This window comes from Parambassis ranga, chromosome 1 (assembly GCF_900634625.1).
Source record: "Parambassis ranga chromosome 1, fParRan2.1, whole genome shotgun sequence".
NCBI lineage: Eukaryota > Metazoa > Chordata > Actinopteri > Ambassidae > Parambassis > Parambassis ranga.
Window position 1 is genome coordinate 22694135 of NC_041022.1, and position 144179 is coordinate 22838313.

Here is a 144179-nt window from a genome sequence, read left to right on the forward strand (position 1 = left end):
TATGCTCTATGAGATGTCTGTCAAAGATGGCAGCACACCCACTGACGACTGCAGCGTAATCAGAGATGCTCATAGTAATGACCAGCACCACCTACTGTTAGAACAGTGTGTAAACATCTGCCGCAGTCACTTAATGAATACTTCATTTTATATTAATAAATCAACAGTGATGTTGAAGCGGTCGCCTTGTTCCTCTTCCTCTTGACACTTGACATGAACGTAAGCCAAAAGGTAAAAGGTGACAGAGTTCATGAGGGACACAGCAGAGATGTCCCCACACACCCTTTCTCCCTCTTTAGCCTGGTGTGTGTGTGTGTGTAAGTGCATGTTCTTCTGTTGTTGTGAGGACATCTTGTGTGGGTAAAGGACTGTTTGAGAGTCAGTTCAAGGTTAGAAAAGGTTAGAGCTGGAAATCAATCAATCAAATCATCGCGTTAGTTTGAACCATAATGTATGTGTAGAGCTGCTTATGGAACTCCAATGTGTCATTGAATATCTTATTCATGCTGTATGGTTACCCAACCTCCTTGGCAGTCTTTGCTTTCCATTCATTTATTGGAAAACATGGAAATCTATTAGAAGAAGCTTGTGGGAGTCATAAAGACATAAAGGTTGCGTGTTAATGCAGACTTATTTCAAAACCCTGCACTGCATTACTTCTGCTGTCACAGCAATTGTTTCATGATTGATTACACTTATAATAGATTTGTTCATGACTACTCCTACAGTTCAATGTGATGCTTTCAACATTATCGTAAACCTAAGCGTGAAATTATATTTTCTTGTTGCAGATCAGGTTAAGTCATTTATAAATATATTAATTATATTTGATATCATGTTGCACAGAAAAGAAGCTGAGAGATGTCTGAAACAGCAGACGGATTATTTCCAAAGATGTGTTTTTTTCATAAGACATGAGAATCATTCGAGAAATCGAGAAATGTCACTACTTAACCAAACAAGGAGGATTTGCAGAAAAACACATCTATATTCCTCACAGCATATAAGTAGCGTGTTTGAATTCGAACACAAACCTGGTTACTGAAATAATGCCATGTCGCCTGAATAGCATGTAGAAGGTTAAGGGCTTCCTGAAGGTCCTCACAAGTACAGAAGCACAGAAAATGTGTGTGTGTGTGTGTGTGTGTGTGTGTTTTTCAGGCGCTTCCAACAAGACTGCATTCAACAAAATGAGCTTCATTATACAACAGTGCAGTGTGTGTTTTTCAGATCAAATGTTTCCTCTCCCGTTTGTCAGAAGAGCCAGTGAACGCATCATACCAATGGCACACTGATGATGTAGCTTTTATATATGATGTCATGTTATTTATATTGATGTGAAACTAAAATAAAACAAACCATAATATTACATTTTAACATATTTTTTATTACAGCCTCTGGTTTCAAATGTGTCCGAAGGCTGAGTTGTTGCTAATGTAGCTTTTATTATTTTTATTATTATTATTATATATATGTGCATTTACACCTCCACAACCTAACAGATTGTAATATATATATATATATATCACAAGCTCATAATGCATTTGATTTTGTCAGTATTTTTATATGTTGGAGAGGATGTTGTCACTGTATCATCTGTAGCCTGTAGAGAAATCTATGTTTTGTTTCTGACCTCACATCATCCATGATGTTTTACAACAAAAAAAATGGAACAAAAAAAGAGACAGCGTTTGGATCTGTGTCGTCTCACCTGAGTGGAGGGGACGAGCTGTCCTCTTTTTTTCCTATTTATTTGAATAAAGAGCTGTTCCTCCTTTATTGTTTTTCTTTCTTCACAGCCCTGACACTGGCTCTGCTTTACTTGTTATTTTTGCTCTGACCTTTGACCCGATTGTGTCACGACTATCTAGCGTCCAGGCTGAGCCAATGGGTGATGGCAGCTCATGGAGACAGAGAGAGAGAAAGAGAGGATGGTGGGAAGAAAGGGGGGGGGGCATGGATGGAGTGATGGAGGAGGATGGGAGGCTGCTTTTCACAGGAGAAAGAAAGATGGAGTACAAAGTAAGGAAGGATGGCTGGAGAAGAAAGAAAAAAGGGATGTCCCACTGGGATGGGGTGGGGGTGGGGGGGTGCAGCGCTTGGAGACTGAAGCCGTTTAATGAAACAGTGATTTATGCGTCCCTCTGTAACCATAAAACATAATATATACCCCCATCGGCTTTGACACAGCCCCTCCTCCCCCAACACACACACTCAGAAACACAGACTGCTCCTCAGTGAAAGCTGCTGCATCTCTGTCCATCACCCCCACCTCCACCTCAGCAAACCATCCAGCCGGCTTCCCCTCAACCTTAACTGCCTTTTTTTTACCCCCTCCCCCCCTCTCCTCTTTGGATTTTTAGAGGAGTATAAAACCACCACAGCAGCAGCGGCAGCACCTTCCCAACCCCCCAATTCCAATAAAGCCTCCACATCTCCTCACACTGCTGATTTGCTGCACACAAAGAACCAAAACACACACACACTGCAATACACATACAGCTGGATGACTGTCAGCAGACTGTATCTGTGGTGTTTAACTGAATATTATATATATATATATATATATATATATATATACATATATACATATAATATATACATTTGCTACTTCACTGCAGGTAGTTGAGTGATCACAGATTTATGTTAAGCAGTTTTAACTGCAAAAACAGACAGCACTAAAACTGGACATGGCTGCTGGTACTGTCAGCACAAGTTTCACAATCACAACAGTCAATAAGTCTGGTAATCCCTGTAAGAGAAACAACATAATAACATAGAAATGCACATGACTAAAAATAGAGTCACAGAAAGTGTTAATGCTGTCTGCTTCACCTCTGCATCATACTGTATCCATGCAGAGCGCACAGTACAGCTCCTAAATGCAACCTTCAACTCAGCTTTAAAAATAAAACGTCCAGTCCCAGTGTCGGTGTATCAATAACATATCACTAGTGAACATGTTGATTGACATATTGATCATGGCTGCTGGTCCTGTTCAGGGTCATGATCACAGATGTAGACATCACAATATCATGTTGGCATATCTGACATTAATTAGCATGTTTATTCGCATGTTTCCTGCTTTTTAGCTTGAAGGACAAATATTCTGTCATTGAAGACTAAATAAAAACAGCAGAAGTGTAAAAACCTTTCTTACCTACCTGACAACACATTGATTGCTCCAAAGGATACTGAATCAGTTTTTTTTAATATTTTATTTTGAAAAGTAACTCCACATCTCTGGCATCGTTTAGCGGTGTGTTAACATTTTCATGTTTTCCTATCAGGACAGTTTAGATGAGGCGACGTGTGCTTTAGCTCCTGCTCACACAGCTTACTGATTGTTGACACCACATTTTCTCTTTTTGCCTGACCTGTTTTAGTTTTTGATGTGATTTATGTTTGGTCTCTGGTGGATTGTGTGTTGATGCAGCCTGACAGCAGCAGGGGGCAGTAAGTGTTTCACACCTGCACAGTGGGTGGACTACCTGTGTATAACACACACAAACACACTCCTCTCCTCCTCTTCACCTCCTGCCTTCTTCTCTTCATTGCTCTCTTGTTGTGTCTCCTCGCTCTGTTCCTCTGACGGTCTGTCTCCTCTTCTCTCATGTTTCCTCCTCTCTTATCTTGTTTCTTCTCTTGTGTCTCCTCTTATTTTATTTCCCCTCTTCCTGTTTTCATGTTGTTTTTTTACTTCCTCTCCTTTCTTCACTTGGTTCCACTGCTTTTATTTGGCTGTCTCTCCTCTCGTCTCCTCTCCTCTCGACTCCTCTCCTCTCCTCACCTCTCATATTGATTCATCCTCTCGGCTCTTCTTACACTTACATTTCATTTTTCCTCTCCACTCTTCATCCACTTCTCCTTGTTTTTGTTTTGCGTCTCCTCTCTGGTGTCCTTGCCCTTTAGCTCCTCGCTCCTCACATTTCTCCTCCTCATCTTTCACATCACCAGATCCTCTCTCCGTCCTCCTCGCTACTTCTGTCTTCTCCCAGCAAATTAAAACCTTATTTTTCCATCTTATTCGTTTACCACTCAGTTGTGTTTATTTGCCTCGTCGTCTACATTGGACGACCCCCTTTCTCCAACTCTTTTGTAGTGTTTTAAAACTCTTTCTTCATTCTTAAAGCTTACATGTTCTTTTTTAGGGCACGTTCTTCCGTTGAATTCCACATTTCTTTTTTCATCTCTACACCTTTGCTTTCATTCCTTCTTCCTCCTCTCCTCTTCTTCATCCCCTTTCTTTCACCTGTCTTCTTTGTTCTTCCCACCTCTTTTCTTCTCCTCTGACTTTTTCCTCCCCCAACCACACACTCTCTCTCTCTCTCTCTCTCTCTCTCTCTCTCTTCTTCCTCCTCCTTTTGCCATAGAGCAGATGTCATTTTATTGATATGATCATGGTTAGTGGTCTCCAGGTGCTCATTGGATCCACCGTATAGTCTCCTGCAGCCAGCGGCTCAAAACACACACACACAGCCTGAGGCTACTGCCTCTCTGATACATTGTGCATGAAGAGAGGAAAGAAAGGATAAAGAGGAGATGATAAAGAAGGAGGTGGAGACAAAATTAAGAGAAGGGGTGCAGAGAACAGAGGAGAGAAGAAGTTGGGAACAGGGTTGGGGGTTGAATGAAAAAGACACAGAGGGATGGGGGGAGGGATCAGAGAGCGCCAGAGGCAAACTGAATATTTCAGGCAGTTGCTAAAAGAGTCGAAAGTACCAAGGTGACCTGGGAGGAGTTCCTGTTACAGAAAAAACGATAGAAAGAGAAATATTAAAAAAGGTTGAATCAGTCCCCTGTAGAACAGTCTCAATATTTCAATTAGATCTGACCTTGTTGAACATTTGCTCTTCTTTTCATTGGCATCAAATTAAGTTGCAATTAAGAGGTTTTTCATTTTGATCCATCTTTTTTGTGCTATGGCTAAATTGTGGAGGAGCTGAAGGCATCCAGTCCTAAGTGGAGCTTTGACTGAGGTTTGTCAGGTTCCTGGGTGTGTGTCCATAAAGGCAGCAGTGTTACCAGAGCCCTTTAACACTGAGGCATCAACAGGAGTTTAGACTGAAAGAAACACACAATGAAGCAACTAGTTACATTCTCTTTAATACCACAGTTTATCTGAGAAAGTTTTCTTACTCTCTTCTTATTTACTTTTCTACATATCTGTCAGTTGGTCATTTATTTATTTATTTATTTATTATTATTTTAAATACTTTAATAATCCCAGAAGGGAAATTGCTCAAGGCTGCTGCCAAGCTGTGTTATACAATAACCAGCAAGGAGCGCCACACCAGTGAATGCACTGCGGGTAAGGTGCCTTGCCCAAGGACACACAACAATGGCTGGGGAGAAAAATAGAAAAACCCACGCTTAATATTCTGTTTTGTGTGTGTGTGTACCATGTGGTAAAAAACATTTCTGCTGCAAAGCTGGTTATTTTAACAACATGGAGGTCAATAGGATTTGAGTCACTCACAGAATTGTTGCTCCACAAAAAGCTTTGGGAGATTATGTAGACTTTAACTTGTTACAAATATGTTGAGGTACTAGATTTCCAGAGGGCAAGTTTGAATTATCTAATTATCATACACAGAACCAGCTGCTCTCACCAGAAAAATGTAACATGCTCAATATTTCCAGTCCTTGGAAACATGCTCATTTCAACAGATGTCCTGCTGCTTCTTTTAAACAGTCTCACAAAGGGTATTTGGTTTTCTTTCTTTTTCCCTTTTTTGATAATCAGAATTGTTAATAAGCTAATCTACTTGATTAATTGTTAATGGTCCTGCAAGCGAACACATTACATGAATAATTCATAACATATGGTGGATAAAATTGTTTATTTGTATAGCACCTAATAGTGACCAAAGCAGGTGGAAGCACTGCAGATCATCCATGAAACAACATTTTAAAAGAAAATCAGACATTTTCCTAAAAAGTAGGTTAACAGCAGTAAAGTGAGTTATGGTGCTTCACCCTCCACTGCACATGAGTTTCTGGATTGGAGCCGCCGTCCTCGGTGTGTCACAGCTAAACGCAGCTCAGACAGGCCTGGGGAGACAACCGCATGGGGCTGGTGCTGAGTCTTAATTGAATGGAGCTGATGTGGTTCCATTAATCAGTAATGGGGAACCTTGCTGGGCTCAGCCACCACACACCACAGCAGGAGGGGCTTCTGATGGGGCCTCTGACATTTTCACAGCAGTCAGTGTGTATAGGAAAACAGAGTGAGAGGAGGTAAATGTGTGCATGTCTCAGGAGTAAAGGCCGGAATGAAGAGAATATTTTACATCAAACGTTTCTACTTGTACATTTTTTAGTGTACATTTTTTGTCATGCTCTGAGCTGGAGCGCACAATAAAAGCCATTAAAGTTCTTTTTTTTTCTTCTGAATATATGACCCATCATCTCACAAGAGCAGCAGGTCTGAAGCAAATTAGCACAGTTCTACACAATTCTAGAGACTGAATCTGCCTCTTTTCTTTGTCTGCTAGAGAGGAACAGTAAATTAGACGGCATAAAATGAAATACAATTTATTATCCAAACAAGTATTCACAAATGTTAATATTTACCTTTTACAAATTATGTTATCATCTTAGACTTGATTAGGCTGCTTAGCATCAGTTGTAGCTTTTTTGTTGCTTGAATTCCCATAATACTTCACTTTATACAAGGCTACAAAAATGCATACCAGTGCAGCTCTCAGCCTTTCTTTCGAAGCAACGCTCAGGCAACAACACCATTGGCCAAAAGCTCAAATATAATGTCTGTTTATATCTAGAAACTAAAGCTGCAGAGCTAAGTGACACCCCCTGCAGGAAGGGCATACGATTTCGAATTTACTATACTACATGATTTTCCAGTTCATTTCCCAAATTTGGAGCACCTAGTTCCCCATGCATTTAAAATCTGGATACATCCAGTCAATGCATGACACCATGGTTAAGAGCTATTTCACATTCTGTTTAATAAAAAAAAGAAAGCATGAAAAAAAATGAGGTCAGACCTCCTGAAGGGAGCGGAACCTCCAAATATTCACATCACTACACAGATCATGGGCAGCCATATATGTGCAAATGAGGTAAATAGGAAAACAAACATACAGCCACACACACACACACAATTCTGCAGATACAGTGTTTAAGAATGGAGTCCTTTTGGAGCCATAGGCAGTGTGAGAAATAAATATTTGATAGGAGGATGACCTACTTCCTGTGCCCTGAAAAGTTATTTGTCTTTTTCTGCCTCCTTCCACCACAGTAGGCTCTTTCCTCAAGCCCTGCAGAGAGAAGCAGAATGAAGGACAAGAGACCCACTCGGAGATGCAGAAAGACAAAAGAATTAGAGTGCACAATGAGAGGTGAACTGACGAGGGATAAACCTTCAGTTTGTGTTTATGTTCCCTGGAGGCAAAAGTAGCTACTGCTAGAAATCATTTTATTGGTCTAATAAACACCTCACAACACCACAGCCACTGGCTAAATAGTAGTTGTGTAAAGACCAGTGACACAAGAAGAGATGTTTAATAAGACTGAAAACAAAAGCTGATTTACTTCCCAGAAACAAAATTATTAATAACACAATGAAAAGGATTCCAGGGATCCACAAAGTGACAGACCCGTTTGGATGTACTTATTGTTTAGTGTGCCACTTATCCATGGTTTCAGAAATGACAATTATTGTAAGGGGCTGGCTCCAAAAGCAAGTCAGTCCCACACCCATGTTAAAATTATAAATATACATAAACATGTTTACTGCGTGCTTAAAGTGCCTGCTTCCACGACTGCCTGCCCACCTAAACTCCACTTGGACTCGACTTCTGTGTCCATATTTGGAGTTTTGGCGGTCTGTGAACCCCATACAGGGTCTCACAACAGAAATAACAGAAGCAATACATGCAGTGAAGATAATACAGGAGTATATGGTTTTGTTATTATATGTGGTACAACCAGTATAAGCAGTAGACTATTGAGACATTCTAATTATGTTTTTATTATTGGCAGGGTTGTGGTCACTTTGATGTTCACATGCTAAGAAGCAAAACAGCAACACAATCCAGACAGGAACCACAGAAAACGGTAATCAAGACATCACTTTTATTAGTTGTATTTCTGTTAAGGTATTGTTGGATTGTAGTGAATGGAGGTAGTTAGTGGGATGCTGTGTGGACTTCATTGTTTGACTTGTATCAAACCTCTTAAGTCAGGAAGGAGAATGGTTAGGGGTCACACTGTAAAGCATGCAGCCGGTCTACTTGCAGCCTTTAGGCCTTATAATGTGAACCAGAAGACTTAAAGATATGGACTCGGACAAAATCAGTGTTATTTTCACAACAAAATTTATTAGAAGAATAGTGGTTTTGAAAAGAAGGTTCTAGCATCCAGTGAATACTACCTTACACAACATTACAGCTGAAATGTGTGGCAAAATGGCAATTTTCTTTTTTTTTCTTTTTTTTTTTACCAAATTGAATATAACATAACCAGTAAAATATTTTACACATGCACAAAGACAGATCTAATCAACGTCGCCTGATGTTCAATGCAAAATAAAGATTAAAAAAAAAACTGTAGGAAATCAAATCATCTTTCATCTTTTTGTCAACAAAATCACAGACATTATGAGACAATTCATTATTCATTAGCCCAAACTGAAAATCAGAGTTTTGCATTCAAAATAGGGAGAAAGGGAAAAATAAAGTAGCATGTCAATTAAACTGAAACCAATTATTGTGATCCTTGTTAAGTGCTCATTTACATGGACATCAATAATATAATAGAAGAATAAAAGTCCAACTCACAAGGTACAAAATATGAACGAAAAAAAAATTGTACATAAATAAAACTACAATATGAGAAAATATTTTAAAATTCAAACTGTAAACAGTAGATATTGAAAAATGAGGTCCATTGGGGGTATTTGGAGAACCTGTGTCTAGGTGTGTTGGTGCATGTGTGTGTGCACGTATGTGTGTTTGTGTGTTTGTTAGAGGTAAAGTCCAGGTGGGACCAAACCGTCAAAGGGGGCTTGAGCATCCTGAGCATCGGCACAGCGCCCCCTAGGGCCAGCTGGACTGAAGGAATGAGGTATATCGTCAAACCCAAAAGCAAAATCTCATTGGAAAAGAGGAATAAAAGCCCAGCGGGCCCTGCTGAGGGGCATCCAGCCACCCGTTAAGAACCGAGGTGAGATTATGAAACGTTAAATACCTCAGCAGGACAAAAATTGAGACCAAAGAAAGAAGAGGTTTGTTGTTCTATCCAGACTGGAGTCCAAACCCCTGGACAACACTTCTTGCATCTATTCAATAATCACAAGCTGTTTCCAAACCAATCAGAGCTATCCATCAAAAACTGAACAAAATCAGGTTACTACCTAAACCAACATCAGGAATGTAGAAAGTAATCTTAAGAGCTCTTACAATGTGAATACAGCTTAACGAGTCTTTACACAGTTCTCACCAAACGTCACTGTTGTAGTTTGCTGCGATACAAAATGTAGGCAGAATTCATAAAACACTTCTGTCATCCAGACCAGGCCAATAAACTGCTTTTGCTTGACTAATTCTTAGTGATTACAGTTTACAGGAGACTGTAATCTGCCACAGATCGGAAATCTACGGCATCGACCAAGCCGTGCACAAGTCAAACCTCAAATATACAACATCGGTTTCAGCCAATCACAGCAGAGAAGAGTGGCTATCCAAAAGTCCCCCAACAAATGAGAACAATGTCACTGAAAAATGCTCAACAGCTCCTTCTGCTCCAGTTCGACTTCCCTTGTCCTCTAACAGCTCTGCAGCCTTCTCCAGGTTTGGTCACACAACATTCAGCTGAGCTTTGCCATTATCCATGTTTCAAACATGGTGAGAGGCTTACTAGGTTTTTCCTGAAGCTTTAGAAGAACTGAAGGCAGATCTGTCACATTCCTCTGTGTTGTGTGTGTTACTCCATTGTTGGTGTAGAGAAAGACTTGAAGTTAGCACTTAAACCAGACACATACTTGAACATGGCTTACTGTAACTTCTGCTTTTAAACCAACAATAAAGTTCGGTGGAGGCTTAAAGCCACATTGCTGCACTTGTATGACCTGTTTATTCGAAGAGGTTAGCTTGGTGTTCAAGTCAAATATGTTGATGCGTTGTAGCCGCACAATACAAGATGCCCGCATTGGAGCTCTGCACAGAGCAAAAGCCATGGCACTTGGCACAAGTCAGAGAAACAGCAGAGCTAACAAGGACTCAGTGGTTCTGAACTGAGAAGATTGACACTCATACTCGCATATCCAGAGAAGAGATAGCTAAAGTTTAGTAAAACAGAAGTAATCCTACAAGTAAAACACAACAAACGTCTGATGGTGAGGAAAAACTGCTTCTGATCATTTAGGATTTTGGTGGTAATTGATCTTTATAGGAACAGGTTTTTAAAAATAAACCATAGTTAAGGTTGATCACTGCTAGGCCTCATTGTAGATTAAGTACCTGAATAAGAGTGAGAGCAGTGTTGTTCAGGTTCCCTGAGGGTGTCTGGGTAATGTAATTTGGGTCTGTAAAGTGCCCGTTGAAGGGCATCTTTTCCTACAGACATCCAGGATACGTTCAGAGATGCAGGTCGTCAAACGTACACACTGTTCCTTTGAGTTGCCATAAGAGCACAAGTAGATTTATATGGTTAAAGAAACTCAAAAAGAGCAAGCTTTTCACATTTCTTACACAGCCACACACATTCACACTCATACACACTTCGTTATTACTTTACACAAGGAAAAAATGATTGCAAAAGAGCTTTAGCAAAAAACCACTACGAAAGCTGTTGCAGTGACAAACAAACACCTTAGGTGCTCCCTCTCCATCAGGAAAGGGATTTTTCTTTAGGGGCAATATTTCATATTCAAAACATCAGAGTCTGTCCTGTGGACAACATCCAAAGAAAACAAAAAAAAAGCGCTTTTGGATTAACCAGCCTCTTCAAACAAAAGGACTGATACAGGGGTATGTACACCAGCATGCAAAAATATCAAGAGGGTCATCGTCCATGAAACCGCCCACCACTCCCAGCAAAGCATGAGGGAGGCGCATTTCTCGCTGTCTGGACAGTTTCATTGCCCCTCCACCTACTTCATTTAAAACAGTCTTTACTTTTCTAGACATAAAAACACACGAACTGCTCTCCTTTTTTGCCTTCCACCTCACCTGTGTAAAAGACAGGCAGGGGTAGAGGAGTTGATGGGTAAAGCAGTTCTATATACAACCAAAGACACCCCCCCTTCCCCTCCCCCATGTGACTTTCACATCCAAGTCATTTTCATAAATATACTGTCTTTACAGTGTCCGCTTTAGAAAAAAAACCTACCCACCCATCCCCCCCGGTTTCAAGGAATCAGGCTTGAAAAGACTACAACTACACAAGATCCTAGTTTTACTACTTCTTCCGTTAACAAAAAAAACTCACCCTGCCCCTTTGCCCTATGCTACATCATGGGGAAATAACAAGCAAGAACAGAGTAAGAAAACAAACACCAAAAGCGACAGTGGGAGTGATTTCACCTAACATACTGCACTGGACTTCTGTATTATTTCCCTGAATCATCAATAGGAGAGGCTCGTCCTCTTCCTTTTCAAGATAAAAGTATATGACATTAGAGATTTTTATATACATATGCATTTGTGTTTGTGTCTGCGTGGGGCTTGTATAGGTATATCTATGTGCACATATATTTTGTTTATTCTTAAATATGTATAGTTAAATTAGAGGTTTGTTGTGTTTGCGTTTTTTTACATTCAGTTTTTAACAAAGATAAAGAGTAGATAAGTAGATAAAGAGGTATGCAAAGGATCAAGGTGGGAAATGCGTAGTTTCAAGTGTTCTACATGTTGGCCTTCACTCTTTCTGCAAACCCACTGAAAAACAAACAGGAAATGTTCTGTACATCTCGCTAAACTGCTAGGAAACAGCATCTTCTATCCAGTTGTCTTGAAAAAGAAATGCAACTTGGTTTGCGAAAGGTTGGAGACCAAAAATGCTCACAAATGAAAAGACAGAACACATGTTAAGTACATAAAACCAAACTTGTATAAAAAGCTATGAAACCTCCATCGGGTGCTACGCACTGCATGGCGAGAAAAGCTAGAGGGGAAAACAAAGAGAAAGGACAGGAGATGAAAGTGCCCAGGAGATGAGTGTTGATAGACAGGATCTGACAATATATGGAGGTTATCAAGGTTACATGGATTTTTTTCTGAGGTATTCTGTGTTGTATTTTTTTTCTTCTTTACATTTTTGCACACCAAAAAAAAAACACCAAGATGGAAAACATTGTCAAAGACTGAAAGAATAGACAAATACTCAGCATTACTTTCCCGTACACAGATTCAGTCAAAAGCGCTCGTTATGTCTGTTTCATCGAGCAGCTCTCCTCAGTTTTGACATTTGGGAAGGCAACAGTCCAAGTCCTGTAAGATAGGTTCTAGAAGACCAACGAGATGGGCCATTAAGTGAGCTCTGCATGAGTCTCCCCTGCTAAGAGTTATTCAGATTTACAATCCTTGCTGTTTATAAAGCACTGAAAAAGTATTTGGCTGAAAATAACGTACAGAATCAGTAAAAAAAAAAAGGCTTTTCAAATACCCTTTGAAGTGATGTTCTTGCTTTCACGTGTCAACTTCAGCCAGATGAGAGTGAGGTCTTCCACAAAGTTTGTGAATAGTTTCTGCAGTAAGAATTGACTGTGACATTTAATCTTCTGTACTGTTTGTTAATATTCATCTCACCTGCCAAACTTCCTGTCTGAGAACTGAACTCCAATATCCGCCCAGCAAGTGCCAGTCTGTCTGACCTGACTATCGATCATAATCATGAGCCAGTGTTGCTCTTCAGCTTGACTATAAATACACTGGTTGCTGTGGTTATCTGCATGTAGTGTAAACTTCACAACTTCACAAAGAAGCTACAAGAGAATCACAGAAATACACTAGCAATTTCAACAAAACACGGCCTTGCTCGTTAGCTTTTTTATTCTTATTTTTCCTGGGTTTTTTTTTTTAACACAGAAACCAAAAGTCAAGCCTGAGCCCATTACCCTGAACCATCAAATTGGAGATCAGAGGCCTCATACAACATTTACGGCCAAGCTTTTAAATAGGGAGTCGCTTCTGTGGAAAGAGTTCATAAAATTTACACCAAGGCTGAAATATTAACCAACTGCCAAACATATCATGTATGTATGTGGTATGTTACTGATTTCTAAAAACAAAAACCCTCAGTATTGCTGAGGATTATGACTCTTTGACTTATTATGACTTGTTGCTGAAAGAACCTCAAGCTCTGTCCTAAAAAAATCCTCATCAGAGTAGAGGATGGCAAAGCCTCTGTGAAAAGATAACAGAAAGAGGAAAAGGGAAGTGGCTTCTGTGTTGTGGATACAACACCAAGAGGCAGCGGTAATGATCATAAAGAGGCCTGAGGAGAGGTGAAGGACCTGGGACTGCCCAGGAACACCCCATCTCTCCTGGGAAAAATGAGGGCCTGTCAGCGCTCACGCTCCACTGACCAAAAATGCTGTGAAGATGACACATACTCAGGGGGCAAAGGTGAAGGGAAGGAAGGAGTTTATGATGTTTCATCAAAGAAAGTGACAATAAAATCAAATATTTACAGAAAAGTGGGATTGGAAGTGTAACCTTGCACGACCACATACAGCATTTCTAGAATCTTGAGAAACTGACAAAATAATCAAAATGTGACACATTTCTGAGAGGAAAAATAAAAGTATGAGATCACAATGGTCAGCGAACAATCAGAGGATACCATCTTTGAGAATGCCAGTGAGAGGCCAGAGGCCTGATAAATCATCTTTGCAGCATTTAACTTGCATCAAAACTCTTCCAAACTAGCCGACCTGCCCTCAAAAGGTTGTAAGGCCCAGGACTGCTATAAAATGCTTACAATAGAACTTAGCAGGCGACCACAGAACAAGCTGATTTTAAATCAGCTTTGTGAGATCTCCACAGGCAGGTCCTCCTGACAGGCTGAGGTAGCAGAAAAACCATGTCCCTCTCAGAGACAAGCAAAGAGAAGGACAAATATATGCTCACAGATTCTCTAACATTGATACGGATGAAAGCAAGAAAAAAATTGCTAGAAGTATAATGGAGGGGACACGACATGAGGCGAGCAGAGACATTCAGTGGTAAATTTGTGAGTAGTATTATATCTTTAGCCAATACTGGACAAAGCTCGGAGAATCAACAGTAGAAGCAGTAAAACCACATTACGACAGGCAGCAAGAACAGAATCAGTTCTGCTAAACTATCTGAACTGAGCCCCAAACCTCTTTATCTATGCTGCGTGCAGACGCAGGAGAGAGATCAGCGTTAGCAGATCTGGATTTGAGCTCAGAGCAACAGAGACCAGCTGGTCCATGTAGGTGGCTCTAAAGGGCCAGACACACCTCCACATGGGTACAATGCTGCAAGATTGTCATGGTAACACAAGGGCACCTCAGATTTCCTTCACACAGCCCTGACATATATTTTCAAAATATCCTTTAACTGGCAATTTTTTTGTCCCTGAAAACCCCTGTCTGTCTCCAAGTAGCGCTTCAAATCAACTGCGGCACCTTTTAATCACAGGCGCTGTGTGCCAAAGTAATGTTCAGTTGAGAAGTGTATTTCAGGGTCATTCCATTAAAAGCCTGATGTTTAACTGTGCCGAGGGGGTGGGGATGGTGACCTTCAGCAGCCTTTATTCTTCTCTACTTCACTTAGATTTCATCCTCACACTCCAATCCACCTCCTCAAAGCGCCGTGTCTATCTGACAGTCTGTCTGGCTGCCATCTGTAAGGAGGCTTTCTGACAAGGCGGAGGGGTGAGACGTACGCCAGCACAGCGGGCTTGTCGGAGGCGAGAACAGCCAGTGTGAGAAAATGTCTGCTTGTGAGCAGCTCACATCTCAATATCATCACAGTGGGGGGGAGGCTGGGAATTTTGGCTGAAAAATTGGACCTGAAATTCACATGACTTAACTTTGACAGGAGAATTTAGTTTTTGAAGTAAGTAACTTCAGCTGGGTGGTTAGATTATACATGATTAAGAAACCAACCCTTAAAGATTAGATTTTGATTAGAGTCTTGAAAAGGCACTCCTGATTCCACTGATTGCAGAACAAATGTTTCATTGATTCTTGGGGGGACAGTCAGTTTGAATGTAAGGAAGATGTTAGCAGACAAAAGAGCCAAGGTGGTAACCAGGCTGCGGTTAGCAACTGAAGAGTGCGGTTTGAAAACACATTCAGTGCCACAGCTATTTTAAATACCTATCTGTAAATGTATTTATCAAAGAATGTGATGAATAAAACTTGCAAAATACCAAAAGCAGAATATCAAAGCTACAATTTCGATTATAACATAAATTGTAGTTTTAGTAAGGGTTTTAGTTTTCCTTTGCATCATCAGCCCCTTAAATTTCTCAGTTAGTTAATCATAACAAAAGGCAGTGAGGGTGTCGGTTGATTGCTGCAGATCAGCATCATTCCAGAGGCGTGTCTGGCCTTTAAGAGCTGTACTCAGCTCTGCTTTCAAAGCCAGACTGCTACTGAGTGACTGCTTGTCACGTCTTCACAAATGCTTTGACATTTACAACACTTGGCATCACACTCCATGACAGAGGAGATGCACATTTTAACAGATCGGTTAGAGCCGCCTTGAAAAAATGTGTGGAAGGGGGGGGGCACAGTGAAGCTAGCATGGAGGATTGTAACTCTCAATAGATTCATTTTTTCTGAGCGCACCATGAACTGAACAATATAACTGTAGATAGACCTTGCTGAGATAGAGAGAGATGATTCTTGGGATATGTAGTTGCATATGTGGTTGAAGGAAAAATCCATCCTCATATTCTTTGCATTGCTGCAGCTGTTGTTCAGCTTGGAGTCTTGTTTGACTCACAGGTCGAAATGTGACATGTTGTTGAAAGCGTCCCTGCCTGCATGATAGTGGTGGCATCCTTGAGGTTTGTGCTTTTTTCAGGCAGACAAAATACTTTAATGCAGGTGTCCACGCTTGTACTATTTAGATCTATACACAGGCAGCGTTTGTCACTTTTGATTTCCGTCACACAACCAAAAATAAGGCTGCCACTTACAATGCCTCTCAACACAGCTGAATGCAACAAATGCATGCCTGTACTCTAGGGGTTGTTTAAAGGAGTTCTGGGAATTGATGGTCTGTCACTTGAAGGAAAAGTTATAAAAAGACAAACTGTAACAAAACTGCAAGAATGCAAAGGGCATTGCAGACTGGTCACAGAACAGCTGTAGGGAGGATTTTTCCTTAAACAGAAAGATCGGGAGGCTGATAGAGAAAAAAAAACAGAAAGAAAAGAAGTCTTTGTTGAAAAGCAACAAACAAAGCAAAGTGATTTTCACAGAGGCAGTGCCTTCAGTATCCCAGTGTGCCAGATCAAAATCAGCCAGCAGGGCTGATGTTCTGCAGGCTGTGGACAAAACACACCCACCTGCTTCTAAAAGAGACACGGCAGACTCCAGCTTCATAATTATACATATAATCCGCCCACACAAACTGTGGCTACCTGATGAGGAGAGAGTGTGTGTGTTGCTGTAGGTGAGCCATGTCTCTGTTGGTGTGTGTGTGCGATCTGCTCTTCCACGGCTGTATATGTGCTAGAGAGAATACAGCATTGTATTCATGGAAACCTGGTTTTTCTGGCTTTTAAAGAATTTGTCGGGTTTTGTTTATACGAAAACAAAGAAAAAGAAGATGCCTTTAGAATAACAACAGTATGAACAACCACAACGAGAAACAACAATTATTCAAAATCTGCTTCTGTTGGTTACATCTAAAAATCTGGGAACAAGCCATACTAAAAATCCTGATTCTTCTTGTGTGTGTTTCTAATATACAATCAGCTGCTTTGAAGTGGTCGGACCTGAGGTATAAATGACAACCAGAAGTGCAGCGTGACAGAATAAGAAACAGAAGAAACCTCTCAGCAGAGAGGAGCATGGCAATCATTTACATTATGGTTCTTTCCTGGTAGCCCACCGCATCATGCACCATCCTGAAACTAAATGGTACGTCATGTGATGACTACTAAGTGAGGTTACAGTAGTTGGTGTTTGACATTTTTTTCTTCTTTTTTTTTGACAGTTTTTCACTCAGAAGAAAAAAAAAACAGAATCAAATAAAAACCAACCTGAAAAGCAAAGAGAAACTGATTGGCTTACCTGAAGATGCAAAACAGTAAAATAAATACATACATATTCATAAGTATATAGCTTTTTCATTTCATATTAAGGTACATTTTCCTGTGCGTGCTGTGGTTTTTGGGGAATGCAGTGTAAATAAAATATTTTTCTTTTTAAAAGACAGTTGATAAAGGAAGGTTAACTTGTCCACCTGTCCCCCAATCTCCTCTCTGGGTCTCTGATTTCTCTGAGTGTGTGAAATAAATAAATAAAAAAAAAAACATGAGAACCGTCCTCTAGTCAAGTTTCAACCTGGAGTTATGTTACTTAAAAACAAATCATAACCCCCCCCCAAAAAAACCTCAGTGAACAAAACCTCTTGTTATTTCTCACACCAGGGTGGGACCAATCTGACTTGTTGCCTCCAGGGTGAAACCAGATGACTGAATCCTAAAATGTTTAGACTTTTAGAGGTTTTCAGTTCTCACGTACAACCCCAACCAGTGCTAACAACAGGGACAACTGAAGGATCTTTCTTTTAGCTGATCTGTTCCTCTTCATATACACCGGACAAGGGTTTGTCACAAAACAAAACAAAAGCAAATAAAAAATACCTGAAGAGTGGTAGGGTGGCAAATATTGGTCAGTCAGACACTTGAAGCGTCTCCCTCCTCCCATCACAAGAGGAAGGCGAAACAAAGAAAAGAAAAACAAAAAGATAATAAAAGAAAAGAAACAGTGGAGGATACTATATTTCCCAGAGTATCAGCTATCCCTTTGCCAAGCTCCCAGGAAAGGGATCTGTAAGTAGTACGAGGCACGGAAAGGAGTCAGAGTTCTGAGAATGAGGTATAGAAGTATAGCACTTGGTCTCTGCTGACCAAGTTGACATGAAGTTTATATATGTGTGTGTATATAAATGCGTGTATACACACACACACACACACACATATCGTTATTAATACACCCGTTTTTAAATGTTGTACAGGTAGTTAAGTCTGCGCCATTTTCCGACTGACAAATATTGCTGCCCATCCCATTGGCTGTATCCTGAGACTTTACAGTACTGAAGGCTACTGCTGCATGCCTGCATCAGAAAACATCTACGTTTCCAATGCAAGCAGCAAAAAGAGAAACTAAAAGCAAAAAAATAATATAAAGTAAAATAAAACAACAGTCAGTTACAAATGAAGTGACAGTGCTGTGTTTTTTGCAGAGCACTGTTCCGGTTTTTGTAAGTTTCAGAGAATCTTTTCACTTCATTACATTCATTATGTGTTTGTTATCATGTTCATGTATATAATATAGCATGAAGTTTCTTTTAAAAAAACAGCAGTGAGACTCAGTTGCAAGGAGGACTTTTTCGGACAGGGGGAGCCGTTAACCACATGACAATAAACAATCAATAGAACCCAAGAAAAATCAAATGGAATGAAATAAATATACCTCAAATGGCATGCACCTCAGTAGATCAGATCAGGCTGAAAATGAGACTGAAAAGGTACTTTGAATTTTTGAAGGCAAAAGCCAAATGTGGGTCGGGAAAGAACAGCAAAGAGAACATTTTGGTAGATGATTTTGAGATTAATGTAAATTACACACATTGTTTGGCCCACAACGAATCGCCCCTCTCAGGGGAAGTCAATCTAAGTGCTGTTGGAGGTTTTCCATGCAAGCCCTTGCATTTGATGCCAATTACATTGTTTTATACATATATTTTCTTTTCTTTTTATTAGGACAGATCCATGCTTTGCATGCATTAGATGTAAGAAGCTGGCATATTGCCATTGGTTGATTTTGTTGTTACAAATGGGACAGTGTGTGAGCTGGATTTTTGGCCAACTCTTCTTCACAGCTGGCTAAGAGAGCAGCTATTGAGCCTTTAATCAGAGGCATCTTCATAGGAAGTGCTTCACTTTTAACACTGGGGCTACGATCCTGTTTTAACTATCAGATCAGTGCATTGTCCTTCGCTGGGTCCAACCACCTTTTAGACACTTCAAATGCTCAGCATTGTGAAAGTGTTGGACGCATTTCATGCATGATGACCCCTGACAATAAAGTTGTTGCAAGGTTCTTTTCTAGAACGTTTTCCATTGGCCATGCATACCTGACAAGCATGCCAAGGGACTTATAAAGCTTAAGGGGAATAACCAGTAATAAAGAGGATTAAGATTGTATGCAACAGGTAGTAAGTCTAATTTTAATTAGATTGTGATTAATTCATAATTTAATGTGGGTTTAAGCATCTGTGGCTCAAGATTGAATTACTCTCAAAAAACTATATATTGTTGGCCCAACCCCTCAAATCAGCCAAAACAAAAGTGGTGCATGCCATTTTTAAAAGAATAATTCAAAACAAAACAAAAAAAAATCAAATAAATTAAATGTACATTACATTTCAAAAGGAGTGAATCATCATTTCATGTGAGCAGAGAGTTACAATTCTCTTGTTAAAATCTCACAGACTGGGTGAGCACCAGGCAGTGTTAGGAGCGAAGAGCAACATTTAGCGGCGAGGGGAGGGAAAACAACAAGACGACACTACACAAAACCAAACTTGTTCAAGCTGTCAACCTTTTTTCTTTTTTTTTTTACATCATGGAGGTAATTGAGAGGAGGAAAAAAAAGAGTAGTTTGGGTCCAAGCTGCACCTTTCTGAAGGTATTCACACACTAAAGCTTTTTTTTATTCCCCCCACTCTGCCCTTCTCATCGCTCCCTGCTGCATCTCCCCCAAAGAAGAGCTCCACCACAACTTTCTTTCTCTTATTTTTTGTTTCACTTATTTTTGAAAAGTGCTATTTCAGAAGTTTAGCGCCTTAAGTGAAATTCACAAACCCCACCATCAGTGTTTTCTGCTCTTTTTCATGAATTATTAGCAGGTCTATCTGCTGTGGCGCTACCATATTCATCATGTGGCCATCCCACAGACAAAGCATTAGTGAGAGCTGTGTCTTGTCCTCTTCTCTGTCTACTATAGGTCCAACAGGAAATTACCATATTTATAACCCACGTCATCTGTCTCAGTTACCCTGAGTTAAAAATGAGGAGGAAAACAAAACACCCAGAATCATGGATTGGCTTTTACATAGTTAGTCATCATAATAACTTATAATATATTAAAATCTGCCTCTCCCTCACCTATCAACTACCCCTCCCAACTGCATATTACCCACCCGCCACCCCAAAATGAACACCCTTCTATAAATGCACATTGTTGCAGTAAACTGCCTTTAAAACTGTCTTTGAAGTTTGAGGGAGAAGAATTTCTTTTAAAAGTCATCACCTAAGATGCTCCTGCTTAGTAATAGAAATAGAAAAGGAAAGAAACAGCAATATGTTATCGTTAGCTAAGACCAGCTAAAATTCATTAACTTATGCTAGCCAAAGGCTTTATAGGAGCTAGATAATGAACTGGATAGCAGCAGAGTTTCACATTCTGATCCTAAAAGGCCTTCATCCTATAATGATCTCCATGAGGAGATGAGCTCACTTTGGTCACCATTTGTGGGCAACCTGCAAGTGGCTCCAGCATTCCAGGATCAGCAGTGAGAGACTGATGGAGGTCCATGAGGTTGCATTCTGCCTTAAAAAAAGCTGATCCATACTCAGTTTGCCCCTCAACCTGTCCTCTGGCAATAAATGAGGGTTGAAGAGCCTTGTCTGCATCTGAATATGAATCAGCAGTGTTTGCAGGGGAATGTGCACCTCTGACCTGTTGCAAGGTTGCGACTGGGCTTCAGAAACAGACCATAATAAGTGCATGATGCATGGGCAACAATGCCGAGGTAACCTGGTCTGTAAGCGCCAGACCCAAAGTGTAGTGCAAAAGAAAGCAAAACAAATCAAACTAAAAGATAGAGGAAAAGAAGTTGATAATAGAAGTCAGTAGTGTCCACGAAACTCACAAACATGCATCCCTGAATGACTTTTTGTGTGTCTTTTCTCGTTCAAAAAAGGACGGGTTAATCTTGCTTTCGTCCGCACAGAGATTAGCAGAATATTTTAAGGAGTAAAGAAAAGGTTTGCAGTTAAAGCATCATGGCTACCTGGCAATAGGAGAATGGGTTTGATTCAAAACCCTGGCGAGGAATATCAATGGTTATGATTAAACCTTACAGTTGGCTTCATATGTTATAGACAGTTCACTTACCAATTTTCAGCTAGTACTCCATAAAAGTGGGGAGTGGTAAAGGGTCTAATTTGTCAGTTTTTCAAGGAGTTAATTTTCAACCTCCCCTTTATGTTTTTTGCCCAAAATCGTATTCGTCCAAAGCCCAAACTGCATTTATAAGCAGCAATGCTTCAGTGTATCAAGTTCAGAAGAAAGGGATTGGGTTTTTGGGTTGGGGATTATCAGCATGCTTAAGGAAATTTCATTGTCATTTTACGAATGTCTTTAGTTGCATTTGTTAAGCCCCTGGATAGAAAAGCCAAACAAATGCTTATACAGGGTCACTCAAGTGACACTTGTTAAAAACCGTCCGGATTAGTTGTTCCTCTCCAGTTTGTTTTAAGAATCCTCCTCATATTATCCCTGCGTTTGTGCTCACCCAGATACTGCAAAGTAAATTGGCACAAATAAAGCCCCATCCAATTACTTAAGTCATATGACTGAGGTTTACATGTGTTAAGTCATTTAGTCGATTGGTTTGAAATTGTCATCAATCTCTTCTTTTACACTGTCCTTGAGCTCAGCAGCTGCTAGCGGCGGGCCGTCGTCTCGTGGGGTTGCAGTGGGCGTGTTCTCCGACTCAGTGGGAAAATCCTGGCTTCCTGCTTCCATCTTCATCATCAGCTTGAGCTTCTTCTTTGGAGGGTTCTTCAGGGTTCCCATGCGCTCCTTCACCTTGTACTCCAGGGTGCTGTGTGGGATCCCGTACATGCTCTGTGCCTTGGACACGCTCATCTTCCCGTTCATCACAACAGTTATGGCCTCCTCCAGGATCTCAGTGTTGTACTGGCGATAACGGCCCCTCTTCTTCCTTGGTTGCTTGGAGTTTGGGTCCCCTTCCACATCAGAGATGGAGTATGCTGGCCCCGAACTGGAGTGGTCCAAGTCAGAGCTCCAGTAGTCGGCTGCCCCATCCAACAGGCTTCCAAGGCTTCCTCCCCGACGATTCTGCTTGGGCAGGATGGCTCTCAGCTTCCGGCTCAGGGTGTTCTCACTATGGCCACCACCCCCAGCACCAATGGCACCATAGCCATACAGCTCAGAAGCATGAGAATCCCAGGATAGATCCATGCCTCGTACTTGGGGGATTTTTAAGTCGACAGGGGGTGAGTGGCCCTGGTCTCTCTTGCCGTCATTGTGGTGGTGTTGGGTCTTCGACACCTGATTGTGGTGATGGTGTAGGGAACTCTTGTAGGAGAAGGCTCCGTGGTGGTTGTGGTGGTGATTTTCCAGGAATGTAGGCAGGTCTTTGAGGTCACTCAGTGCTCCACTGGCTTGTTTAAGCTTCATCAGACTTTCGAGGTGGGCCTTGCTTCCCCAGAAAGAGGATGAACCCTTCTGGCCAAGCAAGGAGTGGGACTGCCCATGATTGAGCAAACCAGCTGATTCCAGATTAGCCAAAGAAAGAGCAGCAGGTTGGCTCAAAAGGCGATGCTTCTGGCTGAGAAGCTCTTCCTTGATACGCAGGGAGCGTGCCAGTGGGGACTTGAAGGAGTTAGAACTGACATAGTTCTCCCTCAGCCCGTCCTGCAAACTTCTCTGCAGTAGGCCGTCCTCCTCATCCACCTCTGACAGGGTATGTTCAACTTTAAGGGAGCGTCTAAATAAAAAAAGAACAAGAAGGCATTTTAGGAAAAATGTCAAAAGAGCCGGGTTTGATGCTTACTGCAGCTGCAACTGCAACTTTTTACCACCATACATATAGGAAAAACAACTTGTCAAATTGTAGGTTAGTTCATGCAAACATTTTAGGCTTCTTCTTATCCTGATAAGTAAAAATCATTTTCTTCCTGTATTTCCTGTACACAGAGCCTCTGCACACAAATGAACATAATTTTTATCAGAATAAGAGCAGGCCTGTGTCCTGCATGTGTGCATGTGGCTGGTTGAGAGCAGTGTTTGGATGAAGGAGAACTATCTTTGAATGATGAGATGAATGATGCCACAGGCCTGTGTAATATTATTAACGCTTATTAACCAACGATGAGTTCCCTACAGCTTTTACTACATTTTAGATTTTTACCATGTCAACAAAGATGATTGCATAAAACGTTTCTAATAAAAATAATCATATACACAAACAGTGGCATTGGGTAATATTCATACATGATATTCTGCTAGGCTCTGTTTGCAGTTTGTTGGGATCAGGAATCCACATGGTCAGATTTAAAATGTAACATTGTTCTTAAAATAGACTCTTGCTTCATGTTGGATGAGTAAAGTTGTACTGAAGGAGAATTAGAACAAACAGAGGGTCTTTGGTACTTGAATGCACCTTCACATGCTAAGTGTCTCCACTAGAGCTACTGCAGCCAATGTGCCTTTATGCTAAGTAACTATAGCAACAGTGGGAAGGCTCTTTAAAAAATACTCCCATAGGTTTATAATAACAGGAAATGGTTTGTCAAGTCAGTGGAAAACTTAGCTGCATCTCTCTACTGGAGACCTTCTGTTGAGCTACGCTATGAGTGTATACTGTGTGATGTGGGCAGTCCTCAGCAGGAGCTTTAAGACAAATTATCACAGTGGGCTGTCTCAGGCTCAATGAAAACAACAGGGTTAACGAGAAGCTTTGGAGTTGACAGTCTAATGGAGCATTCTGTTACAGAGAGCACACAGTCATCAGGGAGGTTGCACTAGACATTATGGCGAATCTGAGGATTCCGATGTGAATATTTCTGAAAGTAAAAAGAGCAAAGAAACACACATAACAGGAGGATCCCCCCCTTCCCCAAAAAAAGACTGAGAGATTGTTTCAGCATCTGTATCAGATGTGTTCCACAAGCAACAGTCTGTGTTCTGTGTTCAAATAGTTTTTCAAGTAATGTTTTGTCCTTCAGCCAATATTCCATTTGGTTATTTGTTTATAACCCTTCATGTTCTCAGTAGAGTCAAATGAACATCATCTAAAACAACATTCACACTGCACACTTGCATCATACCACAATATATTACTATTTTATATCAAATGTATTTTTTAATAATGATATAAGCAACTAAAAGAAGTGATGGTGTTTGTCCGGAGGCCAGTTAAAGGCCACAAACCTGTAATGCACACACTAACCTGCTGTGTGCTTTGGGGGCTGTCTGATTGTGGAAGATGAATTGGTGTTAGTGGGGTAGAACTGCAGGCTCTGCCTCATGCTGTAGTTAATATTACATGACCTGATCTTTAGAAGCCTCAGTGGGAGTGAAGACCGGGGCCTTAGGGCCTTTGGGCTTTTGGGGCTGTTAAAAGGAGACTCAGTCCCACCCTGAGGGGCTTATGGTGCTGTTTCTAATTTCTCCCTCAATGCTGTTGTGGAAATCACTTTACCAAGGTGTACTCGTTGGGCTCTAGCTTCTGCAGTGTGTCAGCAGGCCATACAATATTTCTTTGAGTTGTAATGACACTGATCCCAACAGCAATGTCCAACAGAGAAACAAACACAGGAAGCAGTTTAACTGCCTGAGCTTGGGGTTAAAGCTGAAATCATAATCATAATCAGAAATACTTTATTAATCGCTTGGGTCTTTAACAAAAACACTTTGTTAAATGTCAGGTCCATCATTTAAACACTGTGGCTACTGTTGCTCTGTTAATACCTTTTAATCCTGCGTGTTTCAGTCCAATCTAGTCTCATAAACACTGGCTTTGTGTCTTGGCAGCATCAACTTTCACCAGGAAAAATCAGTCATGTGTATTCCCTGCTGGATCAAAGGCTGCTGCTAGCATGGTGAGTGCAGGTTTTTCTATGCCCAGTATGCTCTCTGAATCAAACCTCTTCTAATCCATATTTGACCTACAGATCAAAAGTATTTCTGAAAATGGCAGCTGCAATTAGCGTCCATTGTTTATTCCCTCCTGATGCAAGAAGTCGAGTATTATGGCTCATGGTTTGAACGTGACTTCAAGGCATTTATCAGTCAGTATGTTCATCAATAAATTAACTCTGTCATGTTTACACACACTGCCATGGAAGTCTTGCTCTGCTGTGAGGGGGTAGATGAGGGTAGGTCCCTGGATATCAACAAAGAGCTGGACATAGCCGTTGGAGACCACTTTGGACTGAAAGCTGCTCTTCAGGAACCTATAGGTGATGTCATGGATGCTTGATGTTATGAGTTATGGAGCCTGAATGGTATTCGTTGAGTACCTTATTCTCATGCTCATTTTGCCAGTTTGACAGTATTACTGTGTGTGTGTCATCTCAGCCTTTATATAAAGCAAAAAGTCCAGTCCTTTAAATGTAAATGTCTTGCATCGCCCACAATACAATACACACACTGACAACATCAAATCCTGTCTGACAGAAGTGCTTGAGTGCTATGAAAAAAATAATAACGGACAGTCCGTCCTTAAGATCTCAATTAAGAATCTGAGTTGCCTGCAGTCTGAACAAAGCCAATGTTTGTGGGACACTAACAAAAAGTTGCCTGTGATTTAGCAGGTCTGAGTATGACATCACCACTTCAGGCCAAATTTATACACAGCATTGACTATGCAAGCAGAGTAAAATGTTCTTTCAGGGATATGCACTCCAGGAACACAACACCTGTGCGGGATAATTTGGTTAATCTGGTTGTCTTACCCTTTGACCCCGGCAGCAGAGTTGAAGCCAGGCATGGTTTTAGGGCTACCTGTGCTGTGGTTCTTCTTGGTGGAGAGGTCTAGGACGCCATCTGGGGAAGAACACACAAGAAAATTGATACGATTCTAAACTCATTCTAAACCTAAGAGGTTCAGTACAGACAGTTCACCTAGCCGTAAAGTAAAAAAACAACATTAGAGATTTGACAGGAATTTGAATGCATCAGCTCACACACACAGTATAGCAGAAAATGTAAAGATTAAACATTTTTGAGCTTCTAATATTTGTTTCTTTGCTGCATATCGCACATGTACATTTTCTCTTCTCCAGCCCTCTGATGTTCATGTTTGATGCCTATATAATGTTTTGGACTGCAGTTTGATTAACCGCAGTAGAATCGTGGTTACCATAGTAACCATACCACATCCCCAGGTTAATGCGAGAAATCACTCTATTAACCTCTATGTTGTATGTTAATATTGTGTGTTGTAGTTTGCAAAAAGAGTTGTTTTATAATCTCATTCAAAACAATAGTCCTAATGTATACGAGGCAGTTCACATGCCAAATCACTTAGACTTGTGTTTTTGCATTTAGCATTTTTAAAATTCACCTCCACAAGGACCACAGCTGCTGATCCGTTTGAGCTGCTTACATGGTGTACATTAACAGCTGTGACAGCTGCTTGTGTCTGCACAGGAAATCACTTCTGTTTTTTCCTGTATTTAAATAGCAAAAATGATATCCTGTATTCTGATATTCCGTGTGCTTTAGAACAGGTGTATTCTGACAGACACTTTAGCACATAAGTCCTGGAAATATAGCAACATGCCGTGTGTGAAATCTCAGTATATTTGTGAATATGTTTGCCTAACAAATGAGGTCATCACACACCCTGTGTGGTGACATAAAATGAGGTGAAAGTGATTGGCCACATCTCTACCAATAAAAAAAACAGGTTATACGTCCTTGAAAAATCTGTATTCATATTTGTTTTAGCACATCTGAGTTTGTTTAAAAATGTACCAGTAATAAATGGGCTGTTTTTCAAAACTGAAAATCCACTGAAAAACATTCAGTATACACAGATAAATACATGATCAGCAGCCTACATATAATCACTAAATTGTACCTGACCTTCTGACCCATCTAACCCACACACCCGGGGGCACAGGACTCGTTACCGCCTCGCTAATCTTTAGGCTTTTTTCGTTGCAGAAAAACATTGTATAGCAGGGTATATGAGAGAGAGACTACGGCTTAACCTTTGTGCCTATTTTTGCTTAAAAATGCATCGAAGCCACAAATAGCCTGTGGAAACGATAAATTGCACCTAAAAAGTTACACTAATACCTCTCTGCTCAAATGTTTCAATAATAGTGTGAATCTAAGCATCCTTTGTTTTCTCAGATGCTGGTTGCAGTAATAGAGCATTAAACAGTCACAGGAACCTCCATGTATATTTGTACATGCCTTTAATTCTAATTAAACTGTGACTTACACTTGACACAGAATGATGGCTTAGTAAGGTGGTGTTAAGTTGGCATGTACACTGACAGAGGGAAAACTCATCCATGATGCATCACAACATTTATGACAGACAGGAGAGGGTGAATTCATTTTGTACAAATCAAAGGCCTGCTGATGGGTTCAGATGATGATCAGTAGCTGCACAGCCCTAGCAAAACATTAAACAGCAAAGTAATAACAATGTGCTTTTTTCCTGAAATTACATGTACTGTGTAATTGAAAGTGCAGTGTGTGAATATGATTAAATAAATCCGAGCCAGAATTCTTCTAAAAGGTGTGCGTGTGAAAAAAGAGATATGTGAGAGCATGAGGTGGATGTAAATGCCTACATCTTTTTTGTAAAAAAAAAATTAAGGAGGCTTAGTGTAAGCAGATTCCAAAAAGCTTGTAGTAATGTGGGTGATGGGTCACACAGTAGTTAAGGGTTAAAACAGTGAGCTGTTGCTTCAGCCTGCAGCTTGTTTAGTGATCAAAATGCCGACCTCCTGCTGGTTTAGTTTGATTAAATGGAGATTGAGTGCTGAGCTACATTTCAGATCTCAGTATAGCGCTGCAAAAGCTGATGGCTTTTCAGTGACTTGTTCATGATCTGAATTTAAGTCTGTGTGCATAGAATATGAATGTGTAGGCATCTGTAATAACAATGCCAAGGTGAATCTAAATGAGTTTACTCATCAGATGACCAACCTTAAAATCCACCTCTGTGGATTTATTGTGTGCTTCTGTGCTCTTACCCTGTTGGCTGGGCTCCAGATCAGCCTGGGTTTTTTTAACGGTGAGGTCCAGCGGGCCATCCTGGTCGGCCATAAGAAGCTTGCTAAGGACGGGGTTCTGTGCAGAGGCAGCAGCTGTGCCTCCTCCGTCTCCGTTGGTGGCTCCTGTACCGTTGCTGCTCTGGGTGCAGGCGGGTGCTGAGGTGGCAGCAGCGGTGGTGGGGCTGAAGCCTGGCCCTGGGGTTGGGGACGGAGAGGAGGAGGCAGACGATGGAGGGGAGCTTGGCGCAGGCAGGGGCCCGGGCGAGGAGCTGGGGGCCGGGGCCAGAGACACCGCTCTCGGCAGGCTTTGGTCCTTCATGGTGCCGTTAGGCAGGGGCGGGTCGTCCTGAGTAGTTTTTGAGGTATATTCAGCAGCGAACTGGCGGATCATTCGCTGCATGATCTCACGAGCCACTTGAGGAATGTGAGGGTCTGAGAAACTTGGGAGACCTGGAGAAAAACAGCACAGAAGCACACGTCAGAATCCTGTCCTCCAGGAATTTGCTCAATTGTTGGTATGTTCAGCAGATTGTTTATCTCATTTCATCCTGAAAATATAATCCTAATGCTATGCTGAAATAATCCAAAAATCAGTGAGAAGCAGCACTTAATCCTGCCTATTCACCACGTTGAAAGCACCATGATATCAGTGTGTACAGCAGATTATTGCCTGCCGTTCTTCCGCAGGGCCTTCCACTGAATTAGGTAAGGCCGTGTTCTCAGACAACATGGTCAACAACTGCTGCTGTAGCTGTTTAAAATATGTCCTCTTTCCTGGCAATAAAGGATGCATCATCCGTCACAACCTCACATATTGCAGGATTCATTGCGTGTCGACTCAACAATCTGACTGAAGGAGGAACATTTAGGCCTAAATGTAAATATGAACTCCAGGTTGCTAGGAAACATGAGCACGGCATCACAATAAACAGGAAGTCTTCCTGTTTGTGCATCCTTCGAGGGCTATGCCTTCAGCCTGTAAAGCACAGCAGTAACTATAACTAGAGAGCGTTATATGATGTGATACTATGCTCTATTGTAATCTCATTCTTGTCCTTATTTACAAGATATGTTTGGTACACTGCACTTGATCATAATTAGTTTTCTTATTCTATCATTGTGCTTGTCCCAGTTTTTAAATAGAGGCATAGTAGAATTTCCAGTATTAAAATGCAACAAGTACCATGAGACCATTGGAAAAAAAACAGATTTGTTATCTCCTGCTGTGACAAAACAAGGCTGCATCAAACACTGGTCATTGATCTCACTGGTTAATACACACACACAAAAAACAGCAACACTGGTTTGTTATGAGTGCATTAATCCGGCATTGTCCTAGATAAGTCTGCTGCACTTATCTCTTCATAACTAGTACCTATGTTATTTAGACACTTCCATGCATGTCACTGAATCAAACCCTAAATCCGTAAAACAAAAATATAATCCTGAAGCTGAAATAATCTAAAAATCGCGTTCACTGTCTGTACAGTATGTACACAGCTTTTAATCCTGCATTTTGAGCAGCAGAATATACATGTGCAGCAGATGTACATGTATGTTGCTGTATGACAGCAGTTTTTCTCACACATCTGCTCTCCCAGCATGCTTCCTGTTATTAACTCTGTTACTTCCTCAAGTTATTTCCACTTATTTCAAATTTCAAAGTTACTCAGTTTTCGACACTAATTTGTACCTGTTGTCAGATTGCTCCTTCATCAAACTGTATGCTTCAATGAAAGGAGCAACAACTGCTGCACAGTAAATGTGTGGAAAAAAAACTGAACCATGCTGCTGATATTTCTAATTACAGGCTAAACAATAAAAGATGTGTTAGATGTGATTGTATTATCACATCTAACCTCCTTGTTGTATTCTGTGTACTACTGCACTTTGTTCTTGTGTTACTTTGTTTTAAAAAAACTGTGATCATCCAAATTATTCAGATGTATAAAAAAACTTGGAGGTTATGTTTCAGAGGTCACATGCTTGCAGTCTCATATGTCTATATCTTTTATCAGGTGCTGTATAAATAAACAAAGTTATCAAAACAAAATGAGTTGATTAATAAACAGTATAAATGTTAAGAACAGCGCTGAATGTTTCCCGGATGGCAGCTGAACACTGCTTCGAACACAAAGAAAGGATATCTTTCTACTTGTTCTCCAGCCATGACACATAGTGAGCAAATGGATAAACAATCAACCCTGTGATCAATCAATCTGAAATAATGTAGCAAAGCATTTACAACTCCACTATTGCACAGACAACATTCTCGACACAGCTGCTATTATGTTCTCTTCTATCGTTGTGCTGTGACTTCATACTGCCCACAGGCTGCTGTAAAGCTGAGCCACAGACCTGTACACAGGTGTTGTCACCATTAGTTGTTGTGATAGATTGCCTAATCCTCTGTTAATGTTATCTGACTAGTGTACTCCGCCTAAACATTGGATGGTGTAATCCCTGCTACTGAAGTGGTCTTGTTGACACGGCACTAACAGAGCTTAAACTGTGTCACTAATTTATTCTAGAATACAGGCATGGGCCTTACATATTAAGGTTAGGTAGCCTTACTTGGCAGCTCCATTTTGGCAGGTGCAGGTGCTGCCACCTTGGAAAGTCTCCTGGGGAAAGCCCAGCGTGCAGCAGATATATATATGCTCTTTTTGCCAGGAAATGGCCATTTAAGGCTCGTGCAAATAGACACAAGCAGCTTGCCTTGCTACAACAAAGAGAAGGTGGGGGGTTCTGCAGGAGTTTCCTTGAATAGTTCATGAATTCTGTCCACACATGAGAGAGGAAGCTTCCTGAGCTATGACGTCTGTGTGCAACTTATATCTGTGTATATGACTGTTGTGTAGGGCATCATGTACAATAGAGTGCAGTGGGAGTATATTAGAGGTTAGACTATATTTAGGGCCCGAGCACCGAATGGTGCAAGAGCCCTATTGAAACCCTTAGGATTATTATTATTTTTAGGGCCCGAGCACCGAATGGTGCAAGAGCCCTATTGAAACCCTTAGGATTATTATTTTTTTTTTTTTTTTTTTTTTTTCCCCCTCCGAGATCGCATTTTTGGAGGCCTTAACATGCCCAAAAACTCACCAAACTTGGTAGAAAAATTCATTCGCCCGAAAAATTTTGAAATTTGCTGACTTTTGAAATGCACATATAAAAATGGCTCTATAGCGCCCCCAACGCGTAGCCCCTCTGGCCGGTTTGACACAGGATTATGAAAATTGGCACACATATGTATCACCTCAAGACGCACAAAAAAGTCTCTTGGACCCCCCCTCCAAACCCAACAGGAAGTCCGCCATTTGAAGGTTTGTGGCCATTTTTGGCGATGTGTGACCCTGCTGCCAAACTTTTCACGCCTCGCATACTTCAACGGATTGAGCTGAAATTCGCCGTGTCCACTCAGGACACCACAGGGAATAGACGCATTCCAAAACTCTTACAAAAGTCTGACGGTGTGGCCGGGGCGTGGCCTCAAAGTTTGACCATTTCTGAGGACACAGAAAGTCTCTATAACTTCTTCGTTTTCTGTCCGATCTGTACGAAATGTCACATGTATGATCAGAGTCTGACCCTAAACACATCTATACAACAATATTGAGGCTTTGACAGAGCGCCACCTACTGGCTACACAAAATGTTGTGTTTTCATAGGTTTTTCTGCCTGCCCCCCTGGCCTGTTTTGAGTAGGGTCATGAAAATTGGTACACATGTGTATCACCCCAAGATGCACAAAAAAGTCTCTTGGACCCCCCCTCCAAACCCAACAGGAAGTCCGCAATTTTGAAATTTCTGTTAATTTTTGGCGATTTGTGACCCTCCTACAAAACTTTTCACGCCTCGCATACTTCATCCAAATGAGCTAAAACTCACTGTGTCCACTCAGGACACCATAGGGAATAGACGCATTCAAAAACTCTTACAAAAGTCTGACGGTGTGGCGGGGGCGTGGCCTCAAAGTTGACCATTCGCCATTACAAAGGAACTCACTGTATTTATTGCCCTAATGCATAGCCCCGCTGGCCAGTTTGACACAGGATCATGAGAATTAGCACACATGTGTATCACCCCAAGACGCACAAAAAAGTCTCTTGGACCCCCCCTCCAAACCCAACAGGAAGTCCACCATTTTGACTTTTGTGGCCATTTTTTGCCTATTTGTGACCCTGCTTCAAAACTTTTCACGCCTCACATACTTCATGCAATTGAGCTGAAATTCACTGTGTCCACTCAGGACACCACAGGGAATAGACGCATTCCAAAACTCTTACAAAAGTCTTACGGTGTGGTGGGGGCGTGGCCTCAAAGTTGACCATTCGCCATTACAAAGGAACTCCCTGTATTTTTTGCCCTAATGTGTAGCCCCGCTGGCCAGTTTGACACAGGTTCATGAAAATTAGCACACATGTGTATCACCCCAAGACGCACAAAAAAGTCTCTTGGACCCCGCCTCCAAACCCAACAGGAAGTCCGCCATTTTGACTTTTGTGGCAATTGTTTGCCTATTTTTGACCCTGCTTCAAAACTTTTCACGCCTCACATACTTCATGCAATTGAGCTGAAATTCACTGTGTCTACTCAGGACACCATAGGGAATAGATGCATTCCAAAACTCTTTCAAAAGTATTACCGTGTGGTGGGGGAGTGGCCTCAAAGTTGACCGTTTGCCATTACAAAGGAACTCGCTGTGTTTTATGCAGTACTACCCATATACTTTATGCAACGTGGACAAAATCTTACAGTAGTGCCATGGAGCCGAGTCTAAACAGATATATATATGCTAATAGGATGATACGGTCATAGCGCCACCTACTGGTAGCAGGAAAGTTTTGTTGTAAACATGTGTTTGTTGTATATCTGTGGAAATGAGAGGAGGAGAGCATAGCACAGGAGAGTATAGGAGACAAGAGCATAGGAGAGAAGACTGCGATGACCCCGCGGATCGCAAGGTGCGCGAGGGCCCGCAATGCTGCTTGCAGCTTTAATTTTTAGGGCCCGAGCACCGAATGGTGCAAGAGCCCTATTGAAACCCTTAGGATTATTATTTTTTTTTTTTTAGGGCCCGAGCACCGAATGGTGCAAGAGCCCTATTGAAACCCTTAGGATTATTATTTTTTTTTTTTTTTTTTTTTTTTTTTTTTTTTTTTTTTTTTTTTTTTTTTCCCCCTCCGAGATCGCATTTTTGGAGGCCTTAACATGCCCAAAAACTCACCAAACTTGGTAGAAAAATTCATTCGCCCGAAAAATTTTGAAATTTGCTGACTTTTGAAATGCACATATAAAAATGGCTCTATAGCGCCCCCAACGCGTAGCCCCTCTGGCCGGTTTGACACAGGATTATGAAAATTGGCACACATATGTATCACCTCAAGACGCACAAAAAAGTCTCTTGGACCCCCCCTCCAAACCCAACAGGAAGTCCGCCATTTGAAGGTTTGTGGCCATTTTTGGCGATGTGTGACCCTGCTGCCAAACTTTTCACGCCTCGCATACTTTATCGGATTGAGCTTAAATTCGCCGTGTCCACTCAGGACACCATAGGGAATAGACGCATTCCAAAACTCTTACAAAAGTCTGACGGTGTGGCCGGGGCGTGGCCTCAAAGTTTGACCATTTCTGAGGACACAGAAAGTCTCTATAACTTCTTCGTTTTCTGTCCGATCTGTACGAAATGTCACATGTATGATCAGAGTCTGACCCTAAACACATCTATACAACAATATTGAGGCTTTGACAGAGCGCCACCTACTGGCTACACAAAATGTTGTGTTTTCATAGCTTTTTCTGCCTGCCCCCCTGGCCTGTTTTGAGTAGGGTCATGAAAATTGGCACACATGTGTATCACCCCAAGATGCACAAAAAAGTCTCTTGGACCCCCCCTCCAAACCCAACAGGAAGTCCGCCATTTTGAAATTTCTGTTAATTTTTGCCGATTTGTGACCCTGCTGCAAAACTTTTCACGCCTCGCATACTTCATCCAATCAAGCTGAAAATCACTGTGTCCACTCAGGACACCATAGGGAATAGACGCATTCCAAAACTCTTACAAAAGTATTACGGTGTGGTGGGGGCGTGGCCTCAAAGTTGACCATTCGCCATTACAAAGGAACTCCCTGTATTTTTTGCCCTAACGCGTAGCCCCGCTGGCCAGTTTGACACAGGATCATGAAAATTAGCACACATGTGTATAACCCCAAGACGCACAAAAAAGTCTCTTGGACCCCCCCTCCAAACCCAACAGGAAGTCCGCCATTTTGACTTATGTGGCCATTTTTTACCTATTTGTGACCCTGCTACAATACTTTTCACGCCTCACATACTTCATCCAATTCAGCTGAAATTCACTGTGTCCACTCAGGACACCATAGGGAATAGACACATTCCAAAATTCTTTCAAAAGTATTACAGTGTGGTGGGGGCGTGGCCTCAAAGTTGACCAGTCACCATTACACAGGAACTCGCTGTGTTTTATGCAGTACTACCCATATACTTCATGCAATGTGGACAAAATCTTACACTACTGCTATGGACCCGAGTCTGAACAGACATATATGCTAATAGGATGATACGGTCAGAGCGCCACCTACTGGTAGCAGGAAAGTTTGGTTGTAAACATGTGTTTGTTGTATATCTGTGGAAATGAGAGGAGGAGAGCATAGCACAGGACAGTATAGGAGATGAGAGCATAGGAGAGAAGACTGCGATGACCCCGCGGATCGCAAGATGCGCGAGGGCCCGCAATGCTGCTTGCAGCTTTAATTTTTTTTTTTTTTTTTTTTTTTTTTTTTTTCCCCCTCCGAGATCGCATTTTTGGAGGCCTTAACATGCCCAAAAACTCACCAAACTTGGTAGAAAAATTCATTCGCCCGAAAAATTTTGAAATTTGCTGACTTTTGAAATGCACATATAAAAATGGCTCTATAGCGCCCCCAACGCGTAGCCCCTCTGGCCGGTTTGACACAGGATTATGAAAATTGGCACACATATGTATCACCTCAAGACGCACAAAAAAGTCTCTTGGACCCCCCCTCCAAACCCAACAGGAAGTCCGCCATTTGAAGGTTTGTGGCCATTTTTGGCGATGTGTGACCCTGCTGCCAAACTTTTCACGCCTCGCATACTTCAACGGATTGAGCTGAAATTCGCCGTGTCCACTCAGGACACCATAGGGAATAGACGCATTCCAAAACTCTTACAAAAGTCTGACGGTGTGGCCGGGGCGTGGCCTCAAAGTTTGACCATTTCTGAGGACACAGAAAGTCTCTATAACTTCTTCGTTTTCTGTCCGATCTGTACGAAATGTCACATGTATGATCAGAGTCTGACCCTAAACACATCTATACAACAATATTGAGGCTTTGATAGAGCGCCACCTACTGGCTACACAAAATGTTGTGTTTTCATAGGTTTTTCTGCCTGCCCCCCTGGCCTGTTTTGAGTAGGGTCATGAAAATTGGTACACATGTGTATCACCCCAAGATGCACAAAAAAGTCTCTTGGACCCCCCCTCCAAACCCAACAGGAAGTCCGCAATTTTGAAATTTCTGTTAATTTTTGGCGATTTGTGACCCTCCTACAAAACTTTTCACGCCTCGCATACTTCATCCAAATGAGCTAAAACTCACTGTGTCCACTCAGGACACCATAGGGAATAGACGCATTCAAAAACTCTTACAAAAGTCTGACGGTGTGGCGGGGGCGTGGCCTCAAAGTTGACCATTCGCCATTACAAAGGAACTCACTGTATTTATTGCCCTAATGCGTAGCCCCGCTGGCCAGTTTGACACAGGATCATGAGAATTAGCACACATGTGTATCACCCCAAGACGCACAAAAAAGTCTCTTGGACCCCCCCTCCAAACCCAACAGGAAGTCCACCATTTTGACTTTTGTGGCCATTTTTTGCCTATTTGTGACCCTGCTTCAAAACTTTTCACGCCTCACATACTTCATGCAATTGAGCTGAAATTCACTGTGTCCACTCAGGACACCACAGGGAATAGACGCATTCCAAAACTCTTACAAAAGTCTTACGGTGTGGTGGGGGCGTGGCCTCAAAGTTGACCATTCGCCATTACAAAGGAACTCCCTGTATTTTTTGCCCTAATGTGTAGCCCCGCTGGCCAGTTTGACACAGGTTCATGAAAATTAGCACACATGTGTATCACCCCAAGACGCACAAAAAAGTCTCTTGGACCCCGCCTCCAAACCCAACAGGAAGTCCGCCATTTTGACTTTTGTGGCAATTGTTTGCCTATTTTTGACCCTGCTTCAAAACTTTTCACGCCTCACATACTTCATGCAATTGAGCTGAAATTCACTGTGTCTACTCAGGACACCATAGGGAATAGATGCATTCCAAAACTCTTTCAAAAGTATTACCGTGTGGCGGGGGAGTGGCCTCAAAGTTGACCGTTCGCCATTACAAAGGAACTCGCTGTGTTTTATGCAGTACTACCCATATACTTTATGCAATGTGGACAAAATCTTACAGTACTGCTATGGACCCGAGTCTGAACAGATATATATGCTAATAGGATGATACGGTCATAGCGCCACCTACTGGTAGCAGGAAAGTTTGGTTGTAAACATGTGTTTGTTGTATCTCTGTGGAAATAAGAGGAGAGCATAGGACAGGAGAGTATAGGAGACAAGAGCATAGGAGAGAAGACTGCGATGACCCCGCGGATCGCAAGGTGCGCGAGGGCCCGCAATGCTGCTTGCAGCTTTAATTTTTTTTTTTTTTTTTTTTTTTTTTTTTTTTTCCCCCTCCGAGATCGCATTTTTGGAGGCCTTAACATGCCCAAAAACTCACCAAACTTGGTAGAAAAATTCATTCGCCCGAAAAATTTTGAAATTTGCTGACTTTTGAAATGCACATATAAAAATGGCTCTATAGCGCCCCCAACGCGTAGCCCCTCTGGCCGGTTTGACACAGGATTATGAAAATTGGCACACATATGTATCACCTCAAGACGCACAAAAAAGTCTCTTGGACCCCCCCTCCAAACCCAACAGGAAGTCCGCCATTTGAAGGTTTGTGGCCATTTTTGGCGATGTGTGACCCTGCTGCCAAACTTTTCACGCCTCGCATACTTCAACGGATTGAGCTGAAATTCGCCGTGTCCACTCAGGACACCATAGGGAATAGACGCATTCCAAAACTCTTACAAAAGTCTGACGGTGTGGCCGGGGCGTGGCCTCAAAGTTTGACCATTTCTGAGGACACAGAAAGTCTCTATAACTTCTTCGTTTTCTGTCCGATCTGTACGAAATGTCACATGTATGATCAGAGTCTGACCCTAAACACATCTATACAACAATATTGAGGCTTTGACAGAGCGCCACCTACTGGCTACACAAAATGTTGTGTTTTCATAGGTTTTTCTGCCTGCCCCCCTGGCCTGTTTTGAGTAGGGTCATGAAAATTGGTACACATGTGTATCACCCCAAGATGCACAAAAAAGTCTCTTGGACCCCCCCTCCAAACCCAACAGGAAGTCCGCAATTTTGAAATTTCTGTTAATTTTTGGCGATTTGTGACCCTCCTACAAAACTTTTCACGCCTCGCATACTTCATCCAAATGAGCTAAAACTCACTGTGTCCACTCAGGACACCATAGGGAATAGACGCATTCAAAAACTCTTACAAAAGTCTGACGGTGTGGCGGGGGCGTGGCCTCAAAGTTGACCATTCGCCATTACAAAGGAACTCACTGTATTTATTGCCCTAATGCGTAGCCCCGCTGGCCAGTTTGACACAGGATCATGAGAATTAGCACACATGTGTATCACCCCAAGACGCACAAAAAAGTCTCTTGGACCCCCCCTCCAAACCCAACAGGAAGTCCACCATTTTGACTTTTGTGGCCATTTTTTGCCTATTTGTGACCCTGCTTCAAAACTTTTCACGCCTCACATACTTCATGCAATTGAGCTGAAATTCACTGTGTCCACTCAGGACACCACAGGGAATAGACGCATTCCAAAACTCTTACAAAGGTCTTACGGTGTGGTGGGGGCGTGGCCTCAAAGTTGACCATTCGCCATTACAAAGGAACTCCCTGTATTTTTTGCCCTAATGTGTAGCCCCGCTGGCCAGTTTGACACAGGTTCATGAAAATTAGCACACATGTGTATCACCCCAAGACGCACAAAAAAGTCTCTTGGACCCCGCCTCCAAACCCAACAGGAAGTCCGCCATTTTGACTTTTGTGGCAATTGTTTGCCTATTTTTGACCCTGCTTCAAAACTTTTCACGCCTCACATACTTCATGCAATTGAGCTGAAATTCACTGTGTCTACTCAGGACACCATAGGGAATAGATGCATTCCAAAACTCTTTCAAAAGTATTACCGTGTGCCGGGGGAGTGGCCTCAAAGTTGACCGTTCGCCATTACAAAGGAACCCGCTGTGTTTTATGCAGTACTACCCATATACTTTATGCAATGTGGACAAAATCTTACAGTACTGCTATGGACCCGAGTCTGAACAGACATATATGCTAATAGGATGATACGGTCATAGCGCCACCTACTGGTAGCAGGAAAGTTTGGTTGTAAACATGTGTTCGTTGTATCTCTGTGGAAATAAGAGGAGAGCATAGGACAGGAGAGTATAGGGGACAAGAGCATAGGAGAGAAGACTGCGATGACCCCGCGGATCGCAAGGTGCGCGAGGGCCCGCAATGCTGCTTGCAGCTTTAATCTTTAGATGTTTTCTGCTGTGATTGCTAGATTAAATCTACTGGAATACACACATAATTTGACCAAGCATCCACTACAACCACTAAGCATTAATAGGGAATGTGAGCTAAGTTCAGACTGTCGTGCGACAGGTTAGTTTTACCCTACTGATGATATGCTATTGCAATAGCAATCCACATCCAGGTTTCTTTAAAGGGTTAACATAGCGGGAAGTTATCTTTGAGTGGGATGTTCTATAATCAGTGATGATGTTAAATGACGTCACTGCATTTGTTTTACACTGTTTATACTTGACAGGTCTGTTACTGTATGAATGACTGAGAGTGTATGTTTGTTAAGTGTTTGTGTGTCACATCATGGCTCTGCCATGATGTGACACACTGCCATGAAGTAAAGAAATGAAACAGCTACAGTCGGCCAGGCTGGGTTCAGCTCTCACACAGAGTAGCTGCCCGCCTCAGAATGCGTTAAGGCCAGGGGATTATGGCAACTCAGAAAATATTAAGACATCGAAACACCCAAACCGACTGCATGTTGAAATTGCATGTAAACTGAAACTTGAACATGAACATGAAGACAGCTGTGGTGATAATGTGTCTCAGTGCAGAGTGAGGAATGCCAGCACATATATAATGATATATCTCTATGCCTTAATGCATAATAATTGACTAAAAGCAATTCAGGCGTGTGTAGAGTCAAAGTGAACATGTAAGAAACAGGTCGTGCTGTTTACAGGAAAGAGTAGCTTAATATTACTACAGCGATTTAGGATGAGTTTGATTAAATGTAAGACTTAAAGAACAATGTGGTCAGTGATATCTCATGTCCCCGGCTTCACATGTAACAAATATCTGGAAACAAAAATGCTACATGAAGCATATTTGTTTTCTGTGAAGAATCTGATCTGTGCTGCCTCTCACCAAGTGACATACTTCACATTTAAAGGGTAAACACTGGAGATCTACCCCTCATTGTGGTATGATTCATTTTAGAAAGAACAAATCTGCTTTTCAAAGCATAACTGGAACTCACACTGAGATAGGTGTCTACACATTTAGGACAGTTTTCATTTCAATGAGTGTGGCTCAAGGTCCAACTCAAATTTTAGTAAACTTAGTACGGTCACTGCCAGTTCTCTGAGGAATGACGAACTTGATTTACTGTGTTTGCACCTTCAGTTAAATGTTGCTTGAGCCCGAGGAAGACAACAGTGAAAGAAGTGCAGTTTTGTGTTTGACAAAACGTCCCTTATCAGACCTTATTAAGTTAGAGTAAGTTCCTAAAAATTGCCAAGCCCAGCTCTGATCATGCCCTAATGTCATGGCTGTACAGTCAACAATTTTGAGAAACCTTGGAGATGACTTCTCCTGACCTATTTTAAAAACTCCTCCTAAATTCAGCTCTAGTTTCTCAACCTTCTACAACGTTTCCCACATGGCCTCTCACAGTAATCATGGCACTGCTAGTACAGGTCAAAAAAGTGGGTCAGCCTCTTTGGCCCAGTTCTCAACCAATTTGGGGTCTACCTGCAAGGCAGAAATGTCTTTGTTCCACTTGCTAAAGTCTAAAAAAGTTGCATGTGGTGTCCTTCAGGGATCATTCAGGCCCGCTTTTTTCGTCCCAACTGTACAAATGTGATATTTTGCAGATGACACATGACTTTCTAAACCACTAACAGAAAGACCTACAGCTAATTTATTTTGCTAAAATTTTGGCTCACAATTTGAGCATGATGAAATCAAATCAAATGGGACAAAGAGGGTAAGGCGCCCATTTTGGTTTCCAAAGTTCATATCAAGACAGATGGAATGCAGTAGGGTGTAATGAAATGATTGCTCACGAGTGTGTGTCTTACCTTTTCTGTGGAACACAGCATTGAGGAAATCTTGGGCCTGTCTCTCCAGCCGGCTGATCCGAGACTGCTCTTGTTTAAGGTCTTCACACTCTGACAGCACGTGGCTGCCTCCACCGTTCTCTACGCTGTGCTCCTATGCAGACAAACACAAGGAGGTGATCGAGTGAGTAAAGGTAGGTTTTGTCACAGAAGAATCTAACACTGCTGGTTATGCTTCACTGTGACTGGTCAAACATTTTTACCTATAGATTTCTAAGGTTTCTTTCATATACCTGTTTCTACTGCTGTACTGCTGAACACCACATCTTGAAATAAAACCATTAATTACCATTTAGATATCTATAACAAGCTTCTACTCCCATTACATCCTGGCCAGTTGGTAAATACCGTTTTGTAATGATGCATTTATAAATTATTTAAATCCATGTGCTGTGTTTGTCAGTGCATTTCCCTTCGCCCAGCCGACAGGCTGAACAACCAGTGCTGATTGGCTTGGGCTGACCTCTAATCACAGAAACTATTCTGAAGTCTTACTTTAGAAACATGAAAACACAACACACTATTCAGCTCTGTGCAGACTCACAATGGTCAAATAAAAATGACAATAATAATTTGAGGAAGCACTGAAAGACATCTGACTCCTCCTTCAGGTACTTTTGATGAAGCTCAAGCTTTTAGCCAATCAATTGCCTTATGCTGGGTGTCAAGGTCTTGAGGCTGGATAGGTGCAGTCTACCAACAAGAGATTATTATGAAACAAACCATGGCTGAGTGGAAATGTGAATTCAGCCTGTGAATCAGAGAGGGGATTAACGGCACTGTTAAAGTGTGAACAGGGAATTTGAGTGTGCGCTGTGTGTATGAACAGTATGAGACAAAGCAGCAGAGATGAGAGCGTGTTTTTAAAGCTTTCTCCATCCCCCCCTCTTTTTATATTAACCCTTCAGCTCTATGTGTCTGCTGGCAGTTTGCATGGCTTCAGATCAATGAATCAATGGTTTCCGCCCACTGGAGCTTCTCTGCTATTTCACAAACAAGCAGAGGGTAATAATAAGTGAGACAGTGTTCAAAACCTCACAAAAGAACAGAAGCAGAAAAATGTCTTTGAGACAAAGAAAACAGTTAAGGCCTTGCATATTTAATGTTATTTGTGATTTGCCCACTGACATAATTATTGACCATTTAGACAACACTCCTGGAAACATATCTCCTGTAATCCCTGCTAGGCTTTGTTTAATGGATTTTGCTCTGATTATTGATTTAGAGGTTTTTGCTCCTCCATTCAAGTAATATTTGTGATTACTGTATACATGCACCAGCGAGCTTTGACAATGCAGTCACTGTTAGCATGACCGTTGTAGTGGCAGACAGAAAAGATAGATGGGGCTTGATGGACGAGGGTGGTGGTGAGGCTGGGATGTTTTGAGGAGACAGATGGCTGACCTCAGAGGTCAAACCGAGGTCAAGTCGAAAAACAAGCGACAATCAATGACTGAGGGAAGTGTGGCCCCTCCTAACTTCCTTCCCTTACTCATACTCAACTTCATACCTTTGTTACATAGACATTGAAATAGACATCCCAAAACCACGTTACTGTTCCAATGATCCAAAACTCATGAGAACACATTATAAAGTAAATAAGACCTAAGCTAAAATGGTTCAGCCAAAGACAAGAAGCAGCAGCTCTTCTGTTATTTTGTGTTTTCTGTTGGTTCCACTGGTGTTTATAGTGTTCATCTGAAATCATAAAAGGACTACTGAGCCCCCTCTGACATCTGAGCTTTCTCTTTCTTCTTATTTTTCAGTGGAGGTATGCTAGCATGGAGTGGCTGCATCTCATTGAATGCTTTCTTTACAGCAGAAGAAGCAGGTATTACAGTGTTATTGTGCGTAAATATACATGTGTGTAAACTAGCAGTCCATCCATCCATCCATATTCTGAACCTGCTTTTGTCCTGTGCAGTCAGTCCAGTGAATTCATTATTACATTATTATTCTGCTTCAAATGTGTTTTAGCTGATGAGAAAGTCACCAGCCAGGAACACTGCTGCTGTGGGAGTCTCACTAATTTACACCCATGTCACCATCACTCCTCCTCCTCCCCCCCCCCACACACACACACACACTCCCTCACCTCCAAATCATTATGTCGTGTTTCTTTCATAAGCTAAATTGGGGTCAAGACCATGATGACTGAACAACACAAATAACAAGTTGTGCAGCAGAAGGAGGAGAGACAAAGACATGAGTCTTCCAACAGAAGGCTCAAAAATTGGCTACAGACAAAAAACAAAGGACATATGGGTGAAGAAAAGGAGTATTCTTTTCTGTTTTCTACACTATGCAGTCATTGGGTGGGTAGATGTTTGAATGGAATCTTTTTTTGCAAGATGTTTGACATTTTCTACTACATTAGAGTGAAAACTTATAACTTAATACATATTTTAGGCTTTAAATTTTCCAAATGTGTTCTTGTTTAACAACTTTATTTTATAAGTTTTCCAAATGCATAGTTTCTATTCAAACCTCAATCCTGACTGAGTGTGGTGTTAAAGGAAAGTAGTGGTAACTTTTTGCAAAACTGGGGGTTTGTTAACTTTAAGCTCCCTCATGAGTCTAGCTCTTTACCAACATTTTTACAAAGATTAAACCAGAGAGCACAGGGCTAATTCTGTTATTATTACCAATATTATATCTTTTATTTTTTTTAGATACTTTAGTAATCCCAGAGGGTAATTGTTTAAGGCTGCTGCCAAGCAGTGTCATACAATGACCAGCAAGGTGCACCACACCAGTGAGTACACTGGAGGCAGTGCGGGTAAAGTGTCTTGCCCACAACACAACAATGACTTCCGGTTATTGGACAACCCTGCTGTACCACTGAGCCACTGCTGCCCTATCACCAGTTTTTGTATAATTTGTTTCCCTTGGAAAGCAAAAAACTGTAAGACCACATGATGATGTCTTTTTGAAATACTTCAGCTCTGAACAACAGATGTATGGACCAATCAACATGGCAACTTGGCGACAGCAAGGAGAGACCTGATTGGTTGAAGTTGGCGGGTGATTCACAACTGCTGAATGTTTTGAAATACTGAGAGGCTTTCTGCCTGATATGGAGACAAATTGTGGCAATCCCACCTACCTTGACTTTCTCACGTCTTAAGCAGCAGAAGAGACAGTTTTCATCAAAGGACCAGTCAGACACTTCCTCGGGCTCGCAGTCTGTTAGAGAGGGAGACAAAAAGCACCACGTTACCTTCCAGATATCTTCCAATTTCATGTATATTCTAGGAATAATTGGTCACTGAGGAATACAAAGAACCAAACAAAAACAAAGGGAAGCTTTCTATCTCACTTTGGTTAACATCTTGCATTCTGATGCAGTTGCAATGTTTTACTATTACACTAATTTAGTTTGATTATCAAATTCAAAGCCAGCTGTGACTAAGTTGCATGAATCCTGAGAAATCCCATCACAGTGTCTGTTTTTATTCAACATCCAGTCAGGTCTGCAGAGACTGGCAGCTGAGAGACCAAAGCCCACAAGGACAGCATTAAGATGATTTACTTTTAATTACAGCCAATGATTACTTTCCACTGATGACTAATTTTATGTATGTCAAGTATACAGTGTGAAAACAAACCACACCTGTGATTGGCAGAAAAACCCAATCTGCTATTGAGTACAGTGCTGCCTAAAGACCTGCATGAACACCTCTGTAGTGTTTGAGAGTGCATGTGAATATGTCTGTATCTGTTTGTGGAGTATACACATCAAAAAATCCTATTTATGAAGAACTCATTTTTCCAAAGCTGCATTCTCTTAAATCTCAGTTGAAAGAAGAAACTCACTGATGCATCGTCAGTTCAGCTTTTTAACTCCAATGTGTCCTCTGGATGATTAATCAATAATATCCCTCTGCTAAATCCCAATTTGAATGCACAGAAATATATTATGACTACTTATATTAATTATTCTCTAGTAACAGTTTCCAAAGAATTTGAAAATCCAGGCGAAATTGAAGGGGGTGTATGATGCACATTCACAGGCCTAATCAAAGAGTAAGATGCAAAAAAGCCACCATAAACAATCAATGGGACTTTCTGCTGTTTACTAACCCAGTATAACTGTTCAGATACACACAGTTTTGGTGAAGAAACCTTAAACCCCCCCTCTCTTTTACATTCCCCTGCTAATGAACCCACTCTGTTGCATTCGACCAGCATTTGTATAGTGGCCCCACTATGTCCCCACTGTCGGCTTTGGGGGATGTCAATAAACAACAGTAGAAAAAATGCCCCCCTATAGAACAACAAATAGCAATTGTTACTGATCATTTTTTTCACATCAATATTAATCATAAGTTTGTGGCCTCATCATTGATTAAGCCAATGTCATTTCGTGTTCACTGAAAAGCATTTCAGTGGCTGCACAGTGGCTACATATGTATGTGTGAGTCTTTATCCTTCAAAATATGAATGCATTTTACCTGTATAACACCTTCTAGTTTGAAATAAATACAGTGAGGAGACTGGTTACAGCTGAGCTGTTGCCATGGCGCTACACTTCTGTTTAACAACCTTCAGCTCTGTCTGTGTCTGAAACCACATCACCAGGAAGTGACATAGACAGAGGGAGAGAGACAGAGTGCTGCAGTGACAGAGAGGAAGGACTGAGGAGTCCTTACAGATAGAAGGAAAAAGGAGGTCAAGTCAACTTCACAGTGAAACACTGACACGCACCAAAGAAAGAACACACACAAAAATCAATACAGCCATAATATATACAGTATATGTCAAATCAAAACCCAATTTCTCTAAAATGTCACCTTTTTAGCAGCAAGGGAAAAAGTTGATCCTGAGGTGAAAGTGTTTCATCAGCTGAGAGGATGCTGGAGTATAATTAGGATTCATCGCTTCACATTAAACTGTGAAAATCTGCAAGTCTCAAGGTGTTTATTTTAACAGACTTGTTCACACTGGATCAGTATGACATGGATTCCCTGTCTGATTTAAACTAAAGCTTAATAAAGTGTTTGTGACAGAATGTCCTTCAGTTTAACAACAAAGTTCAGAAACAAACTTTGCAGTCTAACATGATTGAACTGGTAGTTGAAGCCTGATAAGAAGCTGCCATCGTGTTCCCAACAGAACCATTGTACTGTATGTGCCATTTGTTACTCTAACCCATGTTAAAAGTGCCATCAAGTTTTGTGTGTGTGTAATCCTTCACAGCTAACATCCAGTCTGAATTCACTTTTGGAAAAGTTACATCGTTGTTTTGAAGTGAGGCAGTGTATTCTCTTCACACTTGCTGACAGTGTAATCCATCACATGACTGTAACTCTGACAATCACATGATTGTGATGGATTACACAGCCTAAGGAAGTTTAAACATTCTGCTAATTGATTTCCCTACTGCACAGCAGTGAAGGAAACAATGGCTGTCTGCAGTTTTGAAAGAAATCTTTGAAGCATGATCAGTGAAAACCAGATCTGAGGTTTAAGAAAACAAAATACCGTGAAGCAGCTGCACACTGTCCTGTTTAATTGGCTTATCTGACTAAACATTTTGTGTGTTTCTTTTCAGACCACAGCCAGCAGTGATGCTGCGATGCACTGAACACACAGGACATGTCTACATCACATACATCACATGCTGCAAGGTAAGAGATGAAACCAAAAATAAAATGATTACATTCTAAGGATGGAAACAGATCCATCAACAGTGGTGCTTTTACACCCTACATATGAAACATATGAAGCTCAAATTGAATTGAACTCCTACTACCTCTTCTAAAATATGACTCGCTGCCTGAAAAGGCTATTCAAAGTGTTCAGCTCCTTATGTATGATGCTAGCAGACTCTGACCATGTGTTCAAGTCTGACATAGTTGGACTGAGGCCACCCTAAAATACACTAGGGACCTTTCAGTTTTCACACTCAGCACTGAGTGATGTTGACACATCTTCTTTACAGGCTGACATATAAACACTTGGTATAGTCCTGCTCAAAAAATGAAAACAACAGGAGCCATACTGCAATGGCTGCATGCTCTTACATATTCTGCAATTATAGATAGCAAAGAAAACAATACCGGATCTGTTTTCTACCCGGATCCCTCTGCACATGCGTGTGGATGTTAAAGTGCAGCAGGTCACATGCCTGGCTTTCACAGTTTCTCTTTCCTTGTGATGTATGCAGCAGATTCAGTCACCGCTCTCTCCCTTGTTCCATCTCCTTCTCTTGCAGTAATGACAAGGCCGAAGGTGAGCTGTGCTCGAACCCCGTGGTTGTGCCACTTACAATATCCCTGGGAAGGCGCCAATTAGCTTCAGTCCTACTGCTAGCTTGACCTCTCCCCACCGCCTTCTCCTCCTCACAGTTGTCAAGGTATGTGTGTGAACATGAAGACGATACTGTAACTGTTTACATGAAGGTTTGTTTACATGCACCTAATTAATCAGCTGACTGTTCTGTTTCTGCATCTCAACGATCACATAAAAGAAGAAAACCTTTCATTGCTTGATATTAAAAGAAATGCTGCAGAAACCTGAGTGACCTGCAGTGTAAATCTAGACAGCATGAGAACATTTGTCTGTAAAGTCTGCATGTGCCGTAAGTGGAAAGCATCTTCACTGTTGTTGCCTGTTAACGACAACGGGGGACGTCAGCGTGTGTTTGTGTGAGTGAGGGTTCACTGAATGAAAGAACAAGTGGAGAGAGAGAGAGAGTATGTGTGTGTGCTGTAATGCATGAGTAAAAATGAAGTAGACATGCCAGAAATATTCTAAAAATGCCTTAAGTTGGTGGGGGATGGGTCACATGACTCCACGACGCCATGTTGACCTTGTTTCTCAGAGGGACAGAGAAAGAGAGAGAGCGAGCGAGATGGAGCTGGGAGTTTAGATGGTCTTCATTTGATGTATTCCCATGACATCCATATTTGTTCTGTGTTACCCAGTGCAGGAAGCCTTTGGGTTTGGAGGCTTTGGTGGCTCCCTCTACACAGGGATCAGGGGTTGCATGCTGCCTAAATAACACTGCAGAGAAGTGTACTTTAAGTACAGTACTCTGGCGGCAGCAGCTCCCAGAAGCACTGCGCACTGCACAAATGATGTGCACATAAATAAATTACAGAATACATGAATGCAAATACAGGACAACTCATTTAACAGAGATCCAGAATTTGTGTGTTCAGAGTTTATCTCAAATCGTGCTAGTATGACAGCTCCGTCCTCTGATCAAGAGTTGCAGATTTAAGTGAGAAGTCAAGAATGATAAACATTAGGCTGTAACAATAGCTTATGTTGTAAAAGACTAAGCTACAATGCTGGACAGACTGGTTTATGCAGGTAGCCGGATTCTGTTGGTCATGCTCTGACCATGAATGCTGTCTTAGAAGGTGCTTTTTTGACACGGTGTTCAGCCTTTTACCAGCTTATCTAGGATCAGGCTGTCTCAGTTGAGTAGAGATCTGTTTGAGAAACTTCAAGCTCAGCTGGTCCAGGCTGAGAGTTTTTGCCCTGCTCTAACTCTGTTTGGTGACGTCTGTCAGCTTTGAGATAAATTAAAGATGGCTGCCGTATGAATAAATCATACTATTTTGTATAAGTGGCTTTTAACAGCATATAGTATAACTGTAAATTACTTCAACCATCAAAAAAAAGGAAAAAAATGACATTTGTATTTAGACCGTTCTGTTTGTGTTTGTTATTGCATATGTGCATGTTTACCTTGGAAAAGGGTGATATCTTTGACTAGTCCCGGCCCGAACAAGCCTTCCAAGATGCTTTCAAAGCCTGTGAAAAAGAGAGGAGATGTGATGTCAATGTCGGCTCACAGGTTTACCATCTAAACAAATGGCAGTGACTAGAGTTCTGTCTCACAGGACAGAATAACTACAGAATTGTTTGTCAAAATGCAAGATTTACACACAGAAACCAGGGGGCACATGGTCACAAAGAGCTTTTTTCCATAGGGCATATTTTTGCTGATGCACAGCCTCCACTGCTCTCATCCAGAACAGCACACACACACACACACACATAAACACAAATAGCTTCACAAAGCTGTTTGTAATCTTATATCATGTAGATTAATGAACGTGAACAAACATGGTTTTGTATTTTATGCAAACAAACAAAAAATAAATAAAATGCTTGTTTGTGTTATTTTGTGCATACATACACGCAAATGTGCGATACTCAGACAATAGCACAGAGGCTCTTTTCAGACACACACAGGGATCTGTGAGTACAAAAAACAAAGGCTTTTTGGATGCACACAAACAGAAACAGACCGAAAAATCTACAAAAGATAAGGCTCAGTCAACGCTTATTATGTATACACACACAATTATCCACAAAAGACCTGCACACACACAACACACACACACATACCCACACATATACTTGTCTTTCTTCACAGCTAATGTCACTCACTTTTTATTAACTGTAAATACCCACAATCTGCTGTTGCCAAGCAACAGCATACAGAGAAACATAAATACATATTGTAATTTTCAACCTGACCACCCCCCCCCCCTATTTTTCTCCACCCCCACCTCATTCTCCATTAAATGGAAATGGAGGCAGACAGAGAAACAGAGACAAAGACTTGTGTGTGTGTGTGTGTGTGTGTGTGTGCATTCTTAGCAGGGAACAGAGAGGTTAGAGGAGCACATATATATACACTCTCCCAGTGTATGTGCACACAGTTCAAGTGTAGCCACTTCTCTCAGTGCTGAAGGTGAATGTCTGAGGCCACATACTTTACATTGCAGGAATAAATGAGACAGACAAACCACAGCTTGCATAAAATATTTCTCTGTTAAAAAAATCATTACAGATGGTCTAGTGGCAGCAGCAGCGACACTTCAGCTCCAGCGTTACAAGCAACCTGCTGGAAGGTCAACAATTCAAGGACTGGAGCGACTTTCAGTCCAAAACTAGTCAGGGAAGAAAAGTGGCTTATATGAATCTATTTGGCTTTGTTGTATTTTACTGTGAATTATACACATGGGGCAATTGTGGTCCATTAGTGGAATTACGACACATGTTTTGTTGTTTTGACTTAGACAAATTGCCTGACCATTGGATCATGGTATACCTGCATTGTTTCCTAATGGAAAGTGGGCTTTAGGCTCAGGTGCATTTCATTACTTTAGGTGTTTATTGGACTGCTGCTATTTGTCTAAAGCAACTTATTTGAGTTTAGTATGAAAATCTGCTTCCATGTGCTCATTTCAAATCACATTCCTGATTAGAGGCTTAGATGTGCAGAAATGTCATTATGGTGCATTTAAATCACATTGCCTCAACAAAAAGCGTGTAACGTGGTGTGTGTGTGTGTGAAAGACAAACAGATGCAGAGGGAGACGGAGAGATAGAAATCCCTCGTTAACAATTCTTTAGTCCTTCATATTGTGCTGGACCAGTGCCAGAAAGAAATTATATCATGGTGTTATGTTATCCTTTATGTTGCAGTGAGATTCGTCATGCGCAAACACACACACACACACATTCAGGAGCATGTGTAGAATGCTTCTTAAATTAGTGGAAAACAATTAAAAACAATGACGCCTTTTCTACATAACAGATTACTGAACACAGAAAATGGATAACCACTGTACATGTAAATAAGGTACTTAATCCTATTTCCTAACTTAAAATATTCAGTCAATTATTTTAGCAGTCTTCTTGTGACTCTTTTCTCACATTCTTAAATTTCCACAGTAGTGTACATGGTGGAAACACACACACACACACACACACAGAGAGAGAGTTCCCTTAAACCTGCACATGCAAAATTCATGTGGCCTACAAAGGCAGCTTTGATAACAAAAAAATGGGAGCTTCAAAGAATTTTCAAAAGCTTCAGTTTTTTCTTCCTCTCCAGCTGCCAGTATGCACAGAAATACAGCTCACCTTTCAAGTCGGGGGGGATGTAATTAGGACTGTAGCACAGCAGCGTGAGAAATTAGTACTGAAAGTCAAAGTTACACAGACCCCATGTGCTATGTGGGCCATGAGATGATGACTGTTCTCCCATTTAAAAAGGGACAGTCAGTCATAAAATGCCTCTCCAGCGACGGGCCAAGTAAAGTAGATGATGATTCCGCCACAAGGCTAAGGCTGTGATTGGACAGATGAGATCGAGGATGTGATTGGACAAATGAGATTAGGCGATGTGATTGGCTAGATGAGATAACAGCGACAGTCTCTCGGGCCACAGGCAAAAAAGCTTCAGAAATGTAGGTCAGTTAGTGAACGCACTCTGGGCCCAAAAGCATTCACACGACACAAAAAAAGGACATTCACACATAGAAAAAAAGGACAGACCACACACACACACACACACTATGGCTTCCGGGGTCCTGTCAGCGTGTTATGCAAAAATGGATGTGAATATAGACTCTCTCTCCCTCTCAAACACATGCTCACACACACACAGAGCTGTCCCCAATCTCTGAAACTTCCATTGTGTCATTTGATTTCATTTCACAGAGTCCAGTAGCGCAGCCGAGAGCACCATGACACAAACTTAAGAGACTCACACAAAAACACACAAATGCATGCATGGGGAGAATCACGAGACATCGAGCTAATCCATGTGCACTACAAAGAACAAACAACAACCACTCGCTTGGCTCTTAAATATCTCTAAATGTATAACTATGACTATAATTCCATTCAGATCTTAAGAGCATTCTTCAGTTGTAATTGTAACAGTCATCTACACTGCAGGTATAATTACACGGGTAATCTGGATAAACTGACCTCTAAAAACACAGCAGGCAAGGACTACAAAATGATTTTCATTGAATTGTCAATGCAGCCTTTGGAGACAAATCAGAAAAGTATTTCCCCAACATCATCCCAGTCGCACAGAAAAAGAGTGTAACGAGTACCACAAGTCAAAAGGAATCAGCTTGATTCATAAATTTTAGTTCAAATCTTAACTAAAAATTAGTTATATATACGCAACTAAAACAAAATGTAAACCTCAAACTAAAATGACAATATAACAGTCAGTGAATCAATCCAGTGAGCAAATTACTGACTGCTCCACCATTACCTCCATCTTCTTATTGTTACTATCGTGGTGATTTATTGACATTTGAAACTGCTTGTACAAAGGTTAACACAAACACAAGAGCAGGCCATAGGCACCAACATACACATAAACACCAATACTACCACTTTTATTCTGTAGGAGGCATTTATGTGTTCAAATCTTTACTCATTTGTTTATTACATATGTTGTCTACAGACTCCCAAAAGGAGGACTGTATGTTGAGAGCTGCTCAGACATGACTGTCCAGTTTATCTGTCTTGTTGTGAACATGGCGTCAAGTGTTCAGCAATCACTGCTTTAAAACATTAAAGAGGAAAGAAACTCTTCCTGAGCAGCTTCGGTGTCTGTTAAGAGCAACACAGCTGGTCAAAAATTCATTAAAGGTGTGCTTGTCAAATCAAAGCACACACATACATGCATGTGAATAAACAGCATCTCTCCCATTTCCAGCAGCCATGGAAAGGAACTCGACACTGAGGGAGGCAGAGCAATCAATCTGAGACTGAGCAGGGAGGGGAGAGGAAAACAGGGACCCAGACAAGCAGCAAAGAGGCACATGCGTTTGGCTTTCTTGTGACCATTGGACGGAAGCTATTTATAGTGCTGCATGAGCATTAATAATTTAGTATGACCAAAGCCTTTAGATCAGGGCCCCTTGCTTGGCCCTGATCAAATCAATACCTAATTAACCCTAACAGGGGTATGGGGTTAGGGAAGAGCAGGCTTATGCTCATCCAGATCTAATTCTTAAGGCATGCTGTCCGACCATGTTGGGAATCAAATGTGTTTATCGTTGATCCAAAAGGCCACACTGGTGTTGGTACAGTTTCAAACATTTTTCACATAAAAGGGGGCTGTGAGAGTCAGGTTTAGATCCAGGTCTCGGAGTCACAGGAAGTGAGGCAACTTGCAAGAGGGAAATCAATGTGCTGTGTAAACTTAACACCTCAACCCTCACACTGTTTGTGGTCAGAGCATTAATGGTCAGGATGGGGTGTACATTGCTTTAGGGTTGAATGTGATTCGGGATTAGAGGAAAAGCACTGAAAGTCTAGGAAATGTAGATGTAAGAAAACAATGGGGAGGACAGTAGATAATCTGGGCATGTGGGTGCCATTAGATTAATGTAACTGGCGAGGTATAAACACAGCCTTGCACAGCTGGACTAATATGATTGAATGTGACCGGTCAGTTGGACCAATCAGTAAACATATGAGCCATTAGGGTGCATACTATGTAAGCACAAGCTCTTCCTGCAGTAAGGCCTGCTCATCTGATCATGTGCTGTAGGACGACTGCTTTGGATATTTAAGTTTAAGAGGATAAATAAATGCACACAGAATGAAGTTAAGCTTGCTGAAATACTAACTGTAAGAGCTTCTGAAGAACCTCTAACTCCATAGAATAGAATAGTTGATGAGTTGTGTGTGTAACATACAGAAGTCCAAACAAAGATGATAATTGATCAGAGTGTAATGTGGAAAACAAAGTTGCAGCAGCAGCTTCTGAGATGGACGAAACCCTGAGGGAAAATAACCTGAACTTTATTTGATCAATGTTGCAGACCTCTCTGATCTTTGCTCTCTGCACCATCGCTGCTCTAATTAGCTGCAGCAGTTTCCACAGAAGCTGTTTTTGAGGTAAAGATATCATCATTCTGTTTAATATTATTCTCTGTAATTCTCTGCTCTATGACCCTGATTATAACCTCCACACAGCAAAACATATAATCCCCTCTGGTGACAATGAAACTCACGCCAAGGGGACACGGAGGGTCACATGACGAGTCAACACCCAGAAAACATAAAGAGCGAAATTTACTTACAGTCTAATCCATTTTTTCCACACGTTCCATATTAACTGTGGATTTAGAGGGGCTATACAGTAGCCTAATGTGGTGATATGTAGAGAATGATATATCTTTTTCATGTCTGAGAATGTTCCTCTCCATGGCAATCATTATCAGTGTGGCCATTGGGATGCACCACCCATAGAAGCAAGGGTGCTGTGTCATCATTGCTCTGGCTGTAGTTTCTTAAAGTTTAGTTTTATATTTGGCTAACAAACAACGTGTATAGACAGAATATTTACAGAACATTTTTCCGGCCAGCCAGCTGAAGTGAAAGCTTCTCCCTGTTCTTTGAGTGACTCTTTTTTGTGCAAGGTTCATGGCAATGTAGTCATGTCGCCCCAAGGACCGGCTGTCTGGATTGACTGGATGATGCCTGACTGACTGCTGCAAATAAATAAAATTCAGTTCGACCTTGCCTCAGTGCCTCACTGGAGATAGAGTCTGATATCAAGGCTGCAGAGGGCACACATGGAAGAAAGGAGGCTTTAATGAGCCTCTATGGAGAGGGAGAATTATAATTTACCTTTAAAATATGTAACTGTGGCTGATTTTAGTTTAGTTCAGAATGTTTACAAAGTTTTGTTTAAAGTGAAAGATGATGTGAAAACGTTTTTATGTGCAATTAGTGGTACTTAAAATAATCATCAGCTGACTTTCAGCTGGTGAGGAGTCTAATCCCCACGCACTTCCTGTCTGTATGCATGTGTCATTACTCATGCTGTCTGTTTTGAATTACACACACACACATATATATATTATTATAACTTCAACTTTAACATCGACATTAACAACAACAAGCACATGCTTAATCTTTGATAGGGATTGCTTATTTGAATGTTTCTCTCTTAATTTATAATTAGTTCATTTAAATACGGTCAGTGCTCCATTGTTGTAAACACATTTAAGATACTGAGAAATCATTTAAAGACTGAAAATAAAAAAGACACGGAGAACCAGGAGAGAGCAGTGATTCACAAACATCACAGCAGGAGAAAGATCAACCAAATGCTTTTCTTCTCTGCACGAAAACAAACTTCAGTGGAACCATTTTTGTGTGTCTGTGCGAGAACAAATACGAATATAAAAACCTTGTTTACTGAGAGTCACAATCACCTCTGGCATAGTTATGTGCACTGTGTGTGTGTGGTGTGTGCACATATGCATATACTGTATGCATGTTTGCTTGTGTGTGTGGGTGTGTGTCCTGGAGACTGAAGGGGAAAATGAATAAAGCAAATACGTGCATAATTGGCCAACGGCATAGTAAAACACAGAGAGTCGAACAAACTGCAGGAAAGCCACAAATAAAAAAACAAAACACACAACCTAAACATGGTGTGTCGATTCAATCTGACGGCTTCTCGGCAAACCAAATCCCTAATCTCATCTCATCTCAATTTCTCTGAAGTATCCGGTGATGAGCTCAAAGGAGGCTGATGCGCACTGGCAGCTATTTCTGTGACTAACACACCATCGGCACACACACACACGTGCTTGTCAATTGAAAAGAAACACTATAAAGGCAGTCAAAATTGGGCGGTGTCTGATAGCAGGTGAATTAACACAAGAGTGTATACCATCACAATACATAGTAAGCTGTAGCTTTTTATTTTATCTTCTCTTAATTGCAACATCTGAACATTTTCATGGCTTATGGAAGGGAAGGAGAAAAAAACTAGGTCGAGCTCTCTGATTGGCCAACAAATCATCCCCTAACATCAAACGAGGAGTGACTGAATGTGTGCAGCGAGTCTTACCACAGACATATACACACAGAGTGTACATCCATGGCGGCTGAAAATGCAAACAATTGGTCAAGGCAAATTTGGGTTCCTCTTCCCCCATAATGCACCGGGGTTGGCTCAGATGGGTGTGGTGAGGCTGCTCTAAATCTCCTTTCCCTTTTCTGTTCTCTTTGCTCATTTCTGAAGCCAGCAAACGTCTCAGTGGGAGGAAAGAAAGGGAGAATCATTCCAATTACTCCTCTAACTATCTAATTATTTCATTATGTGGTGGAGAGCAGGAAGGAGGATGAAGATGCGTCTCTGTGTTTCCTTTCACCCTCTGTGCTCCATTCCTGGTGATGACACCTGGAAATATTTAGTCCTTCTGCTACATACTGTACTGCACAGCAGGACTCAAGTCTCTTTCTTCTTATTGTGTGCCTTCCAATACATAACACCCCCCCTTTTTTTTTGGTCTTCTGTTTTCTCTCTCTCTCTCTCTCAGCACCCTGCTAAATCGAGAAGAAAGCGAGAGAAGAAGGAGGTGCAGAGTACTAACAAGAGGCTAATTGAAAACAATTAAATGAGAGATGGGGGAGTTTGCGCAAATGATTGTGTATAAAAGGTGGGGGTGGTTTAGGGCCGGCAGAGGGTGGTGATTAGCAAAGTATTATAAAATGGGAGTGGTGCTTTGTGTGTATTCTTCTATGTTCCTCAGCTACCTTGCGTTCATAAGTGGTAAACAGTAGGGGGGTGTGATAATGCAAAAGACATGTGAACAGAGAGGGGAATACACACCGCCCTCCTTTCTGAGAACCTGCTTTAGCCTATACAAAACGAGAAAAAAAAACAGACATTAACCTTTGGTTTATAAACCTTTGGTTTATGAAATTTCTTTAAATTTCGCAGAATTCCATAAACCTTTGGGCAAAGCCAACATGGTCATGGGGGTTTTCTTCAGTTAACTCATTCATCAGAAATCAAATTATCCCATAATTCAAATTTACATGACAATACATACAATGCAGCTGCGAACTACTGCCACAAGGATTTCATTGTTTTTGAAATGACTGGTGTTTACATGAGCCCTCCGGCAGGGAGTGAGGTAAAGCCCTCTGCTCGTTTCCGTGGCAGCATAAAACCAAACCACAACCTAACAGTGACTGAAAGGGGAAAAAAGTCTCTGAATGAAGGCCTGAATTTTAAGTACTTGAAGACACTGTCTATCCCACCTTGTCCCTCGAAGGAACTTCAGCAGTCAGCTGGCTTTTGTTTACAATGTCTGATTCCCACATTTGCACATGTCCTGTCTGAGTAAAGACACCAAACTAAGTAGTGCTGTCACATTTTGATGAAAAGCAGTGGTGCACATGCTTTACAATATTTAGACTTACAGCTGGTCATCATATCATCCACTGTAACAGTTAGGGTCATATTTTTAAACCCCATACTTCTGAACAGCAACTTCAACAAGTTTTGTCAGTACTTCAACTTTTACTGAAGTATTTTAAACCCCTGTCTCTATACTTCCACTTGAGTAATAAATGTGTGGACTTTTGACACCACTGTTCAAAAGGAAAAAGATTTGTTAACTATTCTGTGTCAGATTTTGTCAGCGGGCTGTAGACCTTGTTCCTTTCAGCCAATGTGTTCCGTCTTAATAACACATCTTCATGTCCTCGCTGTGTGTGAAATTCAAAGCACTAAATAAAGAGACAGAATTGAGTAGATGGGGTGTAAAATAGGTCAAAGTGTCCATTGACCATGACCTCCACACTGACACATGAACTGTCAACACACAACCAAAAGATTAACAAAATCCTCCGCTCCATTCTCCTGGAGACTTCATTCTGCTTTTTAAAGAAAGAAATCAAAGTTGTATTCATATTTGAAGTACCTCCAGACCTTTGGTTGCACTCTGCTGACATTAAACATGTGCATCCTTCTCTACTTTCACATGAAAAGGACAGGAGTCCCTCATTTCTATGGCAAATACATGTTCCACTTTACATGACTGTGGAGTTATTTTATTATACTACAAGGTTGCAAAACTGAATGGGGGGAAAAAAGAAGTGAGGGCCCTAAACAAGCTCAGAAATCATTTCCTAAGGGAATCTATTTGCAATTCCCTGGAGACAGAAGCCTGTCAGAATGAAGAGGGTGACAATCAGCCATGCCTCTGGCCTTGAGTTTCTCTCTTTTTCTGTTTTTGGTTGACACTGTCAAACCATCTATGGACGCCACACAACCTCCAAATGACCACAAACACACCATCACTGGTGCACCTGCAGCTAGGATCCACATTATTCACTCACTGACTCTCCTCTGGATACAACAGAATCCCAAAGGGACTTTGTTTCCGGTTTAGGGAACCCAAAGCTAATGCATTCTCTTTTTGTTATAACATCAAAAGAAAGAAGAAACGCTGTGTGTTTTATTACAATTATCATCACTTGTACAGCAGAAAATAGAAAAAAACAAAACAAAAATCACTAAATGCCTCTCTATGAGTTGGCATAGCAACCAGTTAAGACCAGCCTCAATCGAGCCGAACAAGAGAAAATAATTGTGGCTTGTGTAATTTGCTGTGATTAATAATGATTAGCATTGATAATTGTTTACGTGGAGCAATGCAGCCCATTTAGCAGAGAGGGAAATATATGACCCTTAAGTGAGACACAGGAGGGTCCTTGGGTTTTAAAGGAGTGGTCCACCCAAAATAAAACCACCAACACATCTCACATAAGGCGCTGTGGTTTCAGATTTTGTTGTAAGATATTACTGCCTCTAACCAAATACACACAGAATTGTCATGGAAAGCTGTTCTTCTTGATATTTAAACAAGAAGACTTGTGCAGAACAGATACTTGTGTCAGTCCTAATCACTGTGAACTATGACTATATATGATATATATGATGATATATGAACTATATATAGAAAAATGAAGTGTTGCTGCTCTCTTTGTGACTGCAGCTGCCTGCTAATTGGTAGAGCCTCAGGTTGTTACACACTCTTTTTCTTGGGTTGACCCCAACATAGGTTAAATCTTCTGAAACTAGGACCAAAGTTGTTGGTATGTATAAATAGGAGAGGTAAAAGAGCAGCTACATTTCTTGTGGCTTTTCTTGTTTCAGCAGAACAGGCCATAGAATCAGGTAACTGTTGGCAGCTGAGAGTCTGACAGTGTTTTGCGACACTATAGGACCCTGTTCAGATTGGTGAAAGTCGGATACGTTCAGACCAATTTTCAAATCCAGCTATTGCTCACAAGTGTCCGCACTCAATGCGGCTTAATCCAGCCTCTTTGCTGTCCGTCAAACGGCTAGGTGTTGCATCGTTACATTCAGACCGGGTAGGACAGGGTGCATGCATGCGTCGTGCAGTTTCTTTTGTGTCGTTCATTTGTATTGTTTTTTGTCCAAAACACAGTCATGTCAGTCTATAGTCATGTCGAAAAATAAGAGCTTTCGTAGTTAGATGGATGTTTACATGCAGCTATTATACGCAACCTGGGACACTGTCTCTGTGAACCCGGAAGTATTACATTGCTAGCCGGATTCGCATTCAGATTTCAGCCAATCCAGCTCGATCCACACCTCGGAGGTGAAATCAATCCGGCTTTAACCAGACTTGCGCTGTTCAGATTGAGAGAAAAAAAATCACAAGTCTAAACGTGGTCTAGGAAAGTACTGTTGCAGTGGCACCCAAGTCAACAATCACTTGCTCAATATCCTCATTAGCATCAAACAGCTGTAAAACTCAAGCCTTTGTCTACTTCATTATCTCCTTAGAAGGAGCCTGTGAGCCCAATCTTCCACTGGTAATTACTATCAAGTTCTCTGCACAGGGAGGTGGGGATTTGATGCTCTGAATTACCATTTTTCAAGAGTAAAGCATAATGGCACTAAAGTGTAACAAAAAAAAAACATTGCACAAATGAGGCGTTCTACCAAATGAGAATCATCCGCACTTAAATGAAACGCACACAAGGGTGACATGTAATCCTGTTAGCTGAGCAGTGTGTGCTGCAGCATTTATAACTTCTGCATCATTATGTCGTCTATCAGCAGCTTGTACTCAAAGGTGATGAGGCATTTTTGAGCACTAAAGTGGGATTAGTCTGGGAGACCAGTTATTTATCAAATTCATGGCTTCTGATCTTGAACCATCACAGGCTACGATGTATGCTTGATATATGAGCATAATGTTAAAGTCGCCAGTTAGCAGATTCTTGTTCTCTAGAGGATTGAACCGTTCCTTTCTGAGTGCTTGAAATGTCAGGTTTGCACACAGGTGACGCTGTAATCTCAAAGTGAGATGAAAATTGAAAATGTAGAGCACATTCCACAACACTCACCTTTGCCCCACTCGCGCAGCCCATTCAAGGCAGTGCTTTAAACGCACACTGCCAGAACATGCTTAGAAAGTGCACACTGAGAAAGCACTATATGTGCAAGACAGCATATGAACACTGCAACAATACATAAAGGAAGTCCTCATCTGTTGACTTCCCCACTGTGCTTTTTCCCAGAGTTTCAAATCAGTAATGTTCTAGTCACAAGTGTTCTGCTCTAAGAAATGCCTGAAATCATAATTTGGCATGTGGGCATCATACCCCAACAACTATCCAAACATCTGGCACTGACACAAGGAAATTCATTTTCTCCACATTAAACCATCTTTTTTAAACACATTTTTTAGGTTACCAATGTGCCAAGTTGTTTCCTGCACTGTTTACACTACAGTGCTCCAAAGTGAGAGCAACATTTATCTGACAACACAACCAAACCATGGTTTGCAATAAAATACAAATTGCGCTGCTGACCTCATTGTTTTTTTTTTCATCTTTGCTAAATGATTAGATCTTGATAGGTTGAATCTAATTCAGTGGCCACTGTCACACACATAAACAAACCGCCTGTGAGAGATTCAGCGACTCGCTGTGCCATCACACACCGCTGAGTAGAGATGCAACGCTTCCACACAACAGCACACACACACACACACTAATGCGCACTGCATTTATCGGTGTTTGGAGCATCAGGCGACATTACTGTGTTAAACAGTCTCATCTGGTCCCCACTTGACCTAGATTTCACTTGAATTAAAACTCACTCCAACCAGGGAGAAAGAGAGAGAGACAGATTTGGAGTGACATCATTCTTAGTGAACAGCGAGCTACTGGAGAGCAGAAAATCCAATTTGTGCAGGCAGGACCTCGGCCACCTAACACACCGAGGGGGGCTTTTCAGCTCCAACACCCCCCGCCACGCCCTCCCCCTCCCCCCTCTCCACCTCCTCCCCTATCCAAACACAGCGAGCAGAGGGGCGGGGTGGATATTTTTAAAGCTTTTAATGCCAGTGATTAAAGCCAAAGGCAAGGTTCGAGGTTCTTCGCTAAGCACCAAATAAATGTGTTTGTGTGTGTGTTAAAGGCAAAGCAGAGCTGAGGGGACAGATGTGGGACATCTGCCATCCAGAGCAGCTCTGATCGTGCTTAATCTCTACTGGAAGTATCTTAATGTAGCTGTCCTAAAAATTTTTAAGAATTTCTATATGGCGCTCCAGCTGCTGTCGAGGATTTAACAAAGGCTCCAGGTAGAGCTACACTAAGGCGGTCCTGATACTGAATATATGAACTGATTTGAGGAAGCTCCAAAAAGTCTGCTAATATCTGCCACGACGCAGAAACTCACGCGGCAGCAATCATCTCACAATTTAGCATTTTTTATAGTGAAGAAGTGTTTGCCAAATTTAAGTAGTCAGCAATTACAGCAGTACTCCCTTCATAAATGGTTAACAGTCTAGAAACACTAATTTACTGGAAACATCAGTGATGGAGACAAAACGAACAAAACAAAACCAAACCAAATGCACTCTCCTTGTCAAATGGACTGATGATGCCTGTCCACCTGCCGGATGGTCCCTTGGTGAGCATGTTTCATTTCTCAACATGCAATAAATATCAGTGTCAATTAAATAGTGATTATCATGAGAAAAAAAGGGCGGGTACTCCACTACATGTATTTTATAAATGTAGTCATTGTGTTGCTAAACAAGAAAATGGCCATGGTGACAGTCACACTACTGAATGTTCTATAAAGACACTGCATTAATTTGCAATTCAATAACATTACAAACATTATTAGATTAGATTAGATTAGATTGAACTTTATTGTCATTGCACATGTACAAGTACATTGCAACAAAACACAGTTATTACTTTTAGTTAAGATGTTAGGTTTGAATTTTTACTTCATTTTTGCATTTGAAAATAATTGTTTTGTTTTGTTTTTTTTCAGCCCAGTGTTCACCCAGTTGTGGTGAACCAGCACCACATGAACCACCAAACTGAATGTTAATGTGTGAGCGCCTCTCTCTGTGTGTCCCATTGTTCAACACAAATACCACTACTTTTGTACTGTAGTATTGTGTGGCTGCCAGGGTGCCCTTGAGTTTCTGTCCTTTACTTTAATATATTATTTAATTATATAATTATATATATAAAAATTCTCCATCTCCACTCACTTTTAAACACATCTCAGTTGTTGTTGGGGTTTTTTTTTTTTGTTCTGCTTTCTGCTGCATTTAAGGCTCGATAGCGGACTAAACCTCTTTAACCGGCCCCCATCTCGCTGCTACTCTTGACCCACTGGGGCACGTGGGTAAATTCCTTATGAGATTTAAAGGTTGGATGAGACAAAGGAAATCAAGAGGGCTACACACACACACAGGCACACATGTACGCACAGAGGGCTTATGTGATCATTGTAGGGCTGTATTTACTGGTTATGTGTGAGGGTTAAAGAGACAATAACATACTGAGGGATGGACTGAATGCAACCTACAGCCCAAGATGGCGAAGGCTCCCTAAAACAGGACAATAAAATATCAATACAAAAAAATCTCATTTTGCTCTCTCTTTTGCTCCTCCCATTTTTATTATTTATTTGATCCCTTTTTCTTCCTAGTTTCACTTTTGTTTAAATCCCACTGTCTTGACATTTTTTCTATTCTCTGTATGATTTTTCTGCCTTTTATTATCTATGCCTAGTTGCATGAATAACCTTTTTCATTTTCATTTATTCATTTTTTTAATTACCATCCTCTCTCTCTCTCTGATTCACCTCGTCGTCACCCGTGTTCAGCTCTCTCTCCTCCTTAACATCCTTCCTCCTCTCTTTAATCTCAAGTTTGGTTCATTTATTTACATGTTCTGTAAATAGTCTTTTATTTATTCTTTCATTCATTAATGAAACAAAACAAACATAATTTTATTTCTTCTTTTTATGACATGTATCTGCACTCCTTCATTGTTCCCTCTCCTTCTTTCTGTCATGAGAGACGAGACACACTGCCTCCAACAATACCTGCTCAGCTCGCACACACACAGCTGTCACAGAGGAATAAAAGCTTTGTTATGCTGCAAGTTTTTACTGATCATCGGTTATTTTTGTCATTATTTATCACTGATAAAACGTTATTCTAATTCTGTTAATGGTTTGGTCAATAAAAATGCAAAGAACTGCTTGTTTTGTTAAAAAAAGTAGAAAGAATTTTCACTTTTTCCATTTCTCTTCTTCGTAACATTTTAAATAAATTCATCGATTCAGCACTTAATAAACATTATGCTGTGTTTTTCTTCTTTTAATTTACATTTGGCATTTATAGAGTAAAAATATCTCGTCAGTTTCTTTTTCAGTTTTGCTGTGATCTTTCTTTATACAACTTTATAAGATAAGGCAATCTTTATGCCGCAAAAACATCAAGCATATTTAGCTTGTTTAGCTGGAAGGCAAAAAGGTAAAACATAAGTCAGTACATTTGTTACTGCAGATAATACTGCAGTAACAAATTGTATTAAAATATATATGTACAAATTAAATCATCATTTTGTCTCCTCTGCCTATTTATGCTAAAGACAGATGCTATTGTTTTTAGGCTGCCAGGAGGTGAAACTTTCCCCTTATTATCCCCTTATTATCCCCCTATCCCCTTATATATATATATATATATATATATATATATATATATATATTTACAAATTTTGCAGCTTCACTTTCTCTAAAAAACCACATTTCACTCTAATATAACGACTAAATTAAAATACAGATTGAGCATAGTTTCATCACAACAAAGAACATGACAACTCTTCTGTGTTGGGAATCCAAGAATAGTGAATGCAGACTGTGAATGATGAAGCACACTTTATAACCCTTACAATGACTTCACATGAGTTTTCAGCATTAAAATGAGTCAAATCCTGTCGTTTCTCTATAGATATATATTGCGATATATATATATATATATATAGATGAATATATATCTATCTTTCCTAAATACAAAAGAGCTGATGGAGCAGCGATCCTTCACAAGCAGGGGAGAAACTGGCCCGCTGTGAAGGCTCCTCCCCTCTCGCCATAAACACACACTGTAGGCTTTTACTGGGGCCTCATGTTGACTGACTGATTGACTAACTCTGTATTTGTGTGTGTGTGTGTGCATGCACTAAAGGAGAACTAGTGTGCCACGTGCCTCAATTGACGAACAGGGATAAGAGCAAAACCCACAGAAGCCATTATGATGTTAAATCCAAAAAAAAAACCTGCCCAACATCCACAGAGGCAGATTAATGCACACAGTCTTTAACAGTTTGCTAAGCTGGGCCAATGTCATCTGAAAGACACATTTTTAAAGATATCTGAAATCATTTTCAGACATCATCAAACCAACAGGGCAGAACAACATTATTTTTCTGTTTACAACATAAACAGTCAAGGAAACCTGACACAAAGCACCATCAAGAGGTCATCTCTGTGTCTGTAAGTGCATGTAGCTGCAGAACAGATTGGTGTACTTTTTGTTTCTTTGTGCTGCAGCAACTACGCAATTGGAAAACGGATACAAAAACTGTGTATTGTTTATGGTTGTAATGGGAAAATAATCCAGGGTGAGTAAACAGGAGCAGCACATTTCACTCACAGATGTTTGCACCAGGAGCTTCCTGATGGAAAACTTTTTGTTTTACCATATTTCACACAAACATAACATACAAACCAATCTTTTCTCATTTTTCATCTTTTCATATTGTAAGTCATTAATCAAAATCTGTAATCAGAGTATTTAAAAAAGGCTGAATTTCTATTGTCTATTTCCAAAAAAAGAGTTATATATTTGCTGTTTTTTCTATTCTTTAAAAAATGTCAGCCCATTTTAGTTTACTGAATTTAGTCTCTGAACCCCTCACAGTTTCTGGTATTTGTCACAGTTTTAAAAAAGGTGTGGAATTTGTGATTTTGAAATGTACACAATAGCAAAACATGTATAATAATTGATTCAAAATACTAAAATAAAAACTAAAATAATTTTCCATGTGCCGCAGGTTTCATCAGGTTCACAGGCTACAGACGTTGAAGTATTCATACTTTACAACCTCTATAAACCTGTTTTTCACTCTACTCTGCATCAAAATGCTGCTCAAAGCTGAAAATTAGCTTAAATATTTGTCATATGACTGCTGGTCACAAGAGAACCCAACATGGCTTCCAAGGAGTGCAGATGATTTGTGTCTTATTTTGAATCTTGTTAGCAGAAATTGTTCTTTTTGGGTTGATTCTTACTTAAGATATGCAGAATAAAGATGTGGTCATATTTTTCAACATAATTATGCATAATTTCATGGATATACTTTTTGTAGCATGGTAAACAGATGTAAAAAGCCTGCATGTGTTTCAAAGCTGCTGTCCAATATTGGGGTTCAGAATGTTAAATATTTGAAAAAAGCTTTTCCCTTCTTACATGTATTACAGAACGTTTTGTATCTCAGGTGGTCTGCGAAAAACAAAACAAAACAAAAAAACATCTGTTTACATTTCTTAAAGATCTTTCTGACACCCACACGGCTTCACCCTGTATGTGAGGTGACTGTGCTTTGCAGTGCTCAGTTCTGTGTCTCTGAAAGACAAGAAGGTAGCACTGGACAGGCTCCAGTTTGCAGGGAGTGTTTGATTGAATGTTTATCTGCAGTAATGTTTTTTGGCACAAAAAGGTTTCATTGGATAATTTCATTTGAAATCATCTAAACAGATTAGACTCCCTGACTGCAGTTTGATATGATTACATGTGAAACAGCAGTTTGTTATTCAGAAATTACAGACCCCAGACTGCACTCATTCAACAAATACAATTACATCTCTTCTGAGAGTTTGTGTACATTCTTGGCACAACCTTAAATCTGATTGAATGCATTTACAGTATGTATTCAACATAGTTAGTTCATTTGGGACAATATTAGCTGCATTTATGGTCATGATGAACAAGAGCATTATTGTGTTGAAACCTGATTGATTTAACAGAAATAGAAAAAGCATAGAAATCCAGACGTCACCTCCTGCACGCTGAGTGTGGACCAACGATAATCTTCCTTCAACAAAAATGTAGACTATAATAAAAGACAGTACTAATAAACAGCAGAAGAGCAAGCTGGACTTGTAACTCACTGGCAGTCAGTGGGAGTGGTAGAACAAAACATGGCCACAGTGATCGTGAACAATTATTAGATGAAGCGAGAATAAAGGGTCAGCTCACCAAAAACAAGCTAAAATGCAGCATTTCAATTCAGAACAAAAGTACCTGAAGTCATTTTGCTGGTAGCAGAGAACAGCTGTTTGTTCATGTAAATACATTTGCCTACACACACACACACACACACACACACAGGGGCTTTAACATCAGACAGATGTGAGAAGTGGTTGAAATAAGTTAATAAGGTCAGGAGGCCCACAGTCAGGCAGATAGAACAAAGACATGGTTTTGACTTTTGGCATGTTTGTGCGTTTGTGTTAAATGTGTATGCTGTGTGTTTGCAGTGCATATGTGTGTGGGGGCTCCTTGTTATCATATGATTTCCACATGAAGCTGCGCCTCATTACAATTTGACAAACAAAGGAGGCAATTCACAGACAGGAGTTCACATAAGGGAAAGATGTAAGGATTTATTAAGAGAAATCCCCCTCAAACACACACACACACACACACACACACGCTGAGTGTGTACACTGTGGTATCACAGTGGGGTGTGGCTACAGGTGCAACCAAACACACTCCAGACTACACCCAACTGGTCAGCCTGGTATTATGTTACACACTAAAGGAAAAGAATGCTGAAAATTTACAATGTAAATGGTGAACAGTGGGGACGTTAAGGGACGCACGGAGTCCATGTACTTCCAGTAACCTCACAGCAGATCTCCAAGCTGAGACAATGGTTTGAAAGATTTGAATGTGTGTTTGCCTGTTTTCACGGGTTAAACCTGGGACATGAAATCATATTTTTGTGCCTCTGTGCGTCACATGATGCAGGCAGGAGCAGCTACTGGCTCTCCACTCACAGCCATTAGGCAACTTTTTAATAGAATTAGAACATAGTTCTTAAATTCTATTAGAAAAATGTACTTCATTTTTGTAATGACCTGTACATGACTGTGTTCTTAGTGTACACATGTACTAAAGAGCAGGAATACTGCAAAGACAAAGAGAAACTCAGTCTGTCCTCATCGATACCTCCAGCCTTTCAAAATGAAAACAGTGAGTGTACTTCTCTGGCCACATATCTACGTGTCCATGGGGGCATGTGAGGGGTTTTCCCTGTAAACTGTGTGTAATGTTATGAATTCATCTGTTTACCCTTTTATGCTAAAGTTAGCTTTGGTTAAAAACAAAAGTTAACCACACAAAAATGAAAGTTATAGAGCCACAGGGACTCAAATCCTGCTTACTTGGGTGACGGCCTGCTGCTCTGGCAATCAAATTCTGTTTGTGCAAATGTACTGTTCATTGTCCACAAGTAAGTCCATATGTGTCCTATCTGAAACATAACTGTGAGTCGTATCTGGCGGGTGCACTATCGACCCAAATGGGACGTTTTCTGAGGACGTTATGCAGGAATGCATGTAGCATCATAAAGTTATAATCAAATAGAAAGTTTATATTACAAGATTTACAATAAGTGAACTTAAAATAATTGCCATGTATTGTTTTGTTTTGTCATGGATACACGAATTCCACATCAAAGTAGCTGACATGCTGAGGGGAAAAAACAGACCTGGTAGAGCAACCAAGCAAAAAATGGTTTCCTCGAAAAGATGCAGAGAGAGAGAGAGAGAGAGAGAGAGAGAGAGAGAGCGAGCGAGCTTCTCACCTCCACACACTATCATTACAGGAACACCCCATGTTGAGACCCGAAGCCATTTTGGTGCTGAGGCTAAGTGCTGCAATGAGTTTAATAGGGGTTGACCACGTGAGACACATCCCTAACTGCAGACACACAGACGTACAGTACGGCTTGTGTATGCACAGACACACAGCCATGTCCATATGTCTGCTTTTAAGTCATTACACACACACACAAACACACACACACAAATGTTTAAATGAATGTATGTGTATGTCACTGCTGGCACACACATCACTGTACCCAGGAGGGCTTTAACAGCTGGTCATAAATATTTCCCTTTTTGCAAATCAAAGTTTGCTTGTGTGTTTGTGTGTGTGAGAGAGAGAGAGAGAGAGAGAGAGAGAGAGGAAGGGGAAAGCAGCTCCAGAGTCCAATATTGACACAGACGAGGAGTGTCCTTGCATTAATATTAGATGATATTCACTAATATAGAGGAATGTTCATTTAGTTCGCTCCGCCTACAGCAGCACACACACACAGGAAGTCATCCTTCTCTGTGTTTTTACAGCCGTATCTATCCTTGAACTGTTCCTTAGACAGCCGTCTGCCCAATTTGTCTTCACAGTCTAAAGGTGGACGGTCCAAAGAGCCACTGATACGCTGCGACACACCTAAGTTCACAAAATGTTCACGATTCATTAACCACATCAAAAGCTCGCACATTGCAAAACAATGTGACAGGCGTTATCTGAACAGGCGTATTTTCCCTGCATAAACTCAAAAGCAGCAGAAAACATCCTGTAATGATCCCCGGCTTTTTTTTTACAGAGTAATATGTAGCATATACCAGCCTGAAGCTCACCGGCTAACCTAACATGGCAACCTGCAGTGATGACAAGCCTCCACAGAATAACCGCTCAGGGCACAAGTCAGCTATTCCTCCTCGTGAAAACAACATTTCTCTTTTTTTGTACAAATATGCTTTTTTTAATTCACATGGGTTTGTCATTGTGATTCTGATCCTTGGCACTGTTTTATGCAGACTTCATCTCCTTGGTGTGCAGCGCAGTGCTTTCATTGTTGCAGACGCAATGGCAGATATTTCATTTGAAAATGAAGTAACACCCTTTAGAAACACACATGGACAAATCTACAGACGTTATGTCTACAAATCATTTCAATAAAAGTCACTTAATAGTGTCTCTCACCGCAATGCTCCCTGGGAGTCGTAGTCTACTTCTCTCCTGTGGTTCATATGGACACAGACAGTCTGTAGTTTGCTTTTTGGGAAAACTGAAATGGGCAGTCAACCTGTACTGACTTTTACTCCCAGCCAAATATGACCCCACCCATTTCACCACCCTACTGATGCTACAAACCCACACACACACACACAGACTTTTACGACCATTGCTCTCTGATATTTTAAAAGAATTTGTCCTTCTGATTTTGACCCTTACATTCATTACTCAGGGTTTCAGATCCTCAAAGTATGACACAGTGCTTTCATTGTGTCAAAAATTGCAACACTGGCAGCAGAGATCTCCAAATTGCAAGAGCCCGTCACGTTAATTAAGCAGAGAAAAACTTGTTTCATGCACCCGTTTGGGAAAAGCATGTGAAAATGAGACCCATCTGAAAACCATTCTCACACTCCAAACCACACACGTCCTACATTTTTTTGTGTGCGCTGTAAAAGCAATTATTGTGAAAGCACTTTCTCTACATGGATCACAATGTATCTCCCTGAACGCAGTGAAATTGCACTTTGATTTTTCTGACTGTATTGTGTAGCTTAACATACGGATAACAAAATCTCATTTGTGCAGTTTCGTGCATGCGCAAGCACCTGCTCATCGCATTCAAGAGGTACATTTATAATACAGAGACAGGGACATGAACCTGTGCATGTTAAATATGTGATAATTATTAGAGTATAAAAATTAACCCTGAAATATTTAAAGGATCACCAACAAAGAGGAAACATGGAGGAAAAAAAGCATCTGCCTACGCCTCAATTAAGTCTGAGAGAAAAATATCTATACACACTCTGTGTGGGTGCGTGTGTCTAGACGCACATACACACATACACACACTCATTCCAAGGGTGTGTGTCTGTAAATCTACCAGAATAAAAATTTGCTGAATATAAAGTGCCTCTTGGCAGAAATTAAAACAAAATCAAGAGCTCCTTCAGTGAGCCGCAGACATCAACAGATGAAGGATTTCTTTATTCCAGCTTCCGAAAAGGTCGAGCTGTTGTAACACTGTGCAACATTCTATGTTCAAAAAATGTCAAAATACCCAAGGAATCTTAAGAGAAAATAAGAGGGATGAATAAATCAAAGAGAAAAAATTACATTTTCTTAGGAAAAAGAAAGAACAGGGGGACGAGAGAGATGAGATGAAGAGGATGCAACAGAGAGACCTTCCATTTTATTAGTGTGTGTGTGTGTGTGTGTGTAGAGAGAGCCTGGTGGGCTTGACACCTAACTGAGGGTGACACGGTCACACACGGAGGAGAGCTGAGAGCCCCCAGCTCTGCCAGCCAGTGCGGCCCTCACACAGCACAGCTGGCCCTGTCACCTCCACTTATCCCGCCGGCCACCACATGTACAGTAACCCTCTGTGTGTGTGCGTTTATGTGGTACAGTGCTGGGTAAAAGCCAGATGGAAAAGCTTCTGAGTGTTAAGGTGCATCAAATTAAATTTTACTGTCCCATAAACCATAAATTATCTGTAAGGGTTGCCAGGTTTGCTGTCCAGCACCATAACTGCTGCTGAGTAAAAGTGAAGGGTATCTTTGTGAGCCAAATCAGTCCCTTCATTGAGAAACATAATCCAGATTATCAATCCTGATTAATTATAAACAGTTATAACTTAATATTGAAAATGATAACTTCTTTTTATTCATAAAAGTTCTTTTATCGGCTGCATTTACATGTACTTGATAGAAGAAGATAGAGGAGCCCGCAAAAAAAACAGCAAAAAACACATGAGACTGCACAGCTACATGTTAGTGGCAGGCACATGGCTGACAGACTGCAACCTTGTAGACAAAGATAAAAAAACGGATGCTAAGTAAAAGGACGTTTTGTAGTTTTGTCGCTGCTCAGCTCACTGCAGCTCAAGGAGAACTCCCCGACTCTGTCACGTTGAATCAAAGCCTTCACACCTACGCAATGGCTTGCTACATGTTCCTCCATCTAAAAAGAAGTTTACCACCTGTGCTGCTGAAAATAATCCCCACCAAAATCAGCATTTTGTCCTTCTTGAGTGATATTTTCTACAAACTACACTAGCCTAAAACTAAGATTAATGCTCTGTGAGAAATGTGTCAATGGAAAATCATAAATATGAATATATATTAGCACCAGGATTGTTTTTGAACAAGAACATATTGATCTCTGATTGGCTGTCATGAACCCAACAGGACCATGAGGGACGAGTGCTACATTCATATGTGTCAATAAAAATAATGTAAAGTATAAAGTAAAGTATGAGCAAGGTGGAAATAAAACAGCTCCTTTAAACTATCATGGTACATAGTCTACATTTATTTTTAATGACTGTTTTTCCCCTTCAAGCTGCTTTAATGTCTGAACTGTGCCCACCAAAGCTGACAACTTTAAACTCCAATTATTCCTTGATGTCGTTTTTATTTAAAATTATTATGATATGTAAAAAGAGGTATGAAAAGCCAGGGAGGAGGGCGAACCTGCCAGTCCCATAAATCTACGTTTTGTTGTTGTTTTTTGTTTTGTTTAAATAATAACGTGAGTATATTAGCCGATGTTTATACTTCCTGTATTTACTTTATATGATGTTTGCATTTATTACATTACCATCAATGTATGTCACAAACAAGTAACAAGCTCAGCTGTGATGCAAATATTGTAAACAATCCAATGAACTTTTAGCCACTATGTAAACTTGATGAAGTCACATTAAATATAAAGATTTATCCAAAATGTAATAATATTTGGCAAGATGCCTCTTTCATACAGATATTTGCACTGAGGAGAAATCGCTGACACTCTTCTCTAAGAATACCAAACAGAAGGTGGCCTGTACAAGAAGCTTCAGCCCTGACCTTTTTTTGTGTGGAAGAATGACAATGAGGTCAGTCTTCCTCAGGCGATGTGAGTCAGACCCTAACACACACTGTGGCTTCAGAAGCCATTGCAGGGGGTGATCCTATGCTCAGTTCTCCATACAAAGACTGTTGTGTATTTTTAACGACGCTGATATCGCTGAGACCCATCCACGGTCACTGAGCGTGGTTGATGGTAATTCAGAAAAATAGAGGGGGGGTTGCATCATCTATTAAATCACAACCTCCAGGTTAAGTTTATTTGTAAAGATAATTAACCAAAGAGAGTAAGAAGTGAACAACGCAAACAGAAAATGGCAAGAAAATAAACAAATAATGACATTATGCCGAAAGTGTGAGAGAGAGAGACACAGTGAGAGGAGGATGGAGCGTTTTTTCCTCAGGCTTTTTCTGTCTCTTTCTCACTAGCCTTTGCTCCCTGCGTTCATCTTGACAGGCTGTCAGGGAGAAGGAGACCAAAAACACACTCAAAGAAAAAGCTTTGCAGCAATAAAAGCCAACTGAAGCAGATAAGTGAGCATGCAGACTCAGATCCACTTCCCAGTCTCCTGTCAGCCCTCTGTAGATTTTTACTCTCCGAGACATTTAGTGGATGTTCACATTCACAGGTTCTGAGTAAGTGAGCATGAAGTGGGTCTAACTCCAGCTCAAACACACCTTCATGAAGGGACCTGGCTTCTTTTTCTTTGTCAAAGGGTATTTTACCCAGATGACAGCTATGTCTGCACGTTTCAGCTCCTTCTTCTCTTCTTTAAAAGTAAAAAGTACAAAGGATTATTAAATCCCCTGCTGGACTTGTTTACCTGAAAACCTCCTTTTACTGTCAACTTTACCATGTGAGTTGTTGAATTAAGCACAGGAGCACCAGGTTATATGGTGTTAAATAGGTTCATGCAGGTGTTCTGGGGTAAAAAGGTTTACTTTGAATGTAAACCCTGAAGGCGTTTCACTGAGAAGGTCTCTTTCTATTCATGTTTATTTGATTGGTGAATAGTTTTAGCTAGTTATGCTCCTGTAAACTGGATAACTTCAGAAAAAAAAACATTTATAAAACAAACAACTGTTATTCAGAAATAGCTTTGGTCACTGACAATTTAAATAGGCATATTGAAGTTTTGTAAAAACATCCTTTTACATCACAGTCACTGAATATACTCTTAAATGGATACTGTAGCCTATTAAATGAATTATTTATTATTTTTATTTATATTTAGAGAAGTTTTAATGTATATCAGAAATCCAGTTTTAATTGTTCACTGGAATATAAGGTTTGATTTTGCATTCTGTGAGTCAACAGTAAACATTTTTTTATATATATATTGTATATTGTATATGTCTACATGAGCCATATTATCTCAAAGGCCAAATCATAATGAAGTCCCTTTCAGTCTTTGAATTGCAAATAATTGGCCATTGTTTCCATGTCATTTGTTGAGCACAATTCATTTGTCATGTGTCCTCTGAGGGTTTGTTGTACAAAAGCAACATACCTTTCTAAACACTCCCACAACCCACCCTCTCCCTCTCCGTCTCTCTATTGTTCCAACTCACCCATCTGTCTCACTTTTTAAGCAACTACATTTCCCAGGGTGCACCTGTGGGCACACAGCACACAGCCACAGCAGCAGTGGCCTGGCATGCTGCCATGCCCAGTGGATATAATCTTTAAACACACATGCCCAGATTACACCCCATTTAAACAGTGCTCTGTCACCTCTCCTTAGCTTAGATTTGGTTTCACACATGATGCATTCAGGGACCATCAGAAAGACTGGTCTTTGTAAACATGCCTTTCAGGGTTCAGAAGGTTAAGTAAAAGTAACAACACCACAATTTTAAAGAATTTAGTTAATCTGTGAAATCCTTCACTACCTAAAAGTAAGACATTATTACCAGAAAGTATTTAGAATATTCATTACACTAAAACACTGTGACAGTTGAATATATTATTATTACTGAGTAGCAAGTAAATGCTGCTGATTTTTAATATTTTATCTTAGATAAATAAATAATTGCATTTTATATTTTCTCTGTATATAATTCTATATTGCTGCAAGGCAACTGTAGTTCAAGTTGTCTGATTAATGTAATGTAGTCACTCAAGTAAAGTGTAAGTACCTTTGCACTGTACTTAGTGTAGCTGTGTAAACCTACGTCTGTGAACAGCGGGGGGTGTGGTACATTTCAAAGACATTAGCAAATTAAGTTAAAGTGATACTCCTGATAAATCTGGTTGTCGTTATTTTAGTAACACCTTTAGTAACGTGCTAACAGCAAATGAACTGTCTGTAACAATCACATCCTGCTTCATTAGGGCAGTAACACTTTTCTTTGTATGACAAAAACTGCACATTATTCCTTTAATAATTCACGCATGCAGTTGCCCGCAGATTGTCCCTTTAACTCTGAACCATGACAGCTTACCCCTGCTTAAGTGACTGCTCAGCCCCATTATTATCTCATTAGTTGGTTCCCCTTTATTCAAGAATACTAAGGTGCTGCTTAGTATTAATTAAGTGTTAATGACTGTCTGAATGATACACACTTTAATTCCATTAATACTCAAGTCTCAGTGAGAAGAAGAGATTTGAGACATTGCTCATTAAAATAATAAGGCATTCCTTAAGCTTAATCATTACAACCACACCATTAACCCTCACACATCTCTGACAAAAGGTGAAGACCGAAAAATAACATGTCCTCAGTTCCAAAAAATGTCTTCAGTTTCGAGGTCTAAAGCGGGTTCTCACAAAGGTACAAGTGCAACAGCGTTTACACACTCGGCCTCCTCCGTACCATTAATCAAATACTCTGGAAAGTAAGATTGTTCAAATATGACCTTCCACACAAAAGCAACCACTATTGAGGAACCAGGAGGAATTCACTGAAGGCGGGTCTGAGTAAACATTCCTGCTGCTCTAAAGCCTCAAACACCTCTCACCAGCCTGTGTGTGTGTACTCAAAACACAAGACTCCAATCCGTGCATGAACCCACATGGCATCGGTGTCCAAAGAACTGTACCAGGGAGGTCAGGTAGCTCACATAACAAAAGGAACTTGCACACACAAACACAATGGAACACTTACATAAATTTTTAGGTTGAGTCAGGGACGCCGTGTGCAAAGTTTAAGGAAATGGAGGACTTTGGCCACTAGTAGAACCAAAAGAAAGACAGAATTACAAGGAGCAAATGAGTCAGAGTTTATCATTGCAGTTTCTGTCTTTTATCTGTAACTTTTAAAGGAAAAGTAATAAAGGAAAATGGCAAATACATTTTTTGAAAGTTTATTTGCTTAAAACAAAAGTTAAGTCATTATCCGCATGAACCAAATCAATTAACTGACTGTTTCAGCTCTAAATGAAACCAACATAAGCTGCTGAAAAGGACCGTTAAAACAAATTAGACTCAATCTGAGCAGTTTTATCCAACTGCTCAAAGTGAGTCCAGCCCTTCTTACGAACTATAACAAGCATTTCAGCCTCTCATGAGGCTTTCAAGGCACAAACATTTCTGCTGAAAATCATCCAACGCTCACAGATAATAATTAGCCTCTCTCCCATTACTTTGGATGCATGCACGAGTTCCCATGGGAAGAAAACAACAAAGAAGTGACTTGATATTAAAGATAAAAAATAACAGAATAACAACAGCCATGCAAAAAAAATGGCCTTTTTAGGAAGTTAGCTTCCTCCCCTGAGGATCTAAAATAGTTTGTCCTTCAAAGCTGTCACTGTTTCACAACCTGCACAAAAACAAGATGAAACAGTTTTGTCTTCAGAAACACAGTCCGGCTGGAGGATAAAAGCTGTGTAACCAGAGCGATGGCAGTTTGGATCCCTCTGGCAGGGTGTCGCTGTAAAACAGCACAGCGCTCGCTGAACGTTTTTCTGTACAAATAAAGGTTCTAACACACACACACACACTCGCCTTCTGTCGACATTCACTTAGTGCCAGTGGTGTATTTTGCTTTTCCACAGATTGCAACCCCCACCCCCACCCCAAAGAGAGCAGCCCGCCTCCCACAGGGCTCCTGGTTGGCATGGATCAGCCCCCGAGACAGCTCCACACACATATATTACAGAAGCAGAGGGTGTGTGTGTGTGTGTGCATGCATGTGTAATGAAGAGTGTATGTGGAGATTTACTGCGTTGGCATCCAGTCTGGTCAAACGGGTGGATGGCTGCCACTTTCCCCCACCAGCCTCAGATAAATGTGCCATGTTTTGTTTTCCTTTTTGAAAAGCCCATGAAAAGAATTAGCAAGATGAGAAAGTAGCAGGCAGATCTCTCGGGGCATCCATCTGTCCATTACTGAAATAAAAGCTGTCCGCTCAGAGAGGGAGGCGTGATGGAGGGATTTTGTTGACTTGATAAGACAAGGATTTGGTGTTGAGTACAGTGGGTAATCGAGGGACTAGACAGACAGGGAGATGGACGGATAGACAGAAGGAAATCAGGAAGATCTCTTCATTTATTGGCACTCTAAACCAAACTGGATGACAGTGCACATCATAGTTTAACGATAATCAGAAGAGACATTTGTTGTCTTTATGGTCCGAGCCCACGCTGTCACATCCTTCTGCAAAATCAGCACGGCTCCCCTCAAACTCATTCATTAATCAGCAGTAAACAAAAGGAAATTAACCAGAAGCACGCAGCAACTAATCATGTGACAGTGGCGAGCACCACCTGTGAACTATTGAGCTGTAACCAGAAAGCAGATACACAAATAAATAAAGGTTAAGCTGGAGCTTGGTAAAACTGGAGCTGCTGTTATGTGTGTGCTGAAAGCATCTTCATGAAAACTCTATAACTGCACCTACAAAATGCTATAGAGGAGAGGGGTTGACATTTCCTTCTCCGGCAATGTAAAGACGATGTTTTTGAGTGTTGGCAGGCGTATTGGACAAGTAGTTTGTTGTCTTATGATCCACTCAGTTCAGTAGCTGAAAATAAGTAGGGAAGGAAATCTTTCACCTGGGGCCCTGCTGTGGTCATACCTACATAGGGCACTGTCACTTTTTGAGGGGTACTCGTCACCAAGGTAACCATAAATGATGGAGAGGGGTGGGGCAAATTTGGCTGGGTTTGAAAGGGTTTGTTTAAACTTAATCCATAATGCCTAAATAATACTGTGAGGCAAAATGAAATGTAAACATGATGACTGAAAGTTTGAAGTCCTATCCACCATCCACCTCTTCTACCTTTTTCCATGAACTCTGGGTAACCTTTGATCATCCTGGCCATTCTACAATAACGTGACCATCTTCATGCAGTACGTCCATATCAAAGGAATTTGCAGTTTATATGTGCAGATATAATGGAGGAATGGGCAGCAGTGGCTCAGTGGTATAACGGGGTTTCCAATAACCGGAAGGTTGGTGGTTCAATCCCAATTCCTCCCTAGTCACTGTTGTGTCCTTGGGCAAGACACTTTACCTGCATAGCCTCCAATGTACTCACTGGTGTATGGCGCTCTTTGCTGGGCTGCCTTAAGCAATTTCCCCATTGTGGGACTAATAAAGGTTTCAAATTTAATTTAATTTTGAAATAGATTAAGAAACCTTAATATTAAGAAACCCCACAATGAGGAAATTACATTATATATATATATATATATATATATATATATATATATATATATATATATATATAAAATATATAAATATTACAATACCACACAGACCACCATCACAGTTGTTACTATCTTCATTGCCACAATTACTGTAGAAGCCTACAGTGTATACACACCACGGTTTCAATGTACATTTTTCTACATAACATAATGCATTGATAAGAAGCTGCACCACAGAAATGATACTGTGAAACCTCTAACTCTCGACAAACTTGTGTTATCTTGGGTATAGTAATCATGGTAAACCAATGATTAACAGCTTCTGCTCGCTGTAATTCTTATTTTCCAGTCACAACACAGCCGCTGTAATCAAAACTTAAGTCAATGAAAACCCAAACTGTAGCCTCACTGACTATCTAAGAATTAGCACCCTGTTTGGAGAAGTGTTGGAAGTAAAAAAGCAATCTGCCACTCAGACTCACACCTCTCTCTCTCTCTCTCCTCCGCAGTCTGTCTCTCTCCGGCACTGCCACAACCTTTCAGCGATCAAATTAGCTACACTCTCTTACCCAGAATATGTGCCAAAGGAATCAGCAGTTGGGCTATAATTGCTACCAACTAATAATGTTAACCTTTCTATGGCATATAGCCCGACTTTATTATCTGTGCAGTTCAGGGGACAGAGACGAAGCTCACTGTGTCGACAGGCTGCATCCATGACCATCACTGAACTGTAATAAACTGTATGATGTCCACCTTTATTACCTGACCTTCTTAAACTTTTCGTCTCTAATAACATTAACAATACGTTCTGAATACACACACTGCCTTGTAAAGGTATGAATTTTCCTGCCACCAATTTTTTTCTTTCATTGTTAGATTGTATTGTCCTGTAAGTTTGTATTGGCAGCAGGTAACTACTTTGGATATGAGTTCAAGCTGCGTAAACACTCTCAATTTTGTAGTTTTGGACTGTGTCAGACAAACACAGACACAAGGTACACTGTAACGTGTTTGCATACCTGATCCTTGATATTTTTGAAGTGAAGTTTTAAGTTGTTGTTAAGTCTTTGGTCTCAGACATTTCAGTTTCTGAGTAAATCAGCCTTCAAATGAACAGGTGAACATCTCACTCTTCAGTCTGAGCACTGATAACCATCTCTACACTCGGCCCTGAAACTCCTCACAGGTTACAATGAATGTCAACAAACAGACACAGAGAAATATGCACACACACATTTGTTATTGTGGTATTGCAGTATGTTTATCATACATCTCCATCAGATTCAGTATCATTATTGGATTGCTATTTATAGGTTAGGTGCAGCTTGGTTTGACTGGGTGTAACTGCAACCCTCCAAACTGTTACATTTTAGGGAGGGGCCAGCATCATCCTCTGCTGCTTTCCACTCCCACTGAATCACTTAAACACTAATTATACAATAAATACAAGCAGAAGCACAGCAGGCAGTAACATGATGCAAAACTAGAAAATAATTCATGCTGACTTTTTAGAGTTCAATAAGACAAACGTAGGACGGCAGGATAAGCCTTGTTTCCTCTTGTTTATGCTGTGTGTGATACCTTATGGCTTTATGCTGATCACATCAACTGAAGGTCAGAGATTAAACCAGCCTTTTAATTTAGCACTACGCTCCTTCATTAGGCTGCGACTTCTTCTCACTAAAAAGCTCCACTACCCTACTGGAATCAGGCCATGAGAATTGTTATAAAGCGGTCGGATGGGTAAGTAGGCTAGGTGACAGGTCAACGCACAACATCTGGACACAGAAATGCGACCAAAAACAAGTGGAGCAGCAACACCCCGACTCCGCTGCTGGCTAATACCGCCGATAAAAGCAAGATTAGGAGCCGGGCAAAGAGCCGAGGAAACCCGGAGAGGTTAGGAGATCAGAGGCGAAGAGTGGATGATAATCTTGCCATAACATCGGGATAGGTCAATATAACCGGATTAAACCGAGCTAATGAAATACACCACAAATGGAGGACTGCGGGAGGAGACGGGGCGGCTGGAGAGAGAGAGAGAGAGAGAGAGATGTATGGATGAGAAAATCCAAAATAAAAGCCGACATGAACTAATGGGCAAAGCAGGAAGAAGGTTCAAAACAGGGTTTTTTCACTGCTTTAATGAGGCAAAGGCAGACGCATGTCCGCTTCGTTAATTGCCCCTGCATCATCTATGCTGCCATGCCATAAACATTTTGAAAAATCATAAATATGTCTTAAGTCAAACTGCACCGGACAAATCTAAATCCCACAGTTTTCCTCCGCATCCAGGAGCGTCGTTTCAACAAGTACCAAGCCCGTTAGGAAGCGAGCACCAAGGTCTTTTTCTGTGTCGACCCCCGCCTGTGAGCTACCTTCCCCCTAAAATACAAAATTATATCCACTGACATTTCCCCAATGCAGCAATGCGCGCTCCCAAAAGCCGATTTCCAGGGCAGAAGAGTGAGGAGGAGGGGGGGGGGCGTCATGTTTGGTGACTGAGAACGCGCATCGCCCTCCCCCCCTCATCAAAAACTCAATCCGGAGCCGCGCACGCGGGCACGGGCCGGCCTATAGCAGGGAAGCTGATTGGCTGAGCCGCAGCTCCATCTGCACACGTGACATGTCCTGCTTACAATAAATAAACAGCTATAGAATAATGTATAAAATTAGGTAGCTGCTTCAAAGCGCCCATACTCTCAACAACACAACACTCAGCAGTCGAACAGGTGCCAAACACAGAGTGTGCAGGTGAAACACCTGGACACAGACTCAGCGTGCCACCAAAAACTTGGAGCAGAAACATTTTGGATATGTCCGGAGGGAGGCGGGCAGCGCCAGGCAACAGCCCTGCGCAACAAAAATGACAGCTTCATGGAGACCCTATAGGACTTCCAGTGGACATTACAGCCCCGGTCTAGTGCACTACCAAAAGCCAAACGAAAACACAGTTACCGGCACTGTCCGGCCGCCCGGACCACGCCACACACGCGCACACACACAATGCCAAGCGAGCTTACCTACACAGTGAATGAGTTTGTGCCTCCAAGAGTCAAGTTCCTGCCGAAAGCCGCGCCTCTCTATCGTGCATTGCTGCCTTTTGCACAGACTCGCCATTTTCTATCGGCCCCTCCCGTGGGCGCGCACATACTGCTGGGTGCTTCCCTGCGCGCACGTCACCGGTGGTTTTTATTCTAGGGCTGGGTGGAGAGCGATATGAGGGGGACGGGGCTGCAGCATCCCCCTTTCTATAGCGCTCATTTGTCCCACCCACCAGAAGCACCCCCCTCCCCTTCATCTCTCACAGCATCTCTGCGCGAGGAGGTGCTGTCATTGGTCGTTTACTGGGATGTTTGTCTGTTTTAATGTCGTATAGAGCACAGCACATGGCGCCTGTGCTCCAAATTTGCCATGGCTTAAAGCTATGTGTGTCAAAGGGCGCGGGTGTTCCGGGGATTTAAAATGTGCATAAAGACAGCACATTGTTTAAATCAACAGATGTGTTACAGTGCAGTAAACTGAGGCCTAGGTCATTTCATCAGAGCTATATATATATATATATATATATATATATATATATATATATATATATAAAGAGGCATTGTTTTCAAAACTGTATCATTTAATGAAAATAACAGCTGCACTGCTTATTGTTGTTCCAGAAAAAGCAGGACCCACACACAGGAGAGCATTTCCAACCTCAAACCTCTGAGAATTTACATCTGAGAAGACCAATCATGGACCAACATCTTGGTTAAAGCAGTGTCTGTACTTCATAGGAATACTCAGGAAGGTGAATCTATCCCAACAGCTGCTTGTGTCCTGTTACCACAGCACCATTGAAAGTGACCTGACCCATGGCGTCCTGGTGTGGTACGGGAGCTGCTCTGTGGCCCTGCAGAGAATCATTAAGACTGCAGGAAGAATAACAAAGTGGATGACATCTTCAACTCCCACTGCCTGAAGAAAGCTCATAATATCCTCAAGGACTCCTCCCACCCCGCACTCCATCTCTTCAAACTGTTGCCCTCTGGTCTTACAGGTCCACCAGAACACACACAACCCGGTGTAGGAACAGTCAGTGCACTAACTGTAGAACTGCTGTTATGATTTGCTGCAACTATTGTGAACTGATAGGCTTGGCACAGTGTGTGTGTGTGTGTGTGTGAGAGAGAACGAACATGAGTTTCTTTTCTTTCCCAATCCCGAGGCCGGAACTTGGAATTTTGTGTACTTTGTACAGTGACAATAAAGTCTCTTGAATCATGAGTATACCTAAAAATCCCAACTGCAAAAACCAACAAAAAGAGTCACTGAAAACAGTCACAAAGGTCAAATTTATGAAGCTGTCTTGTGTTACAGTGCAGCCTTAAATTAATAATCGCACAACCGTTTCCACCCATCCTCAGTGCAGTTTCCATGGTCTGCATCTCTACAGGACTTTCCATAACTGAGAGTAATTTTATACTGTATCCAGAAATTTACTAATATTCCATCCCAGCAACAAAAAAGTTATAGAAAGTGTATAAGGAATATTTCATAGTTCATTAAGCAGTGGGTTATTCATGTCTGACAGTATAATACTTAATATTTCGGATCTATCTGCAATCTGTTCAAAAACAAGCAAATATATTTATATGTATTTTAACTGCACAGAAAACCATCTTAATCTGTTCGTTACGATCATTGTAGCGCTTTAATGTTTGGCCACTGCATGTTAATATTTAAAAGAAGTTCTCCCAGGTTAATCCCAGCCATGGTTTCCCCAGAGAAACAGAATGAGGACAGAGTTTTGTTTCATTTAGGTCACCTTGATTGTGCGTGCATGTGTGCGTGTTTTTCCTTCTTAGCTTTTACTGAATTAAATTCTTATTGCCTTTGAATCCATATCACCTCATTTAACAAACCCTCCCGCCTCAGTGCAGAGGTTTTAGCGCATAGGGAGAACAATAAATCAAGTTCCATAAAACTCGCCAAAACGCGGGTCTAATCACCAAATTGAAAGATGAAATTACACAGTATCATTAAAAGGAACCTCGCTGCTGTTTTATAATCCTACAGAGACGATGGGCAACAAATAAAAAAGGCAAGGACGAAGGTTTTAACGTGGGAGCACTCCGGCTAATTAAGTCATTGAACCTGATGCCCTCGACAAAGATGTCTCCTGCGGAGGGCTGGGCAGCTCAGAGGGATAGCCAATAGGAGAAAGCCTTGAGTCGAGGTGGTGGGATGACAGCCAATCGCATCGCTGCGCTTTGCAGCGATGCTGAGGCAGCTCTGAGAGGAAACTAGCAGCTACGGAAAAAGGCTAAAGAGCAGCAGAAATCCCCAACTGCCGTGTTGTTTTCAGCGATGTAGAGACAGGGGCCGAGTTGCCGTTTTATAAAACAGGTAAAGCGTTTATTTTTCTTCCTCCGGGCCTTCTCCCCGTGTGTGTGTGTATCATTGTATGTGTGTTTTGGAGGCCGACAGCGTCATGCCGGCAGGATGAAAAGGATTAGGGCGCCGTTACTGTGGCAACATTAGATGGAGGAATACACACTCCTCCTCCAGTCTAATCTGACAACATGCCTGATGGCATTTAGGCAATTATTCATCTTCATACACAGGCCTTGAATGATTCTTACTGCTCTTAATGCTCCTGTCGGATGGCTCGACTTCTACACCGTCAGTGTTACAACAGAAGAAAAGGACAGAAAAAACTAGCTGGTTCATCACAGTGTTTCAGTGGAAACATAGTAGCTAATACAGCGAACCCAGGGCAAACCAGGTGACCTGCTGTACAACTATCTTCTACACTAAAGTTGTACATTTATACATATTTATACAAAGCACAATCTTTTTTCTTCTGCTTTAAATATTACAAACATGCACGTGTGTCATGTAAACATGACAAATGAATGGCACAAATACAAGTGCTATTTAACCATATATATATAAAACTACTTTGAGCAGCACACAGTAACCCATCTCTTCACACAAACCAAAAACAGTAAGCACCAAACCAGTCAACTGTAAAACTGGGTCTTGGTGTCCCCTCTCTTCTAGCCCACCTTTAATAGTAGCGGTGTTGTATCTTCACCAGAGGCTACAGATTCACGCAATAGCAGCTTTTGCTTGTTGCTTTCACATTAGCTCATTTGCTCTTATTTATTTACCTGTGAAGTGATGCACAAAAGCTGTTTCAATTGTAACATCAGTGACAGGTTTATTTGTCACATGCGGAGATGTGTCACATACAAACCAACAGGATGTCTGAATGGTGTATGTTTTTACTTATTGTGTCTCTGTGGATGGTGCTACAGCTAGGGAGCCAAAATAAGCCTAAATGACCAAGTCCAAATGATCTACCTACACTAATCAAAATGATCAATATGTATTGACACAATTGATTTTTATGTACAGGTTTTAAAAGAGTTCAGTCTCACTGTGTTTTATTGTGAAAAGCTACACTAGATTCTACACACTAAACTCTCTGGTGTTCTGGCAGCAAGCTTTTTAAAAGTGTGGGCAATGAGGAATGTCTGAGAGGGGTTTCTGAGCAAGACTGAAGGTAAACGCAACTAAATACCTCCTTTATTAAAGACATACAAATAGAATTTATGCACCAAATTCAACCAAGATATTGAATATTCTGCTGACTATAATTGTCAGCACAACCCAGCTATAGCTTAGTGTTTGTGAATTAGACTGCATTATCTACAATTTCAATATGCCCATCCGTGATCAACACTGTAAGAGCCATTTATGCCACTCACTCATATTGTTAGAATTTACCCATCTCTTTCCAGCACAGCCCTGATTCTTAAGTAAAAGAACATTCTCTGTATTAAGTTATTCTGAAGACAAAGAAGGTCAGGTACAAATTAAAACTCTACTGTAATATGATTTTAAATATTTTTATTTAAACAATAATCTGATGAAGTTTAGTGCTTTATGTCTGCATTCTTCATAGCTGCTTTGTCCTCCTGTCTTTTGCTTTTTCATTTTTTTTGTCATACTCACCTTCATCCTAATCAAAACATTTAATTAATGTTAATTATGAAATGTTATATCCGTCCTCCAGAAACATGCTCAAACACACACAATAAAAACACGCAAGCCTATATTTCTTAAATAAAACTGTAACCTCAGAAAAACATGAGGCAATTTAATTCTAAATGTATTCATTGCTCACCTGTGAGCGTCCCTGTGCCTCTAAAACCACTGAGGTCTCTGGCAACTGACTCCTACAAAAGCAGGGTGCAGTGATAAAAATAAAACAACTTCATTTTCAGCCTCTAAAACTAATGAATGCCCACCTACAGAACATTTGTAAGAAATCACTTACAAATTCAATCTTACAATCTCTTCTTCTGCCTATGTCTTAATACTGCATGGTAAAAAAACAGACAGTGGTGAGTGGTAGCTATAGGTAAGCCAGCACATTGAGACTGCTATAAAAATAACATACTTCTACTAGCATCATACAGCTCCCTATCTAACTTGTTAACAACGTAATATTAGCTGCTGAGGTGCTGAACAGGGTACATTATGCGTAATAAGGATTTATCAGCAGATGCCATTGTGACAGCGAGTATGGCTTTACTAATTTAGTGTGTTGCAGTGTTCTTCACATTTACTGCCTCACCTTCAGACTGCTCCTTCCCAAATACTGCTTGTTTCTCTACACAGCCTCTTCTTAGCTGTCTCCAGTCATCCTGAATACTAGCATAGTGATTTGTATTTGCTGCTTCACTCGCTAACTGGCGGATTGGCTGTGATTGCCTGTATCTGTCAAACTAGAAGCGATTGGAAAAATCTGCTAGCCTTAACTTCACTTCATACAAGATAAGAGAAAAAACCCAGTTTCTATACTGCTCTCAAGGTGAATCCTGCAAAGTACATTAACCAGGCATTGTGATTTCTTATTTTATATTTGTGTCACCAGCGTTTGCAAAGCACTGCTGCTATTTCATAGCCTTGACCGCTACAGCTGACACATTTACAAGAGTAATCCATAGCTAGTAAAGTTCTGTTAGTGGAATACTGCATATATATGCTATAGCCTTTAGAAAAAAAGGTCCAACAAATGGACACAACCAGGAAAAGAGCACAATTCTTGACTACAGATGAAGACTAAATGAGCTTAATAAGGTAGCCACGAGGCAGCAGCCTTTGAAGGATGCAGCGCCTGAATAAAGACACAGCCTTAGACTCTTTGTCAATGACCAGGTCTTGTTGAAATGTGTCGATTTATCAGGATGTCACTGTTCTTCAGATTTAAGAAAATCTCATTTTAAACCCCACTAAGATGTATCAAAAGTCCAGCCTTGTGTCCTAAAGGACAATAAGAATGATATATTCAACAATCACACAAGTCAAATAAATAGGCAAACAGGCCCAACAAAAAATAGGAAAATGCAGTGGTTAGGTTAGAAAAACCTAAACTATATCAAAAATTTACTAAAAGTTAATAAAATTGCCAAAACCCTAGATACACGCACTGACTAAATCCAGTCAGATGTGAGACAATGAGACAGAGATGACACACATCATTGGACAATCACAGAGTCAGGAGACACACAGGTGAAGGAAGTAAACAGCTTGAAAGAGGTGAGTTCGACAAAATAAAACTGAAAATATGCACCAGGAAAAAGTGCAACCTGAGGTTGTTAGTTATACACTGAGCAGTTTTTACTGTGGCGGGAATAGTTGGACAGTTTCTATGGCGCTCCAGGCTGCATAATCTGAGCTTGATTGCTCTGCAGGCTGGCTGCACCACACAGAACTAGCAATTAACCTGCTGTGGGCTGAGAGGTGGCCACATCTTTTAATGAACTCTCAGCTCTGTGTGTCTGAATCAGAATGTCAGCGCTACAGGTGAAAAGATCTGGGTCTTGATGATGGTTTTCCTGTGCTGTCATGTGTGCCTATAGGACCCATGACCCTGACACGAGGATCCTTCACCTACTCCAACGGCGAGGAGTACCACGGCGAATGGAAAGAAGGCAAGGCTCAGTCACACACCCATCCTCCATCACTGCCTGCTACATTTGCCTGAACAGCAGTAGTGTTATAATGTGATTAAGACAATAATTTGCAGGCAAGGGCACAGCCCATGTAAATATCACATAACAATAGAGTAATGCTCTTAATGTAGCAAGCATAATCTGCAGCAACAAAAGTGCAGTGCTCAGACCTTATTTGAATTAACAGACACCATTTGGGACATCTATATGAATTAATGGCATTTTGTTTTGATCTGACGGTCCTTTTTCCTAAACTCTGCTACTCTAGTGCAAGGTGTAGGTATAACCGTACATAAATCTTTCTCTGTGTATATATATATATATATATATATAAATAACATCATTGAACAAAAATCAATTGCCTCAGAAGCATCCACTGCCGTCTTTCAGATCTTGTTGAATCCTTTTTGCCGGACTCTCAGACATCCACAACATTCTTCTAGAGGCCTTAGAGAGCTCTTTATCTCTTGACATGATGACACTATTGATAAAAAAGTGAAGACCAGACTTTCAGTTTCTTTAGCTTAAATTTGACAGCTTTCATCTGTCAGCCACTGTGGAGGCTCTGGTCATTAACAGTCGATTACAGTCCATTATTACAGGCAGTAGTCATTGATATTCTGTGGTTTTTGTTTGTTTGTATCAATATAATGTCATCTGTTTCTATTACCTTAAATTGGCGCAGTTTATGGCACAGGATAAGATCTTTGCTTGATTTAAAAATAAGCAAATTTGAACACACCCTATGATTTACTGTTTGCACTGAAATACACTGCAACAAGGCCAAGACAATCCACTATACAGAGCCTTCAGCATCTCAGGGAAACTGTCCAGTGATGAAGCACTGTGATTGAGCACTATGCAAGGCACTTTAGATGTTTAGATTTTCATCCATCACACATCAGAGAGGCTTCTGATCAACTCTGAAATCTTCTAAAAGCTTGACCATCAGCCCAAACACACAGCCAGAGTTATAAACAGCAACAAAACACCAAGGCGTCAAGACACATAACAAAGGTCTGATCATTAGTGACTGAGGCTATTGTTCTGCAGGATGATACTATAAATCCTTAATGCAAATGTGACTTCTAATGATAGTAGTAATACTATGATAGAATAATACCATATTGAAGAGATTTCACCATTACAGTTTGTGTGGGCCCATAAATGTCCTATATTCTGCAGCCACTAGATTCAACTTTTACCTCTATAAGAACTTAATAGAGGAGTGGAGAATCAGCAGAATTTGTATTTTCAAAAAATGTAAAGTCTATAGAAAGTGCTCACATTTTCACCCCTGTAGACAGAGTTGACAACTGTGTTAAAAGCTACTGTATGTCAATGGAAAACAGACATTAAAGGGTAAGCAGTAGTACGATAAAAGAACAACTACAGTATGTAGTAGTAGGTGTTCAAAATTGTCTCATAATCAAATCATCTCTCCCTTAGGCGGTCCTATCAAGCACCATATTTATACTATTACTTTTAATGGTTGTGTGATTTAAAAAAAAATGAAATAATCGCTGCTGTGATAAATTTCTACAGTTTTAAAATACCTTTTAAATACCGTTTATAAACCCTTTGTGCATATATTTTGGTGTGATAAGCTTCTATATTTATTCTGTTACAACCACAGACTGTAATTTGTAACTTGATACCTCAAGCACAAGAATTTCCTTTGGGATTAATAAAGTTTTATCTTATCTTACCTTATCTTATAGTTCAATAGAAGCAAGAGAGATGTGTGTGTCATCACAACAACCTGTTAGGACAAATAGTGGGATTGACAGTAAATATGATGAAAATAAATTAACTCCAGCAGCTTTTAATTAATGTAGGATTTTCTGTTTGACTGGCGAGTCAGGAGAGAAGTAGGTGTACAGTAAATGAGACACTGCGGTAAAAGTAGTTTTTAAATGAACCTGCACCCTCACACAAACAGATTGTATCTAATAGGCAACAAAAAACATGGAAAAAGGTGTCAAACTGAAGTCAGTAACTAATCTGCACACACAAGCAGGCAGAGACCATCTGGTGCCAACGAGCCTGCTGAGACAGGATATCACACTACCTAAATCAGTATTTGACAAAACACATAGACAACCTTTAGGGCAAGGTTACACAAAGAACAAAAGTTTGGCACTGAAGCGTGTGTGAGACGTGTGGGGATAAACATATGGTTTCTGCACAATTAGCAAAAAAACTGTTAAACTGGTTTGGCTGTGGCGCTGGGTTTTAGTACACGGCAGTGTTGGTTTTTTTAGCTCAGACGTTTCTAAGTGTGGAAAGATCAGCTGTGATAGATGCAGCTCTGTGTTGGCTGTGAACTGTGAACTGCCAGGGTAATGTCAATATTCTTGATTGCATCTGTTTGTATTGGCTTCAAATATTGAACACAAATCTGTGCTGTTCTTTATGCTTTATTAGTTCCTTGTCATCCTAGTCATGCCACTAAGACCCTTTTTTGCTGCCATTTCTTATGATAAACTAAGTGTCTCAGAACACAGTCTCAAAGAGCATCCTGGTGTTGCATAATCGTAAACATGCTGTTGTGTCAATTGCCTTGCGCGACAAGTTTCACCTCACAGCAGTCATGTCGGTGTTCAGACTCTCCTCATTTCCACCTCAGATGTGCAACAGAATTCCCAAGCAGCAGCTAGCAAGGTGTCATTTGTTTCTGTATATTTGTGTGTTTCCTGGATAAAGAGGGAGCCAAGGAGCCACGTCTGTTCTGATTGGTCAGGACTGATGGCCAGAGAAGGCCCGGTCTATCATTAGCTCTGTCATTGCAGTGGTGCTGGTGAAGGAGAGGAAGGGACATAAGAATTGAAGAAAGCATTTAACTGAAGGCAAACATAGTATACGCCTCCTTATGCGAGATGAGTCATCAGGCCTTTTTTTTTTATTATTTTCCAGGAAGTGACTAACTCTTTAAGAACACCTACAAAACAACTATTGTTCTGTCACTGCTGGGGTGTAGGTGATTTTCAGGAAAAGACATATCCATATATATGTATTTATAGGGACTTCTCACCTTAGTATAGCATGAATAATTGAGAAACTTTTGAGAAAAATTGTGAATTTAGCAAAAAAAAAAAGCTGAGTTGTAGAGTTCATGTTTAAAGCTCCATATTGTTTTTTTTTTTGTTTTTTCAGAGGAATGTGCCCCAGGAGGTGCAGTACATGCTTGACTTTTGAAATATCTAAAACACTGAACATTATATTATCGAGCTTTTGACTGTATCTTCAGCATTTTATTTCCCTTTTATGCAAAAACGTATCCAACAAATAGAAAAGCCTTGAGTCACAATATTACTTGTTGAAGTTTTTTAACCGGAAGTTAGAACCACTTTGTCACACATGCAAAGAATTTGTCCGTAGTGCATACACGTGGTCACATGTAACATATAACACTGACCGCGCAGTGTTTACATGGGATTTGTCCATACAATTTGGGCCATTATAGGAGAGGTTTCCTGTAAGTAGTGAGTGCCTCAGCTGTAGGAAGTGGTTGTCATGTTGATCATGATGGAAGATGCTGGAAGAGTATATGTCCTGGATCAGGGGGGCTGGCCATAATTCTGATTCATCCTGATTGTTATCATGTGAAAACTTGTTTTAACACTGCAAACTTGTGTGTGTGTGTGTGTTACAGGCTGTTGTAGTGAACGCAGGTTGATGTGTGTCATGTACATGTCTGCATCCATGCATGCAAAGTCTTTGTTTGCACACAAACATGTAGGTGTGTGTCAGACAGAGGTCTTCGGTGTCACATGAATAATTCAGAGGATTGCTGCTTGAAGACAGGCCTATGAGCTATCAGGTTACAGGAAGTAGGTTGTGAACATACAGTCAAGGCACAGCCAGAGCCATTTACTACTGTACTTTGCCTGTGTGGTCATTTAACATCTACGCCTTACCGCTATTGATTGACATGAAAGCCGGACAAATTCTGCTAAACGTAATTAGCTGGAGACCATGACCCAACATGCGATTGGAGAGAGGCGTTACAAAGGAGCTGAACGACAGATTAGAGTCTGTCTGGAGGGATCAAATCTAGGAGAGGAAATTACTGTCCCTTACAATCCGCTGATAATCTAAACCTCCAGTGAAAAAATAAACTCTTTGCTTCATAGCAGTCTGCGAAAGGCTAACTGTGTTGCTACTTGATTTCATTATATTCAATAACATCATTTATACTATGACACGCTGTTGAAATGCTTGGTGGAAGACAGTGCTGTGTGCATTTGTTGCCAGTTGACTGTGGCCTCTTTGACACTTAGCAGACTGTTGTGTTTCAGCAGTCAGTCCGTGAAATTTCTGCCTCAGGCTGTCAGGGCTCCTGCAGGCTGAGGAGTTGAGTTTAAGCTGCTGATGGCCTTCTTCTTTGCTCATGTACTGTATATATATATATATATATATATATATATATATATATATATATATATATATATATATATATATATATATATATATGTAATCGAGTCCAGCTTGTGCACACACATATGCCAGCATACATGGATGCAGGAAAAGGAATGACTGACAATGGAATGCAGAGCTCCAGATTTAGTTTCAGCCAAATCTCTTCTCCAAATCTCCCATGAAAACCCTGCTGAGATTAGGCAGAGAGCAGCACTTTAAGCAGCCCTGGCAGATGGACTGCCTAATTTACTTTACCATTAGCTAGGAGCAAGGGACAGCGCTCTCTAGCTCCCCCCAGCTTCACCCCCTGCTAAGCAGCATGTTTCCACACCACCTCATCCCAGTCTGTTTAGAACCCCTCTTCCTTCTCCAGGTCTTGTGGTCTTTTTGCTTTCATGCCACTTGGCGAGCTCACAGTAAATCCTATTCCCTTGTTACGAGGATACTAGGACCTCTTTAGCTTATGTCCAACTGTGCCTCACATCCAGATATTCTCCTAAATCCCACAGGGCCTGCTAATAGAAGCTGGCAGGGTGAAGTGTTCACTTCTTTCCCTCTCTTCCGCTGTCAGCTGCCACCCCGCTAATGCTGGAAATTAATTGTAGAATTAGAAGGAAAATTAGTTCTCACCTCTCTGGGAACATTTTAACAGGTGAAAGATGAAAGAGAGCAGCCCACTTTTTGTCTGCTAGCACCAATTACGAATCTTACAATATGTGAAAATCTAAATTAAAATCTATGTCTGTCTTCCTCCTTTTTTTTAACCAACAGTGGGTTCTCCAGTTCCAAGTAAAGCTAAGCAGAGAGCAGTGAGGTTATGATACCATTTTTCTCAGTTTTATTGGAAATTTTACTTGCATTTCTGCATTAGCTTTGTTAGCCCTAACCATCCACCCATTTAACACTTTCACACCATTTAGGGCTGTGAAGGAGATAGATACCCCAAACTCTCCAGCTACCTCCTCTATGTGCTCCTGAGTGATTCCCAGCCATTTTATTGCCATCTGGTGAGTCCTGGCTCTTATCCTGGGGACCTCCGCCCAGGTGGCTCTGCCTTCTATTCCTCCAAACGGATTCACCACAACTCTTTGAAGTGGAGGAGCAGCAGCCCTTCTCTGAGCCTCTCCCAGATTTCCAAGCTTGTGACCCAGAGAGCCCCGCTAGCCTGTGGAAGAAGCACTATATAAATAAAAAATATACCAGACTTGACTTGAGTATTGGTCTTCTGGTAAATATTAGTTTCATGACTAAAGGTGAGTGAAGAGATCTTATAAATAAAAAATAAAATAAATGTGTAGCGCCCAGCTTCTTCCCTCCTGTCTGTTACATGGAAGATATTGCACTTGAACTATAAAATCCATGTTCTCCACATTATAGTTTCAGGTTAATTTTGACCAGTTTCCAGGCCAACCATGCTACCGGCAAACTCAAACCCTGGTTTTGGCTTCACAGGTCCTGATAGATGCCAGAGTCCCTGCTCTGGGCAAGTCTGGAACTTTCCAGAAGCTCCAGGCTAACATGGCTCTGAGGAGCACTATAAAACTACAAAGCCCTGCTCTGCAAACTGAAAGTAGGGTTCTTGCAGGGCCTTAAAAAGTCTAAAAACTTTAAATTTAAGGCCTTAAAAAGTGTTAAAACTACCAGATTTTCACCCAAAAGTCTTAATTTTTATTTTTTTGTGAAGTGTTGGCTGCAGTAAAAGCTGCTTTTGCATTGTCTCTTTCTGAGGGGCTTGGATAGCTACCGTTGTTGGAACGTGGCACTACAAATCCCGCGATAACTGCTGGTCAGTTTTTGGCCATGTTTGGGATGCTTCGTGTTCAGTCACTTCACCCTCTTGTCGTAGAAAACGCGTGGTTGCTTGCAACCAGCAAGCCGGTTGTAAACCTTGCAAGAGGACCATCCAGTTAGGAACCTTGGGTGTGAAAGCACTTGAGTCTCACTCCAAGGTGGACGAACATCAGCTTGCTGTAAAAAGCCTTCAGCGGGCTCAAGCCATCACCCAGTTTTGTATATCACCCCTGCGCAGTGTCACCACCACTTCGACTAATGACCTTTGATTTGGTTCCAATGAGACATCAAAATCGGAGGTGCTTTGGATTCTTCACTCAATTACAAAGCATCTGTCATATAACAGTAGTACTGATATTTGCAGCATCTTGTTTCGGGTAATGAGTAGTGTTGGTCTAAAATTTCAGTCACAATGGTCTTGAAAGGTCCTAAAAAGGTCTAAGATTTAACTTACTAAAACCTGCAAGAACCCTGTAAAAGAATAACCCTCACCTATATGAGGTAGATGGGTGCTTGCAACTTTTGTGGGATTACAGGAAGCACAACAATGTAGCTTGCCAAACTTCTAGCCACTCAGCTGTGGCCAAACCTCAGTAGTTTAAAGTAGGTAGCTTCCTGTGAGAAATTAATAGTAGCTATTGACTTATATTAAGATGTGGAAATGGAAATGACAGAAACAAGAAACCTGATCAGTTGAAATTATCTGGACAGGCACCTTTAGTCTAGATGTTTCCCTGCATTCAGTCTTTTTTCAGCTTCACATGTAAAGTGCAGACATCTCATGTATCTGTGGAACTTGATAGGGATGTATGTAGAGACACATGAAGATGCTCCTCTGTACTAATGATACACAGGACAATTTTGCTGCAGATATTATAAAGCTGTCGTTTTATTTTGTCTTAGAGGCAACAGATCATTAAAAAACCTGGCAGTCTTACAGTTCTATTTGTTCATATAAGATCATCTCTGTGCAGACATATCACAAATATGAACTCTTGATACCTGTTGCGTCAATGTGTGCCAAGACTACAAAAAACAAACAATGTCTATTTAAAGAGATGCTCGGTCTCCTGCTTCACTTCATGCCAAGCATCTCTGAAAAATGCAATAAACATATGGAACACCACCACCTTACACAAACAGTATGAGGAAGAGAAAGTTAACCTTCAACTAATCTTGTTTTCAAGGACTGAATTAATTAAATGTGCTTTGTACATTGAAGGAGTTTAGATTCATTCAATTCAGTTTAATACCAGTTACAATTGTACCCATTCAATGGAGACAGACAAATTACAGTACAACAAACCATGCATTGCACAGAGATTTAGAATGTGCGTCCGTATTTGCCTCAATAATCCTCTATAATCTATAACAATCAAATTAGCATTTATAGCAAGACCCGTTATTTGACTTGATACGCTCTGCAATCCTGAAATGCTGTTCAGCAAACATACCTGCGAATGGATTGATCTATGAAAGAAAATACTACACAACACCTTTTAAAATGTGTATTTGTACTATAGTTATATACTATAAATATGAACTTTAACAAAACAATACGAGCAGTAATAATCTGTGTACTTTATTTTTTCTGTTTCCCAGACACATTCACAAAATTGTCAGTTTTGCTATAAAGACTTAAAACTTATTTGCAAAAATGTTTGAACGAGTCAAGCAGAAAGTCATCACATAAAGCCATTGGTTACAAACAGTGCGATAAGGTTTCTATTGAGTGGAACTGAAGGGTAGAGATTCCATACCCAAAGAATTTTCACAAAGCAAATGGCCTGGAGTCACGATTACTGTCATGACAGTGTGAGGTCATCCCTGCCTGTCTCTGTCTGCTTGCGTCTTATATTACCTGACTGTTTAATAACTTTATGAGCCCCTTGTTGTTTCTACAGGTCTGCGTCATGGCCTGGGTCAGCTGACCTTCAGTGACGGGACGTGTTACACTGGACAGTTTGAGAACGGCCTCTTCAACGGCTGCGGGCTGCTGGTCTTTCCTGATGGCTCCAGGTTTGTTCCTCACATCAGAATATCTGAACAAGCTATTTTATCTAAATGTTCTTCCATGTGTTATCTCTACCTTTCATATATTAACATGTTTAGAGACACTTCAGCCCAAAAGAAAATATTCAGATTTTATATCTATTCAGACTTATATGTGAAACAGTGTAACTCCTCCTAGACTGAACCATCATGCTGCCTTAGTGGTGCAGTTGTTGGGTTTTATTTGGTAAAGTACAGTTCCTACATAAAATTGCTCAGAACAAGGTTTGTAGAGTTTTCTGAGTAACCAGGTTTGTGGCAAGAAGGCAGAAATATCAAGCCACAACCTTCGGGGCTCAAAGTTGAAGCCCATGCGGAAGTGTCAAAACTTGTAGTTCACGCCGCAACTGCTGGGGGCTGGCTCCAAAAGCGAGTCATTTCCCATAGACTCCCATGTTAAACAAACAAAAAACCACTCTGGTCTTAAATGATAGGTTCTCTTCTAGTGTCAATTGTACGGGGGTGAATTTTTTTACAACTCACTCGTTTCAATTGTATTCGGACTTAAAATTACACATAATTATGGCCGTTGCCGCTTCAGCGACAGACGTTTGACGTATCACAGCGCGAGTTTCCTGCTTCCACGATTGCCCACCCCCCTGAACCCTGCTCGTCTGTCCATAGTTTTTACTGTCAATGAGAAATATATATGGCTGAGACTTCCAAAACTCTGCAACTTAAAAATCATAAGAAAAGTGAGAGGGTGAAAACGCTGCAGACAGTAACGCAATGATAGACTTACAGAAAAAGTGGTTTTATCCTGAGTATTTAGGGATGCACCGAATATTCAGCCACCAAAAATCTTCAGCCGGAAATGGCCCAAAAATGCATTTTCGGTTTTCAGCCGAAAGACTTTTATCACCGACACAACAGGATGTTGTGATGACACAAGCAAAAACCACGGCCAGCACGGGCTTGTTTGGAAGGCCCAGCATGCGGTGTGGACGTATTTCAATATATCGGAGTGAGTGGGTCTCAATAAAGAACATTCTCTCTTTTCTTGCCCCATTTGAGCAGCTCAGACGTTATTCCTTTAAACGCAGCACTAAAGCGTCTTCTAAGCACAGAGGTTGAGATGGACCACAGTGAAAACAATGAAAAGTACACTCTTAGAGTCAGCACACATTCCACTGAGCTCTATTCAGATCCTCTTCACTTCATCGCGAATGTACTTGATCAGCGTTATAAAGAGCATTACTTCGATGTGGGAATGAAAAAGGACATATGTGACTATCAGATGATTTTATTTTTCTGCTAGATTTTTTTTTTTTTTAATTTGACATGAATGTTTATTTATGCACTGGCCCTATTTAAATTAAATCTCTCAAATCTTTCTTGACAAGCTCAACTACTCAACAGTCGGATGGTTATCTGTATTATATTTAATTCTACAATCTTTCAGCAGTCCAGTAGGCCTGTACATTATTATTTAATGTATACGAGCGGGGTCAAGTTTAACATTTTATTTTGAATTTTATTTTATATTGTGCATTGTTGGAATGTGCTAAATAAATGTGTTCATAATTTTATATATTAATTTCTGCCATTGCAATGCCTTGATTTTAGTGAGCCATGAATGCAATGATACTAATAACTGGATTCAGTTTTCAGGTTTTGGCCTTGGTTTCCTCATTTTCAGTTTTTGGTTTCGGGCCAAGAATTTTCATTTCGGTGCATCCCTATCAGTTTTGTATGGGCGCTTTCATTGCTCATACATGTTGAAGCAGATTGTTTTTGAAGTACTTCTTCAGCTGCAGATCATTCCTGAGCAGGAGGAAACATCTTTTCTTTATTTATTTCTCAGACAAGAATTTTCATTAAAGGTTGCACTTCATTAACCCCAAGAAACACAAAAAAAAACTTTTACTTTGTGAGTTTGGTGAAGGTGAGGTGTTCAAGTGACATAAAAGTGTAAGTGTAGCTTGTTGAATGCCAACTGTTATGATTTTACTTGGGCAAAAATTTGATTTATTCTTCAAGGGCTGTGAAAGTACAAAAGCATGTTTCTAAGGCTAAATGTATAATATTTTAAGGTTACAAGAATATTCACCAGAAACTCTTTTCAGTGTCAGATGAACTGTAGTGTGTGTGACCTCCAGCCCACACTAATGTCTTAATAAGCTGTGAAGATAATACAGCAGAGGTTTGTTTCCTGCTTTCAGTCCAAACTACACATATTCACCATGAATTGTAGCTGTGCCTGTGCTGTGATAATATTCATATTCATATCAGTGCATTCTAGCATAAGAAGTCACCATGTCATTTAAAATGAGTGTGCCCCTTTTTGTTTATACCAAACATTACTAATAATCAAGGACAGTATCAGCAATGTCACAGTATGTGCAGCTATTAAATTAAATTATTCTTTTACAAATGTTCTCAGCTCTTTTTCATGTGCTGGCAATATCTAAGTTACATTTGAAATAAACTGCTACAACTCTGCTACTTAACTCTGGTAATGTACCTCTTTTCCACTTCTAAATATATGATTTATGTGAATGGCCTTTTTAGGTATGAAGGTGAATTTGTGCAGGGGAAGTTCCAAGGTGTCGGCATCTTCACTCGCTTTGACGGCATGAGATTTGAGGGCGAGTTTAAAGGCGGTTGTGTGGATGGCTACGGTAAGATAAAGCAAAGTGAGGTTATTTTTAAAATACTCACTGCTCTAATGGTAACGTTTGAATACAGAGATGCAGGTGGACTAATCAGATTGAGAATCACCTTTATATGGCTATGTATGCACAAACAAATATATGTGACTATATTATTAAACTACAGAGAAACTCTAATAACAATTTTATTTATTGATATTTAACATTCAGTATATTACATACATGTATTATATATGTATTTAACGTATGTAAAATCCACCACCATCTCCAGTTTTCTTACCACACCAAGGGCCAGCTGGTCAGTCTCATGGCTGTATGCAATCATTACCAGCTGAGATGAGACAGACCAATTTGTCATCTGCATGTATTTTATATATTTTGAGTTTGACAGACTGGTCTCACAACATACAGTCATTGCTGTAGAGGGAGAAGAGCAATGGGGATAGCATATATCCAGTCTGTAATCCACTGGCAGGTGGAGGCTGACATGGAGAGCTGGGTTCCTCTCCAGAGTATCAGACCCAAAGGATGTCAGGAGGACCCAGTCTGGAGTTTGTCATATTAAATTCATAGACACTTCCTGGGAGAGACCCAGTTTTGAGCTGTGTGCTCAGTGTTATATGCAAGCAGAAATGAAGCCAACATATGAGTTGCAAAGACTGCTTTCCCCAACAGATACAAACAGCTCCATGGGTGAGAACAGATGATTGATTCATACAGAATATATTTACAACCTGTAGTTATATGTTGAGGTGTCAAGAGCTCGTCATGAATCAAACCAATGAAAACCTGTGTTGTGATGGTGACTGGCCCTTCCAGGATGGGGGTCATCATCTTCCAGCTCACTTCTTCACACTGTCAGAAGGAGCACCCCCAACTAGTGTTACCATCGTGTCTCTGAGCCTCATTCTGTGATTTGTCCTGGGACTGTGCTAAAATGTGTGTTCCTTTTCTCAGACAATGCTGACAATGTTAAATAACTTAAAGGATAGATCCATGGGCTTCCAGCTTATCATTTACTGGGCATCTTGCAGACCAGTGAACAAAATGTAAATTGCCTGGTCCAATGGTCCAATAAACATCCCAATATTAAAAGTAAAAATGTAAAACCTCAGGTGTTGTCACTCAAAGAGGTGTGGTGCAGTATATTTTTTTAATGACCACTGACGTTTGTTACCTGAACCTAAATAAATCTGCTCTTTATAACCACATTGTTAAGGTTTGTGTTACATTATGGCAGTATTCACAGCCTCACAGTGGTTCATCTGTCTCTGTTCTTTGTTCCAGACATTTCAAACGTTCTTATATATATATATATATATATATATATATATATATATATATATATATATATATATATAATTATATTAAACAGTGAAAAAGTGCTAATTGTCTGGTCGGAAACTCCTGTGTGTCTGGGCTCAGAGTCTCTGGAGGTAATCAACACATTTTTTATTTGAAGACTGCTGGGTGGCGAGGGCGGATCAATGTGTCACTGTGACAATTGGCTTGATTTTTGTGCTTGTAAAAATAGAGATGGAAGACAACCTTCACTTTCCTGACATGTTAGAGCCAGAAATCATGAGGCATTAAAGGGAAGAGCTTCAATTCTAAATGTCTTTTAACCCAGGGTTTAGATAAACATGAACCCATTGTCAGGTAACTGTTAACCGAGAACTCAAAAACACGACGGAAGAGAAACAACTTTAAACACAAATATATGAGTGAGTCAGTGCCTCCGCTAAGCTAATCATCTTGATTGAGCCAAAGCCTGGCTTCAGATCTCTGGGTGGGGCTCTTCTGGTTCTTCCTAAGATCTGGCTCAGGACGAAAGGTGACCAGGTCTTTGCTGTCGGGGCCCCTCATCTTTTAAACTCCCAGCTTTTTAGATCTGAGGCTTGCACTGTCATTTCCCTTCTGTATTTTGAGCCTTCCTTCTTTGTGTTACGTTTTGTTATGTTATGTCCTTACTTATGGAGCAGAAGGAGCCAGTTAGCTCAGTGTAAGTACTGTAAACAATAGCCTAACTTCATCCAAACTCCTCCCACCAGCACCTCTGAAGCCAGTGCTAACACTTCCTGTCTTGTTTGTTCAGTGTAAAAATGACACTTTGGTGTTTTAGGGAAGCGTTGTATGGTGGGCAACAAGTCCCTGCTGGTTGCCAGGCAACTTGTCCTTTGGATGTCAAAGTCTGTACACCCCCTTTGAACTCTTTGAAAAGAATATCACACATTACCGGTGAACATAATCCAGGTGCCCTAAACAGAGGCAGAAAATTCAGATAACTTGATTAAGCAGAGTCAATAACCGCAGCCCTGCTTTGCCTGACGCAGCCGAGGCTTCCAGTCAGGTCACTGCACTCCTGCTGTCTGTGGCAAAATACATGTTGAGCTGTCTGTCTGCTGCAGGAGTGCTGACGTTTGTGGATGGAGGTGGAGGAGGTGGCAGCCATGAGGGCCTGTTTGAGACCAATCAGCTGATGAGGAGAGAGAACAGTCAGGGAGCCGTGCAGAGGGCGCAGGTGGCTGCTGCCAAGGCCCGTGCTCTGGCCATGTGATGTGGACCTCATCATCCACAGTGCCCCAGTACCATGCTCCTGGTTTGAGCAGCTGACGAAGTGATTTGTTTCATTTTACTCTCATCCATTTTGTTTTTTGACAGATATGTTTTTCATATGTTGTATGTTTTTTTCATTTTTCATACCAGCAGTATCATATGCAGTAGAAATGGAAGCACCCACTAAGTATTAACACAGCCACTGATTCAGGATCAGCCGAGCCAAACACAGATTTGCTGTTCAGTTGATAAACTGGTGCTAAATCTGCTTCAGGGTCAGTTAACCTGACAAAAGTCTGGATCCCAAAGTGCACACAGACATTCTCCTGTAAACTGATTTGGTGGTTTTTACAACATACAACATCTGGCAATGTGGAATCAAAGCTGGGCTGAATCTTCTTAGACCTTCTTCTTATCAGGTAGTCTATAGTTTTTATGATCTACCTGTGGTGGTGTGTTAGGAGATGAAGGCTGAACAATGATGAACAATGAGACAAGCGTTAATGCTGAATTTACATTGTTCATTGCTAATAATAAAGCAATGAGTGAAAAAAATCATTCAATAAAAAAAATGTAATTTGTTGACTAGTATATATATATAGACATACTGATCAAACATAAAGACACTTCTCATGCAGATATAGCCGATATAATATAAGATCATAATAATATTTCTTAAAGAACTAGTACTAATTCTATTGATACAAAAGAAACACGTCAGTTTATTAATTCCAATTAATTTGCCTAGACTAGGTCAGCTGATACTGGAAAAATGTGTCTACAAGCAAGTGTACAAGTTTATATTAGTTAAATGTAAAAAAATAACAGAGCAGTGAAGCACACTGAAGAAATGATTTCACAGCTACATACCTTAAATAACAAACATTTTCAAGAAATTGGAAAAATGAAAGAATGTGAAAGAATCACAAAAGAATAACCTTGAATGAATTTAAGATATTAAGTATTGACATTAGGTGTTACATGTAGGGCATGTGAATAAGGACCAATCAGAAGCATTCACTATAGTGGGTACCCAAGGTTAATGTGACTGATTTAGCATGCAAAGATATGGTTACCATGGTGTCATAGATTGTTGAGTTATGACCAGAAAAGTGTTGATTTCAGCTACTAGTTTCCTGGTATGCTGACAGGTATCCATCCGACACAGCACCTCGATAGAACATGCTTCCTCTGCAGTTAACTCTTTCTTCGAGCCACCCTCAGACTTGGAAGGAACTGCAGTTTTAGTCACCTTCAAATCTGCCTTATTTCATAGGCCTAGAGTTATTCTTCACAGTAATATTAGATCATTAAATTCTGAATGTTTTTGTCAAATTTAAGGAGATTTTTTAAGATGTTAAAAATATTAACTTCACAAGAAGGGACAGACAGACGGCTAACCTAAAATCATGATTCCTTATGGAGCTGTATAATGAATGATATCCCTCTAAATGTATACTAGCCTAAAGCCCAGTTTTAATTTCACATAAAAACAGTGTATATTGACCATCAAATCACTAAATCAGTGCATACTGGCTTTTTGCCTTCCCTTTAAAAGGCACATTTGTTCTGATATCTGATTCTTTTACTGGTGCTCTAATCAGAAAACACAGTTTACTGTAGGTTATCTAAATGACAGTAGGCTGTAAGTCAAGAACAAGTGAGCAGTATTATCTTTTTTTTTTCTTTTCACTCAGTGCCATTACAGCTCAGTCTGATCCCAGATCAGCAGGATCATCCTCCTCAGTGCCAACCACACAGTGCCAACAGGCTGCGTCTGATCCAGAGTCAGTGGCTCGTCATCAGAGTGAAGGGTGAACAGGGGAATTGGATGGAAGTGCCAGCATTGTTGTAGGCTGAAGTAATGAGTGCAATTTCTGTTTTGGAGGTGCAATTTGATAATAGTGTGCAAACTGTGCCTGAAAGCAAGATTTCTCTTCGATCGGCTTTTACGTTTGGAGAGGAGAAACAGGCTGTTTGCTCTGCAAAAAAACAGGTCAAAGAGGGACACATCTGATGAAGGCTTTCATTCCAGAAATACTGTTTGTGCAAAGGACCTTTCTTGTTTAAGTGCACGTCTTTAAGCAAAAATGTATTTTGAGAAATTTGTAATGTGTTTTACTTATTACACTTTAAAGTGGAACCCTTCACTGCATTTTTGTAGTGCTCACAGCTCATACTTAGTGATGTTACTTTTGATGTTTAATGTCATTTATCAACCCCCCACACCTCTCCAAAAAAAAGGAAAAAAAGGCATAAAGCATCACTGTTGTTAACTCAACAAAGCTTGTGATATGCTCTAACACACATACTTCACACTTGCATTGTGCCTGCTGGGAATCACTGTCTGTCCATGTAATGAGACTGGTGTGTAGATGTGGCATGTGTGTGTAGTCATACCGCTGTGGGAGGGGTTCGGGGTATTAAATGGAAATTGGAGTTAATTGTCAGTCATGTTAATATCTCAGAGTGAGATTAATTTAGGATGTGGTTTTGGGGGCTGATGTCTTCCCCGTTGACAGTGACGCTGGGAGCAGCAGAACTGATGGAGGCATCTTACAGCTTTTAATTGGCTCTGAGGTGCCAACAGACACTGTTAAAAGCATTTCATGGCTGCCTTTAGCAGAGACTCTTTTCATGGGGGTGACATGGGGCGGTTATGCAAAATGATACTGTGTTATCTAGGCAAAAACAAAATGTCTCGTGGCTGTGTTTTTGGTGATGTTTTTTCTTAACACTGTCATATAGTTGCCTGAATGATCCTATGTTCCTTCACAGTCTGAGAAAACATTGAGGATCAAAAAACCCTTTAAAAAGCACCTTAAAACCTCAACTTGAAAAGTTGCCATTTGATATTAACACGAGCAGCTAGCAGAAGCAAAGCTGTCAGGAGTTACACTGTTCAGCTCGGTTGAGACTGATTTCATTGTTTTACTGTGATGAGTGTTCATGATGAAGGAAAATCCAGCCCCAACATAAGGAGACTGAGAAATTATTCATTTGGCAAATCAAATATCACATCTGTTGACTAAAGATAGAATGCTTGTTTACATTTACACATTATGTTCTCCAGCAAAAGGCAATCAAAAGGCCTTAAATTAATATCAGTGATTATAGGAGGATTCAGTTTTACACAGACCAGTGTTTTTTAAAATACTGTGGCATCATTAATCATCATTAGTGGCGTCAATTATAGGGTTGTTTTCCTTATGATTGGCAACAACAATAGATAATTTGTCTTAGCCCAGGTCAGATAAATATATTTATTTAATTTAGAGGCGATAAATAAGATATAATATGCCATATGAGTGTCACAGTCAGCCATAATTTTTCCTGACCAATCAGTATCCATTAGCAGAATGCTAATATAGGGTCAAAGGGCATCTGTATTTTTTCTTATTTTATTATTCTGTATTTGCAGAATCCAAAATACATTTTGAGACACTTTTTCATACACTGGAATTATTAGGAGGTGGCAGCTTAAATGCATTATTATATAAAACTCACAGTGAATGATGGATGATCTGATTGGACTGACAAAATTCAGTTTGGACTTCTAAAACTGGTCTTCTCATGTGACTCTGGGTAAGACATCAATAGTCCAACCTTTCTGACTGTCATTCATCAAAATGTTATGTTATAACATGGCTTTGAGGTTATTGTTTCACTTGGACTCTGTAACAGCATCACTGTACATATTGTGTTTCTTTGTCTTCACTTGAATGTAGGACTAATGTAGGTTTTTTTCCCTGTGTATTTGAAATTCATGACAAGTTCATAGTGATAAAAAAAAAATCAGTAAATGACACAACACACACACGGACACACACACAAACACGAGGACTGGAGATGTAATATGTGTCTTAGATTTTATTAGTTCCATGTGTGTCGCTCTCACATTCTCATTACACCCTGCTGTAATGAGAAAATATTGAGACAGTATTTCATGGCTGTGTAACAGTTATTCAACAAGTGAGGCAATCAGGACTGGATTTGAAAAACGACACAGAGCAAGTTTAACGAGTGCCTGAACAAAAACCTTCTTCTACTGTGCTTTGAATACTTTAAATACTGCCTGACTGTTTTACGAACTTTTTCTTGACTGTTTTTTTAAACTCTCTGTATATTTGTTGTGCTAAGTAAAGGGAACAGTGGCTGAACAGTTTGTATAGCCTGATGACCAATGACATGACCGACTCACTGCCTCCACGTTTGTGTATCTTGAAGACAGAACGTAAAACACCAAAAGAAAGCTTTCAGAACATCAAAGTTGTTTTTCATCAGAGGGAAAGAAATGAAATAACTCAGGTCCCACATTATCTAGGTCCATGTTTTTATTTCGGAATAAATCTGTGATTGAAAAACACTGCTTGATTGAATAAAGCTGATTTACTGGAGTTCATTTACTCTAACAGAAGACACTTGCATTATGGGAAATGTAGGATTCAGCATTTTTGGAGTTTGGTCCATGCTGATTTTACTGAGGATAACCATTTCACACATGCAATAAAACAAACACAGATACTGTATGTAGGATAGAACCTTGCCTTTATTAACACAGTTTTTGTGTATTTTTATGTATGTTTATACTTTATGTTTGTTTCACTTAACTCTATTCATCTGAACAGTGCCAAACCCTGCATGGCAGACTGTACTCCTGCTGCTCATGCTGCACGTGTTCTCACAGTGAGGAAGTCAGAATATTTCAGCTTCTGCTTTCAATCATTAAAGTGCAATACAAAGTTACTGGTGTCCTTTAAAAGGAATACCTGTTAAGTTGTTGACTGAAAGGGGGAAGTTTGCTAATTCAGTTAAAACATGTATGGAGGCTGCTAATCAGAAACTCATAGATACTGGTCAATGTGAAGAAAATAATGAAAATATTTAAAGGTTATAACAAAATAATTCAGCTTGAAGTGTTCCAATTTGCCCCAAAATAAAATGAAATTAAAATGAACAGGAATGTTTCTTTATAGAAGTGATGACTTGGTTATTTGCAATATACCAAGACAATCTCAAAGTTACAGACTGTCATTGTGTGAGTAGAGCTGGTTCAGGTGACAGTATTAACCTACCGAACCAACAGAATTGTATATAAAAATGAAAAAAAAGGAGAAAACACTCCGGACATAATGTGCACTTATTGTTTCTGGTCACTTTACTTCTTTACTACACGAGGACACTTATACCATACATTAACATGTACTTTTTAGTAAATCTAGATAATGTGGGACCTTTTTGGGAAACCCTCTGGCACATGTCTTTTTCACACAGGGCGTTGTCCCTGTTTCGGCACCTTTAATCACTGAAAAGAAACAAAAACTGAAAACTGAGGCCTGTTGTTGTCACAAAGCCATAATTCTCTATCTCTGTGTATAATGTCACTTTTGTCAGTTTGTTGCAAGATGATGTCATGAAGAAAAAAAACAAATCGGTGGTATTTCAGATGGGAGTGAATCCACAGATAAACAATAAAAAATGCATGAAAGTGTAACCAGAGTATGAGCCTTTTGTGTTTTTACTGAGCAGAGGTGTGTGAGGCTGCTGGCAGATACGAAACACCGAAACATCAGAACAATGAAAGGTAGACACACACAGATGGAAGATTTTGAACTCTGATCACACATCTCGGCAGGTCTAACGATTATTTGTGAAGCTCGGCTGTCAGAAACCCTCCTCCTCCTCCTCCCCTCCCCCCGTTTCGTCCTCCCCTCCCCCCACCCACTCTCTGCTCCGCTGTCACTAAAATAGCTTTAAGGTGTGTTTAGGTTGGACTTTAACCCCTCCGCCTGTTTCATCTCCTTGGCAACCGTCCAGAGTTCCCTTAATTTGTATCATCTCAATCCCAAGTGCTGCAGCAGTTTTGCCTGTTTGCCCCTAATCATAGAGCCTGTTGCCATGGCGAAGTATTTAAATATGCTCTGCAGATCATCTTCACCTAACATCACCAGAAGTGGCAGCTGTATATATGCTTTTGTTCCTTGACTAAAAGTAAATTCTTTCCTTCCCCACCTGCTCATATCTGACTTTAAATTTCATTTTCCAAACATATGATTTCTCATCACTTCTATTCCGTCCCTCTGATTCCACAGGGAGGGCTCTCCTATTTTCTATTTCATGCATTCCTTAAAGGGAAAAGGCTTTGTCTCTTATCTTATCAGTGAAGCTTCACGGCTCCCAAAAGCTTTGGCCATGTTTAGAGAGGAAGTGCACGCGGCATACTGATAAGAAAGGCCTGGCACTGCAGGGACGCCCACTGTCACTGCAAGAAGTAAAAACTGCTAATATGAAGTGTGGAGAGAGAGAGAAAAACAACAGAAAAACACACACCCAGCATGGATTTAGCCTGATTTTAATTGCTCTGGGTTTCCACCGCTCACAACAGCACATTTGGGAGTTTGTGTGTGTGTGTTTGAGTGAACATATGCATGCATGAGCGTATTGGGGGGGGTATATAATAGGTGTATTCAGCTGCTAAATAAAATATTTCAGCAGCCTTAGTCTCCCAGTCTGATCTGCAGCTCAAGGATGAGAAGATAAAGGCAGAAAGGTTAGACAGAAACATCACCCTAATGGGCTTTCTTTATTAAAACTCATATATCCGCTGCTTCTAAGCACTGATCACCTGTAAAGAAAACATGCAACCAAATTGTGAGAGGACCTTGTCATTCTCTGAAATTAAAAGGATAAATGTGCAGAAACAGACTGCTGGTGATATTACTGTTGTGCAAAGAGGAGGCACGTGCACACTTAACATAAAAGCAGTAACTCCATCCATTCAAATCAAGCTCATAAAGCAGCCTGCTCTGATATTACTGGTGGTTGTTTACATCAAATTAATGAACTGATGTGACTTAACACCAAACGTGTGTTTGAATAGACACATTAAACTTTCCGGAAATTGATTCAAAACAGTCTTTTGGCTTATTTTTTCTTTTTCTTTATTACATTACCATAAAAAACTAAATTTACATTTTGGATTATTAATCTAATAAATCTAATAAAACAAAAGAAGAGATGAAAACTGTAACACGTGCTTTGCATGTTGTGATTTTGCCACATTTGCTGTCAAGAAAAAATGAAGTAGAAGCTGATATTACCAGGCCTTTGAAATGACGCTCACTGTGAATGTCAAGTGTGTTGCTCTGGGTGGGACTTTCACTGTGGTAGAAAAAAAGGTGTAAAGCTTTTGCCTAAACAATGTGTAAGGAGCTATGTTTGTAGCCAAATCTATGAGCCCATTTTGTCCTGTACCTCAGGGGGGCTGGAGCCTATCCCAGCTGACAATGGGCGAGAAGCAGGGTGCAATCTGGACAGGTCACCAGTCCATTGCAGGGCTAACATATAGACAGACAGCCTCTCACAACACTCACACTTACACCTGATTAGGAGACTTTAGTAAGACAGGAAACCAGAGTACCTGAAGGAAACCCATACAGAGACAGAGAGAGCATGCAGACTCCACACAGGTAGATTTAACACCTTAACAAATACATGGAAGCACAATTGTGATTAAAAACAGGAAGTGCACTTGAATCAAAGAAAGCAGCATTCCTACAGTCCAGCCTCTCAGTGAAGCTCTGGAACACCACAGACAACAGAAATGTTTTCAGGGGGACCATAAAAAGTGTGAGTCAGACATTATCTGACTTGGCAGGGTAATAATTAGCAAAAGCAACAGACTCTGAGTGGCTAAGGTGAAAAACAACAAGCATGCTCCAAACAGGTCCGTCATCTTTTGTAGTCCCCTGGAAACATTTGCTTGTATGTGCTTGTGTTGTGATTACATGCATTATGCATTGTCAGTGATGAAGATGGTTCCTTAATGCTTTACTGTTTATTTCTATTTGCTGTGTATTGAACTCTCGGTCACCTCGACAGTGGGTGGAAACAATTGATAATCAGCTTTAGTAGAAAAAGAAAAACAACAGAGCTCCAGATGTGTTCACTTCTGTGGCTTCGCGTGAATGTTTAGGAACAACAATAATATATCATTAATATCAGATTTACTGTCAGAACTAATTGTCCTCTGCGTACAATTCTGTACACTGTGGGAGTTTCAGTGACACAGTTGTAATGTTAGCCCTTAAAGAAAGAATAGAATCAAGTAGGAGGAGTTCTGTATCAAAAACCCCCTAAATTCAGAGCAGCCTGACTTTGACCCGCACCTTCATTTTGTTCTCTACATGATGAAGTCGAGTCTTCATTACTGCTCTCCCTCAGGCTAGTCATCACAGCACATCTTGATTTTAAAGACCAGGACATATTAATTTTATGGTTATATTTTCACATTAAACATGCCACCGCCTTCTCTCTGCAGGTGCTTCAGGCAGAAGGGAAAAAAAGAGGAGAGCAAAAGCAGATTGAAGGAGGGTGAGAGGGATGGAGTTGCATGTGTAAATGTTGGAGAGGATGAATAACACTTAGGCTGAGCTAAGACACCAGAAGAAAGGAGGAGGGGAGGTGGGCTGTGGGAGTGTACCCAGGGATATGAAGACATGATATACATATTCAACATGTTGAGTCCCATCAAGGAAAAATCCACACTTTGATGCTTTGACATGATACATGTAATCCATCTGTAGTGCAGAGTGGATTCCAGCAGCCATTTTGTGATAAATGGCTTTTTTTGTGTGTGTGTGTTTTCAGGTCTGAAGAAGGTGCTTGAACCTCAGCTGTCAGAATAAAAGCACGGTGTGGGTGGAGGCTCACAGCCACAGCAGAGCCAGAATGTATGCACTCAGAAAAAGTGAGAGCTGTTCCACCAAATTAAGAGTCCAGCATCCACCGTCCACATGATTGGTGCAGACATCTATTGCACTCACCGCTATGAGTTATATGAAGAGGTTGGACAGTCAGCACAGAGGGCCAAACCTCTGAAAACTATAGCTTAAATTTCACATTAAACCCTATTGTTCTTCATTTTTATGACACCTGAGTGTCAGTGTTTCTGTTCACTTTAGATAGTGTTTCAGCATTATCCAACCTACCTGCACGATGATCTGCCAGGGTGGTCAGACTTCCAATCAGCCTCATGATGGTCACTTACCAAGAGCTTTAGCTATTTTTAAGTTTACAGAATCATCCAGTGACTACTTGTATGTTGACATGATTGATGATTGTCCTTCATATTGTACTGATGGATAGACTCACCTTCTTTTATTATTTTATATTTATTTTTAGATCTTTCCTGATCTAACTATCCTAGTCTCAAACAACTCAGCTCAAGAGCAGTTTAAACTAACTGTTAGCCTCAGTATGCTAACATGCTTAAAATCTAGTCATCACATGTGTGTTGGTTAACAGCAGTGTTTCTACCCACAGCTGGTGGTAAAGGTCAATCCAGCATCTTCGATCTGGTTTTGGTCTTCAGGTCTGTTGTCTCTTGTACTTTAGCAAGCTGCTGAATTTATCTGCCATTTGTCGTAGCAGGTAGGGTTTTATTATTAACCTGCAATTAGGCTGCGGAGACAGGAATGTCTGAAGCAAAGCAGTGGGCTAACAGTTTTCTTGACATTTCACAGCTTCATGCTAGTGCTAGCAGAAAGCCAGGGGACCTGCAAATATAATTTAATCACCTGGAGACCATTTCTGTGCCAAAGACCAACACATAGAAACTGTTACCATGGCTCACAGCTGGATTTGTCATGTTTTTCTTGTTGTGTGAAAGAGACTGTTTGTTTCTGATGTCTCAAAGGTTTGGTGATTTCACGAGGAGCGACTAACTCTCAGCTGAACTCTGCAAGAGACGAATATCTGACTTCTTATGCCTCTGCTCTTTAAAAAAAAACATTTAAACACAGGTCATTCAAAGCACTGCAGAGGTAGTGCTGCCGTTTTTGTTCATCTGCTGAGCACCGTCTCAAAAATAGGTCATGCAGCAGCTCAATTACACTTAATTTTAGATCCGCACGCCCAGTTTAACTAGTTGTTAATCAGGTTGCTGCTACCTCTGTTACCCCCTGTAGCTCCCTGATTGGTTCAGCTGCCTAACCCAATCAGGATGGTAATCTTACTGTGAAATCGAACACTAACTTTGTTTCCTTACTTTTCATCTGCCTTTTTCTGACATGCGCAGGGTATGTGTGTTTTCTGTCCTTTAACTCCTCCATGTTTCCCACTAATGCTCCCCTCTCTGTGATTGGTGGATCGGGCACATGCAGAGACCATGGCGAAATGTTGTTTCTTCCTTCTTTATGTTAGTCAATCCTTTTTAGTAGATCACATAACCAGTCTCCAGGGAACACTGGTACTGTTGAAGTTTTCTGCCACAAAAGTCCCCAGTTTGGTGCTAATTGTTTCTTGGACTCTGCGTGGAAGGCCACAACAGTATACATTCCATACTTAGCTGTCTTTACTGGTGCCATGTTCTTAGAGAGTGGAGTGAGTCAGGCTGCAGAGAGCCACAGGGATGGGGGGAGAGGAAAGGGAGGATGGGAAAGGAAGAAGGAGGAAGGATGGGGGAGGGGAAAGGAGAAATCTGGGAATCTTTTAAGCATGTTTTTAATCTGGGACGCTGCCAGGCTGGGAACGATGGAGAGAGACAAAAGGCAAGGAGGGAGAGAGGGCTTGACTGGACATTACATCCTACACTACACAGAGAGGTCACCACAGTGCCTGCAGGGTTGGGACACAGAGAGGGGGAGAGAGAGAGAGAGAGAGAGAGAGAGAGAGAGAGAGGCAGGAGGAGGAGGAGCACAGAGACGAGCTATAGGGACGGAGGAGGAGGAGGCAGATGAGGAACTGTCAGGTGTGCAGAGGTGATGATGTGCAGGGGGGAGGCACGAGGCGGACAAGTGCACAGAAATCAGCATCATGTCCTCTCTGTGTCACTGTCATCCCCCTTCTTGTGACGCTGCAGCACAGGAGGTGTGTTTTGCTGACTTGTCACTCGTTCGCTCCATGAACAGGAGTGAGATACAGACTGCCTCACCCCCCCCTTCCCCCCATGTGCCCACAGGGGGTGGAGGCATTGCTCCGGCCGCAGGTCTAAGATCCTTTAATTGTGATCAAAGGGATGCCCTTGACACAGCTCAGGCAGTGCAGGAGCAGCACGGTGGGGCGTGTCGCCTCCGTGTGGCCACCAAAAGTCACTGCAGCTCAGGCCAAGATGAAGAGGAGGAGAGAAGATCCTCAGCGGAACCTTTTTCAACTTTTGAAAATGTATTTATTGAGCTTCAAGACAATTTAAAACTGAAGGAATCAAATGTTAAGAACACTTGCTGAATAAGTCAATAATGCATTAGTGCACTTAATACAAAATTTGGTGCTCTCCTGTGTCTGCCTCTGAAGGAATGAAAGGTTTTGCAGCCGGTCACACACATTTATTTAAACTCTTATTGAGATTTTGTAGGTCTTTGTCAAAAATCTGCAGCACAGTGAGTTCCTTTGAAAGAAAATCCTTGAGAAGGTTAATAACATGACTGCAATGTCTTTCATACTTGACGACATCAGAGGCTCAATCCATTGCTGTGATCTTTAAAAAAGAACAAGGCTGCTGACCTGCCTTTACAATCGACTGTTTTATTTCTTCAAATTACAGGTGGAACTAATAACTTCAAGGCCCAACTACCCAGTGTGTTTTATCTATTAGCTCTGTTCAATTAAATGAAAGCGAAAGAGGTCACAGCTAGCACAAAACACACAGAATCATTACTAACTCTACAGAATCACTGAACTTTGTACACACTTTTAGTGTGATTCAGCCTCAGTAACCTCATTAGCTGCTGCTATCGGCAGCTAAACAGCTCTAATGTTATGACCAGCACAGACACCTTTCCGTCAGAACCAGCAGAACCTTCTTTAGCAGCTCATCTGTTGGATGGCTCACAGCCCAACATGGATCTTGACCACCCATTAACCCTGTTACCGCTTCACTGCGTTACCAGCCCACAAGAGCTGCAGGTCTGCAGATGCTCTCACTCGGTCATCTTGCCTTTTACAGTTTGGTCATTGTCCAAGTGGCTCAGGTCCCTCTGCTGTCCACCTTTCCTGCTGTTTACCTTTCCCCCTTATTATCAGTGTTATTCACTTCAGCAGTGCTTATAATGATGTGGCTGATCAGTGTATGTTCAGAGAAATCACTGCACACTGCCTGCCTCACAGCAAAAAGGCAGAAATAGATATAATGCTATTCCATGTGAAATCATCAGCCGGATGCCCCCCTCAGATATTTTTCAAAAAACTGTACATGTACATCTATTAATATATATCACTATCTATATATGAAAGAGTTTCAGGTCTGTAAGTGTAGCCATTTGTAATAGGTACATTATTTTTCTTAGTTTTTGGCTGATTCGCTTTTGGCCAGGTTTAAGCTTTTCCAGCATGGCCCCCTGCTGCATAGGGCTAACTTTTCCCATATAATCCAAACATTTAATCACCTCATTATGATAGTTTACTTTCAGTTCAGCCTATATTCTTATCCAGTCTCGCTAAATAATTTTCCAAAGCAGGTTCTGACAGTCATGTCACTTATGAGAGACGTGTTAGAATGAATCAGGAAATCACATCATCAATTATGATAATTCTCAAAGGAGATCAAGTCACAACACGTTTTGAAAAGAGAAAACTTACCATGTCTAAATATGGCTTCGAATTAAGCATAATTTGCACCTTGATGGTAATAATGCCAAAAACAGCAATTAAATAATTTGCAGTAGACTTTCATTTGACAGAACTTCTATAGATATAATATTTCTTATGCTGGGTGTGATTTACTATCTGTTATATTTTAAAAAAACACCAATTTGAACTAAAGAAATGAACAAAAGATATTGAGGAGCAGCTAACACTTGATTCTTTGGGTTAAAAGCATAGAGTCACTGTAAGGTTTTTAAGCTGGCAGATGTAAATAGTCTGGCATAATGGTACCACATTAAAAAAAATCTAAGCTTAGCACCAAAACCATATTCATGCCACATCATGCTGAGATATGTGAGATCATGTGGAAAAGATGTGAAGTAGCTGGATTAGTGTCAACATGGTCCAATTTTGAAAATAGAACATTTTTATAAAAATGGAAAAAGACAGCATATGAAAATACTAAGGCGAGATAATATACTTGTGGTATTTCCTTGTAGAGACATATAACCACTATAACTGTACCAAATATCAACTCTCCATCTTGCATATTTACAGACCAGTGATGCATAAACGTTGAAACCAGAGCTACGAATCCTGCTGATTTTACCATATATGTCACCATCTCATACTGTTTTTTTTTTGTGGTCCTTTGGAAATATTTCTGTTGCTGTTTTTATGATTATCTTTACACTGTCCACTGCAGGTTCTGTTACTGCACTGTGTGGTTCTATGATAAATCATAGGCTAAATCTTTTTCTTCTTTTTAACACACATGCCTGACACACTGAGCTGATGTAAGAAGAAACAAATATTTCCAGAAAAGTTGCTTAAAGTGTGACTCAAGGTTTAATGTGTGTGCATGTGTGTATGAAAGCAAAGGAGGATGTAGTAATAACTTTCTACAATGATGAATGAGTCTAGTCAAAAACAGATTTTAAAGTATCTGAAATCATTGATCATTTAGCACTGAAGTGATAAAAGCAAATAAAAGCAAAACATTTCAGACCTTAATTGTCTCTCAAAAGCAGAAATTGCCCTTGAAACACAGAAATATGAGCTTCGATTCACTTCAAATCTCTGGAATGATGGGAGCAGCTGCCGATTTCTGAAAACTGCGCTGAGAGCTTTCCTCTGTGCTGCGTCCTTGTCACACAGAAACACGGCGCATCCCTTCTTTATGATCCAATAAGCATTTCTGAAAATATCTCCTGCTAAGAAAGGTGCTAATTGGACTCCCGGTAAGATAAAAGCAAAGAAACAGCTATGTGAAAAAGCCAAAGGCTCCCATTGCTATGGTTACCTGCTACACTTGGCTTTAATTGCTGTAATTATGGTTTTTAACTTTTTCACTTCAAAGAGTGTTCTGTGGAACTATGACTGATCTGAAATCTTTCTAAAAACTTTTATTGTCAGTATTTAAGAGTGAGATCAGACGGTTAATCAGACAGCACTCCTTACCCCTGTGGTGATAACAAACATCTACAACCTTTAACAAGAAAAACACATAATAATCCTGACAATATTATATATAAATTAAACGGCCAATTTAAGTCAAACTTTACCAGGAGCATTGACAGTTTAGATCCTGTTCTCTCCCACTGGGATTTTCTGGGGTTATTCAATATGAGGCTACAATTACCACTGGCTTTCACACAGTAGATGCCTTTTCTGAATAATACCAGAGCTCTGCTGCTGCTTGTTGGTGTGTTAAATGCTGTGAAGCCCCTTGTAGTGTGACATAATACTTATACAACTGTATTTAAAAAGCTGGAAAAATCCAAAGTTTTAAATATGTCTTTTTTTAACCCCTTTTGTTAAAAGCATGCTGGACATTGCTCAAACATTTGAACTCTCTGAACTTTATATATAATATATTTATTAAAGGTAGGGTAGGAGATTTTGAAAACTCAGTGAGAGTCGGCCAGATTTTTAAAGTAAACACACGCCCCTTTCTCTCGGCGCTCACCCTGAAGCCACGCCTCCCAACCAGTCTGTGACTTCGGCCATCATGCACGTACCTCTCTGGTGCGCGCAGAGCAGGAAGAGAGTGACAACCAACCAATACTCTGTGCAGGGGCGCCTCGTAGGATTGGCTGATGTTTTTAGTGTTTTATAGCTTCCACAGATGATTCATATTCTTCGTTTTAAAGTGAAACTGCCGAACTAATTGGTTGCTATCGGATTGTAAAGAGAAGTTACACTAATTTAACAAGAAGTGCATCAGAATGAACTCTCCTACCCTACCTTTAAGTCTTTGTTTTGGCTGATTACCAAGAGACTTGACTGTAGATCCAAGTCAAGTCAAGAACCCTACAATGTTGCAAACCATACAAAATCCATCCATCCTCCGATGCTTTGTCCTGTTCGACAGGGGGCTGGAGCCTATCCCAGATGTCAATGGACAAGAGGCAAGTACCTCCCTGGACAGGTCCCCAGTCTGTAGCAGGGCTCACATAGAGATGAACAACCACTCAACCTACAGCCAGATTAGAGTCCCCAGTTAGCCTAACATGCAGGTCTTTAGTATGCAGGTGGTTGCCGGAGCACCCAGACCTGCAGGAACTGATTCATTCCATTCAGTAGTTTGTGTTGACCTGTTAAAATACTTTTTAATTCAAGTTATTGTCTTTGTTGTCCAATGAACAAACTGAAATCAATTACATGAAGCGCAGGTCCAAACACTGCAAGGGATCACCGTGTTGCAACAGTGATAACTAAGAACTGAATGGGCTGTGGCCCTGAGGACCAAGGGGGTCCCTGCAGTATATAACACTGGCAGCAAAACCTCAGACCACAGAGATTCCCAACAACAACATGTAGGTGTGTGTTTGGAGCCAATGTCTCCACCATGCACGGAATACTGCACATACATGATGCTACCACTGAATGTTCACTATGCAATACACAGTAATTCAATGGGCACAGTCTGATTTCACCATTCACTGCTGTCAAACCACTCCAAACTAACAGGAAACTGTATTTACTGTAAATGGTCTGTTACTGTCCGAACACTTAAACTTTGCTGTTGTTGAGAGAAACATGTTAACTCACACACACACAACTGTCTGCATGAATAGGAGTTCTAAAGAATAAAAATAAAAGCATTTTTCCTTCGAAGTTACAGTAAAAGCAAAGCATCTGTGCCTAAATATTTATTTATTGTTGTACAAAGAACAGACTTATATCTATAGCTGATTAACAGCAAAAGACACTTTGAAGTTGACCTTCAAATCAACTTGTAATTTTTTTTTGACAGTTTAGATTTTTCCTGGAGACCAGTGTTCCTCCCCTGTTCCTCCCACATACATACATACACACCCTGCCTGGGTCACCTCACAGCCACCCATTGGAGGAGAAGTCTCGCCTCAGCTGCTGAATCTCGGTCTCTGTGAGCGCTTGAAGAGGTGATCGACAGACGCCGCCATGGAAACCAAACCACTCCATCGCCTGCTTAAGGGCAGGAACTCCCAACTTCCTGGTCACCTAGCAACACAGAGCTCCAATCAATCTCCTACACCCCCAATATGAACAGCTTCATGAATAATGACACCTAAAGACACAGTGGGTATTTGTGTGCAGTGTGTGCGACTCCATACTGAAGTGAAGCTGGGTGCTGAGGATGTGTAGGTGGTGCAACTGCTGTTAGGGCTGTGACATTTAACACACCTTAACAGACCCGCTTGTAGCCTGAAGCACACTCAGCAGCATCTCACTTAGGCTCAGAGCACAACAACTCTGACATTTGACTTGGTGGTGTTAGGTGCAAAGCCTTGTGTAATTTACTGTCTGTTTGACTCTTATATACTGTAGAAGACACACTGCTCTACTTGGTAATATGTTCAGGTTTATGTGAAAGCAGCTATCAAAGAATGCTGACCGTGAGTTAAGATAACAATAAAACTATGTGCCCATAGGTGCTTTCACCCACTGTTGAGTTTAGTTTTCGCCCGTGGTTTTAGCATTAATCAGGTTAAAATCAGGTTAAAATAACCTAAAATCACCTTAAAACACAAATTCAGAACATCAAACACATTTCACAAGAAAAACTTTTTCCCTCTCCGCTCGTCATTTTCTGCTACACACAATTCCCAGCCCCCATAAACACATGGAGATGCGGCCATAGAAATACACACTGTTCTGCTTTCAAGGACTGAAATATCGACCTCATGTTACACTTCCCTGTGGACAGACTGGAGCTCCACATATTGATATGTAACTGTTATAGATATGTAAGTATTTGCATTTTACAGCCTCTACAAACCAGTTTTCACACTAGCCTGCATCTGTAAAAGCCTGCAGATCATCCAGAAAATTAGCTGAATATCTGTCACATGACTGCTGGCTACAGGTGAATCAGTCCTTTTGTCACACTTCTATCTGCCCTGGGTATCACGTACTGTTTCTGAAGTCTTCCCAATTGTTTTGTTTATGTGTGGGGGCATGTGGGCCAAGGTGTTTTTTTCCCATCAAGATGTTTTTTTAGACGTGATCATGTTCACGAGGATGAGACATCTCAAAAAACATAATGCTTCCGGCCATTGCAGTCGCCAGTGTGCACATGTAAAAATCTGTGTTGTTTTCTTGGCCCTTGTAAGGTTCACTGCAATCAGCGAGAGTATTTCAGGCTTATTTTATTATGTATCTCTGAGAAATGTGACTAAACCTCCAGTCTGTCACCATTTGTGGGAGTTGGTGTCTGAGGAGCGGTGGATAAAAGCGTGTAGCAGATGGTACTCACGGCAGCATTGGGCTCGATGAGACGCTGCTGCAGGACTCTGGCTTCCTCCCAACGCCCGGACACACACAGACGCTCCAACTCACACAGCTCCTGGCCCAGCACATTAGCCAGCGCACACACTCCTCCAATGGCACCTACAGTGACACACAGCACAGACCAACACTAATCAACATAAAGAAGGTTATTAAACCGAAAGGTTTTATCCTGAGAATTTCTGGTATTGTTTAAAAATCAAACCTCCATCACTGTCGTGCATTCACACTTCAGCTGTCAGTACACAGACACACATTGTTTGAAAAGCAACAGCCTGCACTTCTTCGTCTATCCTGCTCTCTTACTGTCAGATCAACGGAGCTGCACACTGTATGTCTTTTCATTTGCAGATGTAGATACAGACACATTTTCCCAGGCAGGGAGATATAATGGCCTTTCAGTGTGACATGTCTGAGGAAAGACAGCCTCCCCCCCGCGGCGTTGGAGTTGCTGCTGCTGTCTGCTGATAGATGGGTTTTCTGTCTGATGAATGTTTCTGTGGCCTGCCAGCAGTCCGACTGCATGGCTGACAGCAGCTCACCTAACGCCGCTGACTGACGGACAGGCAGGCCTGCCTCCTCACCACGCTCAGATTCAACAGGTCACACTAACGTACACTAATAAAAAGGTTCAGAAAAGCAGGACTGATATTAGATTTGTATGATCATAGCCAAAAAATTCACAGCAGGACTAGGGCTTTCAGTCAAATGAAACATTAATTACACATTGTTTATTAGTTCTAAGCACCATTAACAACATGGAATTGGATAAATATTCTTACTATATGGAAATATGTTACTATGATGAATAGACCAAAACAATGTCATACAGTGCTCATAATATTCTCCAGAACTTCAAAGCTGCTGTCTACTATAAAAACACGGGTGTAACTCCCCCTCTCCATCAGCCTCGTCTGTCACCTGCTGCTTCAGCAGCTCCATTTCTGAAAATATTTTTCTATCATTATTTGGATAAAGGGAGCAACACAGGCAGCAATAAAGTTAAGTGTGTAGCAAGCTTCTAAATGAGATAATGAGGGAGGAGGACTAATGAAGCTGTTCTCTCACCATGGTATAATAAACCAATAAACAAGAATCATAATAAGAATAAATATATGATAAAGTAAAATAATATATAATAAAAAGGTGATTGTCAATGTGCGGTATATGGTTAATGGGAACTGCTTTGCTAATGAGTTGGATAATATTTGCCAAATTTAGTGTTGTGTTAATGAAGATATCTCATCAACAGTCTGGTCTCAGTTTTTAGCTCTTCTCCCAATTACTGGTTGAGAAACATGAAAAAAATGCTGTCACACTATGTGATCAAGATTCTCAAGCAATTACTCCAACATATATGCGAGACCAATTAGCTAGAACTACTGCCAGCTCAGCCAAAGTTGTGAGTCTGTAGATTTATAAACTTCTGTTGTGTGTCTGAGTGAAATGTAAGACAGGTGGGTCTGCACCAGTCTGCACAGAGTAGAATAGAATATAGAATAGATACTTCTACATTCTATTCTATCATTGAAGGGTGATGAGAGCATTAATCTGGACATCCAACCTTGAACACACTGACATGGCCACATTTTCATATCAATCACTTGCTGCACACCGTGTCAGTCTCACACTCACTCAATGCAATTACTCACATATTTTAGTAATGGAGATGAGAACATGTCAGGGAGCAAAGATCACAGAGCCGTGGGAGGCTGTGTGTGTTTGACAGGGCTGGCAGTGGGAGAACATGACTCATTAGGTTCTTGAGCATCACACTGATGTCTGCTCCCAGACGTGTTATCTAATCCAAACATACAGTATGCTGTGCATGGCTGACATACTGAGCAGGTACAAGACATCAGGTGGAACACTGCTTATGCTTTATCATTTAACTGCATGTGTCTTTACTGCACATGGGAAACAAAAGGGACCTGAGCAAAAACACTAGCAGCAGGACAGGAATAAGAATCTGGATGTTTGTGTCTTTGTTTACTGTCCATACTTCAAATGAGTCAAGCTTCATAATGACCTAAAACACTGCACTAATAAACAATAGGCAGAGGACATCGTGCTTAGAGTAGTGCTTACTGGCCCTGAATTTAACTAGATGAGTAAATAGGGTATTGGATAATGATGTGGATCCCTGAGCTTTGTGTATCAGTTTATACTGATACTCATAATGCAGATATTGCGACACGCCATCGAACGAGTTGCCGTGAATTACCTCCATGCAGCTGACTTTTTGGCTCACTCCATGTTGTTGCTCTATGCTTCTGGTGTGAGTCAAGTCTACCTGTGCTACTGTAGCATTACATGTTACAAAAATAGAAGTGAACTGAAGAGATCGCCCCCTATAGATCAGCACCATTATCCAATACCCTAACTACTTATCTAGTTCAAATCAGAGCCAGCATCCAATACTGATAATAAACTGGTGCACGAGTATTTACAACCATTTGTCTAACTGAGATGGGTGGACTTTGTGTGTTGGAAATAAATCTACATTTAACATTTTAGATGTCTGTCTATAATTAGCTTCAAGCACAATGTGATGCGTTCGGGTCAGCAGATAAAAATGTTTAGGAGGAAGTGATGTAACCTTCTGTGCTGGTGCACGTCATTAGTATTCTGTTGATGTGATGAAGTATAAATCAAGCCTGACTCTTAACAAGCAACATGCTATCTTCCTACTCCTCCTGGCTGTCAATCATTCCAGATGTGTCACATCTGGACGTTTCATACATTCAGTCTGTCCTCTGAGTCTTTTATGTGTTTACACATTCACTCTGGAGCAGATTTACTCAAGGTGAACACAACTGCAGCAGGAACTGTTTTTAATCAATGTGCTTTGATAATAAGAAGAACATTTCATGTGGAGACGACATTGTGTGTTTGCCTTCACGCCTCACTGCTCTCCAGCTTCGCTCATGTCCACAACACATCAGTCTCATCCTTGCTATGAAAAATACGGGCTTTCTTTTCTTTCTATAACAAAAGCAGTGCTATTGTCTGAGCTGAAAATTAAAAAAAAAATAAAAATATTTAAAAACATTTTGGAGGAACCCTGCTTTTTGGAATGACTTGACTTTAGGCTATTTTTTTAATATATTAAGAGCCAAGCAGAACAGCAGCTTTTGGACTGTAGAGTCTCTGACTCGTATCATATTTTCAGCAGAAAGATCTTTACTGACATCTTTAATTTGTCAGCCACTTTGTGCCTCACCCCATTTCTTGCTTGTGATACTTGTGCACCTCTGTAGTGAATTCACTTGTGTGTGTGTTTTTCCAGTTGTTATTCCCTTTCACACAGCCTGTTCAATGCCAGGTAAGTGGTGTCTGACTGGATCTGTGGAGTCCAAACTATTTAGAAAATCGGTGACCTTCTCCAGTCATGAGTGATACTGCTGCAGATACACAGAACATTCTAAAGGACTGTGCCTCTGAGTACAGAGTCTTTGTGAGGTGAGAATGGGCAACAAAATGTTTTTTATTCAACTTTTAAACTTGTTTAACAAATTTAACAGTAAATAAAAGTTGTGTTTTCTAATTCAGATTTACCCAATATCTTTGAAATGACATATTTATGGCAGGTTTGGGAGCTAATCACAGTTATTGAATTGGTTTCACCCTGTGCTGTTTTCAGTGTCTTACAATGCTAACCTGCCCCCAACCTTTATTGGAGGCGTATTTAATTAGTGAATCTATTTAGCTCAATTTCAGCTCAGACGTTGAGCTGCAGACATGAAAACATAACACCATTAAAGTTTACCAATTATACTCTGATGGAGTTCTCATTTCATGTCATTTTCATACTTTTGCTAATTGCTTTTGCTAATTTCCAGTGAAATCATAACAGTAGTCTGGGAGGTGGGAAATTCATCCAAGAAAAAGCCACTAAAGAGAGCTGAGACTGTGAAATACAGCACGGAACATGAGCAGGAGGTGAAATCTGAAGGTTTGTGATGACACCTGGCACTAAGCAAAACTAGATAATTGTTTACACTTGTGATTGCACCTGACATGAAAAATATACAAAAACATCATGTCTTCATGTCTTCACTGCGGCTGTGGATGAAAGGAAAATGCTGTCAACATCTCTGTTAGTCCTATTTTAAGGGTTCTTACCAACACAATAGGCAGCCATTAGAAACCCTGCTGAGCCCGCTAAAACCTGGAAATCCTGCATCTTGGTTTTGTGAACAATCAGGCCGATCCGTGTGATCTGAGGAACATGTAAAAAAGAGACAGAGAAAGAGAGTTAAAAAAAAAGAAACAGATCAGTTTGCTTGTCATCGCCTCTCCCTGCTGTCAGAGCTAATATCTGCTTCAGTATTTTAATCCCAGGAGAAGCTGTCACAAAAGACCCCGACAAACTCAACATCTCACACTGTAAACAAATCGCTCAAATTAAGACCAGCATCATGTCTTCACGAGCTGAAGCTTTTGGGAGGAGGGAATCATTCAAGATCCAAAACAGAAGGAGGAGGAGGAGGAAGAGAGAAAAACAGACAAGTCCCATGTGAGGATAAAAAAGAGGAATCAACTTCAAAAGATGAGAAGTAAAGGGAGGGGGGAGGAAGGAGAGGCTCATGAATAACTGACGAGCTCTCTATTTTATTTTGCCTCTTTTGTCAATCCAGATATATGAAGTGCACAATCCAAATAAACCTGAAATGTTCAAAGGGAGTGTAAGACTCCGCAGGGAGAACCCGCAGCCTCTGGTTTCAGCCTCCATCAGCGCTACAGAGGAGGCTCTATTTATAACTGCCGACTGTCAATCAGTTTCCTCACATCAGTCATTTCAAACACGCAGAACTGTAATCAATCAGTCAGTCAATCAGGTTATAGGAGCTCCCGCTGGTCTCCTGAAAGCTTGAGCTCTCTGGCTATTTAGATAGAGCTCCCCAGTGGGAAAAATAACACTGCAGCAAGCCCCGCTGACAGAAACGCTCATTATTCGCTTTTATTTTTTAAGTCTCATTATTGTCATTAGCCTGCAGTGTGCAACTTGAAGGCACAGGGGCGCTTAACCCTCTGCTGCATGAATTATGAGCGAGATGGGGTTCTAATCATTTTTCACAGATCAAACGGGACTAATAATCCAGTACATTTTTGTCACTTAAAAGGCTAGCACTGTGTCACATTGGTACTAAATATGGCATAAAGATGGATGTAGCAGCTGACGGAGTCACTTCCTGGTTTGCACAGCAGCAGAACTGAAGCTGTTTTGAATCACTTTATCTTCGACGCCATCTTTTCCAGCTGGACCCATATGTGCAACTTGAAAGAGAAGAGTTTCACACATTTATGCACATATACTAATGTATAGTGGCGACTTAATTAATTTAGCTGCTCATAATTAAAGACAGTGACAGCACATGATGTGTGGTCCACTCGTCTTTACTTCAAACGGGGGAGCTGTCACACACAAGTGACGGTTTATTAGCAGCAGTTAAGCAGTGATATTTATTTGGCCTATAAACTCAACCTTAAGCTTCTTCACAGCTGTTGGGATATTACAATATGTTGCTGTATACAGTTAAACTGTGGCTCCTCTCTAACATTATGTAGTCACCACAGCGGCAGCAGCAGGGTCTGTGGGACATCTCCAAAGACACTAAGAGAGCTGTGCACATTTAAAAAAAAATAAAAAAAAGACACTGTGCTTTTCACTTCAGACAGGTGAGCTGTCACACAGCAGGAGGCAATATATTAAAATTAATCAAATTTGTTATCTTAATCAACACTGTATGTGTTTGTGACAGTTGACAGCAAAATTAACAGCATTAGTTGGAGTCGCATTATGTGAGTGATCGCGGCGGTTTTTCTGATGTGAGCTGTAAAGACGTGACTATAAATGCTCCCGGCTCTCTTGCAGGGATAAATAATAGAATTGGCGTTGTAATTACTCCACTTAGAGTGAATAATTGTTTGGATTGAACAGACAGGTTGATCTTAGCCAATGTGCAGGGCGATGACGCCTCGTCAAAGCGCTCTGTGGATTCACACAGTGCATATGCAGGAACTTTAAGTCAACACCCACAGAGTGGGCAGGAGGAATCCGATTAGTGGAAGATGAGGAGATGAAATGAAACCTTAATGATCCCTATGGGGGGATGTTAAAGCAACAAATACCCTTAAATACATAACAGGAAAGATGAAAGCTGTGCAGATGATGGTTTGAAACGTTTCTCCTGCTGGAGGCCTAATAAATGACAAATCCTGATTCAACTGTGTGATGTGACTCAACATCCCAGCTGTAGCACTCAAACGTTCAATATAATAATATTTATTTTTACCCACTAATTCCCACACACAGACAGAGCTGACTGCTGTCAGTTTTTAACATCAATATATGTGCTTAGAAAATAAAAGCACAGCTCAGATTACTGCAGCTGTTTTGTGAGTCAAAAATATAAACAGACTGATAAACAAGCTGTAATAAATATAAACAAATAATAATAATAATAATCAGCCAGCTGTGAACTGTACCTACATATATATACCATTTTGTACCAACATATGGGTCCATTCACAGTCCAACAAGAGAGGAAGAAGTAGCAGAGCTGCTGTGATGCTCTGCTGGATAGGTTGCATGATCCTAAATGATATTAGGCAGAGGTGCTCAGCCAAAAACAAACCACAGCTACTACTAGACCAGGCATGGGCCACATAAGCTCTCATAAAAAATAAATAATATTTCAGTAAGTATCTACTTTGAGTGTGCGGTAGAGGCATGTTGAAGCACCTCACTGCACACACACTGCATAGCAGTGTTAGTTAGCTTTACACTAATGGAGAAAACCATTAGAGTTAAAACTGGTTAAAAAGTAAAGAATGCACTGTGGTCACACCTGCATGCACCACGGAGCTCCTGCACACTTTACCGTACATTTCAGCATAGTTGTGCACCGCGTTTTTAAAGAAAGAGTGGGTGTCATTGGTAATTCTGTGCTTAACAGCTGAATTTTGTTGCCTTGAGTTCGTTTTTGGAGCGATTTTTTAATTCCACTAATCTAGGTAGCTGCTGTGTTTACATCAACTCTGTGCTAGTATGCACATAACTAGTGGAGTGGTGGATCTACTCCATAGTTAATGTCTTCTTTGCTTTGTCTTGCTGACTGCTCCATACTCTGCTCCTACAGTGTTTTATTGTATGTGTAATTATGATGAAGGTATCTCAGATGTTTAACGAGTAAAAAACCACAAAAAAAACGCATTACTCCTTAAAGATCTGTTGAACATTTCCAGGACACTGCTGCTGCACTGCTGTTGCAATTTCCAGTGAGAAAATGGTAATATGTACTCACACTAAGTCCACTTTGGCTTTGCTTAAGTACTTCCATGTCTCCTGCTGCACTTCATACTGTGACTCCACTACATCTTAAAGGAAAGTACTCCATTTTTCACTCCACTACATTATTGTAGTGGGCATCCCTGTTTTGTTTATCTGGTGAACACACACACACACCATGCTAGTGACACCATAAATATTCTTGCCAACAATTTCACACTATTCCTCTGATCTACAGGCGGTCCTAACACACCATGAAACACATCGATGCCGGAGGAAGAAGCCTGCCAGGTAGTAAACACAGACAGCAGGATCTTCAACTCTTCATAAAGACCACACATTGAATGTAAAAATAATTATTATCTTAAGATCTCCCTACAGAGGTTTTTAGTGCAGCTTCAGTTAACTGCCAGATATACAAACATGATTTTTATGGAAATTATCACTAAGATTCAGTTCAGTATAAAAGGCAGTGGAAAGGAAAGTTCCAAATAGTGGCTGCTGCGATTCAAACTTTCAATAACACGTCTGTCCACATCGGAGTCTGCTGGAAAAAACAGGCTGTAAATGTGTCCATGACTCTCTGCACACCCTGCTGGAAAATGCAGACAGTCACACGTAGCTCTGTTTGGCTCTTATGTGCAAAATAATCCTTCTGATTCTTGTCTGCTGTCCTGAAATTGGCCCTTTGCCCTGTGTTTTCTGTGTTTCGTCCTCATCACGCCTACAACCCAGCCTGTACTTGAACTACACCCACACTGCTGTCTCCCAGCAAGTGGACAAACATGTTATTTCCCAAATCACAAATCCATTTGCAACTTCTTGCAAACACTTCCCACACAGACAGAAAGGTATTAAGAGCCTGACAAGAGCAAACTGTCCCCTTTTTTTCCAAACCAGTAACAATCAAAGCCTGCAGGGAAAACCTGCTCACACTTTACTTGTTAGGTTCTTTAAAAAGTTGCCAGTCTTCCCTGCAGCTGTGGGTTTACTGAAATCCAACAGCTGCTATGAACGCAGTGCTGTTTCTATTGACACTGAAAACAAAACCAAGAGAAATAACTCAAATGTAGGTGGTGATGAAATAAAGCAGTGCTGATCATCAGCAGGCTGGGTTTTCTCACTTCATTCATGCTTTGATTCACTATGGGGGCTGTGATTCAGGTCTGATACTCTGACACAGTCCCATTTCTAAAAAGGGAAATCTAAATTCTAGGCTTAATGTTATTTAATGTGATCTTTGGAGTACTTTGCTTCCTGACTGTGTAAACATAACTTCTCCATCATCATCGCTTCAAAGGACAATCCTTTATGATACCACATTTGTAATGCAGCTCATATTTCTAGGATTAGGCATCATGCTAGCAGTGCAGCAGGTCCAAACGTATTAGATAACTGTCATCATTTGATTGGACAGATGTATCACTCACTGGGCCCTCATTAGAAACTCACTTCAGATTTGCAATCATGCCACATGCTCGGGAAACATCCATCTACTCCTGACACTTTTTCTTTGTTAAAATCTCCACGACGCTCAGATTGCTTGCTTGGCAAAATGTGGTCTGACCCAATCAATGTCCTTTCACAGAGAAAACAGATCTGATGAGATGTGCTTATCAAATATCATGCAGTAAACAGGATTCAAACCCTGATACGTTACACGGAGACCTGCGGCTCTGTCAGTTCGCACAGAGGTAAGGTTTCTCCTTTCTTTCTGACTCACAGATTACATAAAAAATGCAGCAGAGGTGTTTCTTACGTCTCCCCCGCTGTCTTTAAGGCCCAGGATGTTTGGGTGCTGAGAAAGCTGCAGCACTGCGTCTACTGGCAGCTCCAATCCAGTGTTGGCCGGCACGCTGTACAAAACCACCGGCACCGGGCTGCTGTCAGCCACCTGCAGGGGAGAAACACACACCACACCAAAAGTGACGTTCTCACTTCGTCTCTACTGTGAAGTGCTATTCTAGTGATTTTAAAATATCATTAATACATTTAAAACTAAACTACCACAGGGCCTCAAAAACCTACATCACAGGAGTGTGGTATATGAGTAAACTGTGAGATTAGTTACATGCATTTAAGGTTTTACAGCCCTAATACATGTAAGTGTGTGTTAGCACTCCCAGCTGACCTTTGTGAAGTGGCTGATCAGAGCGCAGCTGTCCATCTTGCCCTTGTAGAAGCATGGTGTCACCACAAGGACAGCATCCGCTCCGGCTGCCGCCATCTTCTCCGTGAGCCGCACCGTGGCTCCGGTGGCTGAGGAAAAATCATGACTTAAGATATATATAACTTTCTGAACAAACACACACTCGGGCTGTGTCAAACTTTATGAAGACAGACAAAAAAAATGATTTTCAATTAATATATAAGAACAAATACAGGAATGGCCTCCATTATCAGCATTATGTATATGGAAGAAAGCTAAACAAGGAAAAGGGCAAATACATTACACCTGTGTCCTTGGGATATTGTATAAAAACATATAGAGAATATGGAATAATTCATGAGGTGTGAACCCAGGTTTCTTTACATCAGCAGTGAATGGAGCAGCTTTGTTCTGACAGTCTTAAGACATCCTTTAATTTACTCTTAGATTCAATAGGTTTCTCACAGATAATAGTAAATGAACCCACACACTGTCATATTCACACCCCCGATGTGGTTCTCATCTACGGCCTAGAGACTGAGAACCTGCCCCTCAAAACCCTCTCCTTTCAGACCACTCACTTATAACTTTTGAACTAACTCTTGAAATTGATTGCTTTGTCAACAACACTGCAGCCATGTTACACACAGGTTAAGATATGGTTACCCCACTGAAAAAGAAGGTTACATTCATAGGAGGCTAGCTCCATATAACTCTGAAGCAGGTATCGACACAGATGGAGGAAGTGGTACTCCTTCACATCGGTTGAATCTCAGAGGGCCTGGAGAGATTAAAAAACAAATAAAAAGCCAGAGCAGCTTATTATTCATCATTAATAGAACAAAACAAAAACAACCCGCGCTTTTTCTTTAACACTGTAGCACGGCTGACAAAGAGTCGGAGCTCTGTTGAGCCTTGTATTCCTGCAGCTCTGAAGCTTCTTTCACCAATACAATCACTAACATTAGAGAAAAAAAATAATCAAGCTCTCCCCATGACAGCCAATATACTGCCATCTTTAGAAACCTCCTTTAGTACTAACCCACCTCTGACAGTTTCCGGCCCCTGAGCACTGAGCTGACCTCCAGCATTAACAAATCTAACCCAACTACATGTCTCTTAGACCCCATCCCAGCTAAGCTCCTCCAGGATGTTATTCCTCAAACCTTCACTTGACCCAGACATCTTAGCAAACTACAGGCCGATCTCCAACCTCCCATTTGTTATATCTTTCTAAGATATTGAGGGTATCAAGTATGGCTGCAAGTCAGTTAACTGATCACCTACATAGGAAGAGTCTGTCTGAAGTGGTTTCAGAGCCCACCACAGCACAGAAACCTCTCTCTGTATCTTTCTGCAGGTCTCTCTCCCTCCACATCAACATGCTCACAAACCCAGTGTCTACAGTCACCACCTGTCTGTGTCATTTACCATGTAGTACTAGTGTAATTAAGTTGAACAACGTAGCAGCTAAAATACATATAAATACATTACATAGTTCCTCAGCATTACAATTATCACAGCCTGTCATGTTTGTCCTTGTGATGTATGATGTTCAGTGTATGTCTCTCTCTCTCTTTCATCCTCTCCTGTCTCTTCTTCTGCTCCTTCACCTGGCTGACCATCAGCAGAGAGATTATCTCTTATGAGCCGGGTTCAAGGTTTCTTCCTGTTAAAGGGGAGTTTTTCTTGTCACTGTCTGCTTGTAAAGCACCTAGAGACAATTTGGATTGTAAAAGATTGTATGCAGATAAATGAACTGAATTGTGTTATTGCACAGCTCTGTCTAAATGTTCGTTAAGCTGCAGCACTGACCAGCCAGTTAGACCATTACAGATTCAGTTTGACCTTATATCAGCCCATAAAAGTAATAATACTTCCAGCTCTGGGACAGGCTGCCTGCCAAACTAACTAAAATCCATCAAACACATAATTCCAGCTTTAGATTCTTAACTTTGAATAAAGCAGTCTAAATAATGTGTGCTGTTATAACTACAGAAATAATTTACTTCATTTAAGAGACATGGGTTTAATTGTTTTTGATTTATTTCAGTTCAGCAGTCTTGATGTGTTTGAAGGGTTTGCACACAATGGACAAATCTGGATTTTTCTATAATAACTGTTGCTAATTGTTTTGGTAATTTAAACAGTGAAACTTCTGCTGACTGATCTGTCACTTATTTTATCACATGAAGCTAATGTTTTCATTCATCTCAGCCAGCCAATAAAAAAACCAGCCTTTTATTCTCTGTGTTTAAGAGACCTACATTCACAGCCCGATCCGGCCATCAGCAGCTTTCCCTTCGGCAACGACCGTCTGACCGCTTTCACCACCTCCACCCGCTCCTCCTCTGTGAGGAACGGATACTCGCCGTTGGAACCCTGAACTACCAGACCTGCAACAACAAACACATTACACTGATTTTGATAAGAAGGTTGTGTAACCTCCTCCCCACTTTCCATCCATCCATTACACCATTATATCTGTCATGGATCCACAGTCACACTGAGAGTAGAGGTTACACCTACAGGAAATATTGTAATGTTCTCCTCTTTTGTTCCTCGTGCAAGACCTTATAATGAGAATATAATACAGGTGTACCAATAGTAATAACAGTAATAGTGCTGAGTGTAATTATTGCAGCAAGAAGGTGGGCAAATAGGTTCAAAGAAATACCAGAGATGTAATAATAGTGCCATTACGAGTCAATGTGCTGACTGACTGTGGGGCACAAAGAAAATAGTGCTACAGCCAACAGCAGCAGAGACAAGATGTTTGCCATCTTTGTGATTTTTTTATTTGTATGTATATGTATTTTTGTTTGTTATACTTGAATGTTTCAGATCATCATACAAATGTAAATATTAGACAGAAATAACACAGATGTAGTTTTTTAATTGAAGGCGTTTATAATATGGGAGAAAACTCCAAACCTACATGGCCCTGTGTGAAAAAGTTTTTTCCCCGCACCACTATGCATATATGATGTTTTACACAAAGGATTTAAGTTCCAATGTCACCTTGTATTATTACTTTGACTAGATGAGGCCGGTGGTAGAAAGTGGATTTAATGTCTTCCAGTACTGTGGTACTTTACATGATTAATTTTATGCTATCTACAGCAGGCTGCCTTGCTACATTCATCCGACAGCTATATAACAAGCTTTTCAAATACAAGAAGTTGTGGATTTTACAGTGGTTTAACCTTTTTACTCTTCTTACAAGTGTAGTTAGAGTAGTTAGCTGCTCCACATAATCATTTTCATTTCAATAAATGTTCAAATCATTGGCTGACCTTCAGAATAACCTGAATAAGTACTTCAGCTCTTAACAGTAACATGCTGCTCTAACAATGATGCTTGGCTTTAAATAATCCAGTCATATACAATATCAGTACCAGTTCTGTCTTCTTTAACGCCATAACTACATTTTGTTGACAATATATTTGTACTTTTACCACGATTTTTATGAAGGATAATTTTTTTGTTATGAGCATTTTTCACCTTATACAGTATTAGTACTTTTACATAAGTTGAATCCCTGAATGGACTGCAGCTGTAGAAGCAGATAGAGTTGTAGTATCAGAAAATAAACACCAGAGAGCGACAACACACCAGCAGACGACGGGGAGTGTGCGCTTTTTCCTGCGTGTTGAACTTCGTCCTGTCAGTCTGCTCCCTAAGCCTTTTGCAAAACAGTATTGAACTTTGTGCGCCTACACTCACCATTACAGCCACACATTTCACTGTATGTTATAGATACCATCGGATTCACTGCCTGCTTCTCCACAGGGCTGTGAAAATAAACCCACAATCTGACTCTGGCTCAACTTTTTATCATCTGTCTTCAGAAACACAGCTTTGTTTTGCCTGACCTTTAAATGGTATCTTGGCATATTTGTGCAGGTTTTCCTCCAGTTTCTGATAGTCCACGTCCTCCTTAACAGTAAACGGGGTCGCAATGGGCGGATAAATCCCGCTGAGGTCCAGCCTGGCAGCAGCAGCAGCGGCATGGCTCTGAGTTCGTGTCCATGCTCTGGGGGGAAGTACTCTGCACCGGGAGCTCAGAGCTCTCCAAGCTCGGACGCACTGCATTGTGAGGCGGACAGAGAGACAGAGCTGCTCGGTGCCTGTGCGCTGGGAGTCTGTGCAGCTGCTGGAAACGAGGACAGTTAATCACTAACCTGCTTCTTCAAATATTGACCAACATTAGCTTGCAAACAATCCACACTCTGCACGTGAACCGTCTCGTTTCATACAAGTGGTAATTTGTCACGTTTGGCTCAGCGCGGTGCGTAAAAGCTGCTTTTTCGTGTACAGTAAGACTTACAGAAGTGAAACTGTAACTCATCTGACACCTGTTGGGCACAACTATCACACGACTTTACAAGTATTGCCGTGCGTCCAATATGCTGCCACAGACCCGGAGCGCCATGAAGCCCCGCCCAGATTCTAGAAGGGCTCATCAACCACAAGCGCGCCTCGGAGTTAACGCAAACTGACGGTGCGCACAGAGGCCTGCTGTGAATCATATGTTTAACCCTTTACCTGCAGGCCTGTGCTCATGTACTGTAGTTTCTGGCTTGTATATGGAGTTATAGGGAGTATTTTAGCACATAATTGTGTGTCTACACACTGTGTGTGTATGTTAGAGAGGAAGAGAGCCATTTGCACACTGATCTTGTTGTCTGTGAGTACACACAACCACAGAGTCTTCATAGTAAACAAAAACAAAGAAAGTGTTGCTATGCACGTGTGGCCCTTTGATGTCTACAGGTGCAGACTAAACAAAACAAAAAGGCAAGTGGTCTTACATGTGACCTTGTGGTCATTTGATGGTGAGAAGAGCAGAAAGCAACATGAAGAGAGGATTCACTTGTGCACAATCTCTGGAAATGATTGTGCAGCCTGGCTCGATGAAGGGCCAGGCTGTGAAGCTGTGAAGGCTGCACAAGTAGATCCGTCACTTGTTCACAAGCGAATCCTTCATTCGTTCACAAGTGAATCCTTCATTCGTTCACAAGTGAATCCTTCACTCATGCACAGGTGAATCCTCTCTTCATGCTGCTTGCTGCTCTTGTCACCATTAAATGACCAGGAGGATGCATGCAAGTCCACTAGTGTTTTTGTTTTGCTTATTCTGAACCTCTCAGCATCAAAGGGCCCGGCACTTACTTTTAGGGCTGCAACAAATTTACTTTACTTTACTTTACTAAACTACTTTTAATACTAATTTCAGTAGGGGACTAAACTGTAGATTAGATTTGGTTAGTCAATGATTATTTATTATGTTATCAAGTTATCTATCTATGGTGTCTATTTAGTAACATGCACATGTACGTATGGTCGTGTGGAGCGCAACACACCATGGAGGGCACTTAGACTTCACTTAGACTAATTCAGTGATCTCAACTGAGACACTAAACTAAAAGTAAAGTCACTCTACTGGAGGACGTGTTTTCCGAAAGCTAAAAAAAAAAAACAGCTACTTTACCCATCCACAACTTCAGACGCCAGAACTCCTGGATGTTTTCATTTTACATGCTTATGCATCGCCGTTGTACGCCTGAATTAGGTACACTTCACTTAGTAACTTTATTTTCCTGACTTTCCTTCCCTGACACCCAGACTTTAGATCATTGTGGTCTCAACTTTACTTCACTGCTCAAATTGAGCCAGAGCATCTCCCATAATTCATCTGTTTGACTTCAGTGGTGGGTTGACTTAGGAGGCAGATGGTGCAAAGAACGAAGCTACTGCCCCCAACCCGTCCTGGGGTGCATTTGATGACTGTGCACAATTCTATTATTAAATGCCTTTCAGGTTGCTTAAATATTGTGAGGCATCAACAACAAAATTTTGTGTTGACAAAATGTAATTGTCATCGTGGTAGAAGTTCTCAGCTATTTGTTGCATTCCTACGTTCTTTGTTTTTGTTTACTCTATGAAAACTGTGGTTGTGTGTACTCACACAACAACACACACAACACACACACACACAACAAGATCAGTGTGCAAATGGCTCTCTTCCTCTCTAACATACACACACAGTGTGTGGACACACAATTATGTGCTAAAATACTCCCTATAACTCCATATACAAGCCAGAAACTACACTACATGAGCACAGGCCTGCAGGTAAAGGGTTAATTAATATGGTCATTAAGTTGTTAACTGTAAAAATCACAAATGTTACCTCCTACCAACAGGGTAAACCACCAACAATCAAGAATGCATGATTATGTAGTGCCATGGCTGTGCAGTCAAAAAAAGTGTGTTTATAATGTAAGTCTATGGGAGAAAAAATGAAAATCCAGTGCTGTGCAAAAACTAATAATCCTGGGGGGAAATGATTTTTTCACTACTGTTGATTAGAACTGAAGTTAATTAAAAGGTCTATGCAAAAACATTTCAAAAAAATATTTATCTGATATATTTTTAGAACCGTTAAAGTTAGGGGACGTTTTTGTCCCGAACAACACATTAGGGAGAAAAAGTGAAAATCCAGTGCTGTGCAAAAACTAATAATGCAATAAAGTCAAATTTTTTACTGATGTTTGACATGACCAAGACTGTAATAAAGGTTAAAAAGAATCCAGTCCACATTCACCTTTTCTATTAAAAATGAGACATTTTGTGTGTTTTTTTTTTCCAATTTTCAGCACCACCCCTTATAAAATTGGTGATTAAAGGGTTAACAATATTCAAAAAGAGAAATGCTGATATACATTGTCTGGACATGCAGCTGGAGCCTACCCCAGCTATCTATAGGTGAGAGGCGGGGCTACACCCTGGACAGGTCAGAAGTCCATCACAGGGCAGACAGACAAACACACCTACGGGCAATTTAAAGTGACCAATAACAAGAACGTCTATGAAGTACCCGGAGAAAACCCACACACGCACAGGGAGAACGTGCAAAGTCCACACAGAATCAAACCAATGATCTAAAATGTGTAGTGAAATATTATTGTTTAACTTGTGGTTATAGTAAAACTGAAATGGATGAAGGATGATTCAATACAGAAGCATCTTCCCTGGTGATGGGTGTATTACTAAAGATGACCTGATTCAGTTCTGAGCTAAACAAACTTGTCTGATGTCCAATGTGTTTAGGATGGTTCCTCACAGCTTCTTGTAGCTTTTACACTTCTGCCATCATGTGGAAGAAAGGTTTCATTGCATGAAGTTCAAGTTTTCTGCTGTCAGTTTCATTAGTATAGATTTGAAGTGCCCTCAGTCAGCCAGACCTAATTTAATCTCAGCTGATTAATCACCTCTGGATAAACTGGAGCATGCACTGCTGGCCTGACCTAATGCCCTACAGCACTGCTGCTCCTGTGATTGAATGGAAGCACATAATGGAACACATATTTGCAGACGAGGCAACAAGAGTCCTGCCATGTTCACCAATAACATGTGTATGCACCACATTTATGTGCTACATTGTAGGCCTAGGCCTACTTGTATTCATTTTTCAAACAGAGTCTAAATGTTTCTTTCACTCCAGTCTGAGGTCAGTCTTCTGGTTCCTGTTTACACAATGACACCTGGATGTTATTACACTAAAAGACATCCATTAAGTCAGATGTTAACAAAAAGCACATTTAGGGGCTGGATAGGTGTTCTTTCAAAATGTGATTAAAAGAGCAAGAAGCAGGCTGGGTGAGTACACAGAATAAATGACCTGGTAACCCAGAAGATGCATGAAGTCTTAGGATAAATTGCACTCTCAGAGATATTTAATAAACTCTTATGAACAATAACAGCCATACATTTGCTTTTACTGTAACATAAAAACACCACTGCTCAAAATACAAGACAAGTTGCTGTCGCTTTGAGTGTGTGTAGATATAAACTCCCAGGAGTCTACTGTATCTACAGCAGGATGGATGTCTGATCTCCATCTAGTGAGCTCGAGGCTATTGTTAGAAAGTTACGTCACGGCTCGGTGGAGGGCGCACCTCTCTTTCGGTAGGCTGCAGGAGTACATCATTATCACAAAGCTGATGGGCCCTCCTTCTCCCTCATGGACCGGAACCACGCAGCACCACGTGACCAGGGATCCCTGGACTGAGGGAGCGTCTCACACCGCATCATGGCTGCGGAGGATGCAGCCGCGCGGTGCCGAACCGGAGCCATGCGCCCCCGCGGGGCTCCGCTCTCTCCGGCCCGCCTGCTGCTGCTCTCCCTCTGCACCTGTTCGCTGCTTCCCGACCCTGCACTCGGCTTGCTCGGCTTTCGACCGGAGGAGACCGGGGCGGAGCTGTCCGTGGAGGACGGGGTGCTGAAAGCCACCGAGGGAACTCGCTTCATGCTGCGGGTTTACTACTCCACCTCTCCGCAGAGGCTCAACCGCACTCGCGCCAACAATGCCGCACCCTGGATCGCCTTCATCGAGGAGCCAACTCCGGGGCGAGAAGGACAAGTTCACCCGAAACGGAATATGTGCATGGACAAGAACGCCAGGACGTCCGATATCGAGGTTTTAGGTTCTTTCAAGTCTGCTTCCAGCCAGAACTCGGTGCTCGTCGAACTGCTGGCCAAAGACCTGCGGCGGGGGGAGAAGATCAAATACTACTCAATGTGCGCCTTCGACGGATCCAAATGGGAACACTACCGGACACGGGATTTCTGGGTGGCCGTGACTGAGCGCTCGGCTGTGCCGGAGCTCTGGCTCCAGGTTTTAGTGTCAGTCCTCCTGCTCGGGCTGTCAGCACTGTTTAGCGGGCTAAACTTGAGCCTGTTGGCACTGGACCCGGTGGAGCTGCAGGTCCTCCAGAACAGCGGTACCGACACGGAGCAGAACTATGCGCGGAAAATCGAGTCTGTGCGTCGTCACGGTAACTACGTCCTGTGCACTTTGCTGCTGGGGAATGCGATCATCAACGCTTCGCTCGCTGTGTGGATGTGCCAGATCCTGGGCATGACCTGGCTCTCCACGGTCATCTGCGCATTCGGCATCTTCTTCATTGGGGAGATCCTGCCGCACTCGGTGGCTTCGCGCCACGGTTTGGCCATCGCTTCTAAAACCATCTGGGTGACCCGACTTCTTATGGTGCTCTCCTTTCCCATCTCCTACCCCATCAGCAAGCTGCTGGACCTCATCCTCAACCAGGAGATCTCTAACTTTTACACACGAGAGAAACTCCTGGAGATGCTGCGCGTCACCGACCCGTACCACGACCTGGTCAAAGAGGAGCTCAACATCATCCAGGGAGCGCTGGAGCTACGCACCAAAACCGTGGAGGACGTCCTGACCCCGCTGACCGATTGCTTTATGCTGGCCTCGGACGTGGTGCTGGACTTTAACACCATGTCTGAAATTATGCAAAGCGGATACACGAGGATACCCGTGTTTGAAAACGAGAGGTCAAACATCGTGGACATCCTGTTCGTAAAAGACCTGGCGTTCGTGGATCCGGACGACTGCACGCCACTGAAGACCATCACCCAGTTCTACAAACACCCGCTGCACTGCGTCTTCAACGACACCAAGCTGGATGCCATGCTGGAGGAGTTCAAGAAAGGTGAGCAGGGGTGAGGGGGAGGATTCAGCAGAGGGCAGGTTGAGTCTCAGGAGTTTGTGTGAAGAAAAACCACACTCATCAAACTTATAAATGTAAACAGACAAGGCTAAATAATTATAATAAACCGAATTTTACTGACACAAAACTTCGACCTGAGCCTCCTTTCTGCTCATGATGATTGTGACAACAACACTTTGTCTCACATCCACAGCAATGCTTCATGAGAGTCAGCTGGTGTCAGTGGTGACATGCAGAAGTGAAAGTGGTATTTAATGATGATGCTTGTTACCATGGCAATGTCTGTCATTGCTGTTGATGGACAAGCTGATATCTCCATCCATCATAGCCAGCACATGTAGAAGGATGGGGCCTCTCAGCTTTTAAATGTGTTCAGAACTGAACAAGTGATTGTTATTTAAGTTACTTGTTTCTATAATTAAAAGCTACTAAAGTTCTAAGCAGACAGTAATTCTGTTTATCACCCTGTTTTCTACCAAAGAAAACTACTATCCATTTCCTTATCTCTACATTACAAGTAATCGATTAACTCCACAAGCATGTAAACCCTTTAAAGTCAAACTTTAAGGTGTGCTCTTTGAGTCCCAGAGCTTGTCTGAGTGACTGTACTTAAAAGTCTTCCTGCTCCAGGGGCTCCTCCGTGTTCCTCAGAGCTAAGTCATGTGATCCATCATGGCCTCTTTTCAAAGTGTAGCAGAGAAAAGCTCTGCAGTCTCTACAGGCTCCAATAAAAGATTCAAACCCTGCAAACAGTGCTGCTGCAGAGCACCAGACTTCCCCCTGCATGCAAGTCAGCTGGCTTTATTGTAGAGTTTGACATGGGTGGGGTGGGAATTGGCCAATCACAGGCCAGGCTGCTTATCACTGCCTTCCTGCATATTCAGAGGAGCTGCACAGTCAGCAGTTAGTGTTGTTGTGGAGAGGACAGGAAGAGAAGGTAAAGACAGGAGGACACCTTGACCAAGCCTGCCTCTGTGTACAGGACAGCACATTTATTTATATTTTGATTACTTTGTAATAAAAGAGTGACTGTCACAAATAGAATGCAGTTTTGTAAAGATCAACTTTGCTGTGGAAGTAGTAGTAAATCAAATGACCACAGGTTTTTTAAAGGCAAGTTACAAATTTCACTTCGCTATGTTGGCACTGCAGGAGGAACATAAATAAACTGAAGGGATCTGGATGAGATAATCTGCCCAATCACAGGATTATAACCAAAGTCCTTTCCTCTTGCTCCTTCTCTTCCTGTGCCTCCCCCTCTCTGTACAAACACTTCCAGGCACTGCGGCAGAAAAACGCAGCCCTCCTCGTTCACTTCAATGAGACTCCTGCAGCAGCTTGATGCTGACACACAGACCTTCAGAAAAAAAACAGCTGTGCTACAGAATATTTCAAACTGTATTTTATCACTACCTTCATGGTGCAGGTCTGAGCTAGTGATAAACTGAAAATAATCTGATGATCCATCCTAATCAGACACAAAACAATAAACACCTCTATGTATTTACAAAGTCCAGTTCAGGACAACTCTTTGTTTGGCTTCTCTATCACATTTGAAAAAAAATGCAGACAAGGTGTGTGCTAAGGTGTTGTTATCAAATGTTTCTTTTTTATACAAATAAATTAGATGTTTTAAAAGTCTTGATTGTAACAATGAAACAACCATTGGCCTCCTTCCATATTCGTGCCCCCTCACAAGAAACAATTCCACCTCTGCTCAAATTACAATACATACATTTTTAGTGTCCTGTGATAGACTGCTGACCTGTCCAGGCTCTTCCCCACACACAGATGGGAAAGGAGGCTCCAGGATCCCCTAAAGCAAGATAAGGTGGATGGATGGACTGGAGTTGTATCATCCTCTCAAATTAAACCCTAGCCTCTGTTCCTCTTCCTGTGGTTTCAACAGGAATTCAAAGGTCATGATCTCACCCCCAACCAACAACCCTGCAGTTAGCGAGCTGTCTTACCACCTGAGCCACAGCCGCCCTGTTATGATGGATGAAATGAATGGATGAAAAAGGTTAGCGTGGCATACCATATTGACGCTAGGGCATCACAGTTTGACGACTTGGGATGAGACTGCGTGTCAAAGACTATAAATAGGCCACAGATGAAACAAAGCATAACCTAGACCCAAGAACTGGATCTAAATCCAAATCTGAGAGAACACATTAACTAAAGGATACAGCACAAAGCTGAGACAAACTGAGAAGTTAAAACTCCGATGTGTCACTGCAGAGCTGTAGCAGAGAGCCGGCTGCTCTGGTGAGACTGCAGAGGGATGCTTTGGCCATGAATGCTAAGCAGTGTGTCTGGCACAAATGAAATTGTCCAAGTAACACCTTCCCCGCTGTGAACAACGGCAGCAGTTCAGCATGCTGCTACTGGGAACCTTTTCAGTGCCAGGGGTAGTGTGGTGCAGACAGCTGGGAAGCTGAACATTACAATCAATCCAAACCTGTTTAGCCTGCCAGGAGGCTCAACCACAGGAAGGAGCTCGTCTTTAACCAAACAGAAGAACAGTAGTGTGATTACAGTTGCTCGTACATCCTAAAAGAATATCCAGATTATTAAAATGTTCCTCTTAAAGTCCTTGTCTTTGTGCAGTATCCCAGCAGGCAGAGTATCAAATATTCAGAGGCTGTTTTGCCACTCTGTCTCCTTACCATCTGTTCATCCATTGCATGTCACACACATTCCAGCTCTTCTTCTGTGTGGCATTTTCAAACTGAATTTAAAACAAGTAACTGTCAGTGTAATGTAAAGCTCTGCAGCAGTTTAAAGATGAAGAACTGACTCAGTCAGTGTGTGAAAAAGTGTGGTGCAGTGTGTGTTTTTTTAGTTGGGAATGTCCAGTGATTTAGACATTCACTCTAACATGAAGTGACTCAGTCAAGCCTGGTCACTGTGTGAAACAGCTGGTCCATGGAGGCAAGGCTTTGAAGAAGTACGAAGCAATCACTACGAAAGTTTTTTCAAGCTGCTGACCTCAATTTTTAAATAAAAAAAACTTGACATGACTCAAAAAGCTCTCTTGCTGGATGTAAATTGGAACATGATTGAGGAGATTCTTTGCAACCTTAACCCTCAGGCGTCACTTTAATTTACTACCCTTTTGTGTCATTAGGGGACAAAAAAGTCCCCTTCCAGAAAACTGCTATAAAAAATTAACAGATTAATATTTTTTCTTACTTTTTTTCTGCATAAATATGTTAAACAACTTCAGCCCTGCTCAAAACTACCAAACATTAAATCATTTTGAGGAATTTAACCCTTTAAATGCCAGTTTGATTACTTGATGTCACAGTAATTTTTTTATGAAGAAAACACAAAAATGAGTTATTTTCCACAAAACAAAAGTTAGGTGGCTGAGGCATTATTTTTATATCTGTCATGGATAGGTCAAAGATTAGCCAAAATATTGAGTTTAATGCATTATTAGTTTTTGTGTAGCAGCAGTTTTAAAATTTACTACCCTTTTGTGTCATTAGGGGACAAAAAAGTCCACTTCCAAAAAACTGCTATAAAAAATTAACATATTAATATTTTTTCTTACTTTTTTCTGCATAAATATGGTAAGCAACTTCAGCCCTGCTCAAAACTACCAAACATTAAATCATTTTGAGGAATTTAACCCTTTAAATGCCAGTTTGATTACTTGATGTCACAGTAATTTTTTTATGAAGAAAACACAAAAAATGAGTTATTTTCCACAAAACAAAAGTTAGGTGGCTGAGGCATTATTTTTATATCTGTCATGGATAGGTCAAAGATTAGCCAAAATATTGAGTTTGATGCATTATTAGTTTTTGTGTAGCAGCAGTTTTAAAATGGTATTTTCCACTTAGGGCCCATTAACTCCTATTATAATACTACATTTTTTAATATCATAACTATAACAACATATAACCATGCATTTCTTGATGTAAGGGTTTCATTTTTGAAAAAAATAGTTCAATTTGACATTTTCTACTGTTCACCACTAAAATCAGCCATTAACCCATTATATTCCTATGCATAAAATCCTTGTGTTTTGCGGATGTGTTTTGGATTGTGTTCAGTAGGCTGTTTTAAGTGTGTGTGCATGTGTTTGTACATGTGTGTGCATGTGTTTGTACATGTGTGTATGTGTCCATGTGTGTGCATACGTGTGTGTGTGTGGTGTGTGTGTGTGTGTGTGTGTATGCATGCATCTGTGTGCTGTTTCATGTGTCTTTGCAGTAGTCATTGTTGGTGTTAAAACTTATGTATGTAATGTCTGATGAAGTTACTTCAGTATATACCATCCACAGACACTCTTTCAAGTAAACAAAAACATGCCCCCTTTCATTTTTGAAAAAAATAGTTAAATTTGACATTTTCTACTGTTCAGCACTAAAATCAGCCATGAACCCATTATATTGCTATGCATGAAATCCTTGTGATTTCATCATTTTTTGTGGTTGTGTTATTGCGCTTAGTAGGCTGTTTTAAGTGTGTGTGCGTGCATGTGTGCATGCATGTGCATGTGTGTGTGTGTGCATGTGTGTGTGTTTGCCATTTCATGTGTTTTTGTAGTATGTATGTTGACCTTGTAAAGCTTGTAATGTCTGATGAAGTTTCTGCAGTACACTGTCACAAACAGCCACAAACGCACTCTTTGAAGTACACAAAAACATGCCCCCCCACCTCTTCCTACTGCACTTCAAGGAGGTCAATGTGGAGAAAACACAAACAGCAGTTAGCCAGCAGCACCTGGCTGCAGTCCTGGCGTCCAGACTCCTCTTTTTCTGGATGTTTCACTTCCCTGAATCTCTCTAGCAGTTACAGGCAGCATCATTTCATCCTGAGCCTCTTCCACATAGAAACACCATCTTCATCTTGCTCCTTGGTTGTCACAGAAACAAAATTATGTTTTCTTCACCTTGACACATTGAAGGGGGCATGTTTTTGTTTACTTGAAAGAGTGTTTGTATGTCTACACACACACACACACATACACACACACACACACACACACGTATGCACACACATGGACACATACACACGTGTACAAACACATGCACACACACTTAAAACAGCCTACTGAACACAATCCAAAACACATCCGCAAAACACAAGGATTTTATGCATAGGAATATAATGGGTTAATGGCTGATTTTAGTGGTGAACAGTAGAAAATGTCAAATTGAACTATTTTTTTCAAAAATGAAACCCTTACATCAAGAATTGCATGGTTATATGTTGTTATAGTTATGATATTAAAAAATGTAGTATTATAATAGGAGTTAATGGGCCCTAAGTGGAAAATACCATTTTAAACTGCTGCTACACAAAAACTAATAATGCATCAAACTCAATATTTTGGCTAATCTTTGACCTATCCATGACAGATATAAAAATAATGCCTCAGCCACCTAACTTTTGTTTTGTGGAAAATAACTCATTTTTTGTGTTTTCTTCATAAAAAAATTACTGTGACATCAAGTAATCAAACTGGCATTTAAAGGGTTAAATTCCTCAAAATGATTTAATGTTTGGTAGTTTTGAGCAGGGCTGAAGTTGTTTAACATATTTATGCAGAAAAAAAGTAAGAAAAAATATTAATCTGTTAATTTTTTATAGCAGTTTTTTGGAAGTGGACTTTTTTGTCCCCTAATGACACAAAAGGGTAGTAAATTTTAAAACTGCTGCTACACAAAAACTAATAATGCATCAAACTCAATATTTTGGCTAATCTTTGACCTATCCATGACAGATATAAAAATAATGCCTCAGCCACCTAACTTTTGTTTTGTGGAAAATAACTCATTTTTTGTGTTTTCTTCATAAAAAATTACTGTAACATCAAGTAATCAAACTGGCATTTAAAGGGTTAAATTCCTCAAAATGATTTAATGTTTGGTAGTTTTGAGCAGGGCTGAAGTTGTTTAACATATTTATGCAGAAAAAAGTAAGAAAAAATATTAATCTGTTAATTTTTTATAGCAGTTTTTTGGAAGTGGACTTTTTTGTCCCCTAATGACACAAAAGGGTAGTAAATTTGTTTCACCATGTTCTGGTGATGTATTTGAAAAATTTAAATTGGAATTCTAAAATGTGTCTAGAGAGAGTCTTTGTTACAAAAAATTGTGCCATATGCACCAACACAGATAAAATGGTGGCCAGGTAAAGAGGCAAAAATTACCCAAATGGACAAAAAAGTCCCCAATGACGCCCGAGGGTTAAGAAGAAATGTCCAATGTGTCCCTAAACAAAAACAACTGAATACTTTGATTTCCTCTGACTCCCAAAACTACATAGTTTGTCGCAGGCTACCAAGACATGTGTAGGTTTAGAGGGTCAACTGGTAACCCCTGGGACTGAGAAAAGAAGTCCATGTGGAAGTGCAGTTTCCCTTGTGGTCTCTAGGGGCTGGCTTCAGAAGTGGATCAACCCCATAGACCCATCCCATGTTAAAATGTCCAACTTCACAGCAGTCTGGTACAAAAACTGTTTTGGTCTCAGTTAACAAGTTCCCTTTTTGTGACAGCAGTGTGATGGGTGGTGTTATAACTCGTTTTAATTATGTTAAGATTAGAAATGACAAATAATTACAAGTGTCGCTGCTGAGTGACAGGTGGGTGCGCACTCACAGCTTGTGGCATTACAGATCATTTAAACACACTAATTTCTAGGAACAAGCCCAATGTTGAAGTTGACCTAATGGCATTAATCAGATATGGATGGAGTGTTTATCTTATACAATTAATACTCATGTTGGAATTATAATTATCTCCCCATGTTTGTCCTGCGTGCTGCATAAAGTAGCAGGCGAGGCTGTTAACATGAATCAGCAGCAGACGTCTCTGGTGTTTTTGTGATGTAACTATGTTTCATAGATATGACTATTGGGACATGTATATGGACTGAAACCCTCATTAATCCTTTACATTATTAATTACACATCACTCTGCAATAACAATCAGACGTCTGCTGTAATTGTGTGTGTTAGTGATTGTTCTTAGAATGGAAGCTTTACAAACACAGAATGTGATTAATAGCTGTAATTATGAGGACAATTTTTATTTTCTGGTTGCTGTGTCTGTCAGGCTCTGTGCTTTTCTGCAGTGCTGATGTCAGCAGTGTACCAGCAGTGTTAGCTCTGGCTGTACGACTCCTCAGAGACACATTTGATGGTCAGCACATTTTAGGATTTACAGTTATTCAAGCAGAGGCTTTAATCACTGAGTGTAACAACATCTATTTCTTATTGGGACTAATATATAAAGGTTGTGTCCATCATTTGTTGCAACACAAATCTGTGCAGCACAAATTTCATTCTTTGTTTTAGGTATTAAAAGAAATAGACTTGACTTTAGACAGTCTTGCCTGGGAAATTAAAAATAAAAAACACCAGAGAAACAAGTGAGTGTGTGAGGCACTGGACCAAGAGCACAAGTTGTTGTTATGACACACAGTTTTTAATACAGCAGAAAGAAGAAAGAGTTAAGCACGAGCCTCTCTCTGTAATCTCTATGTACGCCTGACCTATTTAGCTCCATGCAACACTGCCAAAATTGTGTGCTTGTGTGAGTCTATGTGTGTGTGCTTGTATTAGTATTTGGCAGGCAGAAGGTGTAGAAGCAGAGACAGTCTAACTGAGGAAGTTGATATTTTGCCAGCCTGCTGAGGAGAAGCCACAAACAAGGACTGTTTTCTGTCAGTGTCAGTGTTGGTATGTATGGGTGTGCATGACTCTATATGTCAGAGCATACACAGACGTGAATAGAATAGAATAGAATAGAATAGAATAGAATAGAATGCTTTTTATTTTCTGTGCATTTCTTAAATGCAAATTACAACAGCTGCTTCTTAGAGGTGTAGGTGGGAGACATAAAGACACGCAACTCTAATTTTGCCCTTTATTACCATTTTGATCTTTTTCTGAACAAGTTTCAGTACTTGAATTAATAATCATTCCATTTATATCTGGAAACAGCCCAACATTTCAGCTCCACTTGCACACACTCATCATCCTGGAGGTAGAACCACAGCAGTCTCTGGATGTGACATATTTAA

The 144179-nt window shown here is 40.8% G+C and overlaps 4 protein-coding genes across 4 annotated transcripts in view; 2 read left to right on the forward strand and 2 right to left on the reverse strand.

The window, feature by feature from the left end:
- Positions 1-20862: 20862 nt before the first annotated feature.
- lcor (ligand dependent nuclear receptor corepressor) lies at positions 20863-80463 on the reverse strand. Its single transcript, XM_028410633.1, has 7 exons — positions 80367-80463; positions 48556-48621; positions 43961-44040; positions 40816-40948; positions 28216-28686; positions 25954-26044; positions 20863-22982 (listed from the first exon to the last, which is right to left on the reverse strand). The coding sequence occupies exons 1-7, from the start codon at positions 80461-80463 to the stop codon at positions 21848-21850; spliced, it is 2073 nt and encodes a 690-aa protein (XP_028266434.1). The 3' UTR covers positions 20863-21847.
- A 2147-nt stretch (positions 80464-82610) lies between these two features.
- On the forward strand, positions 82611-99791 carry LOC114440140 (MORN repeat-containing protein 4-like). Its single transcript, XM_028412436.1, has 5 exons — positions 82611-82737; positions 86265-86336; positions 94475-94589; positions 97134-97243; positions 99643-99791. The coding sequence occupies exons 2-5, from the start codon at positions 86270-86272 to the stop codon at positions 99789-99791; spliced, it is 441 nt and encodes a 146-aa protein (XP_028268237.1). The 5' UTR covers positions 82611-82737; positions 86265-86269.
- A 15721-nt stretch (positions 99792-115512) lies between these two features.
- On the reverse strand, positions 115513-131050 carry hoga1 (4-hydroxy-2-oxoglutarate aldolase 1). Its single transcript, XM_028411769.1, has 8 exons — positions 130919-131050; positions 130464-130744; positions 128856-128984; positions 126571-126698; positions 126199-126333; positions 121271-121367; positions 117114-117247; positions 115513-115858 (listed from the first exon to the last, which is right to left on the reverse strand). Exons 2-8 carry the CDS (start codon positions 130681-130683, stop codon positions 115709-115711), a joined length of 993 nt encoding a protein of 330 aa, XP_028267570.1. The 5' UTR covers positions 130684-130744; positions 130919-131050; the 3' UTR covers positions 115513-115708.
- A 3636-nt stretch (positions 131051-134686) lies between these two features.
- The window catches only part of LOC114438859 (metal transporter CNNM1-like), a 15212-nt gene continuing 5719 nt past the window's right edge, over positions 134687-144179 (forward strand). Inside the window, exon 1 of the mRNA XM_028410477.1 lies at positions 134687-136118. Coding sequence (XP_028266278.1) covers positions 134687-136118 — 1432 coding nt within the window. The remainder of the gene's footprint in view (positions 136119-144179) is intronic.

Coding starts and splice junctions, on each gene's coding strand:
- hoga1 (XM_028411769.1), bottom strand. CDS start 130,683: ATGCAGTGCGTCCGAGCTTGGAGAGCTCTGAGCTCCCGGTGCAGAGTA. Junction 121,368..126,198: donor TTAAAGACAGCGGGGGAGAC/GTAAGAAACACC, acceptor CATGTTCCTCAG/ATCACACGGATCGGCCTGAT. Junction 117,248..121,270: donor AATGGCTGCCTATTGTGTTG/GTAAGAACCCTT, acceptor GTGTCACTGTAG/GTGCCATTGGAGGAGTGTGT.
- lcor (XM_028410633.1), bottom strand. CDS start 80,463: ATGGCGAGTCTGTGCAAAAGGCAGCAATGCACGATAGAGAGGCGCGGC. Junction 26,045..28,215: donor TCTGGAGCCCAGCCAACAGG/GTAAGAGCACAG, acceptor GTTCTTCCCCAG/ATGGCGTCCTAGACCTCTCC. Junction 22,983..25,953: donor TCTGCTGCCGGGGTCAAAGG/GTAAGACAACCA, acceptor TTTTTTATTTAG/ACGCTCCCTTAAAGTTGAAC.
- LOC114440140 (XM_028412436.1), top strand. CDS start 86,270: ATGACCCTGACACGAGGATCCTTCACCTACTCCAACGGCGAGGAGTAC. Junction 94,590..97,133: donor GTCTTTCCTGATGGCTCCAG/GTTTGTTCCTCA, acceptor TGGCCTTTTTAG/GTATGAAGGTGAATTTGTGC. Junction 97,244..99,642: donor CGGTTGTGTGGATGGCTACG/GTAAGATAAAGC, acceptor TGTCTGCTGCAG/GAGTGCTGACGTTTGTGGAT.